The 117,500-nt window shown below is 38.1% G+C and overlaps 8 protein-coding genes and 1 long non-coding RNA gene across 9 annotated transcripts; 8 read left to right on the top strand and 1 right to left on the bottom strand.

The window, feature by feature from the left end:
* Positions 1-2,289: 2,289 nt before the first annotated feature.
* On the top strand, positions 2,290-10,609 carry LOC140923133 (uncharacterized). The gene is made up of 3 exons (XM_073373205.1): positions 2,290-3,179; positions 6,337-6,699; positions 9,670-10,609. Exons 1-3 carry the CDS (start codon positions 2,660-2,662, stop codon positions 10,137-10,139), a joined length of 1,353 nt encoding a protein of 450 aa, XP_073229306.1. The 5' UTR covers positions 2,290-2,659; the 3' UTR covers positions 10,140-10,609.
* An 11,944-nt stretch (positions 10,610-22,553) lies between these two features.
* Positions 22,554-26,198, top strand: LOC140923135 (uncharacterized). The gene is made up of 4 exons (XM_073373207.1): positions 22,554-23,242; positions 23,817-23,933; positions 25,260-25,391; positions 26,087-26,198. The coding sequence occupies exons 1-4, from the start codon at positions 22,603-22,605 to the stop codon at positions 26,101-26,103; spliced, it is 906 nt and encodes a 301-aa protein (XP_073229308.1). The 5' UTR covers positions 22,554-22,602; the 3' UTR covers positions 26,104-26,198.
* Positions 26,199-31,698: 5,500 nt separating this feature from the next.
* On the top strand, positions 31,699-40,000 carry LOC140923134 (uncharacterized). Its single transcript, XM_073373206.1, has 3 exons — positions 31,699-32,587; positions 35,745-36,107; positions 39,062-40,000. The coding sequence occupies exons 1-3, from the start codon at positions 32,068-32,070 to the stop codon at positions 39,529-39,531; spliced, it is 1,353 nt and encodes a 450-aa protein (XP_073229307.1). The 5' UTR covers positions 31,699-32,067; the 3' UTR covers positions 39,532-40,000.
* A 14,695-nt stretch (positions 40,001-54,695) lies between these two features.
* On the top strand, positions 54,696-58,334 carry LOC140923380 (uncharacterized). Its single transcript, XM_073373467.1, has 4 exons — positions 54,696-55,378; positions 55,953-56,069; positions 57,396-57,527; positions 58,223-58,334. Exons 1-4 carry the CDS (start codon positions 54,739-54,741, stop codon positions 58,237-58,239), a joined length of 906 nt encoding a protein of 301 aa, XP_073229568.1. The 5' UTR covers positions 54,696-54,738; the 3' UTR covers positions 58,240-58,334.
* Positions 58,335-59,860: 1,526 nt separating this feature from the next.
* On the top strand, positions 59,861-63,668 carry LOC140923039 (uncharacterized). The gene is made up of 2 exons (XM_073373094.1): positions 59,861-60,574; positions 63,129-63,668. Exons 1-2 carry the CDS (start codon positions 59,908-59,910, stop codon positions 63,491-63,493), a joined length of 1,032 nt encoding a protein of 343 aa, XP_073229195.1. The 5' UTR covers positions 59,861-59,907; the 3' UTR covers positions 63,494-63,668.
* Positions 63,669-72,199: 8,531 nt separating this feature from the next.
* Positions 72,200-80,087, top strand: LOC140922556 (uncharacterized). The gene is made up of 6 exons (XM_073372533.1): positions 72,200-72,325; positions 73,039-73,569; positions 76,598-76,847; positions 77,182-77,224; positions 77,943-78,069; positions 79,569-80,087. Exons 1-6 carry the CDS (start codon positions 72,263-72,265, stop codon positions 80,085-80,087), a joined length of 1,533 nt encoding a protein of 510 aa, XP_073228634.1. The 5' UTR covers positions 72,200-72,262.
* Positions 80,088-88,102: 8,015 nt separating this feature from the next.
* Positions 88,103-97,302, top strand: LOC140922737 (uncharacterized). The gene is made up of 8 exons (XM_073372756.1): positions 88,103-88,387; positions 89,159-89,307; positions 90,950-91,164; positions 91,662-91,788; positions 92,241-92,457; positions 92,997-93,394; positions 93,941-94,169; positions 95,359-97,302. Exons 2-8 carry the CDS (start codon positions 89,166-89,168, stop codon positions 95,759-95,761), a joined length of 1,731 nt encoding a protein of 576 aa, XP_073228857.1. The 5' UTR covers positions 88,103-88,387; positions 89,159-89,165; the 3' UTR covers positions 95,762-97,302.
* A 202-nt stretch (positions 97,303-97,504) lies between these two features.
* Positions 97,505-100,588, bottom strand: LOC140922555 (uncharacterized). The gene is made up of 2 exons (XM_073372532.1): positions 100,366-100,588; positions 97,505-99,657 (listed from the first exon to the last, which is right to left on the bottom strand). Exons 1-2 carry the CDS (start codon positions 100,586-100,588, stop codon positions 98,240-98,242), a joined length of 1,641 nt encoding a protein of 546 aa, XP_073228633.1. The 3' UTR covers positions 97,505-98,239.
* A 13,641-nt stretch (positions 100,589-114,229) lies between these two features.
* Positions 114,230-115,881, top strand: LOC140922738 (uncharacterized). The gene is made up of 2 exons (XR_012164102.1): positions 114,230-114,969; positions 115,569-115,881. It is a non-coding gene; the product is annotated as an uncharacterized lncRNA (long non-coding RNA).
* The last annotated feature ends 1,619 nt before the right edge of the window (positions 115,882-117,500 follow it).

The raw sequence follows: 117,500 nt of genomic DNA, 5'->3' as shown, positions 1-117,500 counted from the left end.
AGTAGATTCTGAGGCAGAATAAAAGGAGAATATTTTATTTGTTGTTTAACTATTAACAAACCCCAGCCCAACCTCCATTCAGGGGATCAAGGGACACTTGCCTTGGTCCCGACGGTGTCCCTTCAATGGTATTCAAGTTTTAAGTAAATACTACAACTAGAAATCGCATCCACTCCCTCTGTTTTTCCTTCCACCCACTATTCAGTGATGAGTGAAGAAAATTTCCATACGGAGTTGAGTAGAATTACAAATAACGACTATATCATATATATCCTAAGCTTTAATTATAGTTACAGATACGAAATAAGTCTTAACCGGACAATGTACACAGCTGATTCATCGATTGTGTACAGCAAAGAAAAAACTGTCCGGATACTGGGCACCTGACATCAATACTTAGTGAATGTTTCTGGCCTCTGTTAATCCAAACAAATCGAATTTCAAGAAGAATTAATAAACTTTCTGAGAACCTGAATTCTTTAAGTATCTCCACTTTAAATATAGAACAATTTCTTTGAAAATATCACATATCACCTACCCTTCTCTGAGCAGCACTAATTTTACTGCGCAGTAAACAGCGTAAATATTAGCCTTGAAATTAAAGTTTTATCACCTGAACAGAACGGCGCCTTCTGCGACTGTTTCGTAAGCTTTAAACCCGCTAAAACTTTCATCTTAAAGCTGAAATGTTCAGCTTTCATTCGAAACACTTCGTTTACCGACAACTGAAAAGGGCGCCTCAAAAATGGAGTTTTTGTTTCAAGTGTCCGGATACTGGTACCGTCCGGATACTTGGCAACATACTGTATGTATCAAACAGTTACTGTCTTTTTGTAATAGGGAGCTTAAGCAACAGCGACGGCGACGGCTACAAAAACGTCACTTAAAAAGTGAATTCGCACCGCATCAAACTTTATCGCGCTTATTCCATCTCGTTTACTTCGTCAAATGTTAGCAAATGTTTTTGGAGTTGAATTCTAAAGGACTGTATCAAAGTTCAGGAAAAGAAAAGAAAGTTGTTGTCTTGTGTTCCCGTCCTCGACAAAACGTGAATTCAGGCACTTTCACGTTGTAGTCGGGCAATGACGGCAAAGAAATGTACAAAAAAAGCGTGATGCACGTGCAAAGTTGTTGTTTTGCTAATCAAACCTATTGCTTTTTTGCCGTTCTCGTTGCCGTCCGCGTCGTCGTTGCTTAAGCTCCCTAATGACAGCGGACGGAGGCTTTCCCAGTTTAATTTAGGTAAGGCCATGCTTTTGGTGAATAGCCCAGAAACTAAGCATTTTTTCATGCTCAACTTAAAAATTAGTGATGATTGAACAAATTCTATTTTTTGTCTTTAGATATCTTGACTCTTGTCATTTATGAGGTCATCAGTAGCGCGTAGCCATAGAAACCTCATGTCATCAATGTGGTAGCACGGAGGTTTTAGTATTAAGAACGGCATGCCATTTGTGGCTTAAAAGCCACAAATGCACTCATTATCAGACAACAATCGTGTTTTAAGTACTGTTTAAAAAAATAAGCGGGGGTGTATTATCAGGTTTAAAAACTCGAGGTGAAGCCGAGAGTGTTTACACCGACTGCGAATTTTTTGAACGTTTTCAAAATCTCTTATATAGATCAATTCATTTCTTGCACTAATATTTAGATTTGGAGTTATTTTGGTCTAAAAAATTGGACGTAAGGTTTAGAAGTGTCTTTATCAGATATAAAGACACTCACTAAACATTAATTTGTTTTGTTTTTTCGTTATGAATTATTAATGAGTTTCTGAAGTGGGACGAATCGATAGAAGGGATTTTCCCTGGTTAAGAGGAAATTAAACTGTCCATGATCAAAAGTGAAGGTGTTCTTATTACGAAGATACAATGAGTCTTTTTATCTTTTTGAATATGATTCCTGCCAACGTCAATATCGTTGCTGGAGCGTAAATAGATAGTATCTGAGAAAAAGGAGGGGTACTTTGGCCATCAAATTTCACTGGGTATTGATTGCATACGCAAAATATCAAGATACACTGTATAAAGAAAACAAAACTAAACTAACTATCAGTGGGTGTACGTACCAAGGGTTTTTTTCCTGCCATAAGCGGGAAAAATTCCTTGTACATGATAACGAGGTGATCGTACCAGGGACGGTGTTAACCGTGTATTTTTTTTGCAAATGATTCGCGCCAACACAAATATTGTTCATGGAGAATTAATAGATGGCTTCTGCGTAAACGAGGTTCCAGCTCTGGCAATCACTATAAATATTGACAAAACAGTACTGCAAGATTTAATAGGTAGTGATATTGTACCCAAGTAGAGTAAACAACTAGGCAATTTAGATGCTTCTGCAAATCCGTGATCCACAACTGATATGATGTTTTTGTCATTTTTTCTCCTGTTCTTTGTTCCGTTTTTCGTTTATGGCGTCGAGTGTTTTTTTTTTTTTTGCAAATGATTCGTTGCAACACCAATATAGTTCGTGGAGAATTAATAGATGGCTTCTGCGTAAACAACTTGCTCTGGCAGTCACTAAATATTCAATTGACAAAATTGTACGGCAAGTTTTAATACTGATGATATTGTACCCAAGATATCAAGATATAAAGGGAACAAGTAAACCATTCGGCAATTCAGATGCTTCTTCAAATTCATGATTCACAACTTTTATGATGTATTTGTCATTTTTTCTCCTCAACTTTGTTTTCTGTTTCGTTAATGGTGTGACAAATTCGTCTGTGAGTTCAATTAATAGGGACCCCTGTAGCTACTGCAACGTTCAGTTGACTTGCCAGTGCACGGACCTAGGCAAAGCCGTGGACTCTTTAAAAGTAAAGGTAGAGAAGTTTTCTGGATTGAACAACAGTACTCTAGGGAGTTGTGGTGCAATAAAGTCCGTAGAGGCAAAAGTGGAGAGTCTAATTAAACAGAACAACAAAAGTTCAGGGGTAGGCGATGCCGTAAAGACCTTAGAAGCAAAGGTGGAGAGTCTTTTTGCGCTAACCAACAAGACTTTTGGCATCAGCGATGTGGTCAAGTCTTTGGAGGCGAAGGTGGAGAGCCTTACAGGACTAAACAACAAAACTTCTGGCGTCAGCGACGCTGTACAATCCTTGGAGGGAAAGGTTGAGAGTCTGTTTGGTCTGATTAACAGAAGTTTCATTCCACAAACGGCTCAGAAACCAGCAGGTAATCTAAAAGATAATTACAAATATTTAAGCGTCATAAAAAAAATCTCATTCAGTTTAATTAGTTTTCATCTTACTCCCTTGTATATCCTTTCTTAACATACTGTAATATCGCCTGGTCCTCCACCTACTGTTCCAACCTAAACTGTATTTACCTTTTGCATAAGCGTCTAGTGCGGCTCATAACAAAAGCTCACTATCTAGCAAATACCGCCCCTTTATTTAGCCAGCTTAAAGTCCTTGACATATTTGGTATTAATTCATTTTCTGTCGCTACCTTTATGTATTCTTATCACCATAATCTTTTGCCTAGTAGCTTTCATGACTTGTTCTTAAGTAGTAATCAAGTCCATCAATAGGAAACTCGACTAGCCTCTCAGTATAGACCTCATTTTTGTAGAACAAATATAAAGCAATTCAGTATCCTTTACCGAGGACCTAAAACCTGGAATTCGTTGCTTGTTACACTAATTAGCTCTCCTTCTATATTTGTTTTTAAAAAAAAAATTTAAAGAATTATCTCACTGACAGCCGATCTGTCGTTAGTTTTCTGATCTTGTTCACTCTGCAATCAGCCATGAATTTAGTTCACTAGGTAGTTGAAGGAAGCCTATCAATATAAGCTTCAAGCTTCGTTAGGCTTCCTTGTCACATTAAATTTATATTAACAACTTTTATTCATGTTGTATAAGGTTTTGTGAGTGACTAAATAAATAAATAAATAATAAATCTTATTATTCTCATGTCATCCTCAACTACTTTTAACTTCTGGTCTTGCACTGTTTTGCAACACTGCATTCTGGTATTTAGTCAAAACTGTAGAATCCCATGCTTACTAGATACTCCTTTGGTCGAAAAATTTAAATGATTCCCTTTATTAGGGATCGAATTTTGAAAAGTTGATACGGAATAAATGTACTCTGTGGAACATAAAATAAGAGTGGTTGTCAGAGAAAACCGGGCAAAATGTTAAAAATGTCAACGGAAGGGGGTCAACAGAATAAGTTCATACTAGCATCATAGATAGGTCTGGTGGAGTAATGGACAAATATACCAAATATAGGTTCTTCACAGCCCTTGTATTAGAGATACGAGCGTCACTTTATTCGACCACCTCGGACGCCATTTTTATAAGCAAATTATCATCATTTTCTGAAACTCCACAGAACCCGCAAAATTTAACGAGCGAAGTTTATTTTTGCATGCGATAGAACACATCACAGAACTACTTTCTAAAACCGTAAATTTGTTAAGTAGCCACGGACAAGACTAAAATTTTCTTATTTTATCTGACCTAAACTCAGTGTCTGCAAACGAGCAAAAATCGGGCATTTTTGAATTGATTTACAGCGCACAACTAAAACGACAGAACAACTCTGACAGCCAAATTGCAGTCTGCTATCATCCATGTAACCAAAACATTAATAATCATTTTGGGCCATTGAAACAGGAAGAAATTAGAAAACTCACATTTTATTATAGTTTCCTATCTTTTTCTTGCAAACAGGCCGATCGCTTCGTGTTTGTTTTAAGTCCTCTTCGTGAATTTTCTTTCATATTTCGCTGTAAAGTATGTTCAACAGCTGAAGGAAATATCAAAGAGCTCGAAATACTGCCTAGGTTACATTTTGAAAGGGAAAAAAGTGCTGAACGACGAAACTAGAAAATAACAAAGCGACGCCATCTTGAAAATGCAGCACTCAGGAGGGACTGGCACTAGTAGCTGCCTTGTCCACAAGATGATAAATTACCAAATGGCTAAAAAACAAAAAAAGAAACAAACCGGCTTATCAGCGACCTAGTACAGTCCTATTTCTTCTTCAATTACTACTTTTAGTTAAATTTACCTTGTTTTGTGTTGTCGATTTTTTATGGCGGAGTGATGTGTGCTGAACAGGTGACCAATTGGCATTACTTTATTCAGTCTTCATTTGCTCTTCATTCACTTCATTTTGAGTTATCCCGTATAAGTCTTAGCGTTTCTTTGGACTCTTTAATATATTATCTATTTTTGCGTCAGTCTTCAATCACCGTCTCCTGTTCATGATCTCCTGATGCACTTTTCATAGTCCGGAAGACTTCGCCCGAAAAACTACTAGCAGAGCTTGGGGGAAGTGATTGACTAGTCATAAGCTTCATGGGTGGGGAGGCTGAGTAGTTGTTCCTTGGACTTGGCTGTCTAGAGACTCAGTACAGGCACCTTGTAACAATTAAGGGTCAGGTCCGTAATCTGACTAACTGTCAGTCACTAAAAATTTATCGATGTACGTTTGAGCAACTTGTTGATCTGAGTGAGTTTTAATTTCATTGAGCTTAAGTAATTTGTATTTATAACTTTTCAAAAGAGATTGAGCGGTTTTCTATGTAATAAAAGTGAACTTATCCAGTAATTTGCAGTGACACCTAAATCTGTGGAAAATTGTAAATACATATATTCCATTTACATCTGTAACTCAATGCGATATTCTAATTCCATGGTCTAATTCCTGCGAATTTCATGGAACTCCATGGAGATCAATGGAATTGGATGCAGTAGTTTCCATGGAATTTCGTGGAACTTTTCCATTGAATTCCATTGAGATTGATGCCCTTATCCCCCATGGAATGCCATGGAAATTTTTTCCACGGAAATCGATGGAATTCCATGGAGGTATTTCTTACGGTATGTACCAAGTTATTTAACGGGGCTGTGTCTCGCTATTTTCTACCTTTTTAAAAAGCTAAAGCGTGTTTTCGAATCAACTGAATCCCAAGAATAAGACTATGTTTAGGCATTAAAACCGTTTCCTGTCGTCTGTTAATATGGATGATTGAAACTTGAAAAAATGGCCAGCCTTTTCAATGCAAAAATTACCAAAAAATAATTATGGCTAGTGCTGTCTGATAAGTTTTGTTTGGGAATTCTCCATAACTCTAAAGGAGCATTTTGTATAAGTGTATAGGCACTAAGTAATGACTTCAGCACTTAATATTCCTAAAAACAGCAATATCCTCGAGACAAACCCCCTTTAACACCAGGATAAATTAACTACTGTATGATTAAAACGCCCGATCACTGTTGTGGGAAGTCAAATCTCTTTTTTTTTTCCATGAGCTTGACGTGGCGAGTGTTTCACCTTTTCCAAAACGAAACGTGTTATTATTCTCTTGTCTTAAAGCGTCAGCGTGTCCAAATATGGCAATCCTGACAGGGACCTCAGGCATCATCACAAGTCCTTCTTACCCGAGAAATTATGGTAATAACCACAATTGCACATGGAAAATCACGGCAAGTACAGGAAATCGGGTCAAGTTGGTCATTCAAGACATGGACATAGAAAGTGGGACTAACTGTCCCTACGACTATATACTAATTCAAAATGCTGTCATATATGGCAGTGGTGTGCTCCCTGGGCGTTTATGTGGTTCACTCACCAACAATTCGACTTTTTCTTCTTACCACGAAACCTTGATCGTATGTTTTGTTACTGATGGTTCTCTAACCGCCCGTGGATTTAAAGCAAGATACACTGTTATTCCTGGTAAGTAGAAAGAATTACGTTTTGCAGTGTTCTGCGCTTTATCCAGTATAGTATGTTGCGCGGTATCCCGGCACAATCAGGCTTGTAAACACTGTAAATTCTTGTTTGACCATAGACGATTTCTGAATTTTGTCCTCCGAGGTAGTCCTTTACATTTCTCTTGAAAGATTTCCACTATGCTCAATTAAGCATATTTAAAATCAGGGGCATAGCCAGCCATTTTTTTTATTTAAGCCCGATTTGAAGAGGTCCTGGGAAAGCGAGGAAGGAGAGATTCATTCATTCAGGCGCTCATTCGTTCGTTCGTCCGTCTCTCCCTCCCTCCCTCCCTCCCTCCCTCCATCCATCCATCCATCCATCCATCCATCCATCCATCCATCCATCCATCCATCCATCCATCCATCCATCCATCCATCCATCCATCCATCCATCCATCCATCCATCCATCCATCCATCCATCCATCCATCTATCCATCCATCCATCTATTCATTCAGAGAGTTGTAAAACTTTGGAACTTGAATGTAAACGGTGCTGGTATTGGTTCTGCAAAAAAAACAAAAAAACAAAAAAAACAAAACAAAAAAAAACAGATTGAGCACTCCTAGTATTATGTATTTGGTTGTTCATTGAAAAAACGTTATTGAATTTTGAAAAGAGTGAAAACATAAAAGACCTCATTAAAACAAGTGGATTTTTTGACAATTTCAAGAGCTTTTGCTCCTTGAAGATCGGGTCAGTATGGGCTTCGTACCTAGATTTTCTTACTTATTGCCTATGATGTGTTGAGGACTTAGTAGAAAGCCAAGTTATCGCCTAAGCCATAAACAGTTTTTAGGGGGAACATGAAGAACAGCGGGTCATCTTTGCTCAAAAATGTTGTGTCAAATGAATAATTAGCAGTGATTCGTCAACGAACGGGTTCTTTTAGTTAAAAAAAACAAAAAAACAAAAACAAAAAAACGTGTCACAGTCACACCTTGAAAAACAGTTTTTGAATTCTTTATAAAGAACTCTGTTACACTCAAGTAAAAATGTAACCTGAGCAGTATTTCGAGCTTTTTGATATTTCCTCCAGCTGCTGAACATACTTTACAGCGAAATATGAAAGAAAATTCACGAAGAGGACTTAAAACAAACACGAAGGGATCGGCCTATTTACAAGAAAAAGCTTGGAAACTATAACAAATGTGAGCTTTCTAATTTCTTCCTGTTTCAATGGCCCAAAATGATTATTAGTGTTTTAGTTACATGGATGATAGTAGACTGCAATTTGGCTGTCAGAGTTGTTCTGTCGTTTTAATTGTGCGCTGTAAATCAATTCAAAAATGCCCGATTTTTGCTCGTTTGCACACAGAGTTTAGGTCAGATAAAATAAGAAAATTTTAGTCTTGTCCGTGGCTACTTAACAAGTCTTACGGTTTTAGAAAGTAGTTCTGTGATGTGTTGTATCGCATACAAAAAATAAACTTCGCTCGTTAAATTTTGCGGGTTCTGTGGAGTTTCAGAAAATGGTGATAATTTGCTTATAAAAATGGCGTCCGAGTGGTCGAATAAAGTGATGCTCGTATCTCTAATACAAGGGCAGTGAAGAACCTGTGTTTGGTATATTTGTCCAATAGCCAACCAGAACTATCTATGATGTTAGTATGAACTTATTCTGTTGGCCCCCTTCCGTTGACATTTTAAAAATTTTGACCGGTTTTCTATGGCAACCACTCTTAAGAGAAATGTTAGGGTTTGTGAGGGGTAAATTTGGTCGTCCACAGAAATTGGGAGTGTTAACATCATATATTTTCAGTGGCCGCTAAATAAAGAGTAGAAGTTACTGAATAAAATATCCTTTTAAATGGCAGTCCTCCAAAAGTGACACACTCTTGATATTATTTATTTAAGACAATTTACGACAGAAACATTAGATAGGCTGACATTTTACGACACGAGAGTGTTGCTACGGAGTTTTCGGCTTAAGTACCAAATTTTCGCTGAATTATTCCTCCTAAATGAACCTAATAAAAATTGTTTTCTACGTAAAATCAACAAAATGGAAAAACTGAAAATAGAATGCAAAGCGTTACCAAACAGTCACGTAAAGTCACTGTACATCTAAAGTTAGCCATTGTTAAAAGGGCACTAATGACGAGCCTAACTTGTATAGTCTGGGATAGCGCAGACTTAATGCAATTTGGATTTCTTTTTTTTTTCTTTTTTCTTTCTTTCTTTCTTTTTTTGTTTGTTTGTTTGTTTGTTTTTTTAATAATCCAATCTCAAGCAGCATTTGTAAACTTCCTATAGGTAGCGAGATTTACAATTGTAAATTCAACAACATAAATAAAGTTTCCATTAGTATCATTATTATCATTATCATTATTATTATTATTACTATATAATGCAGTATTACATGCCTGAGTGCTCATACTATTGATGAAATAACACAGGAGATGGGCGTCTCACTTGTGCGAGTCCTGGAAAAAATGTTTCCTCGCCCTATTCTTCTTCGCGCCGGTAAAATTTTCCATGAACTCTCACAAGTGAGTTGTTTGCAGGCTAGACCGTAACCAGCCCCACCGCCGTTAAATCGTTTTTTTTTTTTTAATTTAAACTTTTGAATTGTTTAAAATATCACTGCTTTACGGTAGAAAAAGAAAATGGTTTCCATTACCGGTATTTTAAATTTTCGAACTTAAAAAAAAAATGCCTTAGTTGAAACACAAGAAAGGTTTATTGTTTATTACACCAATATGGCCGCCTTGACGCTGAGGAGGAAATAATCTATGGTGTGGCTATTAAAATAGGACCTCTTTGGCAATAATTTAACATGGTACCAGTATGTTTTTCAGCTTTTGGAAGTAAAGTTTGGAAATGTGTTTGAATTTTGACTTTTGTCACATTTGGCAGTGGAAGGGTAAATGACAGTTGTAGCGAAGACGGTATGACGTTATTAGCTAACGTATTCTTTGTTTGCCCTTCAGATCGCTGGCAGAAGCTTAATCGCTCTCCAGTGTGTTTTGGCGCCAAAGGTGACCAGTTTGGAAACTTCAGCGCTCCAGCTGGAAGGTTAGCTGCCATAAAGCTGGTTTATCTGTACGGTTATGTATCCTGCAGCACTAATGTGTCTTCTTATTGGTCTTACTGGGGCTGCGGTGTCGATCCAAGGAACGCGAAAAACACTCATCGACAAGTCAACGTTGTCATAACAAACTCAAGCAATCACATTCTACTGCCACCGAATCAGCTCATCAGCGATGTAACCATGAAGTGGTACACGATTCCTGGATATAACTCCCTCTCACCCGAGCTTGTTCTGTCAGTTTTCTTGAATCCTATTAGCTTGTCTTCCAATCAAGTGTTACGTCTGTGGTACGGTGAAGATCTGGCGAATCACAAAGAGGAAGACAACGGGGGAAGAGTTTGCGCTGATGTTTATTCTACCTACGATTGAAAGGATTCAATGCTTTTACAGAACTTATATACAATATAAAAAGAATTTAAATATCAGTTTTGCTAAGTAACGTTTAATGAAATAAACTTCTACTTAGAGTGCTTCGTTAGTCTAGTGTAATAGTTCACATGCACATAATTATGTCTTACACTAACTTATTAAACATGGTGTTAAAGTAAGGTTTTTATTTCAAGATCTTCTACTAGGCTTGCCCAATAAAATGATTATTTCGAAGGAAGCTAGTTATTTCCTGCCTTAGCTGAATTCCGTCCCTCCGCAAGAAACTAGGCTAATACATTTACATGTTTATTATAACCTTGATGAAATAATCATCAGACTGATGTTTACAACAAATACAAACAACAGCGAAAAGTCAAAACAAAACAAAACAAAACCAAAAAAATAAAACAAAGAGACAAAAACAAACAAACAAAAAAAAACTACAAATTAAAACAAAAACATATGTTACATCGGAAAAAAAAAAACATTGTTTTAATGTTGAAAAGATCCATAGTAGAAAAACTCATTATTTAGTCGGGTTAGGAACTGAAAAATGGAAAAAGTAAAAATATATCACAACGTACTTTTGCTACTTTTATTTGCATTGGTGTGATCAAGGCAAAGTTTCTTAGTCAATGGGTCAGTCTAGATCTCTCCATTGTAGAATCTCTGTAACCTCTGCAGTAAATAGCCCACGTTCGATATATTAAAATTTTAATATGACTCAGAGGCGTTAGGCTCAAAATTGCACATTTTCACGACTCCATTGTCTTGCAAGTCCCAAAAGAGACTTGAGCATAAAGAAAGCCAAACCAGATATAGAAAAATGACCAGAAAGCCTCATGGTCATGTTAGAATTTTAATATATCGAACGTGGGCTTATTACAACAAGCGTAGACTGGCTCTCTGATTTTGGCGTCCGTTTTGAAAATCAACGGTTCTGTTTAATGCCTGCTTCTTTTGGAGTTTGAGGTCTGCTGAAAAGTGTTATCAGCTTCTCCAAAAACACAAGAGTAAATTCTAAAACTAACTACCATGAACTAGGAGCCTTCGGCGACCCATTGCTTTTGCACGTGAAATTATTTCTTGTCGCAAAGCACTTGACTGAGTCGAGCCGCATGCATAATTTGAAAGTTTTAACAATACAGCACAGAATAATTGCATTGCCCATGGACGATCATTTGAACTACACAATTACAATCAAGGCTTCGACACTCATAGTTTTGGTGGAAGAATGAATAATATGAGGTAAGCTGCCCTGGTTCCCTTTTCCCTCTTAAATGCAAAGCATGTCAACCACATCATTTTGCAAATAAATTATTTAAGTGGACAGTGTAACCAGCGGTAAAGCTCAAAAGTAAACATTCTTAAAACAATATTTCATTAAATTTCTTATGTACTGTCGTGTATTATCAGGTTTAAAAACTTAGAAAATGTGTGACCCCATTCTAGTAATTCTATTGAAAATGCGACCCCATTATAGTCAATCCAGTCGTGAAAATGCGACTCCATCCAGCGGCATATCCCATTAGCCTCTTATAAGGAAGTAACCCCCCTCCCCCGGGGGAAGTAGTCCTCAATTTTTGAATTTTTGAATATTTCCATATGAAGGTTTCCCTGGGTAGAAAAGCGTGGTAAATTCAAGGGTTTTGCCTTTGAATTTGATGTTGTGCTCAAGACATTCCGGCCAAAGTACAACATTTTCCAAAACAATGACGTTACTCCAATAATTAATAACAACATGAAGAATGTTCAATCGACATGAAATACACAAAGTATACATCACATAGGGTATTTCCAGAGAAACTGAGTATTAAGGGCTAAAATTCGATTCAAAAATTATAACAAAACTATGAAGTAATTTTCACGTGATATTTATTCCGATCTCCAAAAATAATGTACACTCTGTGTGCAATCCATATATCATAATGGATCTACAGAAAAGATCAAGCCATTTAAGTAATAGGAGCTTGGTTCAAAGGTGGAATTTGTGCCTAATACATAAACCTTAGCTAATACTAATGGATGTTTTCAGCTATCTTTGCTACCCAGGAAAGTTTGAGAATTTAATCTATCTACGACTTTTGAATCAATCGATGTTTTCGTGAAAGTATGTAGGGAAAGAGCTCGTTTTTGCCGTGATGCATATTCTTTCCTTTTATCAAAATCACGCAAGTCTACCTGTCTCTTATGGTCTGAAGAATGTTTAAGGGACATTTGTTAATTAATAAAAGAGTGAATGATAAGTAGCCGAACTGTTTGCTTAAATAAAGTCTTGTCTTCATGCAAAAATTCCTCTTTAGATTTTGTAAAACGCGTTGCACAGCAGAAGGGAAGAACCCAGTGTACATAACCAGCATAGAACAGTCTAAAGGAAAACGCGAATTATAAGGGCTGATATTCGATTAAGAGCTAAAACAAATGTGACGTCATTCTCACGTGACATTCATTTCGATTCCGTCCATAACTGGCCAAGCTGTTTAATCTAACGAATGGAAGGTATGCCTACAAAAATACGGGCCAGCCATCTTAAATAATCCTAGGCCAAAAGAACACCATCACAGTTTACCAGAACAAAATATCAAAAGAATTTATGCGGACAATTCATTGTCTTTAATTCAAAAATAGGGATGACTATTAAATCTATGAGTGCATTACATGATCTAGTACTATGTTTGGCAGAAATGATTAGTTATATGCCAGATTTGGTTGTTTCTTGACTACAGCTAACTCCTAAACTTTCTGAATTCTTGTCTCTAAACGGGAATAATTCTTGAAACGCTACAGTACAGTACTTTCCTTTTCTCTGCAATGTTGAGATGTGATTGCAAAGATGCGTGACTACAACAACAATGTAAAAGGAAGAGGGGAGGGAACATAGGAGAGCGAACTTTTCCAAAGTGTTTCAAGGGTTTTATCTGATATTGTAACTAGACGGTTTTATTACATTTATTCAAAGAGTAAAATTAAGCTTACTAAGGACACAGTTGATAAAGCGTTGTTCGCAATAGGGAGCACAATAATAGTAACGACAAGAAAAAAAAAACTACAACAAAAATAAATAAATGTCAGTTAGTCTAACAGCACTAACGTTTGTCTATATTAAGCGAGTTGGGTTTAGGGTCAATACAAGGGGTTTTCCTGAGTTAAAAACAAAGCAGAGTTCATGATCACATGGTGTTTGTATTAGCGCGTTTTAATAAGTGTTTTTCCTTTTTGTGTATGATTCTGACCAATGTCGATATCGTTCCTGGAGTGTAAATAGATAACTTCTGAGTAAAGAAGGGTTTCATTGGGTATTGATATTCTACCCAAGATTTATAGGGAAAACGAGAAAACGAGTCAGCACTCATTAGTAATTTGGAGGTTTCTTTAAAACTTAATTGCTGAGAGGCTGCCCTAAACACACAGGTTTGACATTTTGATGTGAGAGTCTCCAAGTGTTTTTCACTACCATGTGGATGTACAGTTACAGTGGTATAGTACCACGGAAGAGCATATAAATACCTTTTGCCTGAACTGACCTTGACGCTTCATGTTTATTGATCACCTGATGAACAACCACATTTTTTATATTCTTACGACCAAAAAGTAGTATTTCGATATTTGGAACAGAAACTCTGAAACCAGAATAAGACTTTAATTAATCTACACTATCCCACTGTAATGGTGGATCGATCATATTACAATTTTAGGGTGGCCTGTTTAGCAGGGCTTGAACGGAAAATCAATTAAATCTTTGATGGGAGGCCGTAGGTTCAAACCCCGGCCGGACCAACGTAAACACTCAAGGTCTTTAGATAACTGAGGAGAAGTGCTGCCTTTGTAATAACATCTGCAAACGGTTAGACTTTCTAGTCTTCTCGGATGAGGACGATAAACCGTAGGCCCGTCTCACAAGCCCTTACACATGTAATATTATCCGTGGACGGTTGAAGAACCTATACACTCTTTGTAGAGAGTAGGGCATGTAGTGCCCGGTGTAGTGGTCTATCTAGCTCGCTTTCACACTCACGTATCAATCAATCAATCAATCTTTATTTCACTCTACAAACTGTGTCACTTACATAGGTACATTTTCACAACAGAATAGGAAGAGTAGAGTAGGAACTTTCGACAAAACCCTTCTGTGCTCAACTAGGAGAGCCCCTGCTGTAAAGTATAAAATGATTGATACATTATCAACATGTGACTGGCTGTACTTGTTTTAATTAGATAATTACAAAGGCTATCTTTGGTATGATTATATTACTTTAATAAATCAATATAATGTTCTAAATTCTTTTCTTAAAAATATTAAATGATTCTGAGTTTTTGATGAATATGGGAAGGTTGTTCCAAATTTCACATCCTTTAAATCTGATAGAATATCTTTTATAATTCGTACGTGCCTGTTCTTTGTGGATTTTGAATGAGGACCAGGTTTTATGGTTATGGAAATAATTATTAGACAAGAAAAGATCTTTGAAAGTGATAGGAAGTGCTTTTGCGAAAAATTTAAATGCAAATAATACTATCGCCTCACCATCAATTGGTAAAATAGAGAGATTTTCAAAAATTGGACTTGCATGATCTCTAGGATATAAAAATGAAATAGCCCTGACAATCTCCTTTTGTAGTTTTTAGATTGATTCTAATCTCGAGGGATAAGTATTTGCCCGTATATTATATTTCCATAATTAAGATAAGGGTAAATTAATGAATAATATAGGGTTCTCATAGTCTGAGAGGGAAGGAAGTGTCTAGCTTTAAATAAAATACCACTTGTTTTTTGCTATTTTGGTTGTAATATGTTTGATATGTGTTTTCCATGTTAAATTAGAGTCAATATACACCTATTTCAAAAAAAGGTTGTCGGAGAGAAAGGCGAATGGCAATTGTCGAACGGAGATTGTACGACCGAAAGGAATTGTGGGTTTTGAATATTGAAGATAGCTTATCCACTATCTAGCTAAGCTAATCAATGACGCCGGCTCTATTTAGTGAAGGCCTTCAATGGCGGGTTAGTATGGTTTGTCCATGTTCTTAAGCATTCATTTGGCGTTTCTGAAAGAACAGTTGAGCGCTATATTTCTAAATTTCTTGTGACTGGCGATGTAAAGTCGGAGACAATAGGCCGTTCATACGAGGAAACGAGGAAGATCTTTCAATTTGAAAAAAAGCGTGAGTTTCTTTTGTCTTCGCCGTCAAGAACCCTCAGACAAACGTTCATAAGCAACTTGTGAAACTTTGCGTATCAAATAACGTAACCACAGTTCCTTTCGGTCGTGCAACCTCCGTTCGACACTGATTCGCCGTTCGCCATTCTCTCCGACAACCTTTTTTGAAATAGCTGTATATTCCTAAAAATTTGGTTCATTCAACTTGTTTTATTTCAGTATCGTTTATTTTTACTATTATGTTGTCGATTTTTTTCCTTCTAGTGTATGGGGGAATCATTACTCATTCCTTCATTACTTGTAAACTGCACCTTAAGTCCCCCAACCAGTGTTGTCAATTATCCCTGAAAAGCCCTGCGGGGAGTGGATAATAAGATATTTACAACATTTACAACCTTTTTCCATTGTTGGCTAAAAATAACTTTGACCTCATTTCATTTATTCTGTCGTCCCTCCTTGTCGGAAAAATCCAGAAAACACAAGTGAAGTGACAGGGAGGTGCTCTTGTTTATTAAATCAAATATACACACTTTATCAGAGCAAAATCTCAGCGGATGGAGTATTTTATGATAAAGGGGGCCTAGAGATATAGTATACAGTGGCAATATGGGCGCGATAGCGGCCATCAGGACTGCGAACGGCGCACTTTTCTAAGGAGTTTGGGGTGCATGCTCCTCCTGAAAAATTTTTGAGATTGAAGTTCTCTGATATGCAAGTCTGGTGCGTTCTGGACTCTTAAATTTATCAAATGTCTGGAATCCATATTGAACATGTTATACATATTGAACATGCTGAAATATTTTATAGAGTGTTTTCACTCACGTGGTCAGCATCTATGCAAATTTATTGGAACAAAAGAAAGCGTCTGCATAAGAAAAGAATTCAAGTCCCACACGATTGGTTTGGGACACCAACATGGCGGCCGTTTCATTGTTTTGGGACACCAATATGGCCGCCGTGACTTCATGTGAAAACACTCTATCAACGATGGGTGTAGTTGTGGCCAAGGAAGTAATTAACACTTTATGATGCCAGCATGGGCCGAAGCGATTGCGGCGAGAGCCGGCAACCTCCCAAGAAAGACAAGGTTCGGTAAATTTTCTTATTAACAATTTTTATTAAAGAAAATATATTTAAGCTAGAAATCTCGAAGTACCATCAGACACATGTACACGTTTACAAAGGAAAAAAATTCCCGGACAAAAGGGGGGGCCAGGGCCCCCTGGGCCCACCCCTAAATCCGCCCTTGAAAATAACAGGAAACTCACGGATAGACTACACTGTTTTTTTATCTCCACAAAACGTACATCTTATTAAGCTCGCGGTTGACAAAGGATTGTCCGTATTGGCGAAGTCAACTTTTCATGGGAAAAGAAAAAAGTGTTCATTATATGCATTGATAGATTTCTGTATTAAGGATGTTAAATTTATATTTACTGAAATACAATACAAGCTAAGGGATTTATCTCCGTTTATAAGCCGGGAAAAGTCAAAGTTTAACTTTTTTCAAAAGATTTGTTCTAATGTCAGTGTAGCTCGTGGAAAATTAGGTCGACATCTTCTAAGCCTGGCTTTGGCCATTAAGACTGACAGCAAGAAGAAGAGTGCCGCAAATATCACCGGGTAATGAATGGTGAAGGTGTATTTGTTATGAGCTATTTAATTTGTCTCCAATATTTTAAAGAACGCGTCCTTAATCATCGCGATGGTCCATCGCACGTACTTATAGTTACGTAATATGTATTAAGTGGGTGTTTTTTTCGGCAAAAGCTTTCTGCCAGCGTCGATATAGTTCCTGGATAATTAATAGACAGCTTCCGCGTAAATAGAGGATGGCTCTCTTCAAGAAGGCTGACATCGAGAGAATAGGGACGCAAGTATCACTGGGCAATATACCCAATATAAAATAGGGAAGACAAGGAAGACAATTATGCAATTCAGACGTTAGCTAAAATCGACTCAATTCCTCTTTTATGATGCTTTTGCCAATTGTTCTGCTTGGTATTACCACTGTTTCGTTTTCCTTGAACAGCCAAACACCTCGGTTTAGTAGCTGTAGATGCACATGCAGTGCAAAGCAGAACCTAAGCTCCCTAGAAGCAAAGGTGCAGACTCTTCTTGGACTGAACAACAAGACTTCTGGCCTCAGCGATGCCATCGAGTCTTTAGAGGCAAAGGTGGAGAATGTCAGTGATGCCGTTAAGTTCTTAGAAGCAAAGGTCGAGTCTCTCATTGAATCGGTCAACAGAAGTTTTTCTTTAATGTCACGACCGGCTCCAAAACCCTCTGGTAAGAAAATTTAATAATTTATTAAATGATAAGTCTTAAGTTTTCGAAATTTGGTTTTTAAGGCAACCTCTGAAAATTTATAAAAATTTCGGTTAAATAGTCACGCCAGCTTTTCCTTTTGTTTTGTCAATCATGCGAGTAGCCTGAATTTCATCCGAATTCTTCGAGTCGTTATTACTCCCTCAGTAACGTCTGAATCGACCGGCCGTTAATGCCGTCCAGTGACGTCACTACTCCTTGACCTTTGCTTTAATTCATGCAAAAAGTAAAACACGATATTCAAGTGGCAAACCGAGAAATATCGTTTGGAAATGTCTGCATGATACAAAACTGCTTTATTTTTTTCGATTGCAATTCATGCTTAACGTTCAAACTATCAACTGCAATCAGTACAACTCTGAACCGGTTGTAATAAATTCGATAATCAAACTCGATCGCAATCACGCAAATGAAATAAACACACACACGGAACACTTAGTTCAAAAACACAATGATTTGCTTTAGAAAAAAAAAAACAAGGAGACAAGAAAGAAAAGCTAACAGAATCATTACACTTGACGGTAAAAATAGCAAGAAGGTCGAATTATAACACTGATCTCAGAAAACTTCGCGTAAACAAAATCACCGGCCGCCGAAACCACAAAGCCGGGCTCTAAATGAAAAACCTACCGACTCTCCGCAATGATTCTTCATTCGCAGTTCAATTTAGCATTTTCAGTTTCGAAGACAAGGGCAATTTTGCTGTTTAAGATAAAGATTAAGCTTATCGAAATGTTTGAACTAAACGAACCAGGGATGCGATCCACTGAATATCAATAGCATTAAGGCCATTTTCGAGGAGTTAGAATGAACGAGGTACAGAAATACACGAAATATTGTGACTGTTGGCCAAGCCCCTTCCAGGCTGCCGCGCATTAACCAATGCAAGCCACTACTTCTGAACGAATGAACCATTTAGTGAAGAATGTGTGCTTCTTATTTTTTTTATATTCCTTGTTTGAATTCCAGAGCGATGGTTGAAGCTTAATCTCTCTCCAGTATGTTTTGGGGCCCAAGGTGACAAGTTTGGAAATTTTACCGCTCCAGCTGGTAGGTTAGCAGCCGTAAAGCTGGTTTGGCTATACGGGTATGTGTCCTGTTTCAACAGTGTGACTTCTGATTGGTCTTACTGGGGCTGTGGTGACAATACTTGGGACTCATTCACTGACACTCGAGTCAACGTAGTCATAACAAACTCAAGCAATCACATTCTACTGCCACCAAATCAGTTCATCGGCGATGTAACCAATAAGTGGTACACGATTCCTGGATATAACTCCCTCTCACCCGAGCTTGTTCTGTCAGTTTTCTTGAATCCTATTATCTTGTCTTCCAATCAAGTGTTACGTCTGTGGTACGGTGAAGATCTGGCGAATCGGAACGAGGGAGTCAACGGGGGAAGAGTTTGCGCTGATGTTTATTCTACCTACGATTGAAAGGGTTCATTAAAATGCTTTTACATAACATATATACCATATAAAAAGAATCTAAATATTAGTTTTGCTAAGTAACGTTTAATGAAATAACCTTCTACTTAGAATGCTTCGTTATATAGTCTAGTGTAATAGTTCGCAAGCTCATAATTATGATAACAGTAATTTAAGTAAGGTTTTTATTTCAAGATCTTAGTCTACTAGGCTTGCCCAATAAAATGATTATTTCGAAGGAAACTAGACAGTTATTTCCTCCCTTAGCTGTATTCCGTCCCTCCGCAAGAAACTAGGCTGGTACATGTTTATCATAACCTTGACGAAATAATCATCAGACTGAGGTTTACATCAAATACAATTTAACAACAGCGAAAAAACAAAACAAAACAAAAACAAAGAAACAAAAAAAAAAATACAAATTAAAACAAAAACATCTGTCACATCCAAAAAAAAAACATTGTTTTAATCTTGAAAAGTTCTCATTGTTCAGTCGGGTTGGGAACCGAAAAATGGAAGAAGAAAAATAAATCACAACGTATCAAACGTTTGCTATTTTTATTTCCATTGGTGCGATCAAGGCAAAATTCCATGGCAGACGTCTCTTAGTCAATGGGTCAGTCTAGATCTCTCCATTGTAGAATCTCTGTAACCTCTGCAGTAAATAGCCCACGTTCGATACATTAATTAAATTTTAATATGACTCAGAGGCTTTAGGCTCAAAATACTGCAAATTTTTCACGAGCTCCATTGTCTCGCAATTCCCAGGAGAGAATTGAGCACAAAGAAAACCAAACCAAATATAGAAAAATGACCAGAAAGCCTCATGAATAATATATCGAACGTGGGCTATTAGCACGAGCGTAGACTGGCTCTCTGATTTTGGCGTGCGTTTTGAAAATCAACGGTTGTGTTTAATGCCTGCTTCTTTTGGAGTTTGAGGTCTCCTAAAAAGTGTTATCAGCTTCTCCAAAAGCACAAGAGTAAATTCTAAAACTAACTTCTATGAACTATGAGCCTTCGGAGATCCATTCGGTTTTGTAGGTGAAATTATCTCTTGTCGCACAGCACTCGACTGAGTCGCCTTTCAAGCATCGTCGAGCCCAAAGCATAATTTGAAAGTTTCACAATACAGCACAGAATAATTGCATTGCCCATGGATAATCAAGTCGAACTACACGATCATAATCAAGGCTTCGATACTCATAATACTCATAGCTTTGCTGGAAAGATGAATACATATGAGGTAAGCAGCCCTGGCTCGCTTTTTCTCTATTAAATTTAAAGCATGTTAACCATATCACTTTGCAAATAAGTTATTTCAGTGGACAGTGTAACCAGCAGTAAAGTTCAAAAGTAAAAACTCTTAGAACAATATTTCATTAAATTTCTTATGTGGTGTTAAACTATCGGCGGCTTCGCCTCGAAATTAACTTTTAAACCTGATAATATACGACTGCGTGTTTTTTCAACGCCTTCAAAATCTCTGATATAGATCAACTCATTCTTGTACTGATATTTAGATTGGGGGTTATTTTGATCCAAAAAAATTGGACGTAAAGTTTAGCCGTGTCTTTATCACATATACAGACACTCAGTAAACATTAATTGCTTTTTATTCTTTGTAAATTATTAATGAGTTTTTGAATTTTAGAAAATTAAAGCATATCCTAGTTTTTTTAAAAACCTAGGATTAAAAACTTAGGAATCGAATTTCAAGAAGAATTAATAAACTTTCTGAGAACCTGACTTCTTTAAGTATCTCCACTTTAAATATAAAACAATTTCTTTGAAAATATCACATATTACCTACCCTTCTCTGAGCAGCACTAATTTTACTGCGCAGTAAACAGCGTAAATATTAGCCTTGAAAAGTTTACTCACCTGAACAGAACGGCACCTTCTACGACTGTTTCGTAAGTTTTAAACCCGCCAAAACTTTCATCTTAAAGCTGAAATGTTCAGCTTTCATTCCAAACACTTCGTTTACCGAGAACTGAAAAGGGCGCCTCAAAAATGGAGTTTTTGTTTCAAGTGTCCGGATACTGGTACCGTCCGGATACTTGGCAACATACTGTATATATTAAACAGTTACTGTCTTTTTGAAATGACAGCGGACGGAGGCTTTCCCAGTTTAATTTAGGTAAGGCCGTGCTTTTGGTGAATTGCCCAGAAACTAAGCATTTTTTCATTCTCAACCTAAAAATTAGTGATGATTGAACAAATTCGATTTCTTGTCTTTAGATAGCTTGACTCTTGTCATTTATGACGTCATCAGAAGCGCATAGCCATAGAAACCTCATGTCATCAATGTGGTAGCAGGGAGGTTTTAGTATCAAGAACGGCATGCCATTTGTGGCTTAAAAGCAACAAATGCACTCATTATCAGACAACAATCGTGTTTTAAGTACTGTTTAAAAAAATAAGCAGGAGTGTATTAGCAGGTTTAAAAACTCGAGGCGAAACCAAGAGTTTTTAAACCGACTGCGAGTTTTTTGAACGGCTTCAAAATCTCTTATATAGATCAATTCATTTCTTGCACTAATATTTAGATTTGGAGTTATTTTGGTCAAAAAATTGGACGTAAGGTTTAGACGTGTCTTTATCAGATATAAAGACACTCTTCAAACATTAATTTGTTTTTTTTTTTCGTTATGGATTATTAATGAGTTTTCGAAGTGGGATGAATCAATAGAAGGGATTTTCCCCGTTGAAAGGAAATAAACTGTCCATGATCAAAAATTAAGGTGTTCTTATTACGAAAGATCTAATAAGTCTTTTTATCTTTTTGAATATGATTCCTGCCAACGTCAATATCGTTCCTGGAGCGTAAATAGATAGTGTCTGAGTAAAAGGAGGTGTACTTTGGCTAACAAAATTTCACTGGGTATTGATTAGGTACACGAAATATTTTAAGGTACACTGTATAAAGAAAACAAAAGTCAACTATCTATCAGTGGGTGTACGTACCACGGGTTTTTTTCCTGCCATAAGCGGGAAAAATTCCTTGTACATGATAACGAGGTAATCGTACCAGGGATGGTGTTAAGAGTGTATTTTTTTGCAAATGATTCGCGCCAACACAAATATTGTCCATGGAGAATTAATAGATGGCTTCTGCGTATAAACAAAGTTCCAGCTCTGGAAATCATTATAAATATTGACAAAACAGTACTGCAAGATTTAATAGGTAATGATATGGTACCCAAGTAAAGCAAACTACTAGGCAATTTAGATGCTTCTGCAAATCCGTGATCCACAACTGTTATGATGTTTTTGTCATTTTTTCTGCTGTTCTTTGTTCCGTTTTTCGTTTATGGCGTCGAGTGGTTTTTCAATCTTTTTCGCAAATGATTCGTTGCAACACCAATATAGTTCGTGGAGAATTAATAGATGGCTTCTGCGTCTATCACTAAATTTTCAATTGTCAAAATTGTACGGCAAGTTTTAATACTGATGATATTGTACCCTAGATATCAAGATATAAAGGGAACAAGTAAACTATTCGGCAATTCAGATGCTTCTTCAAATTCATGATCCACAACTGTTATGATGTATTTGTCATTTTTTCTCCTCAACTTTGTTTCGTTTTTCGTTAATGGCGTCTCAAATTCGTCTGTGAGTTCAATTAATAAGGACCCCTGTCACTATTGCAACATTGATTTGAATTGCCACTACACGGACCTTGGCAATGCCGTAAAGTCCTTAGAATCGAAGGTGGACAGTTTTTTTAAACAAAACAACAAGTCCTTTGGAATCGGCAATGCGATTAAGTCTTTAGAGGCAAAGGTGGAGAGTCTTACTGGACTTAGCAACAACACTTCTGGCGTCGGTGATTCCGTAAAGACCTTAGAAGAAAAGATGGAGAGTTTTCTTGGACTGAACAACAAGACTTTGGGAATCGGCGATGCGGTCAAGTCTTTGCATGCAAAGGTGGAGGGTTTTTCTGGACTGATCAACAAGACATCTGGCGTTGCCGATGCCTTAAAGTACTTAGAAGTGAAGATGGACAATGTATTGATCAACAAGACTTTGGAATCAAAGATTGAGAGTCTTAGTGAACTGCGCAATAAGACTTCCCGAATCGACGATGCGGTCAAGTCCTTAGAAGCAAAGGTTCAGAATCTAATTGCTCTGATTTATCGTACTTCTTCAGCTCCACAACCGGCTCCGAAACGGGCACAGTCAGGTAATCTAAAAAGAAAAGTATTAATCTCATTTTATATCGAATCTTCTGATCAGTAAAATATCCTTTGATCTTTGTAATATCCTCAACTCAGTTTCAATTCTCGGTTTTAGTCGCGTCAGCTGCTGTGACAGAGTCTCTTCTTGCAGACATCAATATACGAATAACTATACAACTAGAGGCACATTTTTCTTATTCAAGGATAGTTTTTCACTTGCTTCATTCAGTGATATTGTTTTTCACTTATTTCTTGAAATTTTCTTGACTATTTAAAGCTTGGACACAACAAATCTTCCAAATGGCAGATACGATGGCTATGCCCGTATGCTCGGCAAATAAATCTACCCTTTATTTTACTTTTTTTTTTTTCATTTACGTGGAAGCCATTGTCTTGTTTATTTATTTATTTGCTTATTTATATATATTTTTAAAGTAATTCTTTATATTTCATGTATATTTTAACAGTATTCATTTTTTTCCCCTTTTGATTATAGTTCGGGTTTAAAAAGCTCGGAGAAACGTATTAGAGAATCGAAGCTGTAAACTAACTCCAATTCTCGTGGTACTTCTCTCTCAGTTGCAACATGTGTTGACAAATCGCCTCATTGTGGCCGCTGGGCGATCATTGGTGAATGCACTAAAAATCCCGGATACATGCTGACATCCTGCTGTGTGTGGTGCAACCATATGAAAAGTACGTACTCGAAAACGAAATATAACTTCTTAATCCTTGCCAAGGCGATTGCCGGGCGCGACAAACGCTGCGAAATTTTTTTGTCTTTGAAGCAAAATAATGCGGAAGGCTTCATTGGCGCACCATAATTTTTTTTTAGAAGGAGACCAAATATAAGTCCGTACTTTGAATATTCGCGGACTTAAATATCAGTTTTCGAGGACTTTAAGTTTGCTTATAAGACCACTAAATTTTACGCAAAAAGACCTAATATGCGCAACTTCGGACAAAAACACTTCAATATCTCCAAAAATTTGCTATGTAAAGTCGGGATTTCAAATTCTTTACACGATCGCACGACTGTTTGAAAGGTTAAGTTCACAATACATTCTACAGTAAACAGAGGCGATTCGCTCATTCGGCAATGAAATTTTCGCTTCATTTGCCGTCACAAATAACTCCTCTGCGCCCTGTGCCCATGGTTGCCACTGCCCGCGTGATATGGCTGTGCGCGTGCGTGAGGTAATGGCCAGGTCGTGGGTTGGTGTATGCGTTCCCCTTTCTATAAGTTTGCACCATTTTCAGGTAATTTTCGTCAATACAATCGAATTAAGTTCAATCTATTTTTCATCAATTAAGGAATTTGACATTTCTAAACAAATTCAACAGCACTCGCGTATAGGTAAAATCTTTGCTCATTGGCACTTAGCGATAGCTATAGCTAGCCATATATAATAAAACTTCTAAGTTAGGCGCAGTCATATACAGCCGGTTCTTTGCTAATGTCCGGTGTCATGTGACTTTCCCCTCTCCTTCCCTCCCCGCCCAAAACAAACGGCAAGAACGTTATGCGTTGCAACCCTCGAGTGCACGATTCTCACGGGTCGTCCAAGAGGCGGTCTGAGCTTCTCGCGAACAAGGTTGTTTGTTTGTTTGTTTTTCTGTGTGTGTTCTCGTTTGTGGAAAAATCGAAACTCTCGGGAAAACACTACCATTTATCTTGGTGAAAAAAGGCGTACACGAGCCAAAGGCCCAAACGGACGGAGCTTATTCCCGGTTTCCTTAGCAGACCTAGGAGTATTACTGCTCCCGTGGATGGTAAGTTAGTCCATCGCAGGGATCCCCTGCAGCAGCATGTCACCGGTAACCATTTCTGCCTGCACCTGGGTGAAGAGGGTGACAAAGTGTAGTGAATGTCCTAGCTTGTCTAAGGCAACAACGCGACGGTCGAGGCTTGAATCCCGGACCTCCAGATCCGGAGTCCGAGTTTTTAACCGCTGGGCCACACAAGCCGCCACCAAACAGTGTAAGTCTATACTGATGTTGTATCATTGCCTATCTTCCTAGCTTTGAAGAACATTTCAAGTACCTCTTGCACAAACCAAGACCAAAATTGTCTTTCTTGGGCAAATACTGACGAGTGCTGCAAAAACCCCGCCCATATGCTGGAATATTGCTGTGCCTCATGCAAGGCTAAAGGTAATCACGTGATCTTTAAAATTGGCTCCCAGGTGGTGTCCACACTAAGATTGCAATGCATTGTGGCTGAAAAAAACTTTCAAGATGGCTGCGAAGCTTGAGACATTTCGCAGATTAAAAAGGGACAGGTTCACGATTAAGTGCATGCTCGTTAATTAAATTTCTTCTTTCCAATTTGTTATTAATTCTATCGATAATAATCCCACTCACATGTATCTCATTAAAAGAAACATAAAAATAACCGCTTAAAACATTAAAGGAAGGTTAAAATAACACAACAGATACAACAGCTGCCAAGGATGGGAAAAACTGAAGAAGATTGAAACGGATTGAAATTAGGGTTTTGAAAACTGTTCAGCCTTACAGTTTTTCAAAGTTTATCTCTGCTGTTTGCAGCTTCAAAATAATGCTTAAGGGACATGTCTGTTTGTGTCTAATCTCTGATTTTGTCATTTACGTGTAATTTCTTTGCCTACGTAATTTAAGTTCCATAGCGATTGAGGGCAAGTAATTGGCAATGTATAAGAAAATGAACTGGACTGCCGTGACACAGAGTTTACCAGAGTTTAGTTTCTTCCTTGGCGCAGGCCAATAAAATCATTGATGTTAAATTGCATGGTTTAGCTTTATCTTTCATGTACATTTCTAAATTTCTTACTGCCTTGCTTCTGAGGAAATGTCTGTCTATTTTTTAGGTTTCACGGCTCCGTGATAGACCACCCAAGGACACTGGGACTGTCAATCAGTATTCAAATGTCAACGTAGTTTAATTTGCCTGTAACCTAAGTAAGATGGTGAAATGAACGATTGAATGTAATTAAACGCAATCAGGGTGAAATAAAAATAGCTTGATTTGTTTGTGTTATGATGATTTATTTTGTCTATACATTGTCCTCTGTTCCTCTCACGACAAATATAAGACCCATGTAAGGTTAAATGCAAGGCAGTCTTGGATTAAGAATATACGTTGTGGAATCTGGATGGTGGTGCTGGATTCCGGATTTCCATTGTTAGCGGGATTACGGATTTCAAAGCCAAAGATTACGTTCCACGTTCCCTGTGCCTCGTTCCATGCTTTAGTAACTTTCATAAACAGTGCAGTTACATTTGAAAGGGTTTCTCGTCTTAGAGAAAACAATAGCAATTTGATGACTCGATTCCTCTGGGAAGCGGTGTTTCCCGTAAAGTCACGCACTTATCACATAAATGTTGAATTCATTCCACTCATTTCGCTAAGGCGTCTTCGGTGCTTTACTGTAATAAGGAGGGGTTCAAGAACGCTATATGAAGGAGAAATGACCGATCCAAAGCAAGAATGGGAATTTCTTGGTGATGACGGGGATAGTTGCTCATCCTGAAGTTCCAGAGCTGTATTCGGTATGAGGGGATTTCTTGATGAATCAAACACATGTGGAAATGTAGCATAAACAGATCCAATAATGGGGACAGACGCATTACCGTGATGGGACACATACAGGTCCAACGAAGCCAAGTTCATATTTCACTCACAATATCTTCCCTTTTAAGTTGACCTCGGGGGAGAACCCAAATAGTTTTATACGGGAAGGATCGGCTCCGATCCGCGTTCAAACCCTTTACAAAGCTTTTATATAGTTACCATTTTTGACAGACTGAAGGTTCCTCTTTCGTATACCTAGTTCCACTGAAAAATGGTACCCCATATACAAAGCGACGTTGTTTAGAACGCTATAGCAAAAATGTACATGATCACAAGCTAAGGTGTTCGAATAACGGAGGGTACAAAAAGTGTTTATCTCTTTTTGAATATGATTCTTGCCAACGTCAATATTGTTGCTAGGACGTAAATATATCGCAACTAAGTAAAGGAGGGGTACTGTGGCATGGGTACTTTCACTTGGTATTGCTTATATACACACTAATATCAAGATATAAAGAAAAAAAAAATCTATCAGTGGCTTACGTACTAAAAGCGGCTTGAATTCAGAGACAATATCAATGAATAAAACCAATGCCATAGGCACGAAAAATGCCTTGTACATGATAGCGAGGTGATCATACCAGGGACGGTGTTAAGAGTGTATTTTTTGCAAATGATTCGCGCCAACACAAGTATTGTTCGTGGAGAATTAATAGGGGTGGCGAATGGTAAAATCCGAGACTCGCCGAGACGCCGAGATCCTAGTTAGAAATCCGAGCCTGAGACCTTTTGGTGAAAATTTTCAAGACTCAAAAAAGTAAAAAAGATGTCTTCTGCGTAAAAAAAGTTCCAGCTCTGGAAATCACTATAAATATTGACAAAATAGTACTGCAAGATTTAATAGCCAGTGATATTGTACCCAAGTAGAGTAAACAACTAGACAATTTAGATGCTTCTTCAAATCCGTGATCCACAACTGTTATGATGTATTTGTCACTTTTTCTCCTGTTCTTTGTTCCGTTTTTCGTTTATGGCGCCACAAATTCGTCTGTGAGTTCAATTAATAAGGACCCCTGTCACTATTGCAACGTTCGGTTGACTTGCCAGTGCACGGACCTTGGCAATGCCGTAAAGTCCTTAGAATCAAAGGTGGAGAGTCTTATTAAACAGAACAACAAATCCTTTGGAATCGGCGATGCAGTTAAGTCTTTAGAGGCAAAGATGGAGAGTCGCACTGGACTTAACAACAAAACTTCTTGCGTCGGTGAAGCTGTAAAGACCTTAGAAGCAAAGGTTGAAAGTCTGCTTGAACTGAAGAACAAGACTTCTGGAATCGCCGATGCGGTCATGTCTTTGGATGCAAAGGTGGAGGGTTTTACTGGACTGAACAACAAGACATTTGGCGTCGCCGATATCTTAAAGTCCGTAAAAGTAAAGATGGAAAACCTTAATGGATTGGACAACAGGACTTCTGGCATCAGCAAAACCGTGAAAACTTTGGAGGCAAAGATTGAGAGTCTTAGTGAACTGTGCAATAAGACTTCTCGAGTCGGCGATGCAGTCAAGTCCTTAGAAGCAAAGGTTGAGGATCTAATTGCGCTGATTAATCGTACTTCTTTTATTCCACAACCGGTTCCGATACCGACAGGTAATTTATAAAGAAAAGTACTAATACAATTGTTAATATTTCATCTTCAGCAAATGTCCTTTGGTCTTTGTTATCCTCAACCCAGTTTCAATTCTCGGTTTTAATCTCGTCAGCTGCTGTCTCTTCTTGCAAAGACAATATACGAAAAAGACAATAATGAGCACATTTTTATTCAGGGATATTTTTTTCAGCACTGGCGCATAGCTTTTGCATTTGCTTGTTCAGCCGCCTAGCTGAATTGTATCAGTGTGATACTGTCTTTCTTCAAACAGCTCATTAAAAACATTCATAACTATAACCAAACATTCACAACGAAAGAATGCTATATTGGGAAGCTACACGTGTATGTAATGTGCCTAAATGAGGCTAACCCTGTTGGCAATCGCTTACCTCTGCGAGTTACTGACCACTTTAGAATGGAGTTTATGTCTGATGATCACAACCGTACTTTGGCTGATCGAACAAACGTCGACTTTTATGCTCTTCAATTTTCTCATCGTATTTTGCTTCGATGTTGATGCTAATATTATCTTCCGGATCCAAGCGCACAACGAGTAAGCGTACAACTAAAATAAAATAAATTTGATAAACAAGAAGAATAAAAAAATAATTAATAACTGACTTAATGGAAAAAAAAGAACCGGTAGGCCTCTCGCTCAGGGTGCAGAGGACCTTGTCGAATACGTGTTCTCCGGTTCCGCCTTGCCGCAATTGATTTCGCTATTGAATGGCGCCGTCTAGCCGAAGGTAGGTTCAGATTTGTTGCTTTTACTGCAAGTTATAATCAAATTCAATATACGATTATTGATAAGTGTACACTGTCACAATATTAATGGCGACAGCAGGTTCAAAGCATAAACTATCTCAGTTTAATCGATGCACTGAACTTGTGGGAATTTCGCAGAGATAATTTAATCACGTTTCTTTTTTTAAATATATATATTATCTTGCTGCTTGAAATAATTATTGCAGTAGATTCTGAGGCAGAATAAAAGGAGAATATTTTATTTGTTGTTTAACTATTAACAAACCCCAGCCCAACCTCCATTCAGGGGATCAAGGGACACTTGCCTTGGTCCCGACGGTGTCCCTTCAATGGTATTCAAGTTTTAAGTAAATACTACAACTAGAAATCGCATCCACTCCCTCTGTTTTTCCTTCCACCCACTATTCAGTGATGAGTGAAGAAAATTTCCATACGGAGTTGAGTAGAATTACAAATAACGACTATATCATATATATCCTAAGCTTTAATTATAGTTACAGATACGAAATAAGTCTTAACCGGACAATGTACACAGCTGATTCATCGATTGTGTACAGCAAAGAAAAAACTGTCCGGATACTGGGCACCTGACATCAATACTTAGTGAATGTTTCTGGCCTCTGTTAATCCAAACAAATCGAATTTCAAGAAGAATTAATAAACTTTCTGAGAACCTGAATTCTTTAAGTATCTCCACTTTAAATATAGAACAATTTCTTTGAAAATATCACATATCACCTACCCTTCTCTGAGCAGCACTAATTTTACTGCGCAGTAAACAGCGTAAATATTAGCCTTGAAATTAAAGTTTTATCACCTGAACAGAACGGCGCCTTCTGCGACTGTTTCGTAAGCTTTAAACCCGCTAAAACTTTCATCTTAAAGCTGAAATGTTCAGCTTTCATTCGAAACACTTCGTTTACCGACAACTGAAAAGGGCGCCTCAAAAATGGAGTTTTTGTTTCAAGTGTCCGGATACTGGTACCGTCCGGATACTTGGCAACATACTGTATGTATCAAACAGTTACTGTCTTTTTGTAATAGGGAGCTTAAGCAACAGCGACGGCGACGGCTACAAAAACGTCACTTAAAAAGTGAATTCGCACCGCATCAAACTTTATCGCGCTTATTCCATCTCGTTTACTTCGTCAAATGTTAGCAAATGTTTTTGGAGTTGAATTCTAAAGGACTGTATCAAAGTTCAGGAAAAGAAAAGAAAGTTGTTGTCTTGTGTTCCCGTCCTCGACAAAACGTGAATTCAGGCACTTTCACGTTGTAGTCGGGCAATGACGGCAAAGAAATGTACAAAAAAAGCGTGATGCACGTGCAAAGTTGTTGTTTTGCTAATCAAACCTATTGCTTTTTTGCCGTTCTCGTTGCCGTCCGCGTCGTCGTTGCTTAAGCTCCCTAATGACAGCGGACGGAGGCTTTCCCAGTTTAATTTAGGTAAGGCCATGCTTTTGGTGAATAGCCCAGAAACTAAGCATTTTTTCATGCTCAACTTAAAAATTAGTGATGATTGAACAAATTCTATTTTTTGTCTTTAGATATCTTGACTCTTGTCATTTATGAGGTCATCAGTAGCGCGTAGCCATAGAAACCTCATGTCATCAATGTGGTAGCACGGAGGTTTTAGTATTAAGAACGGCATGCCATTTGTGGCTTAAAAGCCACAAATGCACTCATTATCAGACAACAATCGTGTTTTAAGTACTGTTTAAAAAAATAAGCGGGGGTGTATTATCAGGTTTAAAAACTCGAGGTGAAGCCGAGAGTGTTTACACCGACTGCGAATTTTTTGAACGTTTTCAAAATCTCTTATATAGATCAATTCATTTCTTGCACTAATATTTAGATTTGGAGTTATTTTGGTCTAAAAAATTGGACGTAAGGTTTAGAAGTGTCTTTATCAGATATAAAGACACTCACTAAACATTAATTTGTTTTGTTTTTTCGTTATGAATTATTAATGAGTTTCTGAAGTGGGACGAATCGATAGAAGGGATTTTCCCTGGTTAAGAGGAAATTAAACTGTCCATGATCAAAAGTGAAGGTGTTCTTATTACGAAGATACAATGAGTCTTTTTATCTTTTTGAATATGATTCCTGCCAACGTCAATATCGTTGCTGGAGCGTAAATAGATAGTATCTGAGAAAAAGGAGGGGTACTTTGGCCATCAAATTTCACTGGGTATTGATTGCATACGCAAAATATCAAGATACACTGTATAAAGAAAACAAAACTAAACTAACTATCAGTGGGTGTACGTACCAAGGGTTTTTTTCCTGCCATAAGCGGGAAAAATTCCTTGTACATGATAACGAGGTGATCGTACCAGGGACGGTGTTAACCGTGTATTTTTTTTGCAAATGATTCGCGCCAACACAAATATTGTTCATGGAGAATTAATAGATGGCTTCTGCGTAAACGAGGTTCCAGCTCTGGCAATCACTATAAATATTGACAAAACAGTACTGCAAGATTTAATAGGTAGTGATATTGTACCCAAGTAGAGTAAACAACTAGGCAATTTAGATGCTTCTGCAAATCCGTGATCCACAACTGATATGATGTTTTTGTCATTTTTTCTCCTGTTCTTTGTTCCGTTTTTCGTTTATGGCGTCGAGTGTTTTTTTTTTTTTTGCAAATGATTCGTTGCAACACCAATATAGTTCGTGGAGAATTAATAGATGGCTTCTGCGTAAACAACTTGCTCTGGCAGTCACTAAATATTCAATTGACAAAATTGTACGGCAAGTTTTAATACTGATGATATTGTACCCAAGATATCAAGATATAAAGGGAACAAGTAAACCATTCGGCAATTCAGATGCTTCTTCAAATTCATGATTCACAACTTTTATGATGTATTTGTCATTTTTTCTCCTCAACTTTGTTTTCTGTTTCGTTAATGGTGTGACAAATTCGTCTGTGAGTTCAATTAATAGGGACCCCTGTAGCTACTGCAACGTTCAGTTGACTTGCCAGTGCACGGACCTAGGCAAAGCCGTGGACTCTTTAAAAGTAAAGGTAGAGAAGTTTTCTGGATTGAACAACAGTACTCTAGGGAGTTGTGGTGCAATAAAGTCCGTAGAGGCAAAAGTGGAGAGTCTAATTAAACAGAACAACAAAAGTTCAGGGGTAGGCGATGCCGTAAAGACCTTAGAAGCAAAGGTGGAGAGTCTTTTTGCGCTAACCAACAAGACTTTTGGCATCAGCGATGTGGTCAAGTCTTTGGAGGCGAAGGTGGAGAGCCTTACAGGACTAAACAACAAAACTTCTGGCGTCAGCGACGCTGTACAATCCTTGGAGGGAAAGGTTGAGAGTCTGTTTGGTCTGATTAACAGAAGTTTCATTCCACAAACGGCTCAGAAACCAGCAGGTAATCTAAAAGATAATTACAAATATTTAAGCGTCATAAAAAAAATCTCATTCAGTTTAATTAGTTTTCATCTTACTCCCTTGTATATCCTTTCTTAACATACTGTAATATCGCCTGGTCCTCCACCTACTGTTCCAACCTAAACTGTATTTACCTTTTGCATAAGCGTCTAGTGCGGCTCATAACAAAAGCTCACTATCTAGCAAATACCGCCCCTTTATTTAGCCAGCTTAAAGTCCTTGACATATTTGGTATTAATTCATTTTCTGTCGCTACCTTTATGTATTCTTATCACCATAATCTTTTGCCTAGTAGCTTTCATGACTTGTTCTTAAGTAGTAATCAAGTCCATCAATAGGAAACTCGACTAGCCTCTCAGTATAGACCTCATTTTTGTAGAACAAATATAAAGCAATTCAGTATCCTTTACCGAGGACCTAAAACCTGGAATTCGTTGCTTGTTACACTAATTAGCTCTCCTTCTATATTTGTTTTTAAAAAAAAAATTTAAAGAATTATCTCACTGACAGCCGATCTGTCGTTAGTTTTCTGATCTTGTTCACTCTGCAATCAGCCATGAATTTAGTTCACTAGGTAGTTGAAGGAAGCCTATCAATATAAGCTTCAAGCTTCGTTAGGCTTCCTTGTCACATTAAATTTATATTAACAACTTTTATTCATGTTGTATAAGGTTTTGTGAGTGACTAAATAAATAAATAAATAATAAATCTTATTATTCTCATGTCATCCTCAACTACTTTTAACTTCTGGTCTTGCACTGTTTTGCAACACTGCATTCTGGTATTTAGTCAAAACTGTAGAATCCCATGCTTACTAGATACTCCTTTGGTCGAAAAATTTAAATGATTCCCTTTATTAGGGATCGAATTTTGAAAAGTTGATACGGAATAAATGTACTCTGTGGAACATAAAATAAGAGTGGTTGTCAGAGAAAACCGGGCAAAATGTTAAAAATGTCAACGGAAGGGGGTCAACAGAATAAGTTCATACTAGCATCATAGATAGGTCTGGTGGAGTAATGGACAAATATACCAAATATAGGTTCTTCACAGCCCTTGTATTAGAGATACGAGCGTCACTTTATTCGACCACCTCGGACGCCATTTTTATAAGCAAATTATCATCATTTTCTGAAACTCCACAGAACCCGCAAAATTTAACGAGCGAAGTTTATTTTTGCATGCGATAGAACACATCACAGAACTACTTTCTAAAACCGTAAATTTGTTAAGTAGCCACGGACAAGACTAAAATTTTCTTATTTTATCTGACCTAAACTCAGTGTCTGCAAACGAGCAAAAATCGGGCATTTTTGAATTGATTTACAGCGCACAACTAAAACGACAGAACAACTCTGACAGCCAAATTGCAGTCTGCTATCATCCATGTAACCAAAACATTAATAATCATTTTGGGCCATTGAAACAGGAAGAAATTAGAAAACTCACATTTTATTATAGTTTCCTATCTTTTTCTTGCAAACAGGCCGATCGCTTCGTGTTTGTTTTAAGTCCTCTTCGTGAATTTTCTTTCATATTTCGCTGTAAAGTATGTTCAACAGCTGAAGGAAATATCAAAGAGCTCGAAATACTGCCTAGGTTACATTTTGAAAGGGAAAAAAGTGCTGAACGACGAAACTAGAAAATAACAAAGCGACGCCATCTTGAAAATGCAGCACTCAGGAGGGACTGGCACTAGTAGCTGCCTTGTCCACAAGATGATAAATTACCAAATGGCTAAAAAACAAAAAAAGAAACAAACCGGCTTATCAGCGACCTAGTACAGTCCTATTTCTTCTTCAATTACTACTTTTAGTTAAATTTACCTTGTTTTGTGTTGTCGATTTTTTATGGCGGAGTGATGTGTGCTGAACAGGTGACCAATTGGCATTACTTTATTCAGTCTTCATTTGCTCTTCATTCACTTCATTTTGAGTTATCCCGTATAAGTCTTAGCGTTTCTTTGGACTCTTTAATATATTATCTATTTTTGCGTCAGTCTTCAATCACCGTCTCCTGTTCATGATCTCCTGATGCACTTTTCATAGTCCGGAAGACTTCGCCCGAAAAACTACTAGCAGAGCTTGGGGGAAGTGATTGACTAGTCATAAGCTTCATGGGTGGGGAGGCTGAGTAGTTGTTCCTTGGACTTGGCTGTCTAGAGACTCAGTACAGGCACCTTGTAACAATTAAGGGTCAGGTCCGTAATCTGACTAACTGTCAGTCACTAAAAATTTATCGATGTACGTTTGAGCAACTTGTTGATCTGAGTGAGTTTTAATTTCATTGAGCTTAAGTAATTTGTATTTATAACTTTTCAAAAGAGATTGAGCGGTTTTCTATGTAATAAAAGTGAACTTATCCAGTAATTTGCAGTGACACCTAAATCTGTGGAAAATTGTAAATACATATATTCCATTTACATCTGTAACTCAATGCGATATTCTAATTCCATGGTCTAATTCCTGCGAATTTCATGGAACTCCATGGAGATCAATGGAATTGGATGCAGTAGTTTCCATGGAATTTCGTGGAACTTTTCCATTGAATTCCATTGAGATTGATGCCCTTATCCCCCATGGAATGCCATGGAAATTTTTTCCACGGAAATCGATGGAATTCCATGGAGGTATTTCTTACGGTATGTACCAAGTTATTTAACGGGGCTGTGTCTCGCTATTTTCTACCTTTTTAAAAAGCTAAAGCGTGTTTTCGAATCAACTGAATCCCAAGAATAAGACTATGTTTAGGCATTAAAACCGTTTCCTGTCGTCTGTTAATATGGATGATTGAAACTTGAAAAAATGGCCAGCCTTTTCAATGCAAAAATTACCAAAAAATAATTATGGCTAGTGCTGTCTGATAAGTTTTGTTTGGGAATTCTCCATAACTCTAAAGGAGCATTTTGTATAAGTGTATAGGCACTAAGTAATGACTTCAGCACTTAATATTCCTAAAAACAGCAATATCCTCGAGACAAACCCCCTTTAACACCAGGATAAATTAACTACTGTATGATTAAAACGCCCGATCACTGTTGTGGGAAGTCAAATCTCTTTTTTTTTTCCATGAGCTTGACGTGGCGAGTGTTTCACCTTTTCCAAAACGAAACGTGTTATTATTCTCTTGTCTTAAAGCGTCAGCGTGTCCAAATATGGCAATCCTGACAGGGACCTCAGGCATCATCACAAGTCCTTCTTACCCGAGAAATTATGGTAATAACCACAATTGCACATGGAAAATCACGGCAAGTACAGGAAATCGGGTCAAGTTGGTCATTCAAGACATGGACATAGAAAGTGGGACTAACTGTCCCTACGACTATATACTAATTCAAAATGCTGTCATATATGGCAGTGGTGTGCTCCCTGGGCGTTTATGTGGTTCACTCACCAACAATTCGACTTTTTCTTCTTACCACGAAACCTTGATCGTATGTTTTGTTACTGATGGTTCTCTAACCGCCCGTGGATTTAAAGCAAGATACACTGTTATTCCTGGTAAGTAGAAAGAATTACGTTTTGCAGTGTTCTGCGCTTTATCCAGTATAGTATGTTGCGCGGTATCCCGGCACAATCAGGCTTGTAAACACTGTAAATTCTTGTTTGACCATAGACGATTTCTGAATTTTGTCCTCCGAGGTAGTCCTTTACATTTCTCTTGAAAGATTTCCACTATGCTCAATTAAGCATATTTAAAATCAGGGGCATAGCCAGCCATTTTTTTTATTTAAGCCCGATTTGAAGAGGTCCTGGGAAAGCGAGGAAGGAGAGATTCATTCATTCAGGCGCTCATTCGTTCGTTCGTCCGTCTCTCCCTCCCTCCCTCCCTCCCTCCCTCCCTCCATCCATCCATCCATCCATCCATCCATCCATCCATCCATCCATCCATCCATCCATCCATCCATCCATCCATCCATCCATCCATCCATCCATCCATCCATCCATCCATCTATCCATCCATCCATCTATTCATTCAGAGAGTTGTAAAACTTTGGAACTTGAATGTAAACGGTGCTGGTATTGGTTCTGCAAAAAAAACAAAAAAACAAAAAAAACAAAACAAAAAAAAACAGATTGAGCACTCCTAGTATTATGTATTTGGTTGTTCATTGAAAAAACGTTATTGAATTTTGAAAAGAGTGAAAACATAAAAGACCTCATTAAAACAAGTGGATTTTTTGACAATTTCAAGAGCTTTTGCTCCTTGAAGATCGGGTCAGTATGGGCTTCGTACCTAGATTTTCTTACTTATTGCCTATGATGTGTTGAGGACTTAGTAGAAAGCCAAGTTATCGCCTAAGCCATAAACAGTTTTTAGGGGGAACATGAAGAACAGCGGGTCATCTTTGCTCAAAAATGTTGTGTCAAATGAATAATTAGCAGTGATTCGTCAACGAACGGGTTCTTTTAGTTAAAAAAAACAAAAAAACAAAAACAAAAAAACGTGTCACAGTCACACCTTGAAAAACAGTTTTTGAATTCTTTATAAAGAACTCTGTTACACTCAAGTAAAAATGTAACCTGAGCAGTATTTCGAGCTTTTTGATATTTCCTCCAGCTGCTGAACATACTTTACAGCGAAATATGAAAGAAAATTCACGAAGAGGACTTAAAACAAACACGAAGGGATCGGCCTATTTACAAGAAAAAGCTTGGAAACTATAACAAATGTGAGCTTTCTAATTTCTTCCTGTTTCAATGGCCCAAAATGATTATTAGTGTTTTAGTTACATGGATGATAGTAGACTGCAATTTGGCTGTCAGAGTTGTTCTGTCGTTTTAATTGTGCGCTGTAAATCAATTCAAAAATGCCCGATTTTTGCTCGTTTGCACACAGAGTTTAGGTCAGATAAAATAAGAAAATTTTAGTCTTGTCCGTGGCTACTTAACAAATCTTACGGTTTTAGAAAGTAGTTCTGTGATGTGTTGTATCGCATACAAAAAATAAACTTCGCTCGTTAAATTTTGCGGGTTCTGTGGAGTTTCAGAAAATGGTGATAATTTGCTTATAAAAATGGCGTCCGAGTGGTCGAATAAAGTGATGCTCGTATCTCTAATACAAGGGCAGTGAAGAACCTGTGTTTGGTATATTTGTCCAATAGCCAACCAGAACTATCTATGATGTTAGTATGAACTTATTCTGTTGGCCCCCTTCCGTTGACATTTTAAAAATTTTGACCGGTTTTCTATGGCAACCACTCTTAAGAGAAATGTTAGGGTTTGTGAGGGGTAAATTTGGTCGTCCACAGAAATTGGGAGTGTTAACATCATATATTTTCAGTGGCCGCTAAATAAAGAGTAGAAGTTACTGAATAAAATATCCTTTTAAATGGCAGTCCTCCAAAAGTGACACACTCTTGATATTATTTATTTAAGACAATTTACGACAGAAACATTAGATAGGCTGACATTTTACGACACGAGAGTGTTGCTACGGAGTTTTCGGCTTAAGTACCAAATTTTCGCTGAATTATTCCTCCTAAATGAACCTAATAAAAATTGTTTTCTACGTAAAATCAACAAAATGGAAAAACTGAAAATAGAATGCAAAGCGTTACCAAACAGTCACGTAAAGTCACTGTACATCTAAAGTTAGCCATTGTTAAAAGGGCACTAATGACGAGCCTAACTTGTATAGTCTGGGATAGCGCAGACTTAATGCAATTTGGATTTCTTTTTTTTTTCTTTTTTCTTTCTTTCTTTCTTTTTTTGTTTGTTTGTTTGTTTGTTTTTTTAATAATCCAATCTCAAGCAGCATTTGTAAACTTCCTATAGGTAGCGAGATTTACAATTGTAAATTCAACAACATAAATAAAGTTTCCATTAGTATCATTATTATCATTATCATTATTATTATTATTACTATATAATGCAGTATTACATGCCTGAGTGCTCATACTATTGATGAAATAACACAGGAGATGGGCGTCTCACTTGTGCGAGTCCTGGAAAAAATGTTTCCTCGCCCTATTCTTCTTCGCGCCGGTAAAATTTTCCATGAACTCTCACAAGTGAGTTGTTTGCAGGCTAGACCGTAACCAGCCCCACCGCCGTTAAATCGTTTTTTTTTTTTTAATTTAAACTTTTGAATTGTTTAAAATATCACTGCTTTACGGTAGAAAAAGAAAATGGTTTCCATTACCGGTATTTTAAATTTTCGAACTTAAAAAAAAAATGCCTTAGTTGAAACACAAGAAAGGTTTATTGTTTATTACACCAATATGGCCGCCTTGACGCTGAGGAGGAAATAATCTATGGTGTGGCTATTAAAATAGGACCTCTTTGGCAATAATTTAACATGGTACCAGTATGTTTTTCAGCTTTTGGAAGTAAAGTTTGGAAATGTGTTTGAATTTTGACTTTTGTCACATTTGGCAGTGGAAGGGTAAATGACAGTTGTAGCGAAGACGGTATGACGTTATTAGCTAACGTATTCTTTGTTTGCCCTTCAGATCGCTGGCAGAAGCTTAATCGCTCTCCAGTGTGTTTTGGCGCCAAAGGTGACCAGTTTGGAAACTTCAGCGCTCCAGCTGGAAGGTTAGCTGCCATAAAGCTGGTTTATCTGTACGGTTATGTATCCTGCAGCACTAATGTGTCTTCTTATTGGTCTTACTGGGGCTGCGGTGTCGATCCAAGGAACGCGAAAAACACTCATCGACAAGTCAACGTTGTCATAACAAACTCAAGCAATCACATTCTACTGCCACCGAATCAGCTCATCAGCGATGTAACCATGAAGTGGTACACGATTCCTGGATATAACTCCCTCTCACCCGAGCTTGTTCTGTCAGTTTTCTTGAATCCTATTAGCTTGTCTTCCAATCAAGTGTTACGTCTGTGGTACGGTGAAGATCTGGCGAATCACAAAGAGGAAGACAACGGGGGAAGAGTTTGCGCTGATGTTTATTCTACCTACGATTGAAAGGATTCAATGCTTTTACAGAACTTATATACAATATAAAAAGAATTTAAATATCAGTTTTGCTAAGTAACGTTTAATGAAATAAACTTCTACTTAGAGTGCTTCGTTAGTCTAGTGTAATAGTTCACATGCACATAATTATGTCTTACACTAACTTATTAAACATGGTGTTAAAGTAAGGTTTTTATTTCAAGATCTTCTACTAGGCTTGCCCAATAAAATGATTATTTCGAAGGAAGCTAGTTATTTCCTGCCTTAGCTGAATTCCGTCCCTCCGCAAGAAACTAGGCTAATACATTTACATGTTTATTATAACCTTGATGAAATAATCATCAGACTGATGTTTACAACAAATACAAACAACAGCGAAAAGTCAAAACAAAACAAAACAAAACCAAAAAAATAAAACAAAGAGACAAAAACAAACAAACAAAAAAAAACTACAAATTAAAACAAAAACATATGTTACATCGGAAAAAAAAAAACATTGTTTTAATGTTGAAAAGATCCATAGTAGAAAAACTCATTATTTAGTCGGGTTAGGAACTGAAAAATGGAAAAAGTAAAAATATATCACAACGTACTTTTGCTACTTTTATTTGCATTGGTGTGATCAAGGCAAAGTTTCTTAGTCAATGGGTCAGTCTAGATCTCTCCATTGTAGAATCTCTGTAACCTCTGCAGTAAATAGCCCACGTTCGATATATTAAAATTTTAATATGACTCAGAGGCGTTAGGCTCAAAATTGCACATTTTCACGACTCCATTGTCTTGCAAGTCCCAAAAGAGACTTGAGCATAAAGAAAGCCAAACCAGATATAGAAAAATGACCAGAAAGCCTCATGGTCATGTTAGAATTTTAATATATCGAACGTGGGCTTATTACAACAAGCGTAGACTGGCTCTCTGATTTTGGCGTCCGTTTTGAAAATCAACGGTTCTGTTTAATGCCTGCTTCTTTTGGAGTTTGAGGTCTGCTGAAAAGTGTTATCAGCTTCTCCAAAAACACAAGAGTAAATTCTAAAACTAACTACCATGAACTAGGAGCCTTCGGCGACCCATTGCTTTTGCACGTGAAATTATTTCTTGTCGCAAAGCACTTGACTGAGTCGAGCCGCATGCATAATTTGAAAGTTTTAACAATACAGCACAGAATAATTGCATTGCCCATGGACGATCATTTGAACTACACAATTACAATCAAGGCTTCGACACTCATAGTTTTGGTGGAAGAATGAATAATATGAGGTAAGCTGCCCTGGTTCCCTTTTCCCTCTTAAATGCAAAGCATGTCAACCACATCATTTTGCAAATAAATTATTTAAGTGGACAGTGTAACCAGCGGTAAAGCTCAAAAGTAAACATTCTTAAAACAATATTTCATTAAATTTCTTATGTACTGTCGTGTATTATCAGGTTTAAAAACTTAGAAAATGTGTGACCCCATTCTAGTAATTCTATTGAAAATGCGACCCCATTATAGTCAATCCAGTCGTGAAAATGCGACTCCATCCAGCGGCATATCCCATTAGCCTCTTATAAGGAAGTAACCCCCCTCCCCCGGGGGAAGTAGTCCTCAATTTTTGAATTTTTGAATATTTCCATATGAAGGTTTCCCTGGGTAGAAAAGCGTGGTAAATTCAAGGGTTTTGCCTTTGAATTTGATGTTGTGCTCAAGACATTCCGGCCAAAGTACAACATTTTCCAAAACAATGACGTTACTCCAATAATTAATAACAACATGAAGAATGTTCAATCGACATGAAATACACAAAGTATACATCACATAGGGTATTTCCAGAGAAACTGAGTATTAAGGGCTAAAATTCGATTCAAAAATTATAACAAAACTATGAAGTAATTTTCACGTGATATTTATTCCGATCTCCAAAAATAATGTACACTCTGTGTGCAATCCATATATCATAATGGATCTACAGAAAAGATCAAGCCATTTAAGTAATAGGAGCTTGGTTCAAAGGTGGAATTTGTGCCTAATACATAAACCTTAGCTAATACTAATGGATGTTTTCAGCTATCTTTGCTACCCAGGAAAGTTTGAGAATTTAATCTATCTACGACTTTTGAATCAATCGATGTTTTCGTGAAAGTATGTAGGGAAAGAGCTCGTTTTTGCCGTGATGCATATTCTTTCCTTTTATCAAAATCACGCAAGTCTACCTGTCTCTTATGGTCTGAAGAATGTTTAAGGGACATTTGTTAATTAATAAAAGAGTGAATGATAAGTAGCCGAACTGTTTGCTTAAATAAAGTCTTGTCTTCATGCAAAAATTCCTCTTTAGATTTTGTAAAACGCGTTGCACAGCAGAAGGGAAGAACCCAGTGTACATAACCAGCATAGAACAGTCTAAAGGAAAACGCGAATTATAAGGGCTGATATTCGATTAAGAGCTAAAACAAATGTGACGTCATTCTCACGTGACATTCATTTCGATTCCGTCCATAACTGGCCAAGCTGTTTAATCTAACGAATGGAAGGTATGCCTACAAAAATACGGGCCAGCCATCTTAAATAATCCTAGGCCAAAAGAACACCATCACAGTTTACCAGAACAAAATATCAAAAGAATTTATGCGGACAATTCATTGTCTTTAATTCAAAAATAGGGATGACTATTAAATCTATGAGTGCATTACATGATCTAGTACTATGTTTGGCAGAAATGATTAGTTATATGCCAGATTTGGTTGTTTCTTGACTACAGCTAACTCCTAAACTTTCTGAATTCTTGTCTCTAAACGGGAATAATTCTTGAAACGCTACAGTACAGTACTTTCCTTTTCTCTGCAATGTTGAGATGTGATTGCAAAGATGCGTGACTACAACAACAATGTAAAAGGAAGAGGGGAGGGAACATAGGAGAGCGAACTTTTCCAAAGTGTTTCAAGGGTTTTATCTGATATTGTAACTAGACGGTTTTATTACATTTATTCAAAGAGTAAAATTAAGCTTACTAAGGACACAGTTGATAAAGCGTTGTTCGCAATAGGGAGCACAATAATAGTAACGACAAGAAAAAAAAAACTACAACAAAAATAAATAAATGTCAGTTAGTCTAACAGCACTAACGTTTGTCTATATTAAGCGAGTTGGGTTTAGGGTCAATACAAGGGGTTTTCCTGAGTTAAAAACAAAGCAGAGTTCATGATCACATGGTGTTTGTATTAGCGCGTTTTAATAAGTGTTTTTCCTTTTTGTGTATGATTCTGACCAATGTCGATATCGTTCCTGGAGTGTAAATAGATAACTTCTGAGTAAAGAAGGGTTTCATTGGGTATTGATATTCTACCCAAGATTTATAGGGAAAACGAGAAAACGAGTCAGCACTCATTAGTAATTTGGAGGTTTCTTTAAAACTTAATTGCTGAGAGGCTGCCCTAAACACACAGGTTTGACATTTTGATGTGAGAGTCTCCAAGTGTTTTTCACTACCATGTGGATGTACAGTTACAGTGGTATAGTACCACGGAAGAGCATATAAATACCTTTTGCCTGAACTGACCTTGACGCTTCATGTTTATTGATCACCTGATGAACAACCACATTTTTTATATTCTTACGACCAAAAAGTAGTATTTCGATATTTGGAACAGAAACTCTGAAACCAGAATAAGACTTTAATTAATCTACACTATCCCACTGTAATGGTGGATCGATCATATTACAATTTTAGGGTGGCCTGTTTAGCAGGGCTTGAACGGAAAATCAATTAAATCTTTGATGGGAGGCCGTAGGTTCAAACCCCGGCCGGACCAACGTAAACACTCAAGGTCTTTAGATAACTGAGGAGAAGTGCTGCCTTTGTAATAACATCTGCAAACGGTTAGACTTTCTAGTCTTCTCGGATGAGGACGATAAACCGTAGGCCCGTCTCACAAGCCCTTACACATGTAATATTATCCGTGGACGGTTGAAGAACCTATACACTCTTTGTAGAGAGTAGGGCATGTAGTGCCCGGTGTAGTGGTCTATCTAGCTCGCTTTCACACTCACGTATCAATCAATCAATCAATCTTTATTTCACTCTACAAACTGTGTCACTTACATAGGTACATTTTCACAACAGAATAGGAAGAGTAGAGTAGGAACTTTCGACAAAACCCTTCTGTGCTCAACTAGGAGAGCCCCTGCTGTAAAGTATAAAATGATTGATACATTATCAACATGTGACTGGCTGTACTTGTTTTAATTAGATAATTACAAAGGCTATCTTTGGTATGATTATATTACTTTAATAAATCAATATAATGTTCTAAATTCTTTTCTTAAAAATATTAAATGATTCTGAGTTTTTGATGAATATGGGAAGGTTGTTCCAAATTTCACATCCTTTAAATCTGATAGAATATCTTTTATAATTCGTACGTGCCTGTTCTTTGTGGATTTTGAATGAGGACCAGGTTTTATGGTTATGGAAATAATTATTAGACAAGAAAAGATCTTTGAAAGTGATAGGAAGTGCTTTTGCGAAAAATTTAAATGCAAATAATACTATCGCCTCACCATCAATTGGTAAAATAGAGAGATTTTCAAAAATTGGACTTGCATGATCTCTAGGATATAAAAATGAAATAGCCCTGACAATCTCCTTTTGTAGTTTTTAGATTGATTCTAATCTCGAGGGATAAGTATTTGCCCGTATATTATATTTCCATAATTAAGATAAGGGTAAATTAATGAATAATATAGGGTTCTCATAGTCTGAGAGGGAAGGAAGTGTCTAGCTTTAAATAAAATACCACTTGTTTTTTGCTATTTTGGTTGTAATATGTTTGATATGTGTTTTCCATGTTAAATTAGAGTCAATATACACCTATTTCAAAAAAAGGTTGTCGGAGAGAAAGGCGAATGGCAATTGTCGAACGGAGATTGTACGACCGAAAGGAATTGTGGGTTTTGAATATTGAAGATAGCTTATCCACTATCTAGCTAAGCTAATCAATGACGCCGGCTCTATTTAGTGAAGGCCTTCAATGGCGGGTTAGTATGGTTTGTCCATGTTCTTAAGCATTCATTTGGCGTTTCTGAAAGAACAGTTGAGCGCTATATTTCTAAATTTCTTGTGACTGGCGATGTAAAGTCGGAGACAATAGGCCGTTCATACGAGGAAACGAGGAAGATCTTTCAATTTGAAAAAAAGCGTGAGTTTCTTTTGTCTTCGCCGTCAAGAACCCTCAGACAAACGTTCATAAGCAACTTGTGAAACTTTGCGTATCAAATAACGTAACCACAGTTCCTTTCGGTCGTGCAACCTCCGTTCGACACTGATTCGCCGTTCGCCATTCTCTCCGACAACCTTTTTTGAAATAGCTGTATATTCCTAAAAATTTGGTTCATTCAACTTGTTTTATTTCAGTATCGTTTATTTTTACTATTATGTTGTCGATTTTTTTCCTTCTAGTGTATGGGGGAATCATTACTCATTCCTTCATTACTTGTAAACTGCACCTTAAGTCCCCCAACCAGTGTTGTCAATTATCCCTGAAAAGCCCTGCGGGGAGTGGATAATAAGATATTTACAACATTTACAACCTTTTTCCATTGTTGGCTAAAAATAACTTTGACCTCATTTCATTTATTCTGTCGTCCCTCCTTGTCGGAAAAATCCAGAAAACACAAGTGAAGTGACAGGGAGGTGCTCTTGTTTATTAAATCAAATATACACACTTTATCAGAGCAAAATCTCAGCGGATGGAGTATTTTATGATAAAGGGGGCCTAGAGATATAGTATACAGTGGCAATATGGGCGCGATAGCGGCCATCAGGACTGCGAACGGCGCACTTTTCTAAGGAGTTTGGGGTGCATGCTCCTCCTGAAAAATTTTTGAGATTGAAGTTCTCTGATATGCAAGTCTGGTGCGTTCTGGACTCTTAAATTTATCAAATGTCTGGAATCCATATTGAACATGTTATACATATTGAACATGCTGAAATATTTTATAGAGTGTTTTCACTCACGTGGTCAGCATCTATGCAAATTTATTGGAACAAAAGAAAGCGTCTGCATAAGAAAAGAATTCAAGTCCCACACGATTGGTTTGGGACACCAACATGGCGGCCGTTTCATTGTTTTGGGACACCAATATGGCCGCCGTGACTTCATGTGAAAACACTCTATCAACGATGGGTGTAGTTGTGGCCAAGGAAGTAATTAACACTTTATGATGCCAGCATGGGCCGAAGCGATTGCGGCGAGAGCCGGCAACCTCCCAAGAAAGACAAGGTTCGGTAAATTTTCTTATTAACAATTTTTATTAAAGAAAATATATTTAAGCTAGAAATCTCGAAGTACCATCAGACACATGTACACGTTTACAAAGGAAAAAAATTCCCGGACAAAAGGGGGGGCCAGGGCCCCCTGGGCCCACCCCTAAATCCGCCCTTGAAAATAACAGGAAACTCACGGATAGACTACACTGTTTTTTTATCTCCACAAAACGTACATCTTATTAAGCTCGCGGTTGACAAAGGATTGTCCGTATTGGCGAAGTCAACTTTTCATGGGAAAAGAAAAAAGTGTTCATTATATGCATTGATAGATTTCTGTATTAAGGATGTTAAATTTATATTTACTGAAATACAATACAAGCTAAGGGATTTATCTCCGTTTATAAGCCGGGAAAAGTCAAAGTTTAACTTTTTTCAAAAGATTTGTTCTAATGTCAGTGTAGCTCGTGGAAAATTAGGTCGACATCTTCTAAGCCTGGCTTTGGCCATTAAGACTGACAGCAAGAAGAAGAGTGCCGCAAATATCACCGGGTAATGAATGGTGAAGGTGTATTTGTTATGAGCTATTTAATTTGTCTCCAATATTTTAAAGAACGCGTCCTTAATCATCGCGATGGTCCATCGCACGTACTTATAGTTACGTAATATGTATTAAGTGGGTGTTTTTTTCGGCAAAAGCTTTCTGCCAGCGTCGATATAGTTCCTGGATAATTAATAGACAGCTTCCGCGTAAATAGAGGATGGCTCTCTTCAAGAAGGCTGACATCGAGAGAATAGGGACGCAAGTATCACTGGGCAATACATGAGGAGACACAAACGGCTTGCACTGTAAGTATCCCGGAAGGCTCCATACAATTCCTTATAATTTTGTTATAAGGAATTGTATGGAGCCTTCCAGGAGACTTTTCTTCATTAGCTTAGGCGCGGCGGATTTTGTCACGTATGATCAGCGCGAGGTGTTTTTCCCGACACCCTTCTGTCAGGAAAATGTCATCATATGAAAGCAAACCAGACACGATCGCGTCGGCAGGCCGTAGCCGGCAAAAATAAAAGGCTTTTCTTCTTCCATTTCAGAGGCCAGTTTTGTTTCCATGTGGTCAAAATAAATCAGGTTTGTTGGTCGTAGGTAATAAAATATTGTCTTATTCAGTTCTCAAGGACCTTTAGAAAACGAGATAATTGACTAGAGAAAGAAGCGTGAAAACGCTTTTCTGGAAGAAAATGTTTTTTAATTCTTGCAGCAATTTTGCGAAATCGCGAAGCGCAATATATTCAGTTTCTTCCAAAGCCGTCATGATTAAGCAGTGTAATGCCATCACAACTAAAAATGAATTTAGTTTGTATCGCAAAAGCCGCGAAAATAGAGATGAAACAAAAAATGGATCGGAAAAATTAATAAAATCACCAAAAAACCGTCTCGCGGGAGCTTTGTCAAACAAACCGTTGGTTTATTTAACCTAACCTGAAAAAGGAGACGTCTGCACGCAGAATACATTTCATACTACATGTAGTTGTGATTTCGGGAACGGACCTCGCGAGCCTCATTGCCGTAATGTCTTCTACATTGCAGAAACTACAGCAGAATCGACCTGCTCGCGTGGTAACTTTCCGTTCCAATTATGACTATACAGTACCAGTGAATTGTTTCGAAATTTAAAGGAGCGAAATTTATTTCCATCAGCGCGTAGTTAGCTAGTTAAGCAATAATAATGCACAGCACTGTAAATAACACAGTTCTAGAACATCTGACGGCTTCGCGTTTTGTTCGTCGCTGCATGCGATTTAATCGCTTATAAACCTAACAGAAAATGCATGAATACAAACAAGCTCGCTGTTCCACAACCCCGCACTGAATTTTAAAAGAGAAGCCTTTCTTATAACGGAAGAGTGTTGTAGAACAGCTTGTCTCTGAAGGTGCGGCAATAATTTTTTTAAAGGAAAATTAAAAAACCTTAATTTAGATATATGTATCTTTACACAAGGCCTAAATGTAAAGCAGGTTTTTTATTGTTATATCGTTATTACATTAGTTTTTATCTGGTTATATTTCTATACTTGAATGTAAATATATGCCTAAGGGAAATACCGTGTATTACCTTACCTTACCTCTGTGATGTGTGTAAATTTGTCTTTTGCTATGGTTTTAGACAATACGACTTCTCCTGACTATCAATTGTGCGTCAAAACAATGTATCAAGCGCGCGATAAAGAAATTGTCTAAGTGCCACGGGGTAGCACTTTATGACAAAGTTTTAACTGGAAAACTTGTTGCCATTTGATGTACACCTGTATAGTTTATGTTTGTAAGCTCTACCTAAAATAATCACTTGGTTACACTGCACCCATGGGTGTGCCACCTAAAGTGCAGTCTATGTTTGTTAGCTCTACCTAAAGAATGACTGGGTTACACTGCACTCATGGGTGTGCCACCTAAAGTGCAGCCTATGTTTGTTAGCTCTACCTAAAGAATCACTGGGTTACACTGCGCCCATAAGTGTACCACCTAAAGTGCAGCCTATGTTTGTTAGCTCTACCTAAAGAATCACTGGGTTACACTGCGCTCTGTGACGGACGTTTGCCTCGCGCTCTCTTCAGAGACAAAAAAGCTATAGTCTGTTTGGCCAAAAATCAACCTTTGTTCCCCCTAAAAATTTGACACCATATTGGGCCCCGAAAGACGTTTAAAGTTCCTCCACAATAGAAGAGTGTTTTGCTAGAGGTTAGAAACGCTTGGCTTACATGAGTTTCAATATAAAGATGCAAAAATTTATCAGCATAATTATAGCACACAAAACATTGTCATCAAACTCCTGGCATGTAGCCTGAATAAGCCAAGCAAATACAAATAAAGCATATAACCAGAAATATTCGTCAAATGGTCTCGTTAAGTAAATTATACTTCAATTTGCGAAAGAAATTTATCTCTTGTATCCGTGTTACGCATCGAAAAAGCGACGAGTCATCGCATGACATTAGGTAACAGAGGTAATACCCACGGGTTTCACGAATTCCAATTCCACGATTTTTCGCCGAGTAACAAATTTAAAACTTCAATTCTTACCTTACAGTTGTCGGTTCATTTACCTTACATTCCCCAACACTAGTAAACATGGACAAACGATGAAATCCGGCACTCTTCTTTCAGAAGTAGCAAGCCGCATGAAGTAAAATCCACCGATATGCGCTGCATTCTCACCAAAAATATAAACATTTGTCGTGGAGAAAATACGACGAGGAGGAAAAAATGCCAGATCTTCGCCTCGGCAATGTATTTCAGCTACCAAGCCGGCGTATCTCCAGAAGGTGGACTCAAAATGGGACAAACCTTGTGATTTTCTCAGGAGCGCTTTGCGCGCAAAGTAATTTATTCTGGCGCGAAATGAAGATTAAGAAAATGTATCTGAAATCTAATACACGACAGGAAAATTTTCGCACTTTCGAGGAGCGCGACATATTAAATGGGATTGAGTCGGATTAGCTGCCAGCGGAGAAAACATCCCTGCGTGGGATTGTACTTCCAGTAAAAAGCCTCTGTGTCCTCTCATGACCCAATATAAAATAGGGAAGACAAGGAAGACAATTATGCAATTCAGACGTTAGCTAAAATCGACTCAATTCCTCTTTTATGATGCTTTTGCCAATTGTTCTGCTTGGTATTACCACTGTTTCGTTTTCCTTGAACAGCCAAACACCTCGGTTTAGTAGCTGTAGATGCACATGCAGTGCAAAGCAGAACCTAAGCTCCCTAGAAGCAAAGGTGCAGACTCTTCTTGGACTGAACAACAAGACTTCTGGCCTCAGCGATGCCATCGAGTCTTTAGAGGCAAAGGTGGAGAATGTCAGTGATGCCGTTAAGTTCTTAGAAGCAAAGGTCGAGTCTCTCATTGAATCGGTCAACAGAAGTTTTTCTTTAATGTCACGACCGGCTCCAAAACCCTCTGGTAAGAAAATTTAATAATTTATTAAATGATAAGTCTTAAGTTTTCGAAATTTGGTTTTTAAGGCAACCTCTGAAAATTTATAAAAATTTCGGTTAAATAGTCACGCCAGCTTTTCCTTTTGTTTTGTCAATCATGCGAGTAGCCTGAATTTCATCCGAATTCTTCGAGTCGTTATTACTCCCTCAGTAACGTCTGAATCGACCGGCCGTTAATGCCGTCCAGTGACGTCACTACTCCTTGACCTTTGCTTTAATTCATGCAAAAAGTAAAACACGATATTCAAGTGGCAAACCGAGAAATATCGTTTGGAAATGTCTGCATGATACAAAACTGCTTTATTTTTTTCGATTGCAATTCATGCTTAACGTTCAAACTATCAACTGCAATCAGTACAACTCTGAACCGGTTGTAATAAATTCGATAATCAAACTCGATCGCAATCACGCAAATGAAATAAACACACACACGGAACACTTAGTTCAAAAACACAATGATTTGCTTTAGAAAAAAAAAAACAAGGAGACAAGAAAGAAAAGCTAACAGAATCATTACACTTGACGGTAAAAATAGCAAGAAGGTCGAATTATAACACTGATCTCAGAAAACTTCGCGTAAACAAAATCACCGGCCGCCGAAACCACAAAGCCGGGCTCTAAATGAAAAACCTACCGACTCTCCGCAATGATTCTTCATTCGCAGTTCAATTTAGCATTTTCAGTTTCGAAGACAAGGGCAATTTTGCTGTTTAAGATAAAGATTAAGCTTATCGAAATGTTTGAACTAAACGAACCAGGGATGCGATCCACTGAATATCAATAGCATTAAGGCCATTTTCGAGGAGTTAGAATGAACGAGGTACAGAAATACACGAAATATTGTGACTGTTGGCCAAGCCCCTTCCAGGCTGCCGCGCATTAACCAATGCAAGCCACTACTTCTGAACGAATGAACCATTTAGTGAAGAATGTGTGCTTCTTATTTTTTTTATATTCCTTGTTTGAATTCCAGAGCGATGGTTGAAGCTTAATCTCTCTCCAGTATGTTTTGGGGCCCAAGGTGACAAGTTTGGAAATTTTACCGCTCCAGCTGGTAGGTTAGCAGCCATAAAGCTGGTTTGGCTATACGGGTATGTGTCCTGTTTCAACAGTGTGACTTCTGATTGGTCTTACTGGGGCTGTGGTGACAATACTTGGGACTCATTCACTGACACTCGAGTCAACGTAGTCATAACAAACTCAAGCAATCACATTCTACTGCCACCAAATCAGTTCATCGGCGATGTAACCAATAAGTGGTACACGATTCCTGGATATAACTCCCTCTCACCCGAGCTTGTTCTGTCAGTTTTCTTGAATCCTATTATCTTGTCTTCCAATCAAGTGTTACGTCTGTGGTACGGTGAAGATCTGGCGAATCGGAACGAGGGAGTCAACGGGGGAAGAGTTTGCGCTGATGTTTATTCTACCTACGATTGAAAGGGTTCATTAAAATGCTTTTACATAACATATATACCATATAAAAAGAATCTAAATATTAGTTTTGCTAAGTAACGTTTAATGAAATAACCTTCTACTTAGAATGCTTCGTTATATAGTCTAGTGTAATAGTTCGCAAGCTCATAATTATGATAACAGTAATTTAAGTAAGGTTTTTATTTCAAGATCTTAGTCTACTAGGCTTGCCCAATAAAATGATTATTTCGAAGGAAACTAGACAGTTATTTCCTCCCTTAGCTGTATTCCGTCCCTCCGCAAGAAACTAGGCTGGTACATGTTTATCATAACCTTGACGAAATAATCATCAGACTGAGGTTTACATCAAATACAATTTAACAACAGCGAAAAAACAAAACAAAACAAAAACAAAGAAACAAAAAAAAAAATACAAATTAAAACAAAAACATCTGTCACATCCAAAAAAAAAACATTGTTTTAATCTTGAAAAGTTCTCATTGTTCAGTCGGGTTGGGAACCGAAAAATGGAAGAAGAAAAATAAATCACAACGTATCAAACGTTTGCTATTTTTATTTCCATTGGTGCGATCAAGGCAAAATTCCATGGCAGACGTCTCTTAGTCAATGGGTCAGTCTAGATCTCTCCATTGTAGAATCTCTGTAACCTCTGCAGTAAATAGCCCACGTTCGATACATTAATTAAATTTTAATATGACTCAGAGGCTTTAGGCTCAAAATACTGCAAATTTTTCACGAGCTCCATTGTCTCGCAATTCCCAGGAGAGAATTGAGCACAAAGAAAACCAAACCAAATATAGAAAAATGACCAGAAAGCCTCATGAATAATATATCGAACGTGGGCTATTAGCACGAGCGTAGACTGGCTCTCTGATTTTGGCGTGCGTTTTGAAAATCAACGGTTGTGTTTAATGCCTGCTTCTTTTGGAGTTTGAGGTCTCCTAAAAAGTGTTATCAGCTTCTCCAAAAGCACAAGAGTAAATTCTAAAACTAACTTCTATGAACTATGAGCCTTCGGAGATCCATTCGGTTTTGTAGGTGAAATTATCTCTTGTCGCACAGCACTCGACTGAGTCGCCTTTCAAGCATCGTCGAGCCCAAAGCATAATTTGAAAGTTTCACAATACAGCACAGAATAATTGCATTGCCCATGGATAATCAAGTTGAACTACACGATCATAATCAAGGCTTCGATACTCATAATACTCATAGCTTTGCTGGAAAGATGAATACATATGAGGTAAGCAGCCCTGGCTCGCTTTTTCTCTATTAAATTTAAAGCATGTTAACCATATCACTTTGCAAATAAGTTATTTCAGTGGACAGTGTAACCAGCAGTAAAGTTCAAAAGTAAAAACTCTTAGAACAATATTTCATTAAATTTCTTATGTGGTGTTAAACTATCGGCGGCTTCGCCTCGAAATTAACTTTTAAACCTGATAATATACGACTGCGTGTTTTTTCAACGCCTTCAAAATCTCTGATATAGATCAACTCATTCTTGTACTGATATTTAGATTGGGGGTTATTTTGATCCAAAAAAATTGGACGTAAAGTTTAGCCGTGTCTTTATCACATATACAGACACTCAGTAAACATTAATTGCTTTTTATTCTTTGTAAATTATTAATGAGTTTTTGAATTTTAGAAAATTAAAGCATATCCTAGTTTTTTTAAAAACCTAGGATTAAAAACTTAGGAATCGAATTTCAAGAAGAATTAATAAACTTTCTGAGAACCTGACTTCTTTAAGTATCTCCACTTTAAATATAAAACAATTTCTTTGAAAATATCACATATTACCTACCCTTCTCTGAGCAGCACTAATTTTACTGCGCAGTAAACAGCGTAAATATTAGCCTTGAAAAGTTTACTCACCTGAACAGAACGGCACCTTCTACGACTGTTTCGTAAGTTTTAAACCCGCCAAAACTTTCATCTTAAAGCTGAAATGTTCAGCTTTCATTCCAAACACTTCGTTTACCGAGAACTGAAAAGGGCGCCTCAAAAATGGAGTTTTTGTTTCAAGTGTCCGGATACTGGTACCGTCCGGATACTTGGCAACATACTGTATATATTAAACAGTTACTGTCTTTTTGAAATGACAGCGGACGGAGGCTTTCCCAGTTTAATTTAGGTAAGGCCGTGCTTTTGGTGAATTGCCCAGAAACTAAGCATTTTTTCATTCTCAACCTAAAAATTAGTGATGATTGAACAAATTCGATTTCTTGTCTTTAGATAGCTTGACTCTTGTCATTTATGACGTCATCAGAAGCGCATAGCCATAGAAACCTCATGTCATCAATGTGGTAGCAGGGAGGTTTTAGTATCAAGAACGGCATGCCATTTGTGGCTTAAAAGCAACAAATGCACTCATTATCAGACAACAATCGTGTTTTAAGTACTGTTTAAAAAAATAAGCAGGAGTGTATTAGCAGGTTTAAAAACTCGAGGCGAAACCAAGAGTTTTTAAACCGACTGCGAGTTTTTTGAACGGCTTCAAAATCTCTTATATAGATCAATTCATTTCTTGCACTAATATTTAGATTTGGAGTTATTTTGGTCAAAAAATTGGACGTAAGGTTTAGACGTGTCTTTATCAGATATAAAGACACTCTTCAAACATTAATTTGTTTTTTTTTTTCGTTATGGATTATTAATGAGTTTTCGAAGTGGGATGAATCAATAGAAGGGATTTTCCCCGTTGAAAGGAAATAAACTGTCCATGATCAAAAATTAAGGTGTTCTTATTACGAAAGATCTAATAAGTCTTTTTATCTTTTTGAATATGATTCCTGCCAACGTCAATATCGTTCCTGGAGCGTAAATAGATAGTGTCTGAGTAAAAGGAGGTGTACTTTGGCTAACAAAATTTCACTGGGTATTGATTAGGTACACGAAATATTTTAAGGTACACTGTATAAAGAAAACAAAAGTCAACTATCTATCAGTGGGTGTACGTACCACGGGTTTTTTTCCTGCCATAAGCGGGAAAAATTCCTTGTACATGATAACGAGGTAATCGTACCAGGGATGGTGTTAAGAGTGTATTTTTTTGCAAATGATTCGCGCCAACACAAATATTGTCCATGGAGAATTAATAGATGGCTTCTGCGTATAAACAAAGTTCCAGCTCTGGAAATCACTATAAATATTGACAAAACAGTACTGCAAGATTTAATAGGTAATGATATGGTACCCAAGTAAAGCAAACTACTAGGCAATTTAGATGCTTCTGCAAATCCGTGATCCACAACTGTTATGATGTTTTTGTCATTTTTTCTGCTGTTCTTTGTTCCGTTTTTCGTTTATGGCGTCGAGTGGTTTTTCAATCTTTTTCGCAAATGATTCGTTGCAACACCAATATAGTTCGTGGAGAATTAATAGATGGCTTCTGCGTCTATCACTAAATTTTCAATTGTCAAAATTGTACGGCAAGTTTTAATACTGATGATATTGTACCCTAGATATCAAGATATAAAGGGAACAAGTAAACTATTCGGCAATTCAGATGCTTCTTCAAATTCATGATCCACAACTGTTATGATGTATTTGTCATTTTTTCTCCTCAACTTTGTTTCGTTTTTCGTTAATGGCGTCTCAAATTCGTCTGTGAGTTCAATTAATAAGGACCCCTGTCACTATTGCAACATTGATTTGAATTGCCACTACACGGACCTTGGCAATGCCGTAAAGTCCTTAGAATCGAAGGTGGACAGTTTTTTTAAACAAAACAACAAGTCCTTTGGAATCGGCAATGCGATTAAGTCTTTAGAGGCAAAGGTGGAGAGTCTTACTGGACTTAGCAACAACACTTCTGGCGTCGGTGATTCCGTAAAGACCTTAGAAGAAAAGATGGAGAGTTTTCTTGGACTGAACAACAAGACTTTGGGAATCGGCGATGCGGTCAAGTCTTTGCATGCAAAGGTGGAGGGTTTTTCTGGACTGATCAACAAGACATCTGGCGTTGCCGATGCCTTAAAGTACTTAGAAGTGAAGATGGACAATGTATTGATCAACAAGACTTTGGAATCAAAGATTGAGAGTCTTAGTGAACTGCGCAATAAGACTTCCCGAATCGACGATGCGGTCAAGTCCTTAGAAGCAAAGGTTCAGAATCTAATTGCTCTGATTTATCGTACTTCTTCAGCTCCACAACCGGCTCCGAAACGGGCACAGTCAGGTAATCTAAAAAGAAAAGTATTAATCTCATTTTATATCGAATCTTCTGATCAGTAAAATATCCTTTGATCTTTGTAATATCCTCAACTCAGTTTCAATTCTCGGTTTTAGTCGCGTCAGCTGCTGTGACAGAGTCTCTTCTTGCAGACATCAATATACGAATAACTATACAACTAGAGGCACATTTTTCTTATTCAAGGATAGTTTTTCACTTGCTTCATTCAGTGATATTGTTTTTCACTTATTTCTTGAAATTTTCTTGACTATTTAAAGCTTGGACACAACAAATCTTCCAAATGGCAGATACGATGGCTATGCCCGTATGCTCGGCAAATAAATCTACCCTTTATTTTACTTTTTTTTTTTTCATTTACGTGGAAGCCATTGTCTTGTTTATTTATTTATTTGCTTATTTATATATATTTTTAAAGTAATTCTTTATATTTCATGTATATTTTAACAGTATTCATTTTTTTCCCCTTTTGATTATAGTTCGGGTTTAAAAAGCTCGGAGAAACGTATTAGAGAATCGAAGCTGTAAACTAACTCCAATTCTCGTGGTACTTCTCTCTCAGTTGCAACATGTGTTGACAAATCGCCTCATTGTGGCCGCTGGGCGATCATTGGTGAATGCACTAAAAATCCCGGATACATGCTGACATCCTGCTGTGTGTGGTGCAACCATATGAAAAGTACGTACTCGAAAACGAAATATAACTTCTTAATCCTTGCCAAGGCGATTGCCGGGCGCGACAAACGCTGCGAAATTTTTTTGTCTTTGAAGCAAAATAATGCGGAAGGCTTCATTGGCGCACCATAATTTTTTTTTAGAAGGAGACCAAATATAAGTCCGTACTTTGAATATTCGCGGACTTAAATATCAGTTTTCGAGGACTTTAAGTTTGCTTATAAGACCACTAAATTTTACGCAAAAAGACCTAATATGCGCAACTTCGGACAAAAACACTTCAATATCTCCAAAAATTTGCTATGTAAAGTCGGGATTTCAAATTCTTTACACGATCGCACGACTGTTTGAAAGGTTAAGTTCACAATACATTCTACAGTAAACAGAGGCGATTCGCTCATTCGGCAATGAAATTTTCGCTTCATTTGCCGTCACAAATAACTCCTCTGCGCCCTGTGCCCATGGTTGCCACTGCCCGCGTGATATGGCTGTGCGCGTGCGTGAGGTAATGGCCAGGTCGTGGGTTGGTGTATGCGTTCCCCTTTCTATAAGTTTGCACCATTTTCAGGTAATTTTCGTCAATACAATCGAATTAAGTTCAATCTATTTTTCATCAATTAAGGAATTTGACATTTCTAAACAAATTCAACAGCACTCGCGTATAGGTAAAATCTTTGCTCATTGGCACTTAGCGATAGCTATAGCTAGCCATATATAATAAAACTTCTAAGTTAGGCGCAGTCATATACAGCCGGTTCTTTGCTAATGTCCGGTGTCATGTGACTTTCCCCTCTCCTTCCCTCCCCGCCCAAAACAAACGGCAAGAACGTTATGCGTTGCAACCCTCGAGTGCACGATTCTCACGGGTCGTCCAAGAGGCGGTCTGAGCTTCTCGCGAACAAGGTTGTTTGTTTGTTTGTTTTTCTGTGTGTGTTCTCGTTTGTGGAAAAATCGAAACTCTCGGGAAAACACTACCATTTATCTTGGTGAAAAAAGGCGTACACGAGCCAAAGGCCCAAACGGACGGAGCTTATTCCCGGTTTCCTTAGCAGACCTAGGAGTATTACTGCTCCCGTGGATGGTAAGTTAGTCCATCGCAGGGATCCCCTGCAGCAGCATGTCACCGGTAACCATTTCTGCCTGCACCTGGGTGAAGAGGGTGACAAAGTGTAGTGAATGTCCTAGCTTGTCTAAGGCAACAACGCGACGGTCGAGGCTTGAATCCCGGACCTCCAGATCCGGAGTCCGAGTTTTTAACCGCTGGGCCACACAAGCCGCCACCAAACAGTGTAAGTCTATACTGATGTTGTATCATTGCCTATCTTCCTAGCTTTGAAGAACATTTCAAGTACCTCTTGCACAAACCAAGACCAAAATTGTCTTTCTTGGGCAAATACTGACGAGTGCTGCAAAAACCCCGCCCATATGCTGGAATATTGCTGTGCCTCATGCAAGGCTAAAGGTAATCACGTGATCTTTAAAATTGGCTCCCAGGTGGTGTCCACACTAAGATTGCAATGCATTGTGGCTGAAAAAAACTTTCAAGATGGCTGCGAAGCTTGAGACATTTCGCAGATTAAAAAGGGACAGGTTCACGATTAAGTGCATGCTCGTTAATTAAATTTCTTCTTTCCAATTTGTTATTAATTCTATCGATAATAATCCCACTCACATGTATCTCATTAAAAGAAACATAAAAATAACCGCTTAAAACATTAAAGGAAGGTTAAAATAACACAACAGATACAACAGCTGCCAAGGATGGGAAAAACTGAAGAAGATTGAAACGGATTGAAATTAGGGTTTTGAAAACTGTTCAGCCTTACAGTTTTTCAAAGTTTATCTCTGCTGTTTGCAGCTTCAAAATAATGCTTAAGGGACATGTCTGTTTGTGTCTAATCTCTGATTTTGTCATTTACGTGTAATTTCTTTGCCTACGTAATTTAAGTTCCATAGCGATTGAGGGCAAGTAATTGGCAATGTATAAGAAAATGAACTGGACTGCCGTGACACAGAGTTTACCAGAGTTTAGTTTCTTCCTTGGCGCAGGCCAATAAAATCATTGATGTTAAATTGCATGGTTTAGCTTTATCTTTCATGTACATTTCTAAATTTCTTACTGCCTTGCTTCTGAGGAAATGTCTGTCTATTTTTTAGGTTTCACGGCTCCGTGATAGACCACCCAAGGACACTGGGACTGTCAATCAGTATTCAAATGTCAACGTAGTTTAATTTGCCTGTAACCTAAGTAAGATGGTGAAATGAACGATTGAATGTAATTAAACGCAATCAGGGTGAAATAAAAATAGCTTGATTTGTTTGTGTTATGATGATTTATTTTGTCTATACATTGTCCTCTGTTCCTCTCACGACAAATATAAGACCCATGTAAGGTTAAATGCAAGGCAGTCTTGGATTAAGAATATACGTTGTGGAATCTGGATGGTGGTGCTGGATTCCGGATTTCCATTGTTAGCGGGATTACGGATTTCAAAGCCAAAGATTACGTTCCACGTTCCCTGTGCCTCGTTCCATGCTTTAGTAACTTTCATAAACAGTGCAGTTACATTTGAAAGGGTTTCTCGTCTTAGAGAAAACAATAGCAATTTGATGACTCGATTCCTCTGGGAAGCGGTGTTTCCCGTAAAGTCACGCACTTATCACATAAATGTTGAATTCATTCCACTCATTTCGCTAAGGCGTCTTCGGTGCTTTACTGTAATAAGGAGGGGTTCAAGAACGCTATATGAAGGAGAAATGACCGATCCAAAGCAAGAATGGGAATTTCTTGGTGATGACGGGGATAGTTGCTCATCCTGAAGTTCCAGAGCTGTATTCGGTATGAGGGGATTTCTTGATGAATCAAACACATGTGGAAATGTAGCATAAACAGATCCAATAATGGGGACAGACGCATTACCGTGATGGGACACATACAGGTCCAACGAAGCCAAGTTCATATTTCACTCACAATATCTTCCCTTTTAAGTTGACCTCGGGGGAGAACCCAAATAGTTTTATACGGGAAGGATCGGCTCCGATCCGCGTTCAAACCCTTTACAAAGCTTTTATATAGTTACCATTTTTGACAGACTGAAGGTTCCTCTTTCGTATACCTAGTTCCACTGAAAAATGGTACCCCATATACAAAGCGACGTTGTTTAGAACGCTATAGCAAAAATGTACATGATCACAAGCTAAGGTGTTCGAATAACGGAGGGTACAAAAAGTGTTTATCTCTTTTTGAATATGATTCTTGCCAACGTCAATATTGTTGCTAGGACGTAAATATATCGCAACTAAGTAAAGGAGGGGTACTGTGGCATGGGTACTTTCACTTGGTATTGCTTATATACACACTAATATCAAGATATAAAGAAAAAAAAAATCTATCAGTGGCTTACGTACTAAAAGCGGCTTGAATTCAGAGACAATATCAATGAATAAAACCAATGCCATAGGCACGAAAAATGCCTTGTACATGATAGCGAGGTGATCATACCAGGGACGGTGTTAAGAGTGTATTTTTTGCAAATGATTCGCGCCAACACAAGTATTGTTCGTGGAGAATTAATAGGGGTGGCGAATGGTAAAATCCGAGACTCGCCGAGACGCCGAGATCCTAGTTAGAAATCCGAGCCTGAGACCTTTTGGTGAAAATTTTCAAGACTCAAAAAAGTAAAAAAGATGTCTTCTGCGTAAAAAAAGTTCCAGCTCTGGAAATCACTATAAATATTGACAAAATAGTACTGCAAGATTTAATAGCCAGTGATATTGTACCCAAGTAGAGTAAACAACTAGACAATTTAGATGCTTCTTCAAATCCGTGATCCACAACTGTTATGATGTATTTGTCACTTTTTCTCCTGTTCTTTGTTCCGTTTTTCGTTTATGGCGCCACAAATTCGTCTGTGAGTTCAATTAATAAGGACCCCTGTCACTATTGCAACGTTCGGTTGACTTGCCAGTGCACGGACCTTGGCAATGCCGTAAAGTCCTTAGAATCAAAGGTGGAGAGTCTTATTAAACAGAACAACAAATCCTTTGGAATCGGCGATGCAGTTAAGTCTTTAGAGGCAAAGATGGAGAGTCGCACTGGACTTAACAACAAAACTTCTTGCGTCGGTGAAGCTGTAAAGACCTTAGAAGCAAAGGTTGAAAGTCTGCTTGAACTGAAGAACAAGACTTCTGGAATCGCCGATGCGGTCATGTCTTTGGATGCAAAGGTGGAGGGTTTTACTGGACTGAACAACAAGACATTTGGCGTCGCCGATATCTTAAAGTCCGTAAAAGTAAAGATGGAAAACCTTAATGGATTGGACAACAGGACTTCTGGCATCAGCAAAACCGTGAAAACTTTGGAGGCAAAGATTGAGAGTCTTAGTGAACTGTGCAATAAGACTTCTCGAGTCGGCGATGCAGTCAAGTCCTTAGAAGCAAAGGTTGAGGATCTAATTGCGCTGATTAATCGTACTTCTTTTATTCCACAACCGGTTCCGATACCGACAGGTAATTTATAAAGAAAAGTACTAATACAATTGTTAATATTTCATCTTCAGCAAATGTCCTTTGGTCTTTGTTATCCTCAACCCAGTTTCAATTCTCGGTTTTAATCTCGTCAGCTGCTGTCTCTTCTTGCAAAGACAATATACGAAAAAGACAATAATGAGCACATTTTTATTCAGGGATATTTTTTTCAGCACTGGCGCATAGCTTTTGCATTTGCTTGTTCAGCCGCCTAGCTGAATTGTATCAGTGTGATACTGTCTTTCTTCAAACAGCTCATTAAAAACATTCATAACTATAACCAAACATTCACAACGAAAGAATGCTATATTGGGAAGCTACACGTGTATGTAATGTGCCTAAATGAGGCTAACCCTGTTGGCAATCGCTTACCTCTGCGAGTTACTGACCACTTTAGAATGGAGTTTATGTCTGATGATCACAACCGTACTTTGGCTGATCGAACAAACGTCGACTTTTATGCTCTTCAATTTTCTCATCGTATTTTGCTTCGATGTTGATGCTAATATTATCTTCCGGATCCAAGCGCACAACGAGTAAGCGTACAACTAAAATAAAATAAATTTGATAAACAAGAAGAATAAAAAAATAATTAATAACTGACTTAATGGAAAAAAAAGAACCGGTAGGCCTCTCGCTCAGGGTGCAGAGGACCTTGTCGAATACGTGTTCTCCGGTTCCGCCTTGCCGCAATTGATTTCGCTATTGAATGGCGCCGTCTAGCCGAAGGTAGGTTCAGATTTGTTGCTTTTACTGCAAGTTATAATCAAATTCAATATACGATGTTGTTCTTGTTGATAAAAAGACAATACTTGGGTGACAGGTTTTACTTTGCCTTGTGTAAGTGTGCGGTTCCTTTTTTCTTTTCGCTTTGATATTTATGTAGGGTCAGGTTGAAGACGACTTTATGGCTTGCCATTCGGAACCAAATGATAAAAAACGGTTAAAATCCGCTTTAAATAACATTTGTTTTCAAAATTTTTATCGTGCACACAGATTTTCAAAGTGATTATATTTGATGTTTTAAGGTTTAGTTAATGTTGAATACTTTGCAAAATCTTTCAATAAACTTTTGGTTTCATGTCCTCTGAAGTGCCGGTCAGGCGGCTTCAACGGGGATTTTGCAGATGTCTTGTAAACGTTGGCATTTAGCTTGTTATTAAAATAAGGTGTCGCCTGTTTCCTAATTTTATTAGCAATCTTTTATTTTTTTTAGTATTAAATCTATTTGAGAGACAAAACGCTATCCAGGAAGATTCTGACTATTTCCAAAATGCTACTAGCAAATTGCATTCGTCGAGTGGTATCGCTGTTATAACTCCTTTCTACTTCATTCATTGTGTACAAGTCTGTATTTCTTAGTGCTCTTAGCGTACGTTACCCTGGGTGCCAGAGGCTTTTCATGCGCCGTTTCCGGTTTCGGTCAAGTCTTAAAAAGTGACCCGCTCGTGTCCTCGGCCTTCGGCCGAACACGTGTCGGCTTGGGGCCGACGAAACGAAGCTCCCCGTCGCACGCGAGAAAAAAATCTCTGGTACCCAGGGTAAGCGTACGTACAATGTAATGATCAAATTTATGTGCGTTTGTGCTGCTTTGATTTTAACTGCAAAGGAGATTTCCTCACGTCATTGTCCGGTTGCAGCCACTAGTTGCATGATTTAGCGCTATTTACTAAATATGTTTCCACTAGCGGATGAAAAAAGGTAAAAAAAGGAGAAAATCTTACCTTTTTCTAATGGATATTACCCGAAGTTTAAGGATGACTTTTGGCCTTTATTTACAGCTTCAATATCATTTTTTTTTTTGGACAAAATTCTTTACCATTCGGGCTTTGCATTTAGTTCGTTTAATGGCGTCTTAGTTTTGCTTTGCGTTATTTTCCTCTCTTGTGTGTGTTGTCCGCGACTGTGCTCACGCGGTGGGAGGCTCCTCCTAGCTGGAGTGTTCTGCAATTGGTATAGGATTTAATGGAGCCGAAATCAGTTGTGGGGCTGCGCGGTTTTTGGGCGTCCTGCCGATGAACAGTTGGGGCACGTAGATGTATTTTTTAGCAACTACTGTAGTTTGCAGTCTGTCTACTTTGAATACATTTCTGTTCGTTTGAGTGCTTAGAAGTCAGTTCAATTCCAAAAATGTTAGAAAGTTCATCATTTTCTTCCAATATCGGGAGACTTTTCGAATAGGCTAAGGAGATCCGAGCCATCCGAGATCCGACCTTTTTTTTGCGCGTTGTGTTTATGTAGAGATTGATATTCTAACGATTGATAAAGAATTCAATTCTTTCTTTATTTTTTTTGTCATTGCGTACCAGAGGGACAGTCCTTAACAGATATTGCTCCAAACTGGGCATTATTAATGGCGTCTTGGGCTAGGCTATGAATAATGTTGTGGAATTTGGTGAGATTAACGTGAAAAAAAAAATAAATAAATAAAAAGAAATACAAATAGAAATAGCCCCCTTCCCAACTCCTCTGGTGGTTTGGCTATTCCATCAAATATTTGACAACGGCCTCACTTCAGTCTCACTTTTTTTCCCAGAATGTGAGAATTACCAGAGCCTTACTGCCGCAGACAGGAAAATAACTTACACTACCTACCACGGGTATTGTGACAACAGCATTACTGAAGGCTGGTATCGTTTTGAGGGAGCTGCGGGAACTAGGATGCCTACTTCATGTATAGATCAAAAGAACAGTTGTGGTACTCACGCGACGAGCTGGTTGACAAATGGACACCCTAGAGTGGCTGATGGACGAGTCATTAAGCCACTCTGTTTCAGCTACAGTGGGCAATGCTGTTATAATGGTATTAAACACATCAACGTAACGAACTGTGGTTCCTATTATGTCTACCAACTGGTTAGACCAGGAAGTTGCTATTACCGCTACTGTGGCACTGACTAAACCAAATTGTAGTTAAAGCATAATTATCATTGCTACCGCATCGTTTACCTGTCGAGGTGGCTCGTTTCAATTCAATTTGTCCCAAACAAAATTAGTCATTCTTATAACTATCTCACCAGATTTTATTCTGCTGAACTCTAGCGGCTGCTTATTAATACAATAACGGTCTTCACTAGCTGAAATGAACTGAAACCAGTGAAAGAAAGAAATAAATGAACACAAGTGAAACTCTAAAAATTGCCTTGAACGGGATTTGAACCCGCGTCCTCGACTTTCCGTTCAAGGCAATTTTTAAAGTTTCACTTGTGTTCATTTATTTATTTCTTTCACTGGTTTCAGTTCATTTGTGTTATGTATAGTATTAAAAAGGTGTTAGCACCTTCCAGTGGCCTCTGTGAACTCTAAAAAATTGTTTAGGGAGTCCCGTGAGCCATAAAGCCTTCAATTCGACTGCGCGTTAACGTGGTTGTCTTGGTGGTGTAGTGGTTAACACATCGGCACTAGAAAGTCGAGGACGCGGGTTCAAATCCCGTTCAAGGCAATTTTTAGAGTTTCACTTGTGTTCATTTATATATATATATATATATATATATATATATATATATATATATATATATATATATATATATATATATATATAACTTCACAGAAGTTCAGGTTTCACGAGTAATCATCGTTTTATTGTTACAGAACTGTTTCGTATGGTGCAAGGACCACACTCATCAGGCAATTTTGACGACTGAACTGTTGGAATTGGAAGGCTGGCAGTTCTGTAGCAATAAAACAATGATTACTCGTGAAACCTGAACTTCTGTGAAGTTATATGCGACTCATTAATAATAAATTATCTTAAAAAGACTGCATTTCCTCAGGATATCGAAGACTTTGAGGCACCGTAATCCTATACTGCAGCTTGTGCTATATTAGCATTAAAATAGTTAAGAGAATGGACATGTGCTCTGCAAAAAGTGCAAAATAAGTCATTTTTAGAAAGTAAAACAATTAATTAGCATAAACAGAACATTTGACGGAATAACAACTCGGAGGGCGACATCTGCTATTCGGATAAAATTTGGGGAGCTGAACAAACCTAAACGTACACTATCGAAGATGAACTTAACATCTATAGAGGTAAGCATGTTTTAGCTATGTTTTTAAACTAGGGATTATTTTGAATGAGTAATAAAACAATTATTGAATTCGGCTTTCGTATCATGCATATGAAGAATTCTCGGAGAGAGATCTCGGAGGGTGTTATCTGCCTCGGCCTACGGCCTCAACGGGTAACACCCTCCTCGATCCCCATAATTCTTCATAACTCAGACTCATTCATTAATTGTAACACTTAGCAACAGGATCAAAGTTTTTAATGTTTCTATGAAGAGACTAAAACAATACAGCTATCACAGGGTCCAGAGGAGATGTGTTTGTCGTTAAAACATCAAAACCCGTCGAAAACCTCTTAAAAAATGGGTTATTTTGATCGCGTTACAGTTTCGTTACACATTCTATAGACCGCAAACCAAGAGACTGAGGGCTAGCAAGATCGGCTTACAGTATAAAATAAATAATGTGATTCTTCCAGGTAAGAATACGTATTAAGTTCGTTTTATACTTTGTACTTCGGTTATTTTTTTTCTGAAAGAGGTTGAGTATGATGTGATGAATTATGCAGATCGACTGAGGAGAGGATAATATTCTCCCAGATCAGCATATAATTCTTCACATCATACTAGTTGTGGACTTAATCCAAAACTTTGGCTTATTTCTCGGCTCGGTTTCAGGATATAACCAATTTTTTTTTCTTTTAGATACTCCTCAAAAAGTAGATAACACTCATCGAGCAATATTTTTTTTACAATTTTTTGCATTTCTTCCTTTGACTTTAGTCAGAAATTGAGCTATTTTGTCGTCGGATAGCAGTGAACGCCATTCTTTAAGTTCGCTGTTGCCCAAGCGGCCTCGTTTTCAAGCAAATATAACATCGCACAACCTCGATGTCAAGCAAACAAGCATCGAATCATTGGATTATCGCTCGCATCTTGTAAATATGGTAAGCGCCAGTTGGTTATGACGACTAATTAGCCGGGGGATTGGAGCAAATCAGGAACGGCGAAGTACTATGAATGAATAAAAAATTGTACTTATATAATTAAATTAGATTCATTGAAATTTTTTTTTTTTTTTCAATAAAATAAGGATTCTCCACATAACATTGCCCCTCAGTTTAAACTGAACGAGATTTTTGAAAATGGAAAACAAAGCTCTTATCAGATTGTTAAGCTTTAATCTTAACCCTTTAAAGCATCCGTGTTAAATTGCTCCATTTGGGCAATCTTTAGGGCTTAATAACCCCTGACAGGGCGCGGAGATTTGAGTCTTGTCTACACAATGATACTTGTATAGTTACAGCTGAGCGATATCACCATTTAAAACGCTAATTGGGGGAGCGAGGGTAGAGCAGTGGTGAGAGCACTCTCCTCCTTCCAATGTGGCCAGCGTTCGAAACCTGGCGTCGACTCCATATGTGGGTTGAGTTTGTTCTTGGTTCTCTCCCTATCTCTAAATAGTTTTTCTTCGGGTAATCCGGTTTTCTCCTCGGCTTTAAAAACCAATACTTCCACATTTCAATTCAGTTGATCTGGAAGGCGCAGACACATTGCAAATTACATTACAAACAATTAGTTGCTGCGGAGCGACCGAAGGGAGCGAGCAGCAACATAATCAGGAATTAAAGGAAATATATAAGGGGCGACGAATTCTCAAATTCATCACTTTTTACCACAATGCATTGCATTTAACCAGAGTGCATTGCGCCACGAACAACTCAAATAAAAACACGGGGAAGTTCGGTGGGTGAGAGAGTGCATCGTTCGCCGGCTCTGACTTAGAGTTTTCTTTCTGGCAAATTTTCTACAGCACGGTTAGAGGTCTTACCAAATTTTAAGACACGCAGGAGTCTTTCAGATGAGTACGACGGTTAACTTGGGGATTGGATTTCAATTAAAGAGCCTTTGACTCGTCCAGGTGTTAAACCTGACGAGAAGATGAGCATTTGCTCATCGACTCCGCAACACGGGGGGATATACAAATTCCAGCTTGCTAGAAGGTGATGTGAAAGCGAGAAAATGTCATGCAGTGCTATTCTTAAGAAACTGTTTGAGCCGAAATTGGATGTGATTTTGACCATTCGCTTCAAAATAACAGCGGAAATCGAGATAACAAAACATATGTTTTGTGCCCTACTTTGCAGACGAGGACGTGTATCGGCGTTTTGAAAAGCATAATTATGTTTTTGTTTTCATTCATTGCCATGGAATGTGCGTTTACGTTGTTTTTTCACTGTTAATAGCTCGGTTAATGCGGCTGGCGATCATCTTGCCGGCGGAAGTTTCATGGAAAAGGAATAAATTAAAAGACTTTTCCTGAGGAGTACGTAATCAGCCTCTGTGGTGCAGTGGTTAGGTGTAGTCACGTCGAGCCGAAGGTGCAGGGTTGGAGTCCCACCGAATTCTTTATTCCTTCTTTCTTTTTTTTTTCCGTTTTTTGTGTCGTTGTTTTCTATAAATATATAGCTAAATAACTGTTACTTAATAAAGTGCAACAAACAGCAAGAAAAGTATTGTGTTTCCAGAGAAAATATCGTGCACCATATATTAAATGTATGGATAAACAATCTGAATTTCTATTATTTCCTACAATTTACTGTGGGAAAACCAGAGTTGTAACTACTTGATCATTTTCCAAACAACGTGACCACGAGTTCTTTCTATAGACTGACAGTAATTATTCTAGTACTTTCCAACATGTCAATAGGACATTCAATGTCATTTTCGATTCTTTTAAGTCCCACTGCCTAACTGATACCAGTATCAACAGAATGTGCCGCAGCATTACTATCTCTTAGATACCCTAGTATAGGTAATAGCATGATTTGTAGTGATATTTTGCATAAATACCACGAGTGATATTTCAAAATTGTTTTACGTAATTTCACGAACCGTTAGGCGAGTGAAATTTGAGACAATTTTGAAATATCAAAAGTGGTATTTATGCCGAATATCACGTACAAATCATGCTATTATTTGTTTACACTACTACCAACAGAAGGTTTGTAATTTTCACATGTAGGTATTTCAAATTAAGCTGAAACACCACTGCTCTAAGCCAATCAAATTGCAGAAATTTCTCACGTAGTAGTGTAACAGACTAGATTCAAACGACAATAATAAAAGCAAAATGGTTAATGTTTTTAATTAGCTTATTCCCAGTTTTGCAGTTTCTAGTCCTAAGTGTAGTTCATCCAGTATGCAATTTGTCCTCTTCTGTGATTATTGTCGTTGAAAACTGAAGCGGAATTAAGATTTCATTGTTGAACATCTACTGTCATTTGTAATGACAAGGGAGGGTTCCCCAGCTGAAAGTTATAAGCAACGGACGAAAGGGCCGATGGGTAATTTAGCTTCGGTCAACATCGAGTACACGGAAGTCGTCTCCGGTAAAATATTCTATTTTTCAAACGCACGCAGGTTCCACTCTTAACATGCGTTTTCCACTTGTTTTGCTCAGCCTGTTTGCTTTAAATGGCGTTAAATCTTTTCCTTTAAACTCAAGTAATAGTCGAACACCACAATGTCAGAAGCCTCCGGTTAATAATTGCAACTGCCAGTGTACTGTTAACCAGAATACCGTGCACCTTACCGATGCCATGAGATCCATGGAAGCGAAGCTGGATAACCTTATTATGTTGGTTAACAATATCTCTTCTAATCCCCAGCCTGCAAAGAAACCTGGTAATCAAAAAAGCCGATGCTAAGTGTAAGTTGCTCAAAGTTAGATGCTTTTGACGATGACAATCTTTAATTTCATTCTGCTTCAGCTCTGGTCTCGACCTCATGCAAGGAACAGTACGAAAGGGACAAGTAAGGCCTATATTATAGTTCTATGTAGTTTACGTAATTAAAATTTGTCGATCCTTCTTTTGTATTCAACTTCTTAATCCTAAGAGAAAAAACTAAAGAAAGAGAAGACATTCTATTTCAGTCGGGTCTTGCACAGTGGGACTAAGTTAAAGGCTATTTTGTTTTACGAACACATTTGGTGCTGTTTCAAACAGACACCTTGTGTTCTTAACTAGAGATAAAATATCTTTCGGGAATAGACCTCACGGTTATCATTAACGTGGGTTTCATCAAGGCCGCTATAAAATGATGCTTTCCATTTTCCAGCGTCCGAGACGAGAGGTTCGACTCTATTGCCCCATGATTTTGATTGAATCCCAAGGAAAAAAAAGAAACTAGCAAAACGTTTGTGATAATAATATAATGAGTTCATGAGATATGTGTGAAAGAGCTGATGCTGAGCATTTAATGATATTAGCCCAACAGTTCATGATAGCTTATATTCTTGACTACATGTTTTGATTTACTTTCTTCGTTTTGTAGCGAAACACTCTCGCTTATGTTTGCTTTCGTCTCTCAAAGCAGTTTTTATCAGGACATATAAATCAAGAATTTTTCCGCCACATATCACGGTTACTGGCTACTCGTTTTAGCGGGAACATGAGGAGAAAAAGAAACGCACAATGAGATCAATGCCAATGAAAAAGTGTGTTATGTGAAAAATCCATTGAAAAGTTGTTCTCATTATAGGAAAAATAGTTAAACGTATTTCATTTCTTTAGTAGCAAAACTTGACTGACAAAACTAGTCTTCACATTGGTCTTAATGAATTTCCTCGTTGCAAAAAATTTGGGATTTTTGCCTTTTTTTTACCATCCGCCCCACAAAAATATTCGATCTGAAAGAAAATATCGCCATGAGATTTCCTCGTCAAATGTTGAATCCACAGTCGGTTGTAGAAAAGGAGTTCAGTGACTCGTAGAGAAATACTGGCATCAATGGGAGCACTTAACCACACAAGTGTACTCTGAAAGGCAATACAGTGAGGCGTAAAGCTGACACTACCAAAAAAATGAGTACTTGGCTGAATGTCGCAAAAATCAATTCTCAGGAAGAAGAAACAGTCTCAAACAAATTCAAAACAAAAACACAAACAAAAAAACAGAAAGCATAGTTTTCCAAACCACGGACAAATTATTGCGATAGGTAAAAACTCCCGTAAAGATTTCGTGCCCCACGATGTATTGTATCATCGAATTTCCTGCTATTCTTTTAATTTTATATTTAGTATTTAAAACAAGAGTCCGATCTTGCTATGCCGATACTAACAGAGAATAGCTTATTATCCAAGCTGAAAAGTTAATCAAAACTGCAAGGGCAATAAGCTGAAGCGCATGTCTTTAAAACCTTGATTTCAAACCAAATGATTTAATCATTTTCATTCATCGTCTTTGTAATATATATGTAACTAGATTGATAGATTATCATTAACTGGCTGCGAGCAGTTCTTTCTCAGCCTAATGTGAACTATTGCGTGCAGTTTCGATGATAACCAAAATTAATCCGTCTTCGATAAAATAATAATAATAATTACCTGGCAAAATTGCAAAAGTAGTAGATTGAAGTACATTGACACAGCTGAATGTGCTTTAGTGGCCAACGATAAAATAATTTTTAACACGTGAAATAAACTCAAGGTAACTTCGGCATTAAAGTTTTGGTAATAAGCATAATGCCTCAAAAGCTCTTTCATCTAAAGACGATTAGTTGTTTTCTACAGTCAAAGGCGTGCCATAAAACCAGAAGGAGCAAAGATAATTTTCTCCTTAGACTACGAGTAGTCCCCCATTTTTCCTCAGGGATAGTAGAGTGTGCAAAACGCGAGGGCGCGTGAAAATCACCCCACGCGAGAAAAAGGTGACACGAGGCGGGGAGAGAGAGAAATGAGGGACTACAGACAAAGCCCAAGCTTTTGACCCGTCACGGCCGACTGATTTTGGAGTGTGAAGTTCATATCTCCTTCCAAATCAATTAAGCACATCCAATGGGATTCCTTCCCTTATTGAGCTGTCATTGCTCTTGTCATCGGTAAACTGCGGGGGATATTTATTGCAAGCAAAAGAAAACCCAGATACTAATTTTCTTCACGGCTGTTTCGCGAGAAGAACTTGATAGTGCAGGCAACACACGACTTTAACTCATGCCACAACGCTGCTTGTTCCAATGAATTGTTTTTTCTCTGACGGGTAGATTCTGCTCTGGAGGAAAACGTTTTGACTGAGCAAATGTGCTTTTTGCCGCTTATTTCATACTGAGAGGTCGTGACACGCATATTAATTTTCTGAGGTCATTGTTTATGGTTGGCATGATTTGCCCTCTGATGCAGGAGCATTTTCTTTGACCTCTTTTGAAAAGTAAAGTTCTTCAACGCGGCTAAATAAGGGTTTTGGGTTGTTTAATTTCTCCGGCGATTGCCTCCTGGATCTGAATAATTTTAAGCGATTTTCTTTTTGGTCGTGAATGTGACGGTTTTCTGCAATGTTTTGTCCCGCTGGGCCCAGCTCATTAGCGTTTTTAGCAGGACAGTTGGTGATATCCAAATCTCAAAGAATGGATTGCAGCTTAAACTAAAACTACATTAACTATAGAGAATTGCGATGTGACTCAGTCATGACAATTTTAACTGCCGCTTGTTTTTCTGGAGATAATGTGAGTCTTTGGACTGGAGCACGTAGTTCCTCCCTTGGTGATAACTTTTGAATTAGCTTAACAGCCTTGCGACTGTTCTGTTATTCCCACTTCGTGATCAGGCAAGACCATGGTTTCGGTTCCCCACGCGAACCTCACCAGGTTGCCGGGTTGGCTCTCTGCTTAGTTGCTTCTACAAGAGCAACTCTAGTTAAATTGTTCTGTGCTGTTATTTGTTCGGCTCTAGTTGTTTGTTCTGTAAATATTGTGATTATGTCGAGTGTTGATAGCGGCTGACGCGTTTTTGACAGATGTTGACAGATTTCCATGGAAGAGCCAATCAGAGTTTTGCGTTGTGAGAGCAATGCATTAGTTCAAAAGCTTGGGCTTTGTCCGTAGTCCCTTATTTTTCTCTCTCCCTGCCGCGTGTCGCCTTTTCTCCCTTGGGTTGATTTTCACTCGCGCTCGCGTTTAGCACGCTCTACTATCTCTGAGGAAAAATGGGGGACTACTCGTAGTCTATTTTCTCCTATGTAGTATGCATATGTAGACAACACTATGATGATGGATGATCAAAAATAATTACTTCCGGTTTGTTAAGTATGAGTAGTAAAGGACGAAATCTACCAGCAAAAGAACGTCGATTAACAACAACTGCTTTTAAGTGATGCGATTTTCCGTTTGACAAATCATTTGTCAAATGGCCACAGATGTCAACAGAAATGTATGAGATGCTTTTTTTAACAATGCCCGTTCTCATTGGCTACTTCAAGGTCACATGATATCTCACAATAAAACTGTTTTCCTCCATAAGTCTTAATATATGACGTCACAAGGTGACATTTCGTCGATCCCCGAATTTTGACTGCTCGCTTTGATATATTTCTTTAAATTTGTCCTCGTTAAAGTGATGATGTTGTAGAACACGAACAAATTCTTATCAAAACACTATATCAGATCTAAAACCCAGCAGGATGCTTCCTCTTTTTGCGTTATGATCAATGTTAGTTGCCCTCGGCTGACCGTTCGTTCGAGGGTGGTAAACATGTTGTATCTTTGCTGAACTGTTTTACAGATTTTGGTAACCAACTAGGCTTTTTATTTAACCTCCGATAGTTCATCCAAGAGTCAGGTGTTTACTTTGAAGTTTGGATCGCTTACAGTTCCTGTTTACTGTCACATGGGAGACTTTGGATGCGGAGGTGGTGGTTGGACACTGGCCATGAAGACCGATGGCACAAAGGTACCCACATACTGCTCTTTTAAGTTCAACTAATTGATTAAATGAATCAAGATAATTATTTCCAAGATGCAGTGATCTAATCTGGGTAAATAAGATTCTTTTTTTCGTGTTTCTTGTAACGGCATAGGCAAATAGAGCTTGATTTAGCTTCAGTGGATCCTTGCAAATTAAAGTAATGTTATAACAATTATAATCATAATTAACTCATAAAAAAGTTGTAATGAATTTACATGACGTTAAAACTAGAATCGATGATATTTCACAGAAATATATACCTAAATATGTGCGTTCCACCTGTTTACATTCCTTTTATCTCCTTTGTTTCATATCGTTTTTGACAAACCACATTTAATAAAAGGTTTTACGTATTGAATGAAAGTTTCGAAGTTAGCCTTCTCGATGAGTTTTGTCACTCTTACAGCAAACTTCGCCGGTAAAAGACGTTAAGAATATGTAAATCTTATTTTAAAAGTAATTGAAACTATCCAAGAACATCCAATTTTTTTCTCTTAAAATTATACATCAAGTGCCTTTGGTAAATCTAATCTGGGTATCTAACTCTTCAGATTTCTTTGAACATTGTTGCGATCTTAAACATTTCCGCAGCCAGTTTTACTTCAAAGAAGACAAGAAGTAAGAAAAGAAGAAATGCTATGATTACCTAATACCGAAATATGATTAACTTCTCTGAACAGTCTCAATTTGTCTTTCAGAGAACGTTCGAATACACTTCTCATTTTTGGACCAGCAAGAATGAATACAATCTCGCTGGTGGTAAGACCGGATTTGACGCACAGGAAACCAAATTACCGTCTTACTGGGAAACAAATTTCTCGAAAATTTGTCTGGGTATGAGAATTGGTAATCAGACAAACTTTATTACCATCAACAAACAAGGCAGTTCTCTCTACTCCCTCATTGCTGATGGAACATATCGCGCAACTCCTCTGGGTCGTAATTACTGGAAGACGCTGATTGGTGCTCGGGCTTCCCTGCAGCTCAACTGTAACAGAGAGGGTTTTAACGCTGCTTGCGGGCGGCGCAATGGTACAAGAGATAAGGTCAGGGTAAGAATCGGTATTCTTGGAAACAACGAAAACGATTGCCTCACCGTTGATTCCAGAATCGGGTTTGGTATGCAAGGGGTACCATGGCCAAATCAGATCAACACGTGTGGCAATGCAGCTCGGGAAGGAGATAATGGTAGAAAGCGCATCAAAACCTTTGGATATATCCTGGTTCAGTAGAACAGAAATATGAAAGGAGAGATTTTCCATGAATTCTTTGTTTGCCTCGAATTTCATATATAGCTTTCAAATATTCGCTTTGACGATGTTTTAGTAATTCATACTGAATTTGCATAAAGAGGTTATAGCTCCGCAAAAAGGCTCGTGCCATTTTTATTATCCTTTGTTTCATTTGCTTTGTGTTCGCCAGGTTATAATCATAGAAAAGTCAACAGTGTTCCTTAACAAACAAAACTAATTGCTCGTTCTCTTTTCAATTATATACATTTTACGTCAATGTTGACTCTTGAAAGAATATTTAATTTCTTAATAATGGTTTATTTGACTTCAGTCTATTTCTCGTGATTTAACTACCAGACGACATCTATTCATAGTAACGCCTTTAATACAGGTGTACCTCGTTCTAATTGCAACTCAGTTATATTTATTTGAAAAAGTATATTTCATTAAGTTGTTAGTTAAAGAGAGGTGATAAACGAATTTTGAATATGAAAGGTTTTGCTGTCTTGTAATTTTAAAATTAGATCGGTTTTTGTTTAAGGTGAAAACTTTCAATTAGTCTGCGCTTTTCCTGTTTAAACAGCCGATAGCTGAACTTGCAATTTAATTCATATTGTAACACTTTATACATAAACGCTGTTTTGCTGACCTGGCTAGGTCTTTGTCTCAGTACTTTTACTTTCTAAAATAGCAACAATAACAAAAGATTTCAGGTTAAAAATAGAAGTTGTATTTAGTTTTCATTTAACTCTAAGTGATTTCTGTTTATATTTCCATTGTATTCTTTTGTCTTCAATGGTTGTAAAAATCATATATAAGTAAGTTAGTTTTTACTGATTTTTCGATTACATCGTCGATTATTTCGCCGTGTCCTACCCGAGTTATTGCTGTTGATCCGCCGAAGAATAAACGCTGTTGGAACCAAGTTTTGTTCTGTTTTATCTACTGCTGTACCAGTTAGTGGTCTGATCCCGGACCTCGAGAGAAGTGACGGCTCTTCCCCGCAAGCGAGTTGCCATTTGAGTCTAGTTTTCCCCAGTTTATCGTGAGTCAAGCACCGAGTTCCCGTTGAGCCTTAAATTCGTTTCAAAGTGGAAAAATCTTCCGTCACAAATAACGTGGTTTTTTGGCTTACAAATAAGAATATAAACACATTCTCTTGTCCTATTATGCTACGCATATGCAAAAAGTTTGAACTGCTTTAAGCTTGTCTTTAAGAAAGGTAGCACCAAGCTGGCTATTATCATCTCATCAAATATCATAAAGGAAGGTCTGCGCTGACGTTTTATGGCTTACGATTGCCCTTCTTGACAGTTGACTGTTTAAATATGACGTCATTTTCCTTATAAAGGAATTATAAGATGCACAAAACTGGAATTCAAAGTAAATTGTTGTCTTACAAATCAGTATTCGTTGCAGTAATTCGCTCCGCTTCCCCTGACTACGTATAACTTACTTGTTGACAACTTGCAACATTATTGATCTCATCAGTGGACGTACGTCACGACTAACTGAGCAATCAGAGCCACAACTTGATTCTTTCTTGCTAACACACGTGATCAAGAAAATCAGCGTTTGTCCTCATAGTGCAGTTAGCCTCAGAAAAAAATTGCAAATAGGCAGGCTATTTCCTTGGTTACTTTGAGGTAGAATTTTTAAAGTCCCCTATTTTCCCATAAGTTTGCCTCGATCGAGCGCTTATAACGGGCAGTCACCTGTCAGTTTAAAATGTACCAAAGGGGGGAGCGTCGTCCGTTACCACAGCGCTCGCTGAGATGTCAAAGCAAACACCCAAGTCCAAAAGACTGTCGACCAATGCACCCTTTCACTGATTTGAAGAGTAGGATCCGTGCAATGTTTACTACTGTTTCCAAAATCATTGTGGGGAAAAAATAGATCAAATTTGAAACCACGATTACTTCGATTTCTTTCGGTAAGCAAAATGAAGTACGTTAAATAAATTCAAAATGGCAGATCCAAGAATGTGGATAGTTTCAGCTCCTTCTTTGATAATAAATGACGTCATCAAGACATCACTGCCAATGTTAAAGATAATTAATGTGTAAGCCAAATTCCTGACTTTATTCTTCTTTTGCCTTTCGCAGTCTTATTTTAGCTCGACTGGCCAGAAATATGTCTATAAATTTCTCAACTGTTATATTTAACCGACTGTCACTACTTTTAGTATAGGCCCACGTCGACAGCGTCTGATTATAAAGAAGCATTTCCTGAGTCCAAGAGAAAGATATTGAAAAATAATTTGACAATATTTTAACCGCAAAACAAAAATACTACACATAATATGGCCACATAACTTTTAAAGCCAAATCGCCTTGGATTTGGCCGAGAATGAACAGTTCTGTCAACTCCGAATTTAGTTACTGCCATCGCTTTTTTATAGCTAGGATTAACTTCACTTCTTTTCTTGCTGAAACCTTTCTGAAGTTCACCTTGTGTCTTTTTCTTCCATAAAGCATACATGTGGCTAATATTTGTCGGTGACTTTTGTGCTAAAACTATTTTTATGAAGTGGGCTGGAACCATGACGTCAAGTCGTTGAGTCGAAACCATCCTTCCGGAAAGACAAATGTATCCTATATTGGATGGAGTGAATGGAATTTAGAACATGCATCAGATATAGAAGAAAGATGAATGTGTTTTTTTACGTCTTAGCTATTTCTTTCTTTCTTTCGATTTGAAATGATTGTCAAGGGAACACTCCCTTAACCTATAAAAAAAAAACAAAACAAAAAAAAACAGCATGTTGTACTCAAGTTGGGTCGCTGTTTTTTCGATGTTAACCAACTGGAACATACTAAAATATACTTCTACAAATAACCTATTTCCCATTGTTCTCTTATTCTTAACTTTCTACGTACGTTATTTGCAATACAATCAGTGTCGTTTTTATTATTAGCCGTGTTGCGTTGCTATCAATTTCCTCGGGGGTATAATTATTGATTAAAGGATATAAAAGGCAGCCACTCTCACGAACGTAAACTATGACAAAGAAAGTTTGTTGTAGAGTTCAACCACAGCAGAAATTCTTACAATGCGTTTAACAGTTGTTTTACTTCATCTGACCGTCGTCGTGACTGTAGGTGGTAAGCCTCCAAAACACTGCGATGATTCCGTGCCAGTAAACAACTGTAATTGTCATTGCAATCTGAATCCTGACTCTCGTTTACGAGACGCCGTTAGTGTTTTGGAAAGGAAAGTGGATTATCTGATTGCACTAACACTCAATGTGTCTGTTCCCAATCCTATAGCATCAGGTAGGCAGACAGTTTACACTTGATCACATAGGGTCATTGAAAAGAGGTTAACTATTTTTTTCCCTTTTTCTTAATATCATTGGATTAGAAATTGGTCATAAACTACATGTCTGCTACATGTCAAAGCTTGTTGTTAGAAGGAGATATACAAGCTTCTTGTAGTACCTATAAACCATAAACATATCAGTTCATTTTTCGTCATTTGCTGTTGTTATTATTATTATCGTAATTATTGTTATTATCTTTAAGTTACTTTTGTTTGTTTATTTTTTTTCTTTTTTGTGCTCAATTCCTCTATGTCTTGATGTTCACTATTATTTTCTTGCTCAAATAGTTCCCCACATTTCTTCATGTAAGGAACAATACGAAAAAGACAAGTAAGTCCAGAATAATTCTTCGAAATTCCATCCTGGTTAAGTTATTAACAGGTTTCTACATAATCAGCAATCAGTATATTGTTCGTGTTTAAAACTGTCAACACACACGACTAAGTTTAACTCGTAGAGAACTTTTCCTATGACGTCACGGCGGCCAAAAACTTAGTGTTCCATAGTAACGAAACAGTGACCATGTTTATGTATCAAGCCAAACAGTTTTTTTTCTCTTGTAAACACTTCCTTTTGTCCCAGTAATTTCAAACGTTGAAGGAACCATTTAAAGTGAGCAATTTGTGTAATTTTCTGGTCTTTGTAAGGATGAAATATCCAAGGAAATGGCGGCCATCAAAAACTGCGATACGATGCACCTGGGTGGCAAAGACGAGAACGTGAATTAGTCATGCATTCTTTGTAAAATTTCAAGTTTTTAAAATAAAATTTCTCTTACACTATTCCATGCATTGGGCCCACATTTTCATAGATTACCTATATCGCTATATGCTATTTTAGTCGAGAAAGTGAATTAATAATACAAAAAAAGAATGAAAAAATTGAAAAAGTTATGTCCAAAAATAGGATTTTGACGAACAAACAGCGTGCTTACTGTCAGTAATAGGACAGTTAACGTTAAAAAGAGGTAAAAAATGTAAACACATATCCTGGTGAATACATGACAATAATTTAAAAATAGGTAACACTTCTCCTTTTCCGTTAATAGTTCTTCAAAGAGCCGCGTCTATAATCTGAGATTTGGTTCGCAAGAAATTGATGTCTACTGTCACATGGGGGATTTTGGATGTGGCGCCGGCGGTTGGACACCAGTCATGAAGATCGACGGTACAAAGGTTTGTAAAAATACGTTGAAAACCTGCTGAAATCTATTAGAGACCTTTAGATTCGGGAAAGAGAACGACTACGACTACGAGATTAGATTTAAAGTTTTTTCGCGTGTTGTGAAAAAACAGACACCCCGAAATTCTTCATTGTACTTTTTTTCACCAGAAAAGTTAGCACTGTTATCGTTATTGAAGGAGGTTGAGCCCTCTCCCAATTGCAAAATGCTAAAACTTCTAATATTTCATAACTTCTTTCCGCCACTTCGACATTCTCGCTAAAACTCGTAGTAGAGTGACGACGGCTACCACGTTTTCCCGCCAAAATAACGCTGGTTCACGCGCGAGCACTACTTATTATTGAGAAAATCTCGTACTCGTAGTCGTTCTCGTCTTAGAATCTAAAGGTCTCTATTCTCACTGAGAAGGAAAGTAACAAAAGAGGCAACAATAAACGGTGGTTATTATTGCTTCTTTTGTTATTAACCACGAAAGGGCATACTTACTAATATCGTAATTATAATGACCATAGCGATCAGGTGCGCAAAGGGCGCCTTACATGGGATGGAGGAAACTCCACCCATCAAAATATTGTTTCTTTTGGCATTTTCACCGGTAGCTCTTTTATTTAACGATTAGTTTTTCAAAGATATATGATAGTTGACAAGTAGTGACTGCCACAACAATATATGTGCCCAAAACCCCAGGCACTTTCACTATCAGAAGTTAAAAATGGCAAAATGTTAATTTTCGCAACTTTGATAGATTTTTATAGGTATTTAATTTTGAAGCTTATTTGGATATAAATGTTATTATTATCATTATTATTATTAACTATTACTATTTTTACTAAGCTCATAAGCACTTGTGAATAGCTTTTTTTAATTTAGCAATAATATTATACACATGTAATAATCTCAAAATTTTTACACTCGGTCTCTAGTCAATGATAATACACTTGTAAATATATATAGTTTTATTAATTCGATCTTAAATACTACAATAGTTGCTTATTTTAATTTATAGTGTTAAATAAAGGTACTGATTGATTATTATAATTAGTAGTAGTAGTATTATTAAGTCATTGGTGCTTGTTTAATTACACATGTGAGCTCCTAAGTGCTACGTGGTTAAATGAATTTGATTGATTGATTATTATTATCATTATTATTACTGTGAAAGATTTGAACCCAGGGGTCATTTTAAAAGGTGGTTGATTTTCATCGTCCGGGTGAACGTAGTTCTGAATAGGATTGTTGTTGCTGACAGTGACTACAACAAAAGTCCTATTCAGGACTACGTTCACCCGGACGATCACACTCAACCTACTTTTTATTATTATTACTATTACTAAAATAATAATACTATTAATAATAATAATAATAACTATTATTATTATTATTATTATTATTATTATTATTATTATTATTTTTAACTATTAGTATTAGCATTTGTCATAGTATCAAATGTATTTAATACTTATGGATTTTTCTCTCCTCAATTAAATTTAGAAAACTTTTCACTACGATTCTCCATTTTGGAGTAACAGAATTGACCACAACCTCGCTGGGGGCAAGACTGGTTTCGACCACGAAGAGACCAAATTACCATCCTACTGGAAAACTCCCTTCTCCAAGATCTGCCTCGGCATGAGAGTGGGTCATCAAGTAAGATTCTTTACTATCAACAAGAACTCCAACTCGCTTTTCTCTCTGATCGCTGACGGAAATTACCGCCCCACTCAGGAGGGCCGTAATACGTGGAAGAGCCTGATTGGCTCTCAGGCGTCTTTGGAGTTCCACTGTAATATGGAGGGGTTTAATGCTATGTGTAGAAGAAGTGATCGTTCCAAGGCAAGAATCGGTATACTTGGTGACGACGGAGATGGCTGTTCATCCTGTAGTTCTAGGATTGGATTCGGTATGGGAGGATTTCCTGATGACTCAAACACATGTGGAAATGTAGCTACAAACAGACCCGATAATGGAGAAAGACGCATTACTGCGATGGGTTACATACTGGTCCAATAAAGCCAAGTTCATAGTTTACTTGTGATATCTTTCCTTCCAAGTTAACCCCCCTGGGGTTAAGCGTTGGTCCGTGTCCAGCCCTGTACCCCTTTCAAAAAGCTAAGAAGTTTAGAACGCGGTATCCCGAACCTTTTAACCCCTTAAGCCCCAATGGTGACCAACATCTATTTTCTCCTAACGACATCCATACATTGTCAAGATAAGGTTATGTGAATTATTGAAATGATCACTACAGAGAAAATGCTTTGATCTTTTATCAAATTCTCTCAACGCATTCTTTAAGGAAGTGTATAGAGATCAGTTTGGAGAATTGGTATGTGGATTTTGGGGCTTTTAAGCTTTAAAAAGGATAAACTTTTGTAAATGCGCCATCTTGTAAATATGAATAAATGCCTTAACCAGGAAGTTCTCTTGTCTTTTTCTCTTTTTGGTCCGTTTACAGACCAAAATGACAGATTTCCCTGTACGGTTAACGACCACTTTCTGCGAACAACAACAACAAAAGCAACAGAATAATATGTCCTCCTCGGGCTTAGATTTTCCGCTGACTTTTCATCATTGCTTTCTCTAGATAAATTATGGCGACAGAGAAAATCGTTTTATGTGATCATCTGCACCGCATTCGGCTTTTGCTACATTTCGACGTGCAACGTTGATAGCCAATCAGGAGGCGCTAGTTCCTTGGGGGCGAGACTTTCAAATTCAAAATTATTTGATAATTATTCTGTTTTCAAGCCGACACGCAAAAGCACAGCACATGTTGCAAACATTGCTTTGCACTCTAAAAGAAACCTTGCTCTTTCAGCAAATAGCTAATATTACATTACCTGCATCTTAATCTTTACCACAAAAGTGAAGAAATGAAGTTCTTTAACCGGCCACGGAGATCGTAAGGTAGGCAGACACAACTTATACTTCTACTTCTACTTTCAGCTCAAATACAAACCTGACAAAGCCTGAGATAGGTATTTGACTTTTATTGTTTTAATTCCACCTCGTGTCAACATATTGTTCTCATGTTTACATCTAGTTAATTTTGTGTCATTGAAGAAATTTCTGTTGGAAGTGAAAACCACGCCGCAAGGTCAAAGCTACTTTGGCGATTATTAATGTCCATGACAAATAATGCACGTGACAAGCATGGAATGCGACCCTGAACTTGATCGAACTTCAGAAATTGAGGGGCGCGATTCGGTCCAAAACTCGATGGATCGGTTCGATCCGACCGGAAACGTTTCGACAAAACTGGTCCACTTTTTGAGGTGGATCACTTTTTCTAGTTGGACCGGTCGGAATTGGTTGAATGGATCGCGCCCAAATACTTGTTTCAAATAATTAAAGCTACTTGCAAACGGATGCAACAACTACCAAACATTTTTGGCCCAACAATGTTGGGAGTTGTTGCGTCCGTTTGCACCTGGCTAAACTTTTGACCGGTTTCAAACTTTGCGCAGCAACTCCCAACAACACTCAACGACGTACAACAAGATCTAACAAGGTGTGCAAACGGACGCAACATGGAACATATGTTGGGAGTTGTTAGCCAACAATGTTGCGTCCGTTTGCACGGGGCTTAAGCAGTAAGCCTAAGCACTTTTAGGGTCAGTTTATTACCATTTTATTAAGAGCGATTCTATTGAAAGCCTTGTATGTTAATTCTTATGCAACAGAGCGACGACTGATAAGAAGTCAACTGGACTGCTCATCGGCGTTAGACTAGCCTCCGGTTGACATGCGTTGCTCAAAGATGTCTCAAGTTTCCTTAAACTCCCTGATATCTAAATATAACCCAAGGGTGACACAAAAATTGTTGGGAGCCTCCTTGATACAGGGGGAAAGCTATGGGCCACCATTAAAAAAATCACTACGTGACTGAAGAGCAATACCATTGAGTCTTCCATTCTTATTTTGTTTTTCCCACATTAGTAAGATACTGCGCACCTCAATGAAATAAACAATACTATAACAATAACTGACGCTTCGAGCTGATCACAGTGCAATGCTATCGAGAGATTTTTGTCTCAAAATTAGAAATTTTAAAACTTTCATAAATGGCAAAATATGTACCTTCAAAAAACAATGCCTCTTAGCGCGAGTCTATCTTCACTTTTGTTATCAATGACTTAAAAAAGGACAAAAACAGACAACAAAACCAAATTAAGTAATCGTAGACGACGTTTCACAGTCACTATTATTGATTCAGCTTTAATTTTTTATAAAGTTGCCGCTCTACAATGTACAGCGTTTGACTGACAATTTAATGAATTGGAAAACAAGAAATTTGAAAAATGTATAATCAACGCCATAGCAGTTTTAAACAAAACTACGGTCCAGGAATTGAAAGGATATTTTTTTTTGTTTGCACCCAGAGTGACGCAAGGTTAGTATTTACTCGCGGTATTCGTGCACGCGTGAATGTACTACTCTGATTGCAGCCGCTTTCGGACTTACAGCCCCAATTATAAAAAACAACCCTTACAACTGTAATCAAATCCATCTTTTGGGTCTGTCGGCTAATTTGTCTTTTATGATGATTCGAATGATACGTCCTTCAGTTTTTAGTGCTGATAACTGGAAAATTCAACTGGAAATTTCTTGAATTTGATTTTGCCCATTAGTGGAACTTAAAGAGTTTAGATATCGCCACGAGTGCGATGAAAACAAAAGAAATTCAATTTTAAATGATAACAAGAAAAAAAGGAATTAGTTTTCTGAAAGATTATATTTTCCGGTGGCACTGAGGGTTAGCTGTCGACTAATACAACAAAGAAAAATTTCATTTAATTAGCATATCTCGTGATCCAGCTGCCGTTTTCCACATCTTTTAAAAGAGCTAGTTTTAGCACACTGACGTTTAATTACAAGCCATTTTCCACCCTCGTCAAGTATTCTTAAAAAGCTCTATATCCTGTATGGATGAGAAAAAGCTTTTGCTATAACAGCGGTAACGGTCTTCGTTTGAAGAGGTGAGGTTTCTGCTATAATATTTTATCCCATTGTACGGTGTCCGGATTTGTATTCCCGCAGCTATCTCGCCCGTACTGGGACAAATTGAAAAAGAAAAAGAATACAGTAACTGTTAAAATATAAAGGTCTTAAATTTCAGTTAACCTGTACGAGAAGCATGCAAAGCTACATTGTCCATGAAGGCGCTCATGGAAAGAAATTTAAAGAGAAAAGTATAATTGTTTAATGTAAAGTTAAGAAATAACAGAGGATATTGGTTCAAGTCACGATTTTTTCCTTCTTTCTGAATTAAATCAGAACTAAAAGCGATCAAATAGCTCATAAAGCTTCTGTTAGCTTATAGAGACTAAAACCGAACAGTTAAAATTAAGGAAGGTTGAGATTTTCGTATCTTTTTAAAAAACTAGAAGAAAAATATGAAAATTAAATATAGTATTAATAGCAACGTTATCAGATTGCATTTTATGCATCCTCTTTGTATGCAACCAGAGCTGGGAAATAATCGTTTATATAAATATATTTGCATTCACAGCTGCTTTTGTACAAAGTAATAAACGACAATAATACATTGTTGGAACCATAACCTAACCCCAGTACCATCCCATAACTAAAACAAATTACTTATTTAAGACAAAGCAATACACCACCGCTCCATTATCATTATTTTTTAAAACAGCGTTATATTACTGCTTATTTACCTTATATCAAGATTCAGTAGGGGGAGAGGAGGGGAGGGGGGTACTCCCCATAATGGCCTATACGTGAGGCTCCTCCAGAAAGGAGTCCCTTCTGCATGCCTCAGGTATGTAAAAGGGCACCAAAGGGCTAACAGATGTATTTTATGGCTGTGAAAAAGTCGAGAAAGCGTTCTGGTTTTCTATTTTTTTTTTCTTTAATTTTATGCTCGAACGACAGAGCATTTACGCAATTAAAAGGGATACAAAGGTGTAAGCTAGGTATAAGAAAGGGGTACCATTTATCATTGAAGTTATACGAAAGGGGCTCGGCCTTTTCTGTCAAAAATGGTATAAAAAGCATGATGCCCTCCGTATAAAAACTTTGTTGAGTACCCCCTCCTCCGGCCAAGGCTTTGCCCTCAGTGAAAGTTAAATGTTAACAATGGGTTGGGGGGGGGGGGGGGGGTAATAAGGTGGGTAGTTTCCACAGATTCTGATGACGAGCCTTCCAACTTTTTGTTAGAGAATTAACTAATCCAGGACCCACCTGAAAAATTCAAACCGTTTAAAGAAACAACGAGAAGGCGATTAAACCACACCATTAAGCAACCACCATCGAGGTAACGGAAATTTGCCGCTTAATGGAGATTTAACTGTGTACTATTGGAAATCTGATCTTTTTTTAAAGCTCTAGTGTAACTGTGATGTCATCATCATCATCATCATCATCATCAATCTTTATTTATACACGAAATCGTATCATTTTACATGGTCTTCCTAGGAATCGTGTTTAAAACTAGACTAAAATACTAAGACTAAAAGACTAAGGAACTATTGACTATAATGTTAAAAATACAAAAACTTACATTATGAATAATAAGAGTTACAATGGGTCATGGTGTATTAGAAAAATCTTTCCCATGAATTGAAGTTTTAAAAACATTTAAACTAGGCAGTTTTCTAATCTCTGAGGGAATCTTGTTCCACAGAACAGATCCTCTGTAGTGTAGGCTCCTTTTTGCAGACTCAGTTTTGGGTCTGGGGACATAATAATTTAACTCAGAATTTCTAAGATTGTGTGAATGTACATTTGAGGTGTTGGTAAAGATCCGCCTCAGATACGATGGGGAAAGATTATTATGGATTTTACACATTGTCACAGCCAACTGTTTAAGTCTTGCATATTCTAGCCTTTCCCAGCCAAGCTCATCCAACAAAACACTTGAGCGAACGTCATAGTTAGAAAAGGTGAGAATTCTAGCAGCCCTATTCTGCAGCTTTTGAAGTTTGTCTGCTAGTCCCTTATTGATATTACCCCAAACGGCACCACAGTAATTAAAATATGGCATTACCAGTGCATTGTACATGTTCACTCTAGTATCAAATGGTATAAAATGACTTACACGCCTTAAGATAGCAATAGCAGCGGATATTTTCTTTGAAATGGTATGAATGTGTGGGCGCCAGTTCAAAGATTCATCAATTTGAACTCCAAGGGATTTATGTTTAATTACTCTTTCTAAGGGTGTATTATTGACTTTGACTGTGAAGTCACTATTTATTTGGGATAACTTAAATTGGCTCCCTATAAGCATGTATTTAGTCTTCTTAACATTTAAAGTCAATTTGTTTGCTGACAGCCATGACTGGATTAAATTCATATCATAATTCATTTTATGTTCAAGGACAGATGGGTCTTCTGCAGATGTGGTAAGGGTAGTATCATCTGCATACATTCTGGGTTTTGAAAACAAATTACATGAAGGGAGATCATTAATATAAATGGTGAATAAGAGAGGGCCTAAAATAGACCCCTGTGGAATACCACATGTTATATTACAGAAATCAGATTGAACTCCATCAATGAACGTTTGTTGCTTTCGGTCAGATAGATAGGACTGGAACCAGTTAAGGGATTGAGAACTGACTCCATAGAGTTTAAGCTTTCCCAGAAGGATAGCATGATCCATGGTATCAAAAGCTTTTTTCAAGTCCAGGAATATCACACCATTTAAGAGACTGTCGTCAATATTCCATAGCCATTCATTTGTAGCCTCAAGTAAAGCTGTTTCAGTGGAAAACATAGGTCTGAAGCCAGATTATGATTCAGTTAACAAGTTATTATTATTTAAATATTCATATAATTGATTAAAAACAACTCTTTCAATTAATTTACTTACTACAGGCAGAACTGAGATAGGTCTGTAGTTGTTAGGATCAGTCCTGAGGTCTTCTTTAAATATTGGCGAAACTCTAGCTCGTTTCCAAGCATTTGGAAATATTCCAGTGGTAATTGACTGATTTATTATAAAAGTTAGACTGCGAGTAACTATGGGAGACGCCTCTTTCAAGAGACGTGCCGAGATGTTATCAAGACCACTGGCTTTATTACTCGGTATTTTCTGAATTAAATTGAAGACCTCCTGGCATGATACTTTTGCCAAATTAAAAATGTGTTCTGCGGGGGTAACATAATCAGTAAAATTACTGGATGTATCTTTAATTTGAGAGGCTAAGGAAGGTCCTATTTTGGAGAAATGTGTGTTGAGTATATTACTGATTTCAATGGGGTCAGTATTTACAGTATCCCCAGTGTCCAGCTGAGTTATCTTATTAAATTTAGGTTCATTTCCAATTAGTCTATTAATTCCTTTCCAAGTATTCTTTATATTTCTGCGGTTATCTTTGAAGAAGGCATTGTAATAGTTCATTTTAGCATTCTTAATTTCAAATGTTCTATGCCATTCTTTACCACAAAGGTAATAGTAGGTAAATAGTATCTTAAAGATAAGAGTATTACCTTTCAAAAATTCATTTCCTGTGCTTTAAAACGTCGAACTCAATCCTTTTAATGGGATATTTTTTCTGTAAAAATGAAACTATCACGAAGCTACGTTTTTGGCATCTAAATACAGAGAACTGGATCTAAAAATAAGGCGCGCTGTTGTTTGCCCCGTGAAAAAGATCTCTCCTTAATTTCATGAACTACATACGTAAAAAAAATGTCCCAACAGTTTTTTTCCCCCACCCCCAAAATATTTTGCGATCCACTTATTTCTCTTTAGATTTTTTTGAAACGATCACACCCTCAATTTTACTGAGACCGCGTTTTTTTAGTTTCCTGCGACGTAGTGGGAGGGAGGAGGGATAGGCTGGGAGGCTTTCCCTCTATAACTTCAAAGCCTCTCATATCACCGTCACCAAAATTATACGGAATAAGTTACTCCTCATTTCCAACTTCTAGGCATAACATAATATGATAAGATATTAATGACGTAATATGACGTCATTGTGATGTTATGTTGTTGAATTTATTGGCGGAATCTAGAGTTCCCTCAAAGTAGATGTAAAGCGTAAAATACTGAAATAATAAAGGTGTCTGATAAAATCAAGATGGTAAACACATAAATAATCTTTTACAGTAAAAATGAAGCTATATGTGACAAGGTGAAAGCACTCTCACGACACGCTTGCACGACACGCTTAGCGTGCCGTAGATCACGGATATGCGCATATTAAATTGAAAAAGCAAAGACGGACACACTTTCCTTTGTTTTGGTAAATTTAACACGCTAGATCTTTTGCTTTTTTGCAGCGTGCGATATGTCACGGTATGTATGCGAATTATAGCATGCTTAGCGTGCATTTTGGGTAAGACACGCTGAACACGCTTGATTACTAAAACTGCTAAGATGATAAAAATGGCTTGGGTTTTCAGCATTGGTAACTGGTCGAAGTGAATCAAACATACCAATTGAGACTATTTTGGAATTTGATCGTAACCGTCGCCATTTGAAAATCACCACCACGACATCATTTTTTACCAAAAAAAGGATTTGGAACCATACATGATCTTGGATCCGCGATTTTGAATGAATTAAATGTGTTCCATTTTACGTAACACTATTCAGGGCGGGCTTTTTTGCTTCATGTGACGATAAATAAATGGACCTTACTTTTTTTGAGTTTATCCTCGTGTTAATTGTCCTTCGAGCCTCGTTTTGGGGTAAAGATTTTTTTGTAGTCTGCTTATACATGCAACGAAGACTTGGAAGTCAAAAGAAGGTGGGACGGTGAAGGTGACTCCTCTTTATATAATTTTTTTTGTAACGATGGGATCACAATGATATCCACAGCGATCTTCATCGAGGTCTTTTTTTTTGTAACAGCAGACAGTCGGTAAATAAAGAGCCGGTATCCTTTCAAATTACGATGCGTCACTTTCTTGACAATTGTGACTTTCTATTCGACTCCGATAAACACTTCGATGGATCCTACCATCCGTTATAATGAAAAAAAGTAGTTTCGTTTGATTACCTCTGGACCTAATTTAGCCGTGAGCTAATTTTTGGCCCAAGATATTGATTTGTCACTCGGACCTTCTGTCTAAAAACACACAATATTTGTTCACCCAGAGGAAATCGCATACTGAATATTTTCTCATTTCCTTTGTAACAGATTCCTGCTGTAAACAGTATTGACTTAAAAGCAACAGAGACAACACCTGCCAAGCGAAGAACAAGATGTTATCGGAAGAATCCCTAATTTGACTTGTACCAAATACAGAGAAATTACAGCTTACAAATTAAAGTAACACGAGGTACTACTTTACAAAAGTAGCTTGTATGGCGAAATGTCCGCTTTAGGCTAGTCGTGGTAAGAATAAATTTAAACGTTTATATTCCTATCAATTATTGAATAATTCCATAATACAAATTTTCTTTCAGTGCTAAGTAGGTCAATTTCAGACCACCGCCAGTTAATTCGTTCCAATGTATATGCGGCGGTCGCTGGCAGTTTTGAGCTCTGACTGACGCCTCGAGCTCATGATGAAAATTACCGACAGCCTTCTATGGTTATCAAGTAAAGAGAACAGTCATATTGCTTTGCAGTATTCGACATTTCCCTCAGATCCGCTGGTCTTTTACAGCAGCCGGCAAGTTTTATATACATAGCATGATCTTGATCTGGGGAAGTATTCAGTCTGATACGTTGTACAATATGATGTCCATTATTTGCACGGCTTATAACGTACAATTTTGACATCACCAATATCTCCCGCAAAGAAACTTTTATAAAAGTTTATATGAAATATGATCAAGTTCTCATAAAATGTTTTTGAAAAGCATTTTAATAATATTGTGATTAATTCGTCTTCAGAGAAACTTACAACGAAAAGGCCTGCGTCGATTGACATAATTGTCTTATTTTAACTGGACAATGTGTGAATCGCAGTTTCTTAACTATTGGCCGATAACAAGGCAAAAAAACCTCTACAACCACTTTTGAAGGCATATGGGGGATGTATTTACCAAAGAACTGTCGATAAAGTTAAGTTGTACAGAATGGCACGTTGAGTGCATGTACGTGCATTTTAAAATATTCAATATTAAATTAAAGTTTTTACGTCTCTTTCATATCCCGCAGAAAAACGATGCAATTGTACCACGTTCATTTTATTGCTCTATTAATAAGCTACCAACAATATTTGTTGAAATGGGTGGAAGCAAGCTGCCCTGTAAAGGAAGTACACGACCCAGAGCGGCGATTTGCCGTCTTTGAACGAAGGATAATAGGTATGATAAAACCTTCTTCACCGTGTTCCACGTCGCCCGCTCCACCATTGTTGTTTTCTTTGTGGTAGGGGCGAATAAAAATAACAAAATAAAAAACAAATGACTTAATAGAAAACTAACAACATGTAAGGGCTGCATATAGATGGGTTTCTTGCATAGGAAAAGAGTAAGACAAATTCGACTGTCATTCCTTTCGATGCCAGAACCGATTTTAACCTTATTCAGACTAGACCACTTGATTAACATTAACTTCTTGAATTCCGGATTCCACGTCACAGATTCCGGATCCCAGGTACTGGATTCCAACCTTTGTCAGTAGAACTTGGATTCTGGATTCCATACCAATCGCTAATGTCCTGAATCCCATTAGTATGGTGGCCCAAAAGTGTCACGGCAATTTCAATTTGTTCAGGGCAATTTCAATTTTACTCACAACAATTTCAATTTGTTCAGGGCAATAGGCCCTTTGCAGGTTTCCATTCACGTGGTACAAAACCGGCATATTCGGACGCAAACGTCGCACTGGGACAAGACAGACAAATTAAATTACCATTTAACATTATGCATGCCTTTTGTTAGTCTTGCCCCAATGCGACTTTTGCGTCCCAATATGCCAGTTTTGTACCACGTGGATGGAAACCTGCAAAGGGCTAATTTCAATTTTACTCACGGTAATTTCAGTTTGTTCGTAAGTAAATTGAATTTGCCGTGCGTAAAATTGAAATTGCTGTGAGTAAATTGAAATTGCTGTGAGTAAATTGAAATTGCCGTGAGTAAAACTGAAATTGCCGAGAACAATTAAATTGAAATTGCCATGAGTAAAATTGAAATTACCGTCAACAAATTGAAATTGCTGTGACACTTTGGGCCACCGTACTAATGGAATTCTGGATTCCTTGAGCTGTATTCCGGATTCCAAAGCCCAGGATTTCGGATTCCACAAGCAAACATTCCCCGGATTTCGGAATCCGGATTGCCTTTTTTTTACAAGGGGAGAATTTTCAATGTTTTCAGAATATAGAAGTTATAATGACGAAAATAAGCAAGATTTATGCATTTATGAGCTTGTCTAGTTCATTCGTGATCCCAAAAGACTCGTCTGATACCAAAACATTGGCAAATGTATTTAATTGGACTGAAAACTATCGATTGAAAAATCTTACTTTAATGAAATAGGCCTTTTGCACGATGACGTCTATAATTTACTACGAGGACCAGAATTCATTTCGTTTTTTCTTTCATACTTAAACCTGGTGATCCCAATGATGTTTATAATAACAAAAGCAATATTTCGTTAAACATTTTGCACAAAAATGCAAAACCCTGAATGATTCTGATAAAATTAGTAAAATGATGCCATCGTGCAAAAGGCCCATTGAAACACAAAATGATGAAAAATCTCACACGAAAATAATTAGATCTCGAGATGAGACTAAAAAAAGTTCAAAAGGACTGAAGAATATTACTCAAGTAGCATTAATATTTATGAATTCGAGGTCAGCGAGGACATTATTGAAAAAGGGGTCTGGAAGCCATTTAAGGTAAGCTAAGGTACCTTCAATGGATCTTGTTTTCCTTGAACACGTTTTCTATGAAGTTACAAAATCAATAATGTGTGGTTTCGCTCTTCTATATCCACTAGATAAAGCCTTACATAATTTTACGATCCATACAAGAAATGTTCGATCGCAAATAGAGTGCTCCTTGTGGTGTTTGCGGCACCAGCCCTGCCGATCTTTCAATTATCAAAATGGAGCGGGTAAACTCCACATCTGTGAACTGAACAACGAGACAGCACTAACGATGCCAAATGACTTGGTGCATCGAACTGGCTTTGCATATTTCGATTTTGGAATGGTAAGGATGACATTTCTGGTCAGCCTGTATGTATCTAAGGTTCACCAATTTTCAAATTATGGATAAGCGCTTATTGAAAGGGCGGAAGACGGGTTTTTAAGGTTAGGTGAGGTTGTGACGTCATGATTTTGGATGGCCGCCGTCTTGGATCCACCTCGGCTGAATTGGTTAGCTTCAGAGAACTACGAATGCTTGGCATTACTCAACGCTTAAATGATCTTTACCTATAAAATCATCTAGAAGGAAAAAATATCTCTCGCCACAAAATATTCCAAGATAAATTTCAGAGATTTGGTAATATTTAGTTAAAGAGGATGAAAGCAATGCTTGGCAACTGGCACTGTCCCGGTCCGCAATTTTTCGAAGAAAGAACATGCTATTTTTAGTTTATGCTCGTTAACTTTATCCTTTACAGTATTTTGATAAATATATTACATATATAATGGCCATTTTATCAGTGTTTGATCACTGATGAAACTAATCCTCTATCTTCCTAGAATCCTTGCCTAAATGCGAATTGTCAAAACGGCGGGACTTGTTATCAGGCCCTTGAAAGACCTTCCGCATCATATATGTGCCAGTGCAAACTGCGTTACTATGGAAACTACTGCCAACACCTCTTGGGTAATTATCACAGAAACCTGTAAAATTTGTTTTACCAAGCTATTAGAGCTAGAAAATAATATGAGCTAGGTATTGCATGCCCATACAGTCTGGACATTATTTATAGATATTTATTTATCCACCATCTATTTCGTTATCCACTTTTTTTCAATGTCGTGTAGTTAACTAGTATAAACTCGATCCTGGCCTTGTAAATTTATACTTTTATACTCTGAGAGAGCCCAATATTTATAAGCCTTGTGGTTTTTTTTTTGGGGGGGGGGGGGGTGCTTCCTCACAACATTGCTTCTGCTTAATTTCTGTATTCTTGTCTTTTGTTTTTTCTGTGGTGAATTAAATAAAGTAAACTAAACTAAACCTCGTCTATAGCTATCCACTGTGTTTGACAAAATAAAGAAATCAAATCCGTGCAGATCAAGAAGATGCAATTGTGCTTTATTTCCCTTATGCAGGATTCCGTTTTACAAATTCCAGCTCAGGAGATAATGCTTCTGTTCTAGTGAAGGGAAACGCAGAGATCAACTGTTTGACTGTTTGTCTGCGATTTAAGGCCACTCAACTTGAAAATGGGATTGGCACGTTGCTATCATTCGTCAACAACGATTCTCCTTTTGTTGTGCAACTTCATGTTAAGAGAACTGTTAGAATTAGAATGAAAAATCATAGCAGGTTAGTTATTTTTGGATATGTTTCCTTTTCCTAAGTGAATTTATCAAGCAGAGTAGCATGATGGGAACAGACTTTTAATGAACGTCATCTTAGTGCATAAATCTACTTTTGTTAACTTAAATTTTGACTTTGAGGACAAATAGACCCAGGAAGGAAAATATACATCTTTCCACAGCTAACGAAGACCAAAGAGGTTGTCAAAGGGTTACTGTAACTTCACCCCCCCCCCCCCCAAAAAAGAAAAGCCTGTCCCTGCAATTAAAACATTTTCAGAGGGTCCCAATAGGATTCTTCAATCCTGTAATCCCGACCCAAACTTCCGTGCAATCCCGTAATCCCGAGGGTTATTTTTGGTATCCCACTTCCCACGCATACTTTCAATCCCGAAACTCGTCCCGATGTAGCTTTTAAATCCCGAGTCCCGAGCTTCAAATAAGGGAAATTCTGGGTCCTGAGAAAGCTATTGAAGGCCCCTCTTCTAGGACAACTTCCTACAAAAGGTCCCTCCTATTGAACTTGGTTTATGTTTAATTCACTAGTGACTTCAAATATGTATCTCTGTTGGATAACACGTGGCATCACGTGTGCTTCACGTGGGAAAACAATGTTGGAAATCTATCACTATATATCGACGGCCTACTGATTGGACAAAAGCAAAGTGTACTTTTGGGACACAGCATAAAAAGCTCTGGCACGCTTGTTTTGGGTCAGCTACAGGAAATAATTGCAGGGAATGTCGTCTTGAAAGAATCGTACCTTGGAGATATTACTGATGTGAATATGTGGAGCAGTGTGTTAACTTGGAGTTTCATTAGTGAGCAATCACGTTTGTGTTATCGTGATTCCGGTGACTTACTCTCTTGGTCATCATTTTCCAGTGGGTTTCTTCAATTTCATAAAAGAGAGGGTAGCATTCCTGCGGAGTGTAGAGGTTTTGGTGGGTGCATTTCCATACAAACGATGCAAGTTAATAAGTAATGGTAACAGGACTGAGTGGAGTCCAATTCGTTCTGTAATCATAATCGTGATTAACAAAATCGGAAGACCGCGTAGCGGGATTTGTTTAATCAGGAGTATGACCGAATTGGACGACACGGAGTTCTGTAATATACAAAATTTGTAATATGTTAGGCTCTTTTTTAAATCAAAGCACAAGAAATTCAGTTTTTTTTTGCCAGCTGCGAAAAAAAAAAGCCATTTAAGCGCTCGAGTGATAGCGCGTACTGCCCAATTACTTAGGCATGAGGCGTACTGTCCTAATACACTGTCCTTGATAGCCAATCAGATCTCAGAGTATTGTTATAGTTATAGTTATAGTTATAGTTATGGTAATAATAATAATAATAATAATAATAATAATAACGATAACGGTAACGTTAACATTGATGTTGATGATGATGATGATCACGTGATATCTATGAACGTGAACTATCCAATGCTAAGAATAGGTAAACTAACTAACACCTTGTGTGTTCTTATCCAGATCCTTCTTCAACGTTTGATATAGAATTTCCAAGGAGGACCAACCAAGACTATGTTCTGCTAAAGGAAGCCTTGCCAGCGCTAAGTGCTTTCACAATTAGCCTATTTGTCAGCTTCACAGATCCCGGGGACAAAACGTATTTCAACTATTTTGCCCAGGGGAAAATGAATGAAATATTTTTTCACGAAAGAGCCGGAAAATTCTATATATGGATCAAAAAAATGTCAAGGTTGGTCAAGAATCTGCTAAATCTTGTTACCAGAAAATACAACAATAGTTTTTTAGTCCAGATAAATCGAAACGCAGTTTACTCGTAGTCTTAGCCTTCGTCCACGAGCCAACAATAGCTAAATAGCGCCTCGCTTTCATGATTGAACTTTCTTTAGTGTTTCTTTGACAAAGCACGAAAACGAAGGCTCTTTTTTTGTTGTTATATTTTCCTTTTTTCCGATTTAAATAATTATACTTTTCTACGCATTAGAAATCTGAATTCCAAGAAAAGCAATTGGACTAGCTGAGTCTCGTTCATACACGCAAGGTTAGGAGCAGAATAACAAATTCAGATGAGAGCCAGCTAGGAATAATAACAGTATGATAACAAACCAACCGCTGCCCGGTTAGCTCAATTCGATAAGCGCCGGTCTACCGAGCGGGAGGTCGGGGGTTAAAATTCTGGCTGGACCAAACCTCAGGGTCTTAAAATAACCGAGCAGAATGTGCTGCTTTTGTTTTGACGTCTACTAATTGTTAGACATTCTAGTCTTCTCGGATAGGAACAAAAAATCGTAGGCTCCGTCTCACAGCTCTTTCTCTGTTATGATTCTTGTGGGACGTAAAAGAACCAACACTGCTGTTCTTAAAGATTAAGGGGCGTAGACCTTGTTGGTGTGGTAGAACCTTTCATTGGTTGGGTGCGTAATGAAGGGTTGATATCAATTGGGACGCAAGTCCTGTTTCATCCCCTGTCGCCGTGTTGAGTCTTCGTGGCGAATTCAGTAAAGTAAAGTAAACAAAATAAGAAAAAAATAGCCTGAGAAAGGAGCGGACATTTCACGACGCCACCACTGGTTTCCCATCGAAATGACGTCTGAGAAACGAGCGCAGAAATTCCATACTGATGACGCGTCACTACCCAGATCTAGGTAGTACCTCTGATTAGTTAAAGCCAATTTCCCACGCGGCATGACCAATCAAAAGCACTACCCAGATCTTGGTAGTGACACGCGTACACTCGTTTCTCGGACGTCATTTCGCAGGGAAACCAGTGATGGCGTTGTGAAATGTCGGATGTTTTCTTAGGCTAGAAAAATCGACCGTTTGGCATAGTCGAACGACACCATCCAACTAACTCTAGGAGAAAAAACCTCCTGATGAGGAATGTCTAGCCATTTTTGTGGAATTTTTGCATTTGATTCCAGGTCGCACCAATTGCAGATCTCACCGAACGCTTTGTGGCATCATTTAGCAGTGACCTGGGAAAATGTCAATGGGAGCTACGAGATATTTGTAGACGGCAAGTTCAGGGAAAGAGGAGAGGACTTGGCGAAAGGAACTCTTATTATTCCGGAAGGAAATGTTGTTCTCGGAAACGACAAAGATTCCCATGTACCTGCCGGCTTTGAAGCCAGGGATGCGTTCGTTGGAAACATTTCCAGAGTTAATGTTTGGGATTATGTGCTTCCACGTGAAACCATAGAGTTACTTTCTCAGCGATGCGGGCTGGAGAACGGCAAAACGGTTGCGTGGAGGGACTTTAAGAATGGATCTTTCAATGGTGAGGCCTTCATTCGGGAACCTTCATCCTGTCAGCGAGTGGAATAATTTATGTGAGAGCTTGTCATGGTGGTCATCATTTCGGCAACTTGAACTCTAAAGTTGTTGACTGATTGGTCAAGTGCTGGAATAAAAGGAGTCAAAACACGCGGAAATGAGTGTTTTTGCCTTGGAATTGCAATTTATGATGTGAAGATTCTTTGGAGCTGTACCTGAACACAACTTGTTCGAAGATCACAAGAACGTGGAAAAGAGATCGTAACTCTTAATATTATTAAAAGTTAAAAAAAAAGAGATAGAGAATGCTTTGACGCCACGCTAAAATTTCAGCCATTAGCAGATTCGCCACCTGATGAAAACATTCGCACGGGAGATCAAAACGGGCCTCGATCGAATTGAGTACGTGCGAACTAAAATAACCTTAGCGACGCGAATGTCTGCCTTGCTGAATCCAACACAGCATTTATCTTCTTTACAAAGGACCCACAGATAACGCACGACAAGCAAATCGGCAATAGAAAACAAACTGTTTGGAAAAAACAATGTACACTGAGTGAAACAAATTATTAAATAATTTACATTTTCTCTTAGGAAAATAATCGTCCCCGCAGCACACGGTGTGCATAGTTTGGCATATTGCCAAGAGTTTGACAATAGTTTTGCTCTCAGTTGTCGAGCGCCAAAAAAGATGTTACGCAAAATTCCATGATCTCGTGCATGAGATAATTAAGGGTAACATTAAATGATACATAATTCCGTTGCATATTTTCGGAAAGGAAGTGATTTCTTAAAATCTTATTGAGCAAAAGGTCCGCGAAACAAGTTGCATCTTTTTACGGTCGAACCATAAAAGGGCAGAGTCTAACATCTCCACGTGCAAACCGCGTTCTATTTTTAAAACCCTTGGGTTAATTAGATTAAGTCGTATTCTCTCATACACGAACCACGGAAGCGGCAAATTCCAAAGCTTTCACGTGCAAACTGCGTGACAATACAACTCTCATGCCAGTAAGGGCCTGATCACATCAGCCGGGAAAGCAATGCGCATGAACAGTGTGTTACTCGCTGTACTGTTTCTCGCTTGGCTCATTCGCAGGCCGCCAGGCAAACGTGATTACTTGGAAAATTTCCACCCGGGATCCCGGCAACACAATACCGGGATCCCAACTAACCGGGCTGGCTCAGTTGTAATATAATTGCAATAAAAGTTGACTTATGTTGCGTTTAACTAAGGTGCCTGGGTCTCTATCTGTAAAGAGAGCCAGCCCGACTCATGTAATCAGGGGCCCGTTTCTCGAAAGTCCCGATAATTAACGGGCCCGGTAAGCTGTTTCTGTTTACATTAAAGACCGGGGTTTCAGTAGTTTTGCATCTAACATGATAAAACTATTAGTTAATGAAACAAAATGGAGTAGTTTTTAAGCCAGGACCCGCTCTCTTACTCTCTTTATTTCTACTTGAATATTTGATTTCGGGCCCGAAAAGTTACCGGGCCTTTCGAGAAACGGGCCACAGGCCCTTAGTTCTAGCCAGATTATACGCCTTCCCCTTGACCTCACCGATTTTTCAAAGCCCAAAAGCACACACACAAAATTTCAGCCACCCCCCCCCCCCCCCCCCCCCAACATATTTATACCCTTTTCTATATTAAATAAACGTTTGGCCTTATCCATGTCCATACAAATACTATCAAAAATAAGCGAAAAACCATCCTTAACAGAAAGCCTAACAACGCTTAAAATAAGTACAAGTATATTTTCGACTTTTGATAAGACTTATTACAACCACCACTTCACTTCAACACAGTACCTCCCAAAACAATTATTTTTTGTTACTTCATATTAAATTCTACGAGAAACAACTTTCAATGATTAACAAACTACAGCCATTGTCTTCCACTTCACACATCTCAATCAACCACTAAAATATACAACGCTACTGTACTACTCACACATCCCTAACACACATAAAAAGCTTCACACACACCTAGTGCCTCGGCGCCCAATTATACGCTTCCATAGCGTCTTGTTGAGAACATAAAGCCATTTGAAAGACATGAAATACATATGAAATAGCTTTTTGCGAGGCCCTTATTTACTGGTTCACTTATGGTTAACCATGTGTCATAGGAAACGTAGGCTTTGACTAAATAAAGATTGAATGTTTGCTCACTTTTTATACGAATAAGACCGCGTGCTTATTGCCTGCGCCTCAGGAAATGCTCGGTTACCTACACTGAAGGAATACCGATTTCTTCCTGAACCAAAATAAAGCGTATTGCCAGGCTTTTGTAAAAGAAATATGCAGGAAGAATCGTTCACTTTAATGTGAGTAAATCAACTTCATTTTTCCTTTAGCCCATCGTCTAACTATAGTGTTAACGGGCCGTTTAATTAACTGCAGAATATTAGTCGCAAAATAGTGACACCCCACTTGAAATACAGTGATTTAAATTTCATCCACCTGAATGGTCAATTTCCATTCTGAAAGACTAAAGGAAACAATGGTCAATTAAGTCAATTTCGATCAGGGCCTTTCCGGCATCTGTGTGCCATCCTCTTGTAGCGTTTTTTTGTACCAGTACTTCCCCGCGTCCGACGCGTATTCATCTACAGCCTCCTTGAACAGACTCAAAGCTTCTTCCCGCTCCCCTATCCTCAAGTAACAATACCCCAATAGGACACATGAATCGCCATACGAGAACGCTTCTAATGACCTCTCACGCTCGTCAAACAGCTCCGGCAGCAATTCGAGAGCCATTCCGATTTGCCCATTGTCGACGTAACAAGAGAACAAGAGATAGAGAGTGAAAGTGGGCACCCAGTACTCTACCTCCATACGCGCTTGGAATTCCTCTTTTAGAAAATCATCGGGGGTGTGGGAAGTGTATTCGTTGAATACAATGAAGGAGCACCAACATGGCGTGGTCCGAGTCTTTTTCAGGACGACGATGGCCTCATCTAAACGCCTCTGGTCGTACAGGAAGTTGGCAAAGAGCAACGCACTGCTTGCATCGTGTTGTACGGAGGTGAGAATCTTGCTAAACCCTTCGTAAGCCTTGGCCAAACTTAGCTCCCGCTCAGATTCACTTTCGGCTACTTTGGAAGCTTCGTGCTGCAGCCTTGCTAAGTTGGTGGTCACCATCATCATCATTCTGTGAGTAGGAGTTTGCTCATCATTATTCGTGTAGTAATAGACCAATGCTTCCATGAAGCGAATGAGAAGTTTCACTCGCGCTGGATGCCCTTCAAAGGGAGCTTCAACCATCGTCAGTTCGTTTTCAAGCGACTTGAAGTGCGCTGCAAGGTAGGCCATGTCAAGGAACTTCCCCTCTGCGGCGTAACAAAAGCCGAGATGAAAAAGCGCCTGCAAGAACACGCTCTTCTCCCCGTCAATCGAGTCGTGCTTTGCCACAAGACGGATCCCTGTAGCGTACCAATTGCTCTCCTTTAAGGCGTTGTCTTCATTTTTTGGTCGCGAGAGTGAAGACAGGCGCAGGTAGAGATCGTGATATTGGATCAGAAAGGGAATTGGGTCGTTTCGGATGGCCTCGAGTTTCCCGATCCAGACGCCGAGGTTCTCCTTTTTCACAAGTTCGATCAAGTTGTACTCTGGCACGAAGTAGTTCGATATGCGTCCTTCCCTCAAACAGCTTATCTCTTCGTCTAGTAGCGTCAGAAAACCCCGTCCCAACGTATCCATGGTCCATAAACTGGAGTGAGTTTTTTCGCACGTCCAGAGCAGAATCGTCTTGAGATGATAAGATGTCAGTCCCTTGGGTTCCTTCAGCTCCATATGGTGCAGTGCTTTCACAGCCAAGTAACACAGCCTCTGCTCCTCGCGGAGACTTCGTCCCAGTTTTATCTCTGCAAGGGCGAACGACATCCGCCACTCCACGTCCTTGTCCTGGCTCAAGGCATGTGGTTTTGGAACAAGATGAATACCTGCGACAAAAATAGCAAGACTTTTAGCTTACGATCGTGTCTCGCATCATCGAGCGAGCCCAATATTTTTCTTAGTGGGACATTTGGGTTAACGTACTGACAAAAGTAACACAGTCGATGTTACAAACTAACTAAACTACGCCGCTAGGCGACGAGAATCATATTATTATCGTACCTAGCTAAAATTCAAAAAGGCGATGGGAAATTTGGCGACTCGTAAATCACGGTTGAGTAACAATGCTTCCCTGTTACTGTTGCCTACAGAGCGCAGGCACGTTTAGGGTGAGTGCGCGTCTATTGAAAAGCCAAACAAGTTAAGCCACTCATTGGATTATAGCTGAGACGTGGCCTCGTGTCCTTCACGGCTCCGATGTAGTCTCGTAATAACTTAAGCCCTCTTCTCAAACTCATTAATAATTCATAAAGAAAATTCAAAGGAAATTAATGTTTAATGAGTGTTGGATATCAGATGAAAAACTGCTCATTTTGGCATCCTTAATTTCTCCTTCAAAAATGATTTTGTGTGAGAAGAAATATCAAACATGAGACGCAGTGTTTCATCACCAGATGAAACACCTCGCACTTCGTAAAAAATACTCCGCTGCGCGTCGTATTTTCAACTCTCTTCTCGGTGTTTCATCTGGTGATGACACACTGCGTCTCATGTTTGATATATTACTTCTCATCTTAGCAATAAAAAAGGAAAACCTGATTTCATGATGTCCTCTATCAGCTCACTGCTGGGCCATTTTGCTGGTCGACTCCGTTCTCGCCATTCGCTCGCCTCTTCGGGCCACTCAGCACAAACCGCGAGGATCTCGTCCAAGTTCAAGGAAAATTCCCTAGATTCAAGGAGGGCGGCGGCTCTATCCTTCGAGGTGTCAAGGAGGAAAACGGAATGGTCCAAACTGCTTGAAAGGTTTTCAAACATCTTTTCCTTAGCTCGAGCAGATGAATAATACAAGCCTCCATTTCCATCGGAGCTGGTAGGCTTTAAAATGCGGCAAAAACCAGGTTTAAGGTCTCCATTCTGCCTCCAGGTCTCCAATCTGGCACCACGCTCCATCTCAACACAACGCGCAATATCCACGTCAAAATTGAAGGTGACCGGGAAACTCTTCCCGGTATCCTGCCGCCTCATCATGTTCGGCAAAAACAAGCCCTCGGCTAAACTACCTGATTGCAGCATGTGTCCCGAGCTGCCGTCCGGCTGGGGTTCTCGTGAGTGGCAGAGTGCTAAGATTTCCCCCCGTATGTCTGGCAGGAGGTATTTGATGATAAACGAGAGTTTCAGAGATGCCCTCTCGATGATATTATCAGTACCTGTGGCCACGTTTGACATGACGAAGCTGCAGCAGAACAAAGATGTCAGTTATTCCCCCTATAGATATAAACACTGTACATGACTTCCCGCGTCACAAAAGCGGCACTTTTGGCTGGGTATTAGGCTAGATGGGCTTGTTAGCTTACTCAGATGGCTCTTGTCATCTCAGATAAAACTAAAAAGTGCAATCTATTAATTTATACCCCTAATCAAAATCCTTTTTTCAAACCCTCCTGAACGAACATAACATTGGAAGATAGGGAAAATGGAGGAATATACAACGAGAATAAGAGAAGAAATTAAGCTCTGCTTCTTTATCTTCTTAATCTGAGGTATAACCTCACAAAGAATTCAATTTAGCCATATGCATTAACATAACTAGAAATACGTGAATCGCAGGACCTCGCGGATCGAGCACTTTGGGGAAACGGCAAGAAGTAGGAAGAAAGGGAAATAAGGCAATAGGGAAGAAAATTAATAACTGGAAAAAAAAAACTGACGCTATTTAAAGAAACCAAACAAACTTACAATAGCAAAAATAATCCTGAAAAGAAAAAAAAAGAAGCGTTTTTTCGACCGGAATCGAACTCAGGACTTCTACCTGCTGGTAGCTGATGAAGCACTTTAGCACTTCGGAAAAGAGTGATAACCTGGGACCCAAACTAAGCGCGCGCTCATTTATGGGATTGCTTGGGGGACAAGTCGAGCTGCCACCTTGAATTATGACGGAACATGCACATGCAAGTTGTTGTTCTTTTTGGTGGACAAATAAATTCAGGAACTTCCCGGTCCGTGCTTACTTACCTTTGTACGAGATGCGTTTTTCTTCCGGTTGATCCAAGGCAAAGAAACCATCTCTGAAGCTGTTTCACGGTGCATTCTTCTTGTTTTTCTCGAGGTAAAATTGTCCAAGGCACATCCTTTCCCCTCAACTTCACGTTTTTATGTTTTTCTCTTCTGTCAATTTTACCTTCCGTTTTGCTATTTTCAGCTGTTTAACCCCGCTGAAACATTCCAATTCACTTTCCACCACGTTTGTTTACATTCACAACCCCCACATAATCCCATAAATGCGCGCGCCTAGTTTGGGTCCCAGGCTATCACTCTTTTCCGTAGTGAGCTATAAACAATAATTCAAAGCTATTTTAAGGAAGAATTACTGGTGTTTTTACGGTAAAAGACCGAACTTAGACGCATTTCATCGCGTTTAAAGAACATATGCCCAACAAAGGCGATACGGGATAAGCTCGTATGGGAGCAAAACATGTGTTTTGTTGCCTCGATTTTCGCTCACATCTTAAGGCTAATATCCAAATCGCTTCCATTTTCTCTCAAAAGTACTTTTGCCTTCATAATTTATCCCAAAAAGCACTTATCGACTCCTAAAACGGGCTTTAAAAAAATCCAACCAAACAGAAATATGACCAAAGCGAGACGACGCTTTCGGTTCCCTGGAAAACAACAATGCAATGACAACAAAGCGGACACCGACCAAACTCGTTTCAGCCTTGCGATCCTCGTAGGAGTCACGCGCGGTGCACGCGCTTCGCGCTCGACGAAATTATAAATCTTGCTCTGCTTGGAATACCGAATACAAGAAAAAAATATATTGTTCTTTACTGTTAATCTGCCGACAAGCAATACAACAAAAAAGAATTTGGATAAGAAAACTTCAACTGTTGAAAACCGTGACTGCATTTCCACGCACGTCATAACTGTGCAAAATCTGGGAGTTCTCAGGGAATTTTGTCGGCCTGCAAAAACAGACAAGTACTGTTTTAGCGCCTGTTTACGAGGAGGGAGGCTATCTCTCGTCCCAGGGTACCCTAAAGCGCTCCCAATTCCATATTTTCTAGCCTGTTTGTTGTAGTCTCTCAACTCTTGCGACCTCACGAAAGTTAAGTAACGGATGGCTAATAGCGACTTTGCCATCAGAGTTCACAATGAATATTTATTCTAAAACTGCCCCATTTGTTGGTGGTATCTACAATACATTGAAGGCAAATTTATCAGTGATGTCAGCTAGCAGTTATTATACATTTCTCAGGGGCACGCAACGACTATTTTCTGTAAAATATGGAGAGGCACATATTGCCTAGAATTTCTAGATGACTGTTTCGGTCACGTACAGTTTTGAATTCGAAGCTTATCTTATAAATTCCCTACGACTTTCTTAAGTTTAATTTTCACATTTTACTTCCAGTTAGTTAGGATATTTTTCGTAGAAAATAAGGGAACCTAAAATTTGCGGATTAAAAATGGGGTGGTGTTAAGAATCAGAAAATGTCTCACTTTCGTAATACGTCAAATTTCATCTAAAATTTTCGGAAAAATAATACTCAAGCCCTTGTAATTTTGAAAAGACCCAAGTTCCCCTAGAATGACCGAACAGATACAAATTTTATAGCGCCGCTTAGAATGCATTTCTAGATACCTAAAAGTACTCTGGATAGCCTAACAAAGTGTTTTCAATGTATTTAGGAGGAAACCATCGTTGGGTACCCCTGATTTCTCAGCTGTGAGGCAAATTTTCGGCAATGTTTCAGCTGACAGTTAACATCGTCTACATCCTCAGAAATAACTAGAAGATCACGATCTCACAGTCACAGGCAGACACTTTAAAGTTCCTGGGTTATAATTAAAAGCCGGGAGTGATCGAGATGCCAATAACGCAGCACTGATTTTCAATTTGCAGTTGATTTGGAACCAAGTACAACAAGTGCGTTGCTAATATACTGGGGGAAGCTAAAGAATGGCCTCGAGCTTGAGAGGCAAGCCTTCGATTAAACCGGCCATGCTGTCAGATAGCAAAAGTAGTTTCCGTGTATACTTAGCATTAACAAGAGTAAAGTCAAGGTCTTCCTACAACCAACCTGAAAAACTGTTAGTGTTAGACTTCCACACTGTGTTAAATGGCAATAAAACAGACGTATGTTCTGCTCAGTTACGAGTCGATCAGAGGCATGCAGACACAACCCTTGCTTTTCTCGGGGGTAGTATTTAAAACGAAGACCAACTAAGACCAGAAGACCCCTTCGAAAAAGAAGATCCACTCGAAAACGAAATAGACCATTTTCAGTATATTAAAATTCATACTTGGCTCCAGGCCTGAGGGGAATAAAACAAAAGAAATGTATTATTCATTATTGAGCCTCAAGATGATTTCTTTTGTTTTATTCCCCCAAGCTTCGCAGCCAAGTGTGAATTTTAATATATCGGAATTGATCTATTATGCTTTGTTATGCTTTTTTTTAGAAGGGTGTAAGATGGACACGTGATCAGCAATCCTACGCCGTTTTTCTTTCTAGCGAAAAGCATAGAGTGGGAATCGAACGAGGTTGCTCAGACCTTTTTTACTTTTTTTGCGTGAAATTCATATTCATCGAGCGCGGAGACCGAGAAAAATGAAAATAATTCAGTAACTTATTTATTTCTCATTTACCCACCCTCTCCCCCTTATTCAAGCGGTAAATAAATCCCCTACGGTTCGTTCAATGCTTAAGACTTAAATGCGGGGTACCTCAGGGAACAATTCTTGGTCCCCTTTTATTTCTTATTTACATCAACGATTTGCCAAACTGCCTAAATTCATGCCAGCCTTGGATGTATGCTGATGACACACACATCACTTATGCAGATGTTGATGTGAATTTTATACAGTCAAACTTGATTTACGGTATAGGTAATCTAAACAAATGGCTTATTTCCAACAAACTTACTTTGAACACTGCTAAAACTGAATTTATGCTAATTGGATCAAGACAAAAATTGGTACTTCGTCGAGCCAACCCGAGCTCTCGATTGATAATGTTCCGATAGAAAAAGTTACCTCTGTAAAATCGCTAGGAACATCTATTGATGAAAATCTACGGTTGCAAACGCACATATCGATAATTATCTAAAAAGATCGCTTTCGGGATAGGAGCAGATAAAGGATTTAGAGATTTTGTTCCAACGCCTACTCTGTATTGTATATACAACGCTCTCAATCAATCTCAATTCGATTATTGTAAAACTGTCTGGGGTAATTGTGGAAAAACTTTTTTGACGGGCTACAGAAGCTTCAGAACAGTGCTGCTCGTCTTCTAACTTTTTCTAGATATGATGCTGACGCCAACCGCTTATTTAGACAGCTTAATTGGAAAGACTTGGGCACTCGGTTTCAAGTACAAAAAGCCCTAATTATTTACAAGTCTTTAAATGATCTTGTTCCAGGATATTTATCCTCTAAATTTGTTTTAAAACGATATGAAACGCGCTACTCCTTAAGGGACTCTGTTAACAAACTAATTGTCCCGTTCCCGCGAACTAACTTCATGAAGAACAACTTCAGTTATAGCGGAGCAGTTCCGTGGAACAGCCTGCCCTGTGATATGAGAGAGGCTAAATCTTTAAGACAATTTAAACGATTGGCTCATTTGAATTTCTGCCTTTTAAAGTACTGTGTACACGGCATTCATGAAAAACAGGTTATTTAGTTATTGTTTAGGGTACTAGTTGGGTTTATTTTAAATTTTTTATACTCCTGATGAATTTTGCCGTGTTTAAATAAAGAATTATTCTATTCTGAATTATTCTATTCTTTTCTATTCACATGCTCGACGATCGAAAGAGAAAATAGAGGGTCTGTGAAGCAAACTAGTATGGGTTGGGTCTTTCTTATTATAGGAAATTAACGATACACTTTATTAACGCGAATTTTAAAAAAACCGCGTTTATATTTAATGTATGTATTCCTAATGTATGACTGAGAATATTGTTATAGTTATAGTTATGATTATAATAATAATAATAACAATAATAATAATAATAACGATAACGATAACGTTAACATTGATGATGGTGGTATTGATGATGATAATGATGATGATACAAATAACATCACGTGATATCCATGAAAATGAACTATCCAATACTAAGAATAGGTGAACTAACAAAAATACCTTGCGTGTTCTTATCCAGATCCTTCTTCAACGTTTGATATAGAATTCCCAAGGAGGACCAACCAAGGGGCGATGAATGAAATATTTTTTTCACGAAAGAGCCGCATAACTCCTTATATGGATCAAACGAAAATCACGTTTGGTGTAGAATCTGCTAAATCTTGTTACCAGAAAATACAATCGTTTCTAAAAACAATAGTTTTCTGTCCGGATAAATCGAAACACAGTTTACTCGTAACCTACTCTTAGCCTTTGTCAACGACCCAAGAATAGCTAGAATAGCTCCTCGCTTTCACGATTGGGCTTTCTTTAGTGTTTCTTTGACAAAGCACGAAAACGAAGGCTTCTTTTCGTTGTTATATGTTCCTTTTTTCAGATTTTAAATAATTATTCTTTACTGCTTATTATTCAAAGAAATATAAATTCTAAAAAAAGCAGTTGGACTAGCTGAGTCTCGTTCATACACGAAAGGTGAGGTGCAGAATAATATTTACAGATTAGAGCCACCTAGGAATAATAACAGTATGATAACAAACTAACCGCCGCACGGTTAGCTTAATTGGATAAGCGCCGGTCTGCCGAGCGGAAGGTCGCGGGTTAAAATCCCATGGTAAGATGGCCCTTGGCAACTCAGATAAAACTAAGTAGTGCACTTTATTGTTATTTAATGTTAAATACGACAAACAATACAAGAAAAATAATTTAGAAAAAAAAACTTTACAAGTAAATAAAAAGGTTTTGTAGTAAACTTCAAAGCCAGTTACAGAGTTGTTTTAAATCTCTTTGTATGAATTTTCAACTTCCTGTTTTCCAAGAATCATGAAAATTTATGCTTTGTGATAAAATTCTCATCAATCATCCATTTCTTCTTCAATTGAGTTGTGGTAATGTTTCGCTGATGAACTCAAAACAACTGTTGAAAATCGTGACTGGATTTGCACGCTCGTCATAAAGTGTACAAAATCTGCGAGTGGTGAATTATCAATGAATTTTCCGGCGCTGCAGAAACAAACAAGGACTGTATTAGCGCCTGATTACGAGGAGGGGGGCTAACCCTCGCTCCAGGATTTCTTGAAGCACTTCCAATGACATATTTCAAGCTTATTTGTTGTAGTCACTCAACTCTTGTGACCGCACGAAGGTTATAAAGTAACGGATGGGTAATAGCGATTTTCCCATCAGCAGAGATGCCAACCTCTGGAGACCTAAAATCGGGAGACTGTCTTTTTTTTAACTATCCCTCCTCCCGGAATTTCCACGACCCACCCCCCCCCCCCCCCCCCCCCCGCAAAATTGACCCAGTCCCCAATGGGAATGACTTAAGACATTATATGACGTCTTACATGATGCACATACTATCAAAATTCGAAATCATCGTTTGGATGCTAGAAATAATCTTTGTCAATGACTAAATACGTGCAAAAATGTCCCAGAAACCGTACTGCGAATAAGAAAAATTCAAGTTTTGAGCTAAAAATGGGCTAAACCTCAAACTAAGTCTGTTTTACTTTTTACTAAGTATTCAATATTTATAGTGGACGTAAAAAGCGGGTGATTTTTTATCTACCAAAGCGGGAGAGCCGGAGACGAGACAAAAAAGCGTAAGTCTCTCGCCAAAAGTGGGAGAGTTGGCATCACTGCATCAGAGTTCACTATGAACATTTATTCAAAAACTGCTCTATTTATTAGTGATATGCACAACATATTGAAGGCAACTTTATCAATGATACCAGCTAACAGAAATGATACACACCTGGATACATTTCTCTGCTGTCAGGTAAATTTTGGGCAGTTTTTAAGCTGACAGTTAAAATCGTCTACACCCTCAGAAATAACTAGCGGGCCATGATCTCACGGCCACACGAAGACTTTAGAGTTCCTGGGTTGTATTTATAAGCCGGAAGTGATCGAGACGCCGATCCAGCATTTTCGATTTCCAGTTGATTTTCAACCAAGTGCAATAAGTGCGTTGTTAATGAAAGTACTCTGTGGCTATATACTGGGGGACGCTATAGAATGGTTTCGAGCTTGACAGGCAAGCCTTCAATTTAACCGGCCACACTGTCAGGTAGCAAAAGAAGTTTCTGTCTAGATAACCCTTAACAAATTACTAGAAGAGTACGTAAAGCCAGGGTCCCGGCTACAACCCACCTGAAAAACTGTTAGTGTTAGCCGGAGTTGATGATAATAAAATAGCAATGACTTCAATCAATAAAACAGACGTATGACAGAGGTTCCCGGCAGAATGATTAGGTATTGAATCTTCGGCTCTAGCGATCTTCTCCGTTCAGAGTCGATTAGAGGCATGCAGTTTGGCTGGCAACCGAAGATGCATGCTGGGTAAATGTTTCAAGTGGCCGCCATATTGGAAAACGAGAAAACCCTGGGGCCAAGGTCGCTGGAAACATGGCGGATGGCGGTATTTTCGTGTTCGATAGCTGTTTTAGTCATCGTTTGCGCACTTCAAGGTTAGTGTTGTTCATTTTAAGCTAGTTTACATGTTTTTATTATTTAGATGGTCTAAGAGTCCTTTTATTTTGCTTATTTTGCCACGTCCTTCAGGCGCGGATCTAGGATAAATACTGATCGATTTCCTAAACAAGGGGCCGAGAGAGCAAGCTTGGGTGGGGGAGAAGGGCATCAAATTCCCAGAAATTGGAAAAAGAAAACATTTGTCCAGACCATTTTCCAGATTTCAACTTGGAAAGTTCTTATTATTAAAAATAAGTTTCTTATGAAAAATCTGACCGATTTCCGTAAAACGGTGGAAACCGGTGTGGATCCGGGCCTGTCCTTTGGACAACCACGCTAATATAATTGAAGGCATGAAGCCGGCCGGGTGAGCTTTTTTCTTCCTCCCGTTGATATTTCCCTCTTTAAGATCGTTGTTAACCCTAAAATTGCTACAAGTTTCTCATTGTTCAAAAGTCCATTTTATTCTATGTACCTCCTCAGAAGGCAAGGGGAATGGCAATTAAATTCAATCTCCCCCCCCCCTTCCCCCCGAGGGTACTTCCTACACTAGCCTATATTGGGAAGCTCCTCCCGTAAGGGATACCTTTTTCGGGTTTAAGGTATATAAAAGGTTAAGGATTCCACTAGTTAAAGAATATAAAAGGGTATTCGGACATTTGTCATTGTGTTCTGTGGGTGGACCTAAAAACGTCAACAGAGAGCATCCCCTGTAGTGTGCTACCATGTTACCACTATGAAAAATATAAGAAAACTTCCTGGTATAGTGATTTATTCATATTTGAAATATGGTGCTGTTTGTATTTCATGGCGGGTTTTTACAATCATAATTATAAATTTCCTTCCAATAAAAACCTAACTGAATTTAAACAAGTCCCTCCAAGTAGTTACATGTAAGGTCCAACAAAAAAGAGCTTTGAAAATAAATGTGCCCAGCTTATATAATTTTGCACTTTGATGTTAAAGTTAAAGAAATTGCAAAGTATTTTATATGCAAATTAAATTGCTGCATACAGTGATCTCTGGGTTTTAGGCCTTTTTTTACAAACTCTCCAGTTTTTCACTTCCTGCAGGTTGTCAGTTCTAGTTTTAGCATTTCAAGTTGAATAGATCCATTCCTGGCTAAATTATAGGATCAAGAAGCATCAATAATGAGCTTGTGCAACAGGATGGCAAAATGTGTTTCTTTGGGTGACAAGAATTACATTAATTTTGTTCAAAATATAATTCTGCCAGATCTTTTTGAAAAAGACCAGAGCACAGTATATATTAAGTGAAGATCATGACAAAACATGCAAGTAATGGCCCTGGCAAGTCTGTCACACACAGTTGTTTTGCCACCATTTTCATTCCCTCTGCTGTCCTGTTGCGTAAACTCACTGATAACTACTCCTCAGACCAGCATAGGGACTTCAGAGTTCCAGTACTGTTCCCTTAATTTCTTCCATTTTACCTTTTTTTTTTCTACACCATCCATATTTTTCAAGGCTAGCAGACTGAGGGCTGTTAATTGATGTTAATCTTTAGCCTGATAGGTCCTCATAGGCTGGGCAAGCAAAAGGATGTTAGTTTTGAATAGCTTTTATATCTAGCTGGATTTTTGAAAACATGATCAAAGTCCTCAATGGTGACTGCTGTGAGAATTTCCATAGGGGGCTTGCTGTTTTAGTTGGTGTCATCATCAAGCTCCGACCCTGAGCTAACTACCCATGGGGTGGGAACAGGCTTCCATGTCAATCCCTAGGGGGTGGGGGAGAGGGTGCTGCAAAAGTATGCTATGGTTAGTTAGTCTTCTGGAGAATGATCTCACTGATCATGTGTCTGGGTTAAGTTCATCATGCCAAGTTCTTTAAAAGGTCCAGGCTGATTGGCTAAAGAACGGATACCTTGAACTGATGTGCTCTGCTGCGATGCTGTGTCAGGTCAGGGGAGGAGAAGCTGAGGGGGGGGGGGGGGGAGTTGGGTGATGTCAACCTCATGGCTAGCGTAAGTCTCAAGCTGCCTCAGTCATGATTATAGGGCCTTGAAGCAGCTAGAGATCACCCACTTATGAGTGTCTTTTTGATAGACTAATCAGGAACTAAGAAGAGAGTTGCCTTAGAAGGCTTATGAGTAAGAGCTGAATTTCTTCACAATATTGGCCACTGGGCCCTCTATTTAAGTCAAGTTAAAATAAGCTGTGTGGCCTAGACTTGCCAGCTGGTGCGGTGTTTATAAAATCGGCTAGATATATAAATTATGCTAAATTATGTAATTATGCTTAGCTCCTAGTAAAAAACAAATTCAGGAGCTTCATACTGGGAGTTTAGGGGAGGGGCTAATCCAAGAGGCTCCGCACCAAAGTCCAACCCAACCTTTTGTATACCGTTTTAGGTACCCCATGTCACACATACCTTTTATTGACAAATAGTACCCCTTTCACATTATTAGTTTTAAAATTGCTGCATCCCCTTTAACTGCTGTCGATTCACTGCTTTTATTTATGATTAAATTAATACGCCAGGAAGCTTTTTGTTGTTTTCACAGCCATAAAATATGCTTTTTGGCCTTTTTACCCTTTCATATACTTCAACTAGTGAAATCTGTACCTTTCCATATACCTCAAGCCTGAAAAAGGTGTCCATTTTGGGCGGAGCCTCCAGCTATAGGGTTCTATAGGGAGTATCACATCCCCCCCCTCCCAGCTTCACACCACACCTGTGTATTTTAAAAAAATTCAGGTGAATCAAAGGCATAGTATCAAAGCAAGTATAATGAAGATCAAAAGGACTTTCATTTATATTTTTTATTTCTAGGTCACTGATCTGTGCTACAAATAAAATCATTGGTATTTGCAGGCCACATTCATTTGAAAATCCAGTGCTTCAGAATAATGCCTCAGAGGGTTTCATTTATACTCAGTAACAGTTCAGATGTGTTTCGAGACTGTTCTCATTTGTTACTCAATCTCTTGAAGATGAGTATTGAGAGAGTGGAGACATCATCCATGTACAATGTAATAATGCTGGTCCTGTTTCTTTAAGTGTGACATCAGTGATGGATCCAGAGGTAAGGTAAGGAGTGGGAAACATTGTGGGGGTGGGGGGGGGGAATGGGAGGGTATTGGAAAAAAATAATAAATAAGTTGGCCTCAGTTTTGTCTTAACATAACAGCGGGGGAGGGAGGAGGGCAGTCTAGCCCTTCCCTGCACTAATGAGATCCTCCACTCATCCACATTTAGTACTGGGCTGATCATAGGACAATATTGTGTGCAACAGGAATTACGGCAATTCTTTTCCTACTGAATCAACCAAATACTGTTATATTCCCTCTAATGGATGGCCTTTTGAAGGCAATTATAAGAAATGCAACAATTGTTTGGTTGAAGTATACTGTACAGTGTAGTGGACCCCAGATCCTAAGGTGTTTAATTACAAATTTCCGGGAGTATTTGCGGGTCAAAGTAATCGGATGTTGTAACATTCTTAGCCTGTGTCGTAGGCGTAATCTAAGCCCAGTTTTTGAACGTCTGCGAAACAGCGCTGATGACCTGGTTCTGGGCCCCCAACGGACTCAACGAATTACCGGAAATGTGTTTAGAATTTTCCTTCAACCTGATTGGCAAATTGACAATGGCTTTTTTTAACAGGCCAAACTTGACGCATTCTCAAGGGGTACAGATTTTAACTATCTCATTTTTCAATTCACGTTTGACGCAAGGACTCTAAAATAACTCAATAACCAGAGCTCTGCTTTTCTTCTGTTTAATTCATGGAACTTTAATTCGCATTTCTTCAGCTCTGTCTTACTGTTTCAACAGATTTTATCGTCATAGGAACTTAGAGTTGTAACTCCTTGGCCATTGCCTTGATCGCGGCAAACGTTTCCATCCCAGTTGGCATGATCTGATTGGCTGGCAGCGCGAATCCATATCGGCCCGTGTCCCTAAGCTCCAGGGCAAATGCGTATTTTACCCCCAGGACACCATACGCCCAATCCTTTGTTGATCCTGAATTAGCATCTAAAGTAAAAATCGCAAACTGTTGAACAAAGACTACTGCAAAGCTGATTTAAGACAACGTGTATTGTTTTTTATAACAACATTTCGGCTGGCCATATCAGCCTTCTTCAGGTTTACAGATGTTTAAATGAAGAATGGCGCAATTAAAATTGTTTTAAAAGGGAGAGGTGGAAATGACGTACAACATAAAAACTGGAAAGGAAAAATACTAAAAACAAAAAAAAGTTTTGAGTATTTTTCTCAAGGGCGTGACCAGGAATCATGTGGAAAACACCTTTTCCTGCTTTGACTGATATTTTGTACCGTGCTTCACATTGGACAATTAACAATTAAGCACTTTAATATTCTTGAACACGAGGCGAATAGAAACGGAATATTCGCCGCGAGGTTAATATTCCTAAAGCCACTATTCACCAAGATTAATAGTCAGTAAGGAGACCATTTAAAGGGACTGTAACACACTTCTGCGCATGTGCTGCAACTTGATTTCTATTCTGGCGAACAGTTTTTCAAGATTGGCGTTTTGGTGAAGAAATCCTTTTCAATCGACCCTGAGACGCCCAAGAAAGCCATAATATCAGTGTTCAAGAGCTATTTGGTCCATTTGGGAAGTTTTAAACGCCATATTTTGTGTTTTTGTGCAAGTATTGTCAAGAAAATTCGAAGTCATTGAGGAGAAGCGTACGAAGCCATGTTCGTTGTTGTCAGTGTTCCTACAAACGGATCAAATGTGGCCTTTAATGTGGTCATCTGGCTTTCATTTCTTTTACAAATAACAAAAACATTGTCTGTGGTATAATATATCGCCAACACAATTCTCCGGATCAGTTCATGTCTTACTTCGAAGAAACCATCGAAAAATTGACATCCCTTAATAAAAATGTATTTATCATGGGCGATTTCAATATAGATCTATTGAAATGCGAAACATCTCAAATTAGCCATGACTTCTTAACGTCCTTACAAAGTTGCTATCTCATTCCAACAGTTGATAAGCCCACTCGAGTCCATAGGAACTCAGCTACGTTAATTGATAATATCTTTTTAAACAACCCTGACCAAATACTTCTCAGCGGTAACATCATCTCCGACATCAGCGATCACTTCTCTCAATTGTGCATAATCAAAGCAGCAAGAGATAAATATAGAGGGTACACTACCAAGATACGCGATTTTTCTAATTTTCCGCAGACCAATTCAATAGGGAACTCTCTGAGGTTGACTGGGAATGTATCCTCGTAAATCATGCAACTGATCCAGACAAATTATTTTCAACTTTTTATAAGAAATTTAATAAGATTGTAAATAAACATGCTCCCATTACAAAGTTATCAAAGCGTAAAGCCAAACAGCTCTCTAAGCCTTGGATTACTACTGGATTAAAAGCATCCATTATGGTTAAAAACAAATTGTATGTGTCCAGTGACGAAGACAAATACAAATATTATAGAAACAAAATTTGTAGCCTGATACGTCTAAGTAAAAAGATATACTATCAGGATTATTTCGAACGCCACAAAGCAAACATGAAAAAGACATGGGAAGGAATAAATGACGTCTTGCATCGCAGAAAGAAGACCAAAATTATAACTGCTATTAAGGACCCGAATAAGGGCAACAAAATCGTAAAAGAACCTTCACAGGTCGCTAATATTCTTAATGACCATTTTTCGTCTGTAGGAAATAGGCTAGCTAGCACAATTCCAACGCCACAACAACATTATCTTAATTACGTTAGTCATTGCAAAGCACCATTTTCATCTTTTCTATTCTTACCGGTAACGTCCGACGAAGTGAAATTTCAGATACTCTCCATACCAAACAACAAGTCTTATGGTCTATACTCATCTCCCATAAAACTACTAAAGTGTGCAAGTAGTATCATAGCTCCTATTCTATCAGAAATATTAAATATCTCAGTAACACTAGGAAAATACCCCTCAAAACTTAAATTGTCCAAAATAACTCCAATATTCAAGAGTGGCGAAGATAATGATGCGAATAACTACAGGCCTATATCCTTATTATCTAACTTTAACAGAATTTTTGAAAAGATCATGTACAACAGAATGAAAGATTATATTGACAAACATAACTTATTGTATTCCTCCCAGTACGGTTTTCGTAAAGGTCACTCGACTCAACATGCAATATTAGACATTGTAAACGCAATACAAACTAATATGAATCAAGGTCTTTTCTCGTGCGGAGTCTTCATAGACCTCAAGAAAGCTTTTGATACTGTCGATCATAACATTTTGCTTGACAAACTTAATCACTATGGTTTTCGTGGAATTATTAATGATTGGTTCTCCTCGTATTTGAATAATCGGATGCAATCTACCCAAATCGGACCATACATTTCAAACAAAGCCAGCGTAAGTTATGGCATTCCCCAAGGATCTGTGCTCGGCCCGTTGCTTTTTTTATTGTATGTTAATGACATACATCAATGCTCGAATAAACTTAAGTTTTATCTCTTTGCAGATGATACTAATATCCTTTATGCCGATAAAAACTTAAAGTCCCTAGAAAATATAGTAAATATCGAATTACAAAACCTCCACGAATGGTTAACATCCAATAAGTTAACTCTCAATACTACAAAAACTAACTTTGTAATCTTTCATCCTTATCAATAAAAAGCCACTTACCAACCGCGCCTCTACATGTTCGATAACGAAAAAAATGGAAATGTAACTCTAGAGTCCAAAAATTATATTAAATGTCTTGGTGTGTTGATTGATAAAAATCTTACTTGGAAATATCACATTGACGCCATTACGGCAAAAATCAGTAAAACCATTGGACTAATTTCAAAACTTCGGCACTCCATACCCCGTCATATACTGTTATATATTTACCAAACATTAATCCACCCTCACCTAAATTATGGTCTTGCTGCCTGGGGTCAGGCATCCAAGACGTCCCTCAATAAAATTTTAATTCTCCAGATGAAAGTGCTTCGCATGATGTATTTTACGGATATGCGTGAACACGCAATTCCTCTATTTATCGACGCTGACATATTACCAGTGTCATTTATGTATTATAAAACTGTGGCTAATCTAATGCACGATATTAACAACAACAATTCGCCAACAAATCTCCTCAATTTATTTGAAAAAACCTCAACAATTCATTCATACTATACAAGATCATCTAGTTCAGGTAACTTTCACGTCAAAAGCTCAAAGCTGGAAATACACAAAAACTCCTTGTCTCGCTTTGGTGTAAAACTTTGGAATGAGATGCCTTGTCATATTAGAGATCTTCCTAAAAAGAAATTTAGGAAAGTACTTCACAGATTGCTTTCGGATATCTTAAAAAGAGAAGATGACTATATTGAGACGCCCTTAATAGTTGAAAAAGTTCGATTAATAGTTTAGTGATTTCTGTATTAAAGTATTTGTTTGTTTGCTTGTTCAGATTTAATGTAATTAAAATAAAACTGTGATAGAATATTATTTATTGTAACTTAAAATTGTAGTTTTCCTTCCTTTCCTTTCCTTTCTTTTCCTTTCAATTTATTTTTCTTTTAACTGGTCCGCCTGGATTAGCAATTGCTATTTTGCGGGCCAGTCTATTGTAACCAATAGTCTTATGAAATAAAGTTGAAGTTGAAGTTGAAGTTCATTTCTGTGAAATTCCACGTTTGAACTGGGCCTAACCACAGGTAGCCGAAGCTCGAAATATAAGCGTCGGCGAACATCGGAATTGTTGCGTAATATTCGAAATATAAGGATTTGTATGGAAAAAAAACCTATCATTTCCGTAACCTACGAAAATGAAAGGATTTCTCTCAATAAAGACCTTTATATAGAGAGAAAACAGTTTACAGAACAACCCATAAAACGGCCATAAATCGGCCCATTGACCACACAGGAGAGACGTAACACACGCTTTATGTAAGGTAAGCTGTTTTTTATTGAAATCCTTTCATTTTCGTAGGTTACGGAAACGATAGGTTTTTTCCCCGTACAAATCCTTATGTTTCGAAGTTACGCAACAATGCCGATGTTTGTCGAGCTTGGGCAACCTGTGTATGAACATTAATATAGAGAGAGAACCGTTTACTGAACAACCCATAAAACGGCCATAAATCGGCCGGCCCATGGACCACACAGGAGAGACGTAACACACATTTTATATAAGGTTACGCAACAATGCCGACGTTCGCCGACGCCTATATTTCGAGCTTAGGCTAGCTGCGGCCTTATGTTCTTTTCGAAAACAACGGGCGAGCGCGCGAGAACGAGCGTGGAGGGCGAGAAAAAAAAAATCCCCCACCACTATCCCCTTGCGCTGGCGGTCAATAAATCCCCTGCGGTTTATATTTATCACCCGACGGACTTGGAAGAGAAAATAGAGGGTCTGTGAACAGGCTACGCAAGTATTCGCAAGTATGCGTTTCCAAGCTAGCGCTTTTTGCGCCCGTGAACTGATTTCATTTGTATCATTTGAGAGTAAGTTACCTAAGACATAGAGCTGAGGCGATTAAAGTTTTCATTGCATGCACCAGCCTACATGCACCCTATGAAACAACTGCATAAACGCCATAAAATTGCGGCTAAAATCGGCGCTTGAATTAATTTTCAGCAGGAATCACCCACTGGGGGCAAAAAATTCGCCGTCGTCTTCCTTTAGCCTAGCTGCAAACGCTACTTTTTCTAAGACCTGCTCTTAAATGTTATACTGTTTTTGTTTTCATTAAAAGCTGTATCTCTGCAAAATATGTGGTGTCTCGTCCTGAGCTATTGATTAAAGTCTTTTCATTGAATCAAGCAGTCTGATATAGCGAATATGATTGGCACAATTGTGCTTTAAACGCGTGATTGTTACAAGCCTCGAATTTTTTTGCATTTTACTCTTTTTACATCATATTTGGATGATAGTTAATGGTGCTCATGACAAACATAAGAAACGGACTCGGCCGTAAGAAATTTCGAATCAACCCTTACAAGTGCTCCATGGGCGAAGAAAAAGATGATTTTTTTTTTATTGGAGTTGTAATGTAATGAAGGTTGAAATAAATAGTTTTATTTGGAATTTGTGTAGAATTGGTTATGTTGTACACTCATTACTATGCATAATTTGCGCGCC

This window comes from Porites lutea, chromosome 13 (assembly GCF_958299795.1).
Source record: "Porites lutea chromosome 13, jaPorLute2.1, whole genome shotgun sequence".
In the NCBI taxonomy this organism is placed as follows: domain Eukaryota; kingdom Metazoa; phylum Cnidaria; class Anthozoa; order Scleractinia; family Poritidae; genus Porites; species Porites lutea.
This window is presented reverse-complemented; position numbering and strand designations above follow the sequence as displayed.

Bases quoted from the DNA above. Each gene is read 5' to 3' on its own strand.
- LOC140923133 (XM_073373205.1), top strand. From the start codon at position 2,660: ATGATGTATTTGTCATTTTTTCTCCTCAACTTTGTTTTCTGTTTCGTT. The intron at 3,180-6,336 runs GTAATCTAAAAG...CTTGTCTTAAAG, and splicing joins AACGGCTCAGAAACCAGCAG to CGTCAGCGTGTCCAAATATG. The intron at 6,700-9,669 runs GTAAGTAGAAAG...TTTGCCCTTCAG, and splicing joins AAGATACACTGTTATTCCTG to ATCGCTGGCAGAAGCTTAAT.
- LOC140923135 (XM_073373207.1), top strand. From the start codon at position 22,603: ATGATGTATTTGTCATTTTTTCTCCTCAACTTTGTTTCGTTTTTCGTT. The intron at 23,243-23,816 runs GTAATCTAAAAA...CTTCTCTCTCAG, and splicing joins TCCGAAACGGGCACAGTCAG to TTGCAACATGTGTTGACAAA. The intron at 23,934-25,259 runs GTACGTACTCGA...CTATCTTCCTAG, and splicing joins GTGGTGCAACCATATGAAAA to CTTTGAAGAACATTTCAAGT.
- LOC140923134 (XM_073373206.1), top strand. From the start codon at position 32,068: ATGATGTATTTGTCATTTTTTCTCCTCAACTTTGTTTTCTGTTTCGTT. The intron at 32,588-35,744 runs GTAATCTAAAAG...CTTGTCTTAAAG, and splicing joins AACGGCTCAGAAACCAGCAG to CGTCAGCGTGTCCAAATATG. The intron at 36,108-39,061 runs GTAAGTAGAAAG...TTTGCCCTTCAG, and splicing joins AAGATACACTGTTATTCCTG to ATCGCTGGCAGAAGCTTAAT.
- LOC140923380 (XM_073373467.1), top strand. From the start codon at position 54,739: ATGATGTATTTGTCATTTTTTCTCCTCAACTTTGTTTCGTTTTTCGTT. The intron at 55,379-55,952 runs GTAATCTAAAAA...CTTCTCTCTCAG, and splicing joins TCCGAAACGGGCACAGTCAG to TTGCAACATGTGTTGACAAA. The intron at 56,070-57,395 runs GTACGTACTCGA...CTATCTTCCTAG, and splicing joins GTGGTGCAACCATATGAAAA to CTTTGAAGAACATTTCAAGT.
- LOC140923039 (XM_073373094.1), top strand. From the start codon at position 59,908: ATGATGTATTTGTCACTTTTTCTCCTGTTCTTTGTTCCGTTTTTCGTT. The intron at 60,575-63,128 runs GTAATTTATAAA...TTTTTTTCCCAG, and splicing joins ACCGGTTCCGATACCGACAG to AATGTGAGAATTACCAGAGC.
- LOC140922556 (XM_073372533.1), top strand. From the start codon at position 72,263: ATGGGAGACTTTGGATGCGGAGGTGGTGGTTGGACACTGGCCATGAAG. The intron at 73,570-76,597 runs TAGAACAGAAAT...AGTTTGTTGTAG, and splicing joins TTGGATATATCCTGGTTCAG to AGTTCAACCACAGCAGAAAT. The intron at 76,848-77,181 runs GTAGGCAGACAG...TTGCTCAAATAG, and splicing joins TCCCAATCCTATAGCATCAG to TTCCCCACATTTCTTCATGT.
- LOC140922737 (XM_073372756.1), top strand. From the start codon at position 89,166: ATGCAATTGTACCACGTTCATTTTATTGCTCTATTAATAAGCTACCAA. The intron at 89,308-90,949 runs GTATGATAAAAC...TATATCCACTAG, and splicing joins CTTTGAACGAAGGATAATAG to ATAAAGCCTTACATAATTTT. The intron at 91,165-91,661 runs GTAAGGATGACA...CTATCTTCCTAG, and splicing joins CATATTTCGATTTTGGAATG to AATCCTTGCCTAAATGCGAA.
- LOC140922555 (XM_073372532.1), bottom strand. From the start codon at position 100,588: ATGTTTGAAAACCTTTCAAGCAGTTTGGACCATTCCGTTTTCCTCCTT. The intron at 99,658-100,365 runs GTTTTCCTTTTT...TTTTTGTCGCAG, and splicing joins AGAGGACATCATGAAATCAG to GTATTCATCTTGTTCCAAAA.